The 144,179-nt window shown below is 43.6% G+C and overlaps 2 protein-coding genes across 2 annotated transcripts in view; both read right to left on the bottom strand.

Annotated features, from left to right (window-relative positions):
- Positions 1–7,646, bottom strand: part of KLF11 (Kruppel like factor 11) — a 13,120-nt gene extending 5,474 nt beyond the window's left edge. Inside the window, exons 1-3 of the mRNA XM_032213701.1 lie at positions 7,463–7,646; positions 2,011–2,271; positions 1–419 (exon numbers count right to left, since the gene is read on the bottom strand). The exon at positions 1–419 is cut by the window's left edge and continues 575 nt beyond it. Of these exons, the coding sequence (XP_032069592.1) occupies positions 1–419; positions 2,011–2,271; positions 7,463–7,507 (725 nt within the window). The 5' untranslated portion in view covers positions 7,508–7,646. The remainder of the gene's footprint in view (positions 420–2,010; positions 2,272–7,462) is intronic.
- Positions 7,647–35,829: 28,183 nt separating this feature from the next.
- Positions 35,830–106,398, bottom strand: GRHL1 (grainyhead like transcription factor 1; the record flags this gene model as incomplete). Its single annotated transcript, XM_032214265.1, has 15 exons — positions 35,830–35,967; positions 37,901–37,965; positions 41,623–41,708; positions 48,591–48,679; positions 50,218–50,255; positions 52,005–52,144; positions 54,871–54,958; positions 60,450–60,608; positions 92,803–92,897; positions 96,562–96,673; positions 98,920–99,076; positions 100,150–100,226; positions 101,681–102,071; positions 103,963–104,033; positions 106,198–106,398. Coding segments are annotated over 15 exons (1,884 nt in total), but the record flags the coding sequence as incomplete, so codon positions are not given.
- Between the last annotated feature and the right edge of the window lie 37,781 nt (positions 106,399–144,179).

Genomic DNA, 144,179 nt, shown 5'->3' with positions numbered 1-144,179 from the left:
GTGTCACAAGTCGGGTTCTCTGCCGTAACGCAGTCCCGGGAAGCTCTGGAATGTCGCTGGCCTTGGGCCTCCTGCCAGTCTGCGGGCCCACTGTAGCCCGGTAAAACTTCTGGTTTCACTTGCGCCCCAGGAATGCGGGAGTAACCAGAACTGTTGCCTGTGTGACGGATGACGCTAGTTGCCATGGCTCTGCAAAGAGGAGGAACAGGTTGCTCAGTCCTTGATGGCATCTGGCTGGATTGCTTCTCCATGTTCAAAACAGATGGCTGGGTGGCAGTATGAGGACAACCTGGGGGAGTCACTACGCCGCCAGGTACGTTTCCCTTGATTGCCCTAGGTTTTGAGTAAGTAGTTTGGGAGGAGGGCAGTGATGCTGTAGAAGCCTCAACAAAATCAGGACTGTACGGTGGGGTCATGCACTACATTAAAAAGGAAAAAGAAGGAAATCAGCACACACATAAGATCGGTTCCACCACAAAACCACGCTCGACTAAAGCACGCTCGACGAAACCGCGTACCTGACGTCATCACAGCGCGACGAAAAAAGCACGCTGTGAGCGCTAAAGCTAAAATTAACCCCTAAACCTAAACCTAACCCCTAAACCTAAACTCCCGAAACCTAACCCTAAACCTAACGCTAAACCTAACCCTAACCCTTAACCTAACGCTAAACCTAACGCTAACCCTTAACCTAACCCTAACCCTAACCCTTAACCTAACCCTAAACCTAACCCTTACCTTAACGTGAATCGGCTTGCTTTCAAAGCGCTTTTTAAAGCGCCCTTTTTTTCTCCGCGGTCGCTGTTGTCGCGCTGCTGATGACGTCAGCGACGCGCTTTAATCGGGCGCGCTTTAGTGGACCGCGGTTTTGTCGTGCCACGCATAAGATCAACATGACTAACCATAGTTACGGCCATAACTAGTTATGTTTATAATTCATATTCTCTCAGACCTCAAGATACTGGGCTTTTTTTTAAATTCAAGCTATAATGTGAAAGAATGTTTACTCCAATTTTGTATTTTCACTTCATTCTATACTGTCCTATCATTGCATGTTCCAACATTTGCCCTTCCAAAATCACAATCTTATGGTGCTTAGAAACCAATATTCTCAGATGACTCCTGTCTCTTGGTGGGGTTCAGTGGAACACGTAACCCGACAAAAGCGCGCTCGACTAAACCGCGTCTCCAAAACCGCGACGTCATCAACGCGCCCACAACAGCGTGCCGACAATGGCGCGCCGACAGAAGCACGATTTAAGTTAAGGTAAGAGTTAGATTTAGGGTTAGGTTTACAGCGCGCTTCTGTCGGTGCACTTCATCACTCATTCATCGGCGCGGTTTAGAACTTGTGGTTTTGTCACCGCGGTTTAGGTGGGCGCGCTTTTGTCAGTCGCCCTTTTGTCGGTGAACCGTGGGACAATCCCATCCATCTCCTTCAGAAAATCATGCAACAACTATTTAGCAATAGCAGTTAAGACTTAATATACCGCTTCATAGGGCTTTCAGCCCTCTCTAAGCGGTTTACAGAGTCAGCATATTGCCCCCAACAGCAATCTGGGTCCTCATTTCACCCACCTCGGAAGGATGGAAGGCTGAGTCAACCCTGAGCCGGTGAGATTTGAACAGCCGAACTGCAGAACTGCAGTCAGCTGAAGTAGCCTGCAGTGCTGCATTTAACCACTGCGCCACCTCGGCTCTATTTGATTCAGATTTCCCCATGTCATAGGTGTAAAACCTGTATGCTGGGCAATGGTTTGTCTTAAACTAAGTTAACAGGAAATCATTTAAAAAAAACATGGGATGTAATAAACCAAAACAATTAGCACCAGATTGTTTCAACTGCATTTGCAAAAAAGGTATGTACAATATGTAAAAAAAATCTGATACCCATTATCAAAAAAAAAAGTCATCATCCCTCAAGTTTAATAAAGAACTAAGGAGATTAATTGGGAAGAGCCAATTCATGCATATTCAATTTCTTTCACGCGTTTTCTTCTATTTCCTTACCAGTGTGGATAAAAAGTTATAATCCTTGGACATCTCAGACGTAGGTTCATTCTGCACTACAAAATCCCCGGAATCTGAGACAGGGGTTAAAGGTCTTATTTTTAATAGGTCGCCTTTCTGTGATCTTTGACCCCAGGAGCTCATACAAACAAGGGTCTCAACTGCTTCTATGTCATTCCGTTCCAAGGTGCTACAAGTCGATCTTTCACTGTCGTGACGCCTCCGTTCTCGGATGGATTCGTAGATGTCCACAATGTCAACCTTGAGATGAGATGAATCGCCACATTTTAATCATTCAGAAGAAAAGTGAATACATTTTCGCTGTTTGCTTAAACATTCATCCCATGAGTCAACATCCTGACGGACCTCTTTGGAACTCTGGGTGCCAATGCTGGTTCCACCACAAAACCGCGCTCGACTAAAGCGCGCTTGACGAAACCGCGTAGCTGACATCATCACAGGGCGACAACAGCACGGAGACAGAAGCACGCTGTAAATGCTAAACCTAAAATTAACCCCTAAACCTAAACCTAACCCCCCTAAACCTAATCCTAAACCTAACCCTAACCCTAAACCTAACCATTAACCTAACCCTAACCGTTAACCTAACCCTAAACCTAACCCTAAACCTAACCCTTACCTTAACTTGAATCGGCTTGCTTTCAAAGCGCTATTTAAAGCGCCCTTCTCTCTCCGCGCTCGCTGTTGTCGCCCTGTTGATGACGTCAGCGACGCGGTTTAATCGGGCGCGCTTTAGTCGAGCGCGGTTTTGTCGTGCCACGGCCAATGCTAGTTCTTAAAACCTCCTACCCATTGGGTTTGCAAGGGCTAATTAATTAACTCTGTACAATGCAACCATCTCTCACAAATAAAACAGTCTTGTGTCAACCCCTTAGCGGGTTTCCTGCATTTTGATTATTGCTATTTCTAAATACTCATTTCCTAGAGAACCTTTTGGTCTAGAAACCTGCACTGTAACTCTTTGTCATGGTTATCACAGGATCACAAAATACAGAATAAAGCCTCAGCCTTTTGAGCACTTGATTTTTATCTGTGCTAAAAAAATATCTAGAAACCTCTAGTCCCAGGGCCCCAGAGTCTTCAAAACATCCCTCAGAATCCACCAAAACCTGTAAGCCACACTGTGATGTTGAATGAAAAGAGAAAAATTGTATGATACCGAGGGAACAATAATATTAAATGCATTGAATTAAATCACTTTTTTGTCTGAATCCCTATCCTTTTTTTTTTAATGTAAGAATATAATACCTAGTCCTTGGTCCAAAGTGTATTTAGGCAACCTGGTTCTATAGAAACATTCCCCTTTTTATAGGCTATGATCAAATGTGATTAACTAAACGCTACCTTTGTAGCTAAAAAGATAATAGTTATTAACTGCACTGAAGATACCCCCTTGGCTGAATCTTAGTTTTTAAAAAATTAATCAGCCAGTTGGTAATGAGTCTCGTAAGAATACCCAGAACTGATAATCTTTTAATGCCCCATTAAACTATCTACAGATATCATACAGACACTTGAGTAAATACTGAAGTATACAGACTATCTCTTAATAGCTGTTGTATGCAAGTAAATCGAGGTGTAACCAAATAGCCTTCAATATATACACCAGGGGTGGGTTTCAACTGGTTCGCGGCGGTCCCTGCGAACCGGTTGGTCGGCGAACCCGGAAGTAAGTAACTTCCGGGAACGGTGAAGGGCCCACCCGCCCGCCCGCGCTCCTTACCCGGTTTTGACGAGTTCTGCACTTCCACGCATGCGCAGGATGCATACAGCACCTGCGCGATTCTCCGCGAGCAGCTGGATGGCACATACAGCGCCTGCACGAGTCTTCGCGAGCAGCTGGAGCATCACGCAGGCGCTAAGACGCATGAGTGAACTGCGCGCGTGCACGAGGACACCGCCGGCGCCATTCCAACCGAACCGGTTGGAACGGGATTAGCAACCCACCCCTGATATACACTGTAAAAAAGTTGCCAATCACAGTACTCAAATTCACACAAATAGATATATATAGGCACCAAATAGAGTAGATTCTTGATTCATAATGTGTGATGCCAAAAAATATCTTTCACTCAGTGAAATCTATATGGAATTTGCAGTAATTTACAATTACTTAAATTGTAATATCCATAAATGAACTTCATTCGGGAGTGAAAGAAAATTGGAAGTAAAACTTGATACTCAATTACAGTTTGATGCTATTATCCAATGTTAAATTCATGGTAATGATCCGAAACGAATTAATAAATCATCTTAACCAGTGTTTTTCAACCACTGTGCCGCGGCACACTAGTGTGCCGTGACATAGTGTAAGGTGTGCCGTGGGAAAATTACTTTATATATAGTCAATATAGGCACAGAGTTAAATTTTTTTAACATTTTCTAATGGTGGTGTGCCTCGTGATTTTTTTCATGAAAAAAGTGTGCCTTTGCACAAAAAAGGTTGAAAAACACTGATAACTATTCACAGATTTAACATGAAGTAGAAGTTACCGTAATACTAAGCAAGATAAATAATTAACATTAAGGGGAAACCTTCTTTTTAGTTATCAAAATATTTTCCAAGCTGATAAGGCTGGAGAAAAGAAACATTGAGAAGAAGGCTCTTTAGATTCTCTTGAACATTTTGAATTGTAATACAGATTCGTAGCTAGAGAGGAAGGAAGGAAGGAAGGAAGGAAGGAAGGAAGGAAGGAAGGAAGGAAAAAGGGAAAAGCAAGCTGTATTACATTTTGAATTGTAATACAGATTCGTAGCTAGAGAGGAAGGAAGGAAGGAAGGAAGGAAAAAGCAAGCTGGGGCCTCATTTCCATGCAGAAATGCAAGAGCGGAACTGCAACAACCTCCCAAGCGTGTCCTCAGATCACCTCCTTTCACCCAGACACCGCAGTGGCAAACTGTAGATGACACACAACGCAAGAAGCCGCTGCAAATTACAGCCGCACAAATATCGCAAATTCTGCTTCACTCTACTCAACAGCAAGCAAGCATTCTTACGCAACGGTTACGATGTTATTATTATTATATTTTTTGCATTTATTCCTTCCTTCCCGTGCTATTTATATGCCCACTTCTTTACTCTGCTTTTAAAGGGAAAGGAGGACGCAGAAGAAGGCGGGCGACGGACATGAAGATTAGTGGAAACTACAAGGCCCAGAAGGAGGTGAAGCACCTCCTCCTAATGGAGGTGGGAAGATTACTTCCCAGCTCCATGGGGTCCAGAGTAATCAAATATAGTTCAAGGTTTTGGGGGTGGGGGGAAGGAAGGAGTGGGGAGACGTCATGCTTCAAAATAGCCAAGGGAGAAGAAAGGGTGGAGGTCCCTGACTGAGCCAGTGCTGGAAAGCCCTCTTAAGGCGCAATAGCTCTGCCCTCAAATCAGACCTAGCAGGGAATCCTGACAAGAGAGCAATCTTGGGAGGCATTCACAACAAACCTCTGTGTGTGTGTGTGAGAGAGAGAGAGAGGAGGAGGAAAGAGGGAGGGAAACAGAGGGAGGAGAGGGAGTGAGAGAGAAAGGGGAGAGAAAGGGAAAGAGAGGGAAAGAGTGGGGGAAACAGTGGGAGAAGAGGGAGGGGGAGAGAGGGAGAGAGAGGAAGGGGGGCAGAAGGAAAGAAAGAAAGAGGGAGGAAGAGGGAGGGGAGAGCAGGGAAACAGTGAGATGAGAGAGAGGGAGTGGGAGAGATAAAGGGGAGAGAAAGAAAGAGAGAGGGAGGGAGGGGAGAGAAAGGGAAAGAGAAGAAGAGGGAGAGAGGGAGTGAGAGAGAGAGGAAGGGGGCAGAAGGAAAGAAAGAAAGAGGGAGGAAGAGGGAGGGGAGAGCAGGGAAACAGTGAGAGGAGAGAGAGAGAGTGGGAGAGATAAAGAGGAAGGGGGAGAGAAAGAAAGAGAGAGGGAGGGGAGAGAAAGGGAAAGAGAGGGGGAGAGAGGAAGGGGGAAAGGGAAAGAGAGGGGGAGAGAGGAAGGGGGAGAGAAAGGGAAAGAGAGGGGGAGAGAGGAAGGGGGAAAGGGAAAGAGAGGGGGAGAGAGGAAGGGGGAGAGAAAGGGAAAGAGAGGGGGAGAGAGGAAGGGGGAGAGAGGGAAAGAGAGAGGAAGGGGGCAGAGGGAAAGAAAGAAAGAGGGAGGAAGAGGAAGGGGAGAGCAGGGAAACAGTGAGGAGAGAGAGGGAGTGGGAGAGAGAAAGGGAAAGAGAGGGGGAGAGAGGAAGGGGGAGAGAGGGAAAGCGTGGGGAAAACGGTGGGAGAAGAGGGAAGGGAGAGAGGGAGTGGGAGAGAGAGGAAGGGGGGCAGAGGGAAAGAAAGAAAGAGGAAGGGAGGAAGAGGGAGAAAGAAGAAGGGGAGAGCAGGAAAAGAGTGAGAGCAGAGAGAGGGGGTGGGCGAGAGAAAGGAAGAGAGAGAGAGGGAGGGGAGAAAAAGGGGAAAAGACGGTGGGGGAGAGGGAGGGACAGAGGAAGGGGGGAGAGAGGGAGAGAAGAGGAAAGGAAGGAAGATAAGGATGCCCCTCCCAATTTACCAGCTGAAAGAAGAGCACTTACTGTAATCTCCAGGGCATGAAGTCATGCCATTAGCAAAGGAACTGTGCATCGCAGTCAGCTTAAATTACTCATGCTAAAGCACTTTATTCTGCCCACATCAGCCACCACCTAGCCAGGTCTATGCCCAAAGCAAACCCCCACCCACCACCCACCCACCACCACCCCCAGGGCCAATAAAAACTGCAGCCCTCGATCCACTCCCAGGCTCCCTTCCTTCTTAAGCCAGCGTGCCTAAGGAATTGGCCGGGGGGGGGGGGGGAGAAAGAGAAAGCATCCGCCGCATATGCCCCCCGCCCACCCACCCACCAACATTGCCTTACAACCTCTAGTCTTCCAAGCGGGGGTGGTGGTGGTGTTACTTGAAGGAATCTCGCCTCCCCCCACCCCCAGTTCACACGTGTCACTTGGTCCAGATGAGTTGAGGGAGCCCCCCCCCGAGTTCCTAGAGAGCGAGCGCCTTGCAAAGGGTGGCATCGGAAGGGTCGCCTCCCCCCCACCCACCCCCGGCCAGGTTTAGAAGGTCCCCCCCCCCACCACCCGCGGTTGGACCAAGAGCCCCCGGGGCTGAAGGAGAGCGCGCTCCGGTATCTCTCCAGCCCCGCACTTCGGGGTCTCGGATCGCCCCCGCCCCCCTCCCCAAAATATGCATGTTTGCAAAGAATAAGTGGGGGAGCCCCTCTGCCCCCCCGTTCCCACCCGGGGTTGCATCCTCCGCCCTTCCTCCTTGGAAAGCCCCGCCGATCAGATCAGGGTCCCAAGGGGTGGGTGGGTGGGTGGAGGGGGGGGCAGAGGGCACGTCACACGCCGAGCCTCTTCAGGCATATGGAGCGAGGGGGGGGGGGTGGAAGACCCTGCCGCGTCCCCCGTCCCGCCCCGCTGCAGCAACAAGTGGTACTCACGGTAGGGGCATCTCCCATCTCCTCGCTGCGAGGAGGCGCGTGCATGGCGAGGTCTCCCCGCAAGCAGCGGCCGCACGACAAAGCCAGCCGAAGCCACCGGCCAGAACCGCCTCCCCCTTCCTCCTCCTCCTCCTCCTCCTCCTTCCAGGGGAGGCGAGCAGCCAAAACAAGAGGGAAGCGCACCAAAACACTCCATGCAGCGCAGCAGCTGGGAAGGGGCGGGGGAGGAGGGAGGGAGGGAGGGAGGGAGGGGAAAAGAACGAAAGGGGACGGGGAAGAAGAAGGGCTCCGGCCAATCGCCGCCCGAGCTGCCTCTCGGCCAGCCAATCAAGTTCCTCGGGCGGCGTGATAGCCTCGTGCAGCTAGGCTGATAGCAGGAAAGGACCCTCGTGGGCACGTTTCGGCGGCCAAGGCGAGCCACTCTCTGGAAACTAGGGGAAAGGTCGGCGCGAGGAGAGAGGCGGGGCCGGCAGCGGCGGGGAAGGGCGGGGCGACCGTCTGTCAGTGAGCGGCGGCCAGCCAGGGAATGCCCGCGAGGGAGGGGAGGCGTGGGGGGGGGGAAGGGAGAGGGGAGCGCGAGGCGGGAGGCGTGGCCCGCACGGAGAGACGTTCCCGCCGCGCTCCAGCAACAATGCGGCCTCCCTTCAGAGGCCCCGCCCAGCGTGAGTCATGCCTGGAGCCTCGTGCGGCGCGCAAGGCGCTCCCCTCCCGGATGTCTGTGTGCGTGCGTGCGTGTGTGTATGTATGTATGTATGTATGTATGCGTGTATATGTATATATGTATATAGATATAGATATATAGGTATATATATATATGTATGTATATATGTATATGTGAATGTGTTTGTGTGCGTGTGTATGTATGTGTATATATATGTATGTGTATATGTATGTATGTATATATATGTGTGTGTGTATGTGTGTATGTATGTATATGTATATGTATATATGTGTTTGTGTGTATGTATGTAAGTATAGGTATATGTATGTAGGTATGTATATGTGTGTGTATGTGTGTGTGTATGTATGTATATATGTATGTATATATGTGTGTGTTTATGTTTGTGTATATATATATGTATATGTGTGTATGTATGTGTATATGTATGTATGTATATGTATATATGTGTTTGTGCATGTATGTATGTAAGTATAGGTATATGTATGTAGGTATGTATATATGTGTGTGTATATGTGTGTATGTATATGTATGTATGTATATGTATGTATATATGTATGTATATATGTGTGTGTTTGTGTGTATATATGTATATGTGTGTATGTATGTGTGTATGTATGTATATGTGTGTATATGTGTGTGTGTGTGTGTTTGTGTGTGTGTGTTTATTTGTGCTGATAAATAAATAAAGGGAGACTAGTATAGATCTCTTTCAAGCTATTTAGCTCTCATCAGCTAGCCATACCCTTACTGGGATTCGAACCTGGGTTCTATTACATATTAGGCAGATGTGTTAACCAACCAACCAACCAACATACATAGATACATACATACATACATGTGTATCCCTCTCTCCCCCTCCCCACCCCTCTCTCGCCCTGCCCCTCCCTGTCTCCCTTTTGCCCCAGCTGGGTCGCAGCCACAAGGGGCCGGGAGGAGCGCAGGAGCTTCTTGGAAGCCGTGGCAGCCGCCCCCCTCCTGGCCTCCAGTTGAAAACAAAAAGTTTACAGGCTGCCCTTTTCTTCGGAAAAATAGGAGGAGGCAGCATTTTATTTATAGGTGGTTGCTCCGTGAGCAGCAAACGGCTAACCCGTTTGCAAGAAGTTGCAAAGACTTGTGATATTTACATTCAGTAGGTTTCTCTCTTTAAGGAGCCGGCTTTTTTATGTTTAAAGACGTTTGCTCAGAAAGTTAAATTCTACTAACCTTAATCACAGATTGTTCCCAAAAGGGATTTTAGGAGAGTAGGAACTCTTAGGAGTAGGAATTCCATGGGATTCATGTATAATAGACACACAACCTGAGCCTGGATTAAATGCCATAGGATGCATAGGAACCCCAGAGCTGACATGGACCGTCTTTTTAATTTTAGAACTTTTTAAAAATTTTAGAATCTTTGCTGCTGCTAATCCTTACTACTGGACAAGGAGGCACTGGCACTTCTATTCAAATTGTAGGAAGTTATCATCCAGCCCTCTCCCAGAAAAATGAAATATCCTAGGAAATACTGAAAAGGCAGAATATTTCTCTGGATGTGAAAAGAAAGAAACATGTTTTAAAAGACAGAATAGCTGCCTGTAGCTTCCTGCCCATCCCCACTTTGTCAATGGGCCATTAAGAAGGCCACGCTATTCCCTTTACATAATAAAGACATCTCCCCTTCAGCTCCAGGGGGATGGGATTAAGGCATGATAATATTGGCCCCTTACCCAACTGATCACATGGCATCTGAGAACTCAACCAAACCTGGATTCAAAAAACAGCCTCATAATTTTAGAACTTTTTAGAATTTTTAGAATCTTTGCTGCTGCTAATCCTTACTACTGGACTAGGAAACACTGGCATTTCTATTCAAATGAAATGCTTACTGGTGCAAAATAATGGGAGAAAATAGAGTTTCTCACTCACTACTTTTCCCTAGATTCCACCTATTTCTATATAAAGTCCAGTATATTTTTCTAGGAGTTAAAACTAACTGCTTTGATTTAGGACGTGAAGGTTTTATGAATTCATTGCAGTTGAAGGTCTGTGAAGCAGTTTGTTTGAATATGTCTTCACTTTTAAAAGTTCATTGTCAGGCACTTGAGAAAGAACAAAACATGCAGATGGAGTCATTAAAAAAAATCTTACTCATTTTTCTTGCCCTATTCTATTTTGCAATTATTTTGCTCTGAAATATAGACCACTTCTCAATTCAGGTCTGCACTGTTTTTTTTATAAAAAAAAAAACCCAGTTGACTCACCTTCCATTTATGTTAAATTGTTTTCCTATAGTAGCACATTTGCAAGAATTTATGTTTTGAGCATAAGCAGCACAATGGGCAATTTGAGAAAATGGCGTTTAGGTTATGAACATTATTCTCCGATACAAATATTTTTTTTGCTTTCGAAATAGATGTGATTACAGCAGGAGTTTGTATTCAAATTGTGTAGCCACTGCATCAGTATTCCTTTTAAACACAATTCATGGAACAAATGTTGAATAGCTTATTATTTGTAAAAAATACCTCTTTCCATTCTATAATTTTGAAATTGATTATTTTTATTTATTAAATCGATATATTTTTGTACAAGAGCTCAAAGTGGTGTGCAAAGTATTCACTCCTATTTTTCACCCAACCACAATCCTGGGAGATAGGATTGGAATGAGAGATGGTGACTAGCCCAAAATTACCCTGGGAGTTTCTGTAGCTGAACAGGGACTTAAACCTGCATCTCCCCCAATCCAACTATTTAAGGCTCCACTGAGTATCTTAATGTACAAACAAATCTTGGAAAATTATAGACAAAATAGTGCTGCCAAGAAAATAAAGAAGACACAGTTTAGTCTAATAAGAAGCTGAAGTCCAGAATGTACTGCCATAATGGAGCCTGCGTATTACAATTGCAAGTTATTGCAATTATTAAGCTGTAGGAAGTTATCACCCAGCCCTCTCCCAGAAAAATGAAATATCCTAGGAAATATTGAAAAGGCAAGAATATTTCTCTGGATGTGAAAAGAAAGAAACGTGTTTTAAAAGACAGAATAGCTGCCTGCAATTTCCTGCCCATCCCCACTTTGTCAATGGGCCATTAAGAAGGCCAAGCTAGTCCACTTTACATAATGAAGACTTCTCCATTTCAGCTCCAGGGGTATGGGATTAAGGCATGATAATAACCATCATTCCAAGCAGCATCCATGTCTCCAGTGTCATTTCTCCCCCCCCCTTGGAGCCGAACCCAGGAGGACATTTCTTCCAACAAAGCTTGTTGTGAAGCTTGCTTAACTGCCTTAATCAACCCCCATTCCTTCTCTCGCAGTCCTTAAGTGGTGGCATGTGTCATTAAGCAGAGCGCAGGATGCCTCCGGTGGGGAAGGACCTGGGAGACCTCCTAACGCCTTGCCATGCCCTTGAGGGACGATGGGATCTGCTTCCTTCAGGGAGTTCACAGGCCTTGTGCTCGCTTTCACACCCCTACCGATCCCACTCCCTCTTCATACCCCATCACCAACCACTCCCGTCCCATAGAGCTCGGGTTGTGAAAGACGAGCAGGCTGTTCCACCCCTCGGTGTCCCGTAAGGCAGTGGGTCTCAACCATTCCTAATGCTGCTGTTGAAAGAAATGTCCTTCTGGGTTCAGCTCCAAGTGGGGGAAAAGACACTGGAGACGTGGAGGCTGCTTGGAAAGATGGTTTTAATGGTGGACAGGGCCACATGGCTTGAGCACTGAACAGAAAAGGGGATCACATGCTTCAATGTTGGTGGAGAAGAAGAGAAGGGCTGAGGGAGGGGCTTGCTAGGCTTTTTATAACCTGTTCAGTCCCACCTCTCTGTTTCCGGTTCCTGTGTAAGAAATGTATTCTGATTGGTTGTCAGAGTCCCATGGGGCCATGCAGGTGCAACTCTCTAGGCTGCGTTTTGAATCCAGGTTTGGTTGAGCTCTCAGATGCCATGTGGTCAGTTGGGGCCAATATTATCATGCCTTAATCCCATCTCCCTGCAGCTGAAGTGGAGAAGCCTTTATTATGTAAAGTGGACTAGCTCAGCCTTCTTAATGGCCCATTGGCAAAGTGGCAATGGGCAGGAAGCTGCAGGCAGCTATTCTGTCTCTTAAAACATGTTTCTTTCTTTTCACATCCAGAGAAATATTCTGCCTTTTCAATATTTCCTGGGATATTTCATTTTTTCTGGGAGAGGGCTGGGGGATAAACTTCCTACAGAACACATGTAAGAAAAGCCTGACTGAGATGCTCCTGGGCATGGGAAGAGGGCAATGGCCTGGTAAGGAGATAGCCATAGTTGAGAGCCCTTAAGAAGCAGAAGACTGATCTTTAGGGTTGTTTTTTCCTTCTGCCCTCTGGTTTTGGACTTTTTCTAAGCTAAGTGCCACACAGTATGCTGGGAACTACAGTTCCAAAAGGAGTAAACGAGCTTAAGGGAAAAATGAATTGAATGAAAATTAAACATCGTGAATACACACTTTCCAGCTATATGTTTCTGCGACGTTATTACAATTTGATGTCAGGGCAAACTCCTGACTTTTGGAGAGCATTCATTTTCCAACTCACCTCGTGGCGCTTGGGATGCATGCTTTCCTCTGTTCCAAATCTGACCCAGAGCTGTGGGTTTCAGCTGTCTGAGTTACCCAGACAAGGGTCAGGGAGCAAACACACATCATTCCTACCAGAGCTGGCTCTTGCAAATGCCAGCCGTGCCAGCTTGCAGTCAGGAATTGGGGGACAGGTCACAGCAAGAAGAGCAGCTCATCTCACCTCCTCTCTGCAGCGGATTTGAAATGGAAAGGAAGCTGGGAACAGCAATGGCTGCTCTTTCTTTCTTTCTTTCTTTCTTTCTTTCTTTCTTTCTTTCTTTCTTTCTTTTTTACAAATGTCAGGTATTTTTTGATAATAACTAGGAGTTGACTTGCAATGGAAGTTGCTTAAGAAATCCCACCGGACTTGGCATTTTGGACAGGGAGTTATTTGAGCCACGTTCCATACCACAGTGTACTGAAAGAAGGGTCAAATCCATGTCAGGTTGCCTTGTGCTGTATCTGAACGCTGGTTTTAAATACAACGTGAACGATTTGGCAGAGATGAGTGGGAGTTCTACTGAGGAAGTAATTTCTACGGAACAGTGGGGGACCCAAAAGTACTTTTTTTCAAGAGCCAACTGGACTTCCTGGTTTTTCTTTGAAGGCATTTCGCTTCTCATCCAAGAAGCTTCTTCAGCTCTGACGGGAAGGTGTGAAAAACAAAACGAAGGTTTTTTTTTTCCATTTCAGAGATTTCATCTCTCAAAAACAGGGGACCCGTGATAACCTGGTATCAGTTGGGAAGCCATGCAAACCAACAAACCTTCCCTAGGGTTGAGGCTTGGCTGAGCAGTAGTATCCTAGAACAGGGGTCTCCAACCTTGGCAACTTTAAGCCTAGAGGACTTCAACTCCCAGAAAAGCTGGCTGTGGAATTCTGGGAGTTGAAGTCCTCCAGCCTTAAAGTTGCCAAGGTTGGAGACCCCTGTCCTAGAGTGTGTTTGGGTTACTCTGCTTTTGGTAGTGTAGGAAAGCCCTCTCCCAGAAAAAAATGAAATATCCTAGGAAATATTGAAAAGGCAGAATATTTCTCTGGATGTGAAAAGAAAGAAATATGTTTTAAAAGACAGAATAGCTGCCTGTAGTGTCCTGCCCATCCCCATTTTCTTAATGGACCATTAAGAAGGCCAAGCGAGTCCACTTTACATAATAAAGACTTCTCCACTTCAGCTACAGGAAAGCATGATAATATTGGCCCCAACTGACCACATGGCATCTGAGAGCTCAACCAAACCTGGATTCAAAACGCAACCTAGAGAGTTGCCCCTGCATGGCCCCATGGGAGTCTGACAACCAATCAGAATACATTTCTTACACAGGAACCGGAAACAAAGAGGTGGGACTGAACAGGTTATAAAAAGCCTAGCAAGCCCCTCCCTCGGCCCTTCTCTTCTTCTCCACCAACATTGAAGCATGTGATCACCTTTTCTGTTCAGGGCTCAAGCCATGTGGCTCTGTCCAACAATAAACCATCTTTCCACGCAGCCTCCATGTCTCCAGTGTCTTTTTCCCCACTTGGAGCCGAACCCAGAAGGACATTTCTTTCAACAGTAGAAAGTGACTTCTCATAAGAGACTCTGGCAACTCATGTAGACGGGAAATAAGCTTTTTTATGGGCAGTGATAGTGTGGTTTAATTATGGCTTTTGCAGGGCAATGAAAGACGAAAATGGGTAAACACAAGTTAACTGCTTGCAGACAAATGATAGATAAATTGTCAGCAGCAGGTTTTAGGAGGCCATTGAGCAAACATAATTAGGCTAGTCTCATCCCCCAAGACCAGTCTGTATCACTGGCTCACGGAAACAGGAATGGGAATAGAGAAGGCTGTGAATTTTTCTTTGGCTTTGATTCCTCCCTCATTTGGAGAGAGCAGAACCCCAGAGGGCAAAATAGCAATAGCAGTTAGACTTATATACCGCTTCATAGGGCTTTCAGCCCTCTCTAAGTGGTTTACAGAGTCAGCATATCGCCCCCACAATCTGGGTCCTCGTTTTACCCACCTCGGAAGGATGGAAGGCTGAGTCAACCCTGAGCCGGTGAGATTTGAACCGCCGAACTGCTTAACTAGCAGTCAGCTGAAGTGGCCTGCAGTTCTGCACTCTACCCACTGCGCCACCTTGGCTCTGATGCCATGAAGGAATTAGTAGAGTAGCTGTCCAGAGACGGGCGGCTCAGTGGCTAAGACGCTGAGCTTGTCGATCAGAAAGGTTTGCAGTTCAAACCCCTAGCGTTGCATAAGGGAGTGAGCTCCCATGTTGTAATATAGTTCCTTGTGTAGGTGTGTGTCACCCATGGTCCAGTTTGTACCAGGGCATGCAGAGCCACGCTGAACCACACAGGAGAAAACAAACTCCTAAAACGCCATAACATCCTGATAGTGCATAACATAAAAGTCTGAGATGTGCCCTACCATTGACGTCCAGGATTTAACCATATATAGACTGAGCAGTAGATTAGAAATTGTACTTTTACAGGCTGTTTTTACTCACATCCTATTGCTCCTCCTGCCTTTGTCCTATCTCAATAAAAGGGGCTCTCAGACCCCCAATCTGGGTCGCTCCATCCCGAGAAAGTTCGTGTCCTGTCTTTTCTCCACATTGGCCTCATGGACGAACCACGGGAACGTTACACTCCCATTACTTGTCCAGGCTTCTGCCAGCCTAGCAGTTTGAAAGCAGGTAAAAAATGCAAGTAGACAAAATAGGAACCACTTTGATGGGAAGGTAACAGCGTTCCGTGCGCCTTCTGCGTTTAGTCATGCCGGCCGGTTCCACCACAAAACCGCGGTAGACAAAAGCGCGCTCGACGAAAGCGCGTACGTGACGTCATCACAGCGCGACGAAAACATCGCGCTGTGAGCGGTAAATTTAAAATTAAAGCGAAAACCTTACCCTAACCCCCCCAAACCTAACCCTAAACCTAACCCTAAACCTAACCCTTAACCTAACCCTAAACCTAACCCTAAACCTAACCCTTAACCTAACCCTAAACCTAACGCTAACCCTTAACCTAACGCTAAACCTAACCCTAACGCTTAACGTAACCCTAACCCTAACCCTAAACCTAACCCTTACCTTTATGTGAATCGGCTTGCTTTAATTTTATTTTAATTTCAATTTAATTTATTTTTAATTTTTTTCGTCGTGCTGATGATGACGTCAGGTACGCGCTTTCGTCGAGCGCGGTTTTGTCTACCACGGTTTTGACGGGTCACGATGCCGGCCACATGACCATGGAGACGTCTTCGGACAGCGCTGGCTCTTTGGCTTTGAAACGGAGATGAGCACCGCCCCCTACAGTCGGGAACGACTGTACACATATGTGTGAGAGAACTTTTACCTATGTAAGTGAACACATTTTCTAATTGTAGTGAGAACACTCTGACTATCCTGAAGGGGGACTTGTTCATTCCTAAAATGGTTGTTATGAAACATGGGCGAGAGATATGTGGCTACATTAACACCTATATTTACAGGTTGGGGCCCAAGGTGAATTGATTTTATTCTCTGCCTTGCCTAGGTTTAAGAGTCAGTGAACACAGAAGGATTACATATGTATAGGATGAAGTTTGTATAATTTTACGACATGTCTGTGGCTGTTAGATTATTTGAAGCTGTTTTCAAGGAAGTGCAAAGCTGTTTGTATCATATTACAAGCGAGAGAGTTTTCCAGGAATTTTTATGTTGCAAAACTACAGCTGAAGCAAGTTTCTTGCAATCCAAGAAAAGCATGTGCCTTGTTTTTTTTTATTCTTCTAGGAATTTTCCAGGGTGGCAGCAGTATGAAACCTTCCATCGCTTTTAGATAATTGATTTTCTTAGAAAAAATAACTACAATAGCTTTATTGCCTTCAGTAATCAATCATGTATGAAAAAAAGAAACATCATAAAATAATCTAAAAATGATATAGTAAAACCTTATAGTTAAGGCAGTACTTTCTTACCTAAAGGAATGATGGCTCTAAGAAATTTTGCAGCTTGTCTAGAGGGGTTTAAGTTCTGATCTGATAGCATGAAGCAAATCAAACAAAATAGGTGATATTTCTGTTAGCAAGCAGCATAGTGAATATTAGTTATTAGAACAGTGTTTCTCAACGTTAGCAACTTGAAGATGTCTGGACTTCAACTCCCAGAATTCCCCAGCCAGCATTCTGGGAGTTGAAATCCAGACATCTTCAAGTTGCCAACGTTGAGAAACACTGTATTAGAAGAAGTACTGCTGTTGCATTCTTAGTTTATTATCTTAAATATGAAAACTTTTTTACAAATTACATTTACAAAATATTGCTGTTCTGCAACTCTTGATAAAACAGCTATGATTAATTTTGTTATGACATTTGCTCCAACTATTTGGATGTCAGCAGAAACCAATATGGCATGAAATGTACCACATGGAATGCCCTATTCTGCCTCTTCCATTTCCATGTGCCAAAAAGTGCTGTTCTGATTATGCACCAGTAAAAGTATTAATTCCCTGGCCTTCTGTAGTTTTCTTTAGCAGGTCACCAATTAGCAGGAAGACTTCAACAAGGAAGATTTCAACAAGGCATTCAACAAAGTAGACCACAACCTACTTCTTGATAAACTAGGAAAAAGTGAGATAAATAGCTATTTATCCAAGATGGATTCGTAACTGGTTGACAAACCATACTCAACAAGTAGTCCTTAATGGTATTGCATCTACACCAGTGGTGGGTTTCAAAAATTGTTGGAACCTACTCTGTGGGTGTGGCCTCCTTTGTGGGAGTGGCTTACCACCCATGTGACCGGATGGGAGTGGCTTGCCACCCATGTGACCGGATATGAAATTATGAATTAGTACTTAGGTCGGTCCAAGTAGCTATTCAGAAGTTAGTGGTTAGAAGCAATCGTAAAGCAAGATATGGAATTAAAACCAGAAATATTTTGTTGGCTATTTGAAAGGGTATATAATATATATTGAATTTTACACACGTTAGCAGCTGCTGGAATTGTGTTTGCACAACAGTGGAAAAACAGAGATATGTAAATGAATAAATATTACAATGTGCAGGAATAAATAAATTGACAATTAAAATCAAGAAGGCTTTGAATACTTTTTCACGTGGGATTGGTTTTAGCAATCACCAACTAATGGAAACAGAAATTAGAAATCCAAAAGTATGAAAGAAAACACCAATTATGTAAGGAAAGGTCCCTAAAATGTATAAGGAAATATTACCAGATCATTATTAATGCGTAGATAACTGTGGGGACATTACAAACCCACCAATGGTGGGTTTCAAAGATTTTTGGAACCTCTTCTGTAGGTGTGGCCTGCTTTCCGGTTAGAACCTCTTCTAACCGGTTCGGTAGATTTCACGAACCGGTTCTACCGAATAGGTGCGAACTGGTAGGAACCCACCTCTGATCTACACGGAGGGAAGTAAGCAGTGGGGTACCACAAGGTTCTGTCTTAGGCCCAGTACTTTTCAATATCTTCATAAACGACTTAGATGAGGGAATAGAAGGGGAATTTACCAAATTTGAGGATGATACAAAGCTGGGAGGAATAGTCAGCACCCTAGATCAGGGGTGTCAAACTCAATTTCATTAAGGGTCGCATCAGGATTGGCATATGTTGAAAGAAATGTCCTTCTGGGTTCAGCTCCAAGTGGGGAAGAAGACACTGGAGACATGGAGGCTGCTTGGAAAGATGGTTTATTGGTAGACAGGACCTCGTGGCTTGAGCCCTGAACAGAAAAGGTGATCACATGCTTCAATGTTGGTGGAGAAGAAGAGAAGGGCTGAGAGAGGGGCTTGCTAGGCTTTTTATAACCTGTTCAGTCCCACCTCTCTGTTTCCTGTTCCTGTGTAAGAAATGTATTCTGATTGGTTGTCAGACTCCCATGGGGCCATGCAGGGGCAACTTCCTAGGCTGTGTTTTGAATCCAGGTTTAGTTGAGTTCTCAGATGCCATATTATCATGCCTTTACTCCCATCCCCCCAGGGGCTGCAGTGGAGAAGTCTTTATTATGTAAAGTGGGCTAGCCTGGCCTTCTCAATGGCCTATTGACAAAGTGTGGATGGGCAGGAAGCTACAGGCAGCTATTCTGTCTTTTAAAACATGTTTCTTTCTTTTCACATCCAGAGAAATATTCTGCCTTTTCAATATTTCCTAAGATATTTCATTTTTCTGGGAGTGGGCTGGATGATAACTTCCCACAGTTTCTAGCTAATCTTTGTTGCCCTGCTTACAGAAACTGCCTCTCTGGTTAACCCTTATGACATTGCAACAACTAAGGCGAAGCGCCCATCGTCGACCTGAGTGACGTTGAGTTGGCCACACCCACACAGTCACATGATCACCGAGCCACACCTACCCAGCTGGTCATTAAGGAAGAGAACCAGTCGTTCAATTATTTGAATCCCACCATTGCTGTACTTGGTAGTTGCAGTTTTGTGTAGCAGCATTTTTGTGGGTTTGTTTTATTGACTTTAACTCCTAGTGACAGCCTGGACAAGTTTGTGCTATTTTGTTGGTAATGTTTTCGGAAGTGGCTTGCTATGACCTCTCCGAGAGAGAGAATGACTGGCCCAAGTAGGAGCAGTTTGCTCACAAGGAAGCAAAACAAAAGTTTCTCTCTTTCACAAAAGTGACCTATAAACATATTTGGGGCAGTCAGATATAAGCCACAAAAGGAGCAAGCCGACCAAAAACGAAAGCATTGCGTCATGAGTAAATTCCTTTAGTAGAGAATAGAAAACGCCTGAAAGGATTAAGATGTTTGATTCTTCTTAAGCACTCAAGGCATTGCAGAAGGAAAATGTCAAGCCATGTTTGTGCAAGAGGAAAACAACAAGGCTTTTTAGGAAAAGATGGGGGGGGGGGGAGCATTCATTAAAAAAATTCCTACCCAGAGGCAAAAGTTCTCCTGGGAACGAACTAAAAACCCAGAGGCTTACTCAACGTAAGTGCACCTGCAAATACAAACCCTAGAAGTGAGTGTCTTTTCAAAAAGATATGCTGGTTTTATGCTAGCATTGTCCCAAAAATCCCAAGATTTTTGTCACTGCTCCAAAACATGTACAGTACTTGCAAATTCAACTGGAGTTTCTGTATAATATTCCCAAAGGAATAAATAACATTCCTCAATAAATAATATTCCTAAGGGAACCCTAACTATAACTATAAAGGAATTCATTCAAAATCTTTACCAAAATACTCCCAAACTCCAAGATTTTATCCCAGCAAGATGGAACCAACATATACAACATATACAAAACGGTGATGGCAAACTGATGGCACATGTGCCAGAGGTGGCACGCAGAGCCCTCTCTGTGGGCACAGATGCGTGGCCATCTGCTCTTCTAGTTTCCTGGTCTGTGCGCGCCTGTTTTTTGGCCGGTTTTCAGGCTGGTTTTGGTGCGGATGGGCAGGAAGCTACAGGCAACTATTCTGTCTTTTAAAGCATGTTTCTTTCTTTTCACATCCAGAGAAATATTCTGCCTTTTCAATATTTCCTAGGATATTTCTACTGTCGGAGTAGACCCCCCCCTCGTCCCACACCAACACACACTCCAAGCCAAAGATACTTTACGGAATTTATTCACAGACAGACAGGTCCTTGGCAGCAATCCAGCCTGCCAGGCTCACAATACTGTTCTCCAACATTAGTTCCTGCGTTGACTTCTGCAAAAGGGCCGTGTGCACAAGCAGTCCTTTTATAGCCTGGAGAGGAGCCTAATGACCACCAGCTGAGTGCAATTACCTCCTGTACTTGTGCAACTGTTCCTGACGCCTATTAGCTCTCTAGAGCCAAGGTGGCGCAGTGGTTAAATGCAGCACTGCAGGCTACTGCTAGATCAGCAGGTCAGCGGTTCAAATCTCACCGGCTCAGGGTTGACTCAGCCTTCCATCCTTCCGAGGTGGGTAAAATGAGGACCCAGATTGTTGGGGGCAATATGCTGACTCTCTGTAAACCGCTTAGAGAGGCCTGAAAGGCCTATGAAGCGGTATATAAGTCTACTGCTATTGCTATTGCTATTGGTGCCGGGCATCCAGGAACAACTCACTGCTGACGTCGGGATCACACTCCCTTGTCTCCTCCCCACTGGTCCAATACTCAGGTGTCTCCTGGTGGCCAACCCGCCTCTCTGTGCCCTGCTCGGAGTTGGAACCCTGTCCAGGGTCCTCCAGAGCCGACTCATAGGGCCCCTCGCTGTCGGAGTCTGGTGGCAGCTCCAACGGGACCTGCTGGGCCACAACATATTTATAATCTCAATTAATGACAAAGTGCATGCAAGAGTGAACAAAGCATGGTTACAACGGAAGGAGATCATTGGATAGCTGACCGATCAATGCATGCCCAAGCTAAGATATAGAAAACAATGGTACGTCCAGTAGCTTTATGTGGCACCAAGTGGTGGCCAACCATCAAATGCAGTGAGTGCTCTTTACATGCCATGGAGATGTTCATTTTCATTGGTCATTAGGTATTCTTCTTCTTGACCTTGTCAGCAATGATACAGTATGTAACAAATGGGTGTTGTGTCAATACTGAAAAAATGTGACACAAATGCCTACAGTGGTATGACCATGTCCTATGAGCAATATCCTAGAGCAGTGGTCTCCAACCTTGGCAACTTTAAGACCTGTGGACTTCAACTCCCAGAGTTCCGGGAACTCTGGGAGTTGAAGTCCACAAGTCTGAAAGTTGCCAAGATTGGAGACCACTGCCCTAGAGTGTTGCCCGCATCACCTTCCACTTTGATTGATTTTGATTTGATTTGTCTTGTATGCCGCCCACTCCCGGAGGACTCCGGGCGGCTCACAAAAGACAAGGGAAGGGGGAAAACAAGACAAAGACAACATATTAAAAACAAGCCAACATTCACAATTTCTGTGGAGGTAGATGTTTCTCGGACCCCCCGGCCTGCTGGAACAGCCAGGACTTGGTGGCTTTGCGGAAGGCCGGGAGGGTAGTAAGGGTCCGGATCTCGACAGGGAGCTCGTTCCAGAGGGCCGGAGCTGCAACAGAGAAGGCCCTCCCCCGGGGAGTCGCCAGCCGACATTGGCTGGCGGATGGAATCTGGAGGAGACCCAGCCTGTGTGATCTAATTGGTCTGAGAGAGGTAATCGGCAGGAGGCGGTCTTTCAGGTACCCAGGTCCGATGCCATGAAGGGCTTTAACACAGATGGCTAGCACCCACATGGAATGCCAAAGCAAAGATGGCAAGACATATAGCAGGCATGAAAGTTGCCCAGTTGGGCCCAGATGCTGGGTTTGATTGTGTAAAACGGTGTTTGTTGATCGAAAAAGTGACCCGTGGGAATAGCCCTAGGAAGATAATTCATGGTACCTCACTCCAAAATTCTTGAATGATCTCCCCAGAAGTTTCATGCAAATGTTGAATAATACGGAGCCAAGGTGGCGCAGTGGTTAAATGCAGCACTGCAGGCTACTGCTAGATCAGCAGGTCAGCGGTTCAAATCTCACCGGCTCAGGGTTGACTCAGCCTTCCATCCTTCCGAGGTGGGTAAAATGAGGACCCAGATTGTTGGGGGCAATATGCTGACTCTCTGTAAACCGCTTAGAGAGGCCTGAAAGGCCTATGAAGCGGTATATAAGTCTACTGCTATTGCTATTGCTACGGGGGGACAGAATGGAAACCTTTCGAAAACCAAACGTGTTTTATAAACAAATAACTAATAATCTAATAACTAATAATCAGTAGTTCCCCCTCCCCATACCATGTTCCATTCTTAACATGATCCAGAAAATTGCCCAAAGCTTAACCCTTCTTGATAATCCAAAAGGATACCATAGTTGATGATAGCCAGCTTGGTTGAGAGCCATCAAGAAGTCTTAAAGAATTTAAGAATTTTTTTCTTCTCTTATTTTTTCTTTAAAACTAAGATAAGTATATTGATATGGAAGCATAAATACCATCAACATACAATGGAGTTTGCTCAGAAGCTGAAATACACCAAGGAGGGGAAGAGTGGGAAGCAGGGGAGAGAAGAAAGATAGGAAGAGAGGGATAGGAGAGAGGGCAAGGGGGGAAGATGAGGAGGATAAGGAGGAGTGGAATGAAGAGAGAGGAGAAGGAGAAAGGAAGGGGAAGTAGAGTAGAAAAGGATGATGGAGGGAAAAAAGGAGGTAGGAGAGAGGTAGAAGAAAGAGGTGTATGGAGAGCAGAAGAGCCAATAATGGGTTTTTATCTTTCTGGGCGTTGATGACAAGAGGAACTGATGTAATTACTACTTAATACAATAGGATATTGGCTATGTAATAGTATACATGTGATTATATGTTATGAAAACGGAAAATAAAAAAGTATATTTAAAAAATAAAATAAAATAAAGAAGTCTTAAAGAATTCAAGTTGCATTCTCAGAGCAGGATTTCTGCAGGAAGCTACTAAAATGACTGGTGCGGCTTAACTATCATAATATGGCTAAACCCTGGTTGAAATGGGTCTAGATTACCAGTAGTATCTGGATTGCCATCTGTCAGAAATAGTCTAGGGTCTCCTGCTTGGGTGGGTGGGGGGTTGGACTAGATGACCTCCAAGGTCCCTTCCAACTCTGTTTGTTAATCTGTTAAATCTAAGCGGACCAGGGGAAATCTGCCTTTTGAAAGAGAGCTTTGGAAGCTTTCAATCTCGGAAAAGTGTGCATTTAGCATTTCTTTAAAAACAGACGTGTGCAAGAGTTACAGAAGTATGACGCAACTTTTTCAGAATGGCTTCCAGGTGAGCCTGCTGAACTGTATTGCCTAGACTTGCAGAGTTGAAGTTTCGAGAACCACACTCATTTCAGACAATCAGGCTCTTGTGAAACCTGACGCCTCTCCATCCATTTCCATGTGAAGGGTGAAAAGAAAGAAAGGGGAAAAAAAAAGAGAATGGAAGTGAGAAGAATAGGCTCATACCTACACATAGCCAGGAGATTCCGGGCTGATTCATCCACTCTAGGCTGCCAACAACATAGGCCCTTGAGTTGAATAGCATGTCGCGCCTTGAAATTCCACTCGATTGCTGTAGACTTAAGGTGAAAATGCCATTTTGGCACCAGTTCAACTAAAGATGGCTTGAAATTGTCATGTACATGAGCTGACGGTTCCACCACAAACGCGCGTACGACAAAAGCGCGTGTGACTAAAGTGCGGTGACAAAACCGCGCCGTCAAAACCGCGGAGACGAATGAGCGCTGAAGCACGCCGACAACAGCGCGTCGACAGAAGCGCGCTGTAACATAACCCTAAAAATAACCCTAAACCTAACCCTAAACCTAACCCTAAACCTAACCCTAAACCTAACCCTAAACCTAACCCTAAACCTAACCCTAAACCTAACCCTAACCCTAACCCTAAACCTAACCCTAAACCTAACCCTAAACCTAACCCTAAACCTAAACCTAACCCTAAACCTAACCCTAACCCTAAACCTAACCCTAACCCTTAACCTAACCCTAAACCTAACCCTAACCCTAAACCTAACCCTAAACCTAACCCTAAACCTAACCCTAAACCTAACCCTAAACCTAACCCTAACCCTAAACCTAAACCTAAACCTAACCGTAAACCTAACCCTAAACCTAACCCTAAACCTAACCCTAACCCTAACCCTAAACCTAATCCTAAACCTAACCCTAAACCTAACCCTAACCCTAACCCTAAACCTAACCCTAAACCTAACCCTAACCCTAAACCTAACCCTAAACCTAACCCTAACCCTAAACCTAAACCTAACTGTAAACCTAACCCTAAACCTAACCCTAAACCTAACCCTAACCCTAACCCTAACCCTAAACCTAAACCTAAACCTAACCCTAACCCTAAACCTAACCCTAAACCTAACCCTAAACCTAAACCTAACCCTAACCCTAAACCTAACCCTAAACCTAACCCTAAACCTAACCCTAAACCTAACCCTATACCTAACCCTAAACCTAACCCTAAACCTAACCCTAAACCTAACCCTAAACCTTACCTTAACTTAAATTGCGCTTCTGTCGGCGCGCTGTTGTCTGTGCGCTGTTGTCGGCGCGCTTTTGACATCGCGGTTTTAGCGCCGCGGTTTTGTCGGTGCGCTTTTGATGTTCGCGGTTATGTCGTGCCACGGAGCTGACCGCATTGGGATGTTTGTCCCTTGGTTAGTAGCCTGAGAAGAACCGTACAGCCAATCAGGTTTTCAAAAGCAGAAGATCGACATTATGACAATTTGCTCTGCCATTGTCTCAATTAGCCCAGAGAGAGAACAACATGGTACTTGGTGCTTGGCCAAGCCTCCTGCCTCATTCTATTTTATTATAATTAAAAAGAACAAAGGAAGAGAAAGATGTGGCACACTGCAGTGCAAAGGATCTGCTTTTAGTACCATTTATGTATCAGAATACATTTTTAGCAGAATAACAGTTGGAAGGGACCTTGGAGGTCTTCTAGACCAACCCCTCTGCTCAGGCAGGAAACTGTATTCCATTACAGGTTATTGAGGGTTGTTAGAAGAGTGGTAAATTACTAGTAAAGGCAGGGCTGGTTTTTAAAACGTCTAAACTGCGAGAGGACAGCAAAGAGATTTATTTATTTATTTTATATCCCACCTTCATTTTTTTTTATAAACAAATCAGCAAACGTATCTAATACTCCTATTTTTCCTCACAACAACCCTGTGAAGTAAGTTCATCTGAGAGAGTGACTGGCTCAAATTCACCCAGCTACCTTTATGCCTAAAGCAGATGAAATTCTCCCGATTTCTAGCCTGGTGCCTTAATTACTGAACCAAACTGGCTCTTATACAGGTGTTCCTCAACTTGCGACTGCTAAGTCCTCGACTTAGGACCGGCCGCAAGTCCTCAACTTACGACTGACAGCTGGCAACAGCTCATCCGGGCCTGATTGGCTAAGGTGCGGCTGGCTGAGCATGAGCTATCAAAGCACTCCTATTGATCACCCTGTTTGACAGGTCTAGATAAATAGCTGTCAAACAGGGCAAGGTGCTGAATCTCTGTACATAGTTGTTGTCGCCTGTTCTATTGAATAAATAGCTGTTCTAATTACCTCAGCTGCCTCACGCCTCTTCAATTAACTACGAATCTAACACTGGCGACAAGGATGGGATGTTGAAGGTTCCAGCCTGAACAGCTACGAGAAAAGGAAACCTAATTAATTTCCTTTCTGTCTACGGTTTTATTTTTACCTCAACTTCGCTACAGTTATGGCTTCGCTGCCGCCTTTTGCACCCTTCAGGTCCGCGAGCGAATCCTTGGCTGGCTTCCTAGAGTGATTTGAGTGCTTTCTCATTGCAAATAATAATCACCAACTACCCTCGGACCGCAAATTCAGTTTTTTCCTAAGCTCGTGCGGTCCCAAGATATTTAACATGGCCAGGGCTCTTGCTTCGCCTTTGGCGGTGTACGAGCTCAACTGGGACACTCTAATCGGCAAGCTGAGGAACCACTACGCCCTGACTCCATCTAGAATAGTTTGCCGGTACGCTTTCAGGCAGTGCGTACAAAAAGACACTAAGACTGTAAGCCAATTCTTACACTCTCTCAGAACGGTGGCTATTCAATGCGAATTCGTCGACCTCGACGATTCCTTGGTTGAGCAGTTCATCCGTGGGGTTTGCGATCTCCGCCTGAAGCGGAGATTGCTCGCCTGGGCAGACATCACCCTACAGCAGGCGGTGGAAGAAGCTAGAGCTGCCGAGCTTTCTGAACAATCAACGACTGAGATGCACCGCTACCAACAACTGCTCGCTCCTCCACAGAGAACCTGCCTCATTGATGACGTGCCTCATCTAGTCTGACTTTAGGCGTTTTATGATCACTCGAGCAGAGTTAAGCAAGGGTTAAAAGCCTAAAAATTCCTGACGTAGATGAGGCACGTCGTTCTCCTGCCTCCTCCTGTAGAGGGCGCTTTTTAGAGGCTTTTTGAAACAGTTAAGCAGAGTCATCCACGGTGACTCTGGCAGCAACTAGCTCAGCCTGACCTCAGCTCTTGCCTTTTTCCTTTTACATGTTTTTTTCTTTTCATACAGGCAAGAGCAGAGTTGAAATCCTCTCTGAAACAGCTGGAAAAGGTAGGTGTGGGTCGGAGGGAGGGGGAGGAATTCAAACTTCATCCTCAAGTGCAGATCCCTCCCCAAGTGTAGTTTGATTGCAGGCAGAGCCACATTGCCTTTTCAAACACACACACACACACACACACACACACACACACACAGAGCTGGATAAAACTATATAAGCCCAGCTTCACTGATTACTTGAAAAGGCAACGTAGCTCTGCCTACAATCAAAGGCTTGGATCAGCTCCTCCGGCTTCTCTGCCTCTTCTCTCACCCAAGCCTGCAAGCAGAAGGTGAGTGGGTGGGTGGGCTTTATTGCGTTTCAGGCATTTCTCACCCAGACAGCAGGCTGCATTTGCAATGGTGGAGGTGTTTGGGGAAGGCAGCAGGGGAATTGGGGGGGGTATGGCAGAGGAGCTGCTTTCAAGCCATTGGAAAATATATCCAATCCAACTTCTGTGTTTATGTCTGTTTGAGAGAGGGGGAGGGAGGGAGGGAGGAAGGAGGGGGAGGGAGAAGAAAAAGAATGAAGGAAACTTTTTCTCAAAGGAGAAAAACAAATGCTGTCGCTTTAAATCGGAACTGAGCATGCCTGGCTGTGGAATTCTGGGAGTTGAAGTCCACAAGTCTAACAAAATTTGAAACCCACCACTGTGTCAGTGCCTCACCAGCCATAAACCTAACCGCACGTCACTGCTACTAGCGTATTATGAATGAACTGATTGTAAATAATAGTCTTTATTATCATGATCTTGATTAACGGGTTAAAATAAATTCATATTCTGCGTCCGTAAATGTTCAGCTATGCGAAGACATATACTATTTTTTTACAGATGACACTTCCCCCCCCCCCCATTTGCAAGACTTACAGAGTGTGCTTTGACTTGTGAGAAAAAAAGATGTACGCGTCGGTTTCCAAAGTCTGTTAAAATATTAATTACAATTCACGTGTGCCTGCCAAAGAGCAGCTGAACAAAGAGCTAAAACTTGGTCCCATGACTCAACCCGTGTTGAAGTACAAAGCTCAAACTCCTACCTTGGAAACCAATGCAAGACACTCAGCCAGATCGTACGACTCTCTTTCCAACAAACATCGAGTAGACACGATTAAGATAGCAGCCAGCAACAGATTTAAGAGTCAGAACTCCTTTTAAACTGCATGTTATGAACTGCAGTCATCCAAAACCTCAGTCTCGTTCCCTTCTTCCAGGGATTCCCTAGAAACAGATAATTACAATCTGTTTACCTGCACTCAGGCTGAAACTCAAGCACACTCTTTAGCCTGTCTAGACATGGTTCTCCCCCCCCCTCAAACTTTGGCCACTTTAAAGTGTGTGGACTTCAACTCCCAGATTCCTCAGCCAGCATGTCTCCTTAGAAACAAAGGTTTCTGCGCCCAGGAATAATTGTTAGTGGTGTCAATCTCTGAAGGAGAATAGCTATATTTCTATGAGAATTTTCGGGAAGCAACTGGGAAACTCGGCAGTGCTTGCTTCTGACAATGTGTGTTTTATTTGTGAAAGACATTGAGCTTAAACAGTAACAGAGTTAGCAATAGCAATAGCAGTTAGACTTATATACCGCTTCATAAGGCTTTCATCCCTCTCTAAGCGGTTTACAGAGTCAGCATATCGCCCCCCACAGTCTGGGTCCTCATTTCACCCACCTCGGAAGGATGGAAGGCCGAGTCAACCTTGAGCCGGTGAGATTAGAACCGCTGAACTGCAGATAACAGTCAGCTGAAGTGGCCTGCAGTACTGCACCCTAACCACTGCGCCACCTCGGCTCTGGAAGGGACCTTGGAGGCCATCTAGACCAACCCCCTGCTCACGCACGAGACTATACTAGAGATTTGAACCGCCGAACTGCCAACCTTTCTGATCGACAAGCTCAGTGTCTTAGCCACTGAGCCACTTAGTCAGGCTAAAGAAAACACACTGACCGTTCAAATTTAACCATTAGCTTTTTAAGTCCACTGTAACATGTTCTTGCAAGGAGGTGCAGTGGTTTGTATTGTTAGCAATGATGTCAAAGCTGAAGATTGATAAGACAAATTGCAGTAAAACTTGAATTCCTTAGTCAGAGGCAGGAAGAGCCATCTGTTATCCTGTGTAGCAGATGATGCCAAAGTGTTGGAGATATCACTTCTTTTTCTCAGTTCAGAAACAATTGCTAGAATGGCTTAGAGCAGAACAATGTTCTTCCATCTCGGCAACTTCGTGATTTGTGAATTTCAGCTCCCACAATTCTCCGCCAGATACCCAGACTGTTCTGACCCCCTCCTCCGTCCAGTAATGAAAGCCGAGACAAGCTTAACTAGAATGTGCTTTAATAGCAAGATCTAATAGCAAAATCTCAGTGGCTGAAAGCCAAGCAAACAAACAAATAAAGACCTTGGCAGCAACTCAGACAAACCTTGGCAGCAATCCAGCCTGCCAAGTTAGTTCTCTTTAGTCAATGCGTTGACTTCTGCAAGAGGGCTGTGTGCACAAGCAGTCTTTTTTATAGTCTGGAGAGGAGCCTAATGACCACCAGCTGAGCGCAATTATCTCCTGTAATTGCGTAATTGTTCCTGAGGCCTAGTAGCTCTTCAATGGCGTGCATCCAGGAACAACTCACTGCTGGCTTCTGGATCACTCTCCCTTGTCTCCTCCCCACTGGTCCAAGGCTCAGGCACCACCTGGTGGCCAACCAGCCTCTCTGCACCCTGCTCGGAGTCGGAACCCTGTCCAGGGTCCTCCAGGTCCTCCAGAGCCGACTCATAGGGCCCCTCGCTGTCAGAGTCTGGTGGCAGCTCCAACGGCTCCTGCTGGGCCACAACACCAGACTATCCAAGTCTGGGAGTTGAAATCCACATATCTCAAAGATGCTAAGGTTGAAAAACACTGGAGTGGGGAATATGGAGATAGATTTGAAGAAGCAAGGCAAAAGCAGTAATGGACTAAGCTCAAGTTTAGCCCCCCCAAAAAACAGAAACAAAAAACAAACTCTTGGGATTGCCATGCCTTGATTCTCTTGTCTATTGGCTGTGGGCCAAGGGCAAAGATTTAGAGAAAATCTCTCTGAAATCCAAGATTCTGTTATATACTATGGAACAATAAAGTGGAGTCTCAGTAGTCTTTGTTAAATGTTTCCTGGCTGGCCTACCTCAAATCTTCATTCTTTTTTTAAAAAAGCATTTACTGTATTATGCCATATTTTCTGTATCCCCTTGTGGTTTGGTTTGATTTGGTTTATTAGATTTATATGCCGCCCTTCTCCCAAGGACTCAGGGCAGCGTACAACATTAAAAAAAAAACACACATTACAAAAGTTAAAAAAAATTAAATAGAATATCCCAAATAAACCCAATTAGGATGAACAATAACATTTTTAAAAAAAAATCAATTAAAATTAACAATAATCAATAATTTATTTTGTTTTGTTCAGGCCAGGCTGGCTTGCTGGAAAAGCCAACTTTTTCGGGCGCGTTGGAAGGACCGGAGGGCGGGGATTATACGAAGCTCCGGGGGCAGCTCATTCCAGAGGGAAGGGGCTCCCACAGAGAAGGCTCCCCCACTGGGGGCCGCTAGCCGACACTGTCTGGCCGACGGCACCCTGAGGAGGCCAACTCTGTGGGATCGCACTGGACGGTGGGAGGCTACCGGTGGCAGTAGGTGGTCTCGCAGGTACCCTGGGCCTAAGCCATGGAGCGCTTTAAAGGTCATAATTAGTACCTTGAATTGCACCCGGAAGACAACCGGCAACCAGTGCAGGCCGCCTAAAAGGGGTGTAACATGGGACTACCTGGGTGCCCCCATGATAACCCGCGCAGCCGCATTCTGGACCAGTTGAAGCCTCCGGGTGCTCTTCAAGGGCAGCCCCATGTAGAGAGCCTTGCAGTAGTCCAGGCGAGAAAGGACGAGGGCATGAGTGACTGTGCACAGAGCATCCCCATCCAGGAAGGGGCGCAACTGACGTACCAGGCGAACCTGGTGAAAGCCCCACCCCCTGGTCACGGCCGTCAGGTGTTCTTCTAAACTAAGCCGCGTATCCAAGAGGACCCCCAGATTGTGCCTTCTTAGACATCATAACCACCCATTTTTACCAACTCTTAATTTAAAGATTTGTCTAGATTGTTCACTGACCCAAATCAGTCATAAAATAAATCTGGGTCCTCATTTTACCGACCTTGGAAGGATGGAAGAAGAGGGGAGGGGAGGAGCGAGAAGAGAAAAAAACAAGAGTTGGAAGGGACTTTGGAGGTCTTCTAGTCCAACCCCCTGCTCAGGCAGGAAACCCTATACCACTTCAGACAAATGGTTGTCCAATGTTTTCTTAAAAACTTCCAATGTTGGAGCGTTCTTGACTTCTGGAGGCAAGTTGTCCCACTGATTAATTGTGCTGTCAGGAATTTTTTTTTCTTAGTTCTAAGTTGCTTCCCTCTTTGATTGGTTTCCATCCATTGCTTCTTGTCCTGCCTTCATGTGCTTTGGAGAATAGCTCAACTCCCTCCTCTCTGTGGCAACCTCCCCAAGATCCAAGATATTGGAACATTGCTATCATGTTATAGAGCCGAGGTGGCGCAGTGGTTAAATGCAGCACTGCAGGCTACTGCTAGATCAGCAGTTCAGCGGTTCAAATCTCACCGGCTCAGGGTTGACTCAGCCTTCCATCCTTCCGAGGTGGGTAAAATGAGGACCCGGATTGTTGGGGGCAATATGCTGACTCTCTGTAAACCGCTTAGAGAGGGCTGAAAGCCCTATGAAGCGGTATATAAGTCTACTGCTATTGCTATTGCTATGTTACCCCTAGTCCTTTTCTTCATTAAACTAGACATACCCAATTCCAGCTACTGTTCTTTATATGATTTAGCCTCCAGTCTCCTAATCATCTTTGTTGCTCTTCTCTGCAATCTTTCCAGAGTCTCAACATCTTTTTTACATCATGGCAATAAAACTGGATGCAGTATTCCAAGTGTGGCGTTACCAAGACATTATACTGTAAAGTGATATTAACACTTCACGAGACCTTGATTCTATCCCTCTGTTGATGCAGCCTAGAACTGTATTGGCTTTTTGACAGCTGCAGCGCACTGCTGGCTCATATTTAAGTGATTGTCTACTAGGACACCAAGATCCTTCTCACAGTTATAGCAATAGCAGTTAGACTTATCTACCGCTTCATAGGGCTTTCAGCCCTCTCTAAGCGGTTTACAGAGTCAGCATATTGCCCCCAACAACAATCCGGGTCCTCATTTCACCCACCTCAGAAGAATGGAAGGCTGAGTCAACCTTGAGCCGGTGAGATTTGAACCGCTGAACTGCAGATAACAAGTCAGCTGAAGTGGCCTGCAGTACTGCACCCTAACCACTGCGACACCTCGGCTCGAGTTATACTGTTGAGTGAGGTAACGTTTATACTGTACCTGTGCATTTGATTTTTCTTACCTAAATGTAGAACTTTACTTTTTTTCACCATTGAATTTCATTTTGTAAGATAGCGCTCAGTGCTCGATTCTTGTCAATATCGTTGTATGTAGTGTATTCTCATGTTATAGTTATATAAGGAGCCGAGGTGGCGCAGTGGTTAGGGTGCAGTAGCGCAGGCCACTTCAGCTGACTGTTATCTGCAGTTCGGCGGTTCAAATCTCACCGGCTCAAGGTTGACTCAGCCTTCCATCCTTCCGAGATGGGTGAAATGAGGACCCGGATTGTTGTTGGTGGCGATATGCTGACTCTGTAAACCGCTTAGAGAGGGCTGAAAGCCCTATGAGGCGGTATATAAGTCTAACTGCTATTGCTATATAGCATAGTTATATCGTGAAAAGTGAAATTAAATGAAATAGCCCTTAGCAATAGCACTTAGACTTATATACCACTTCACAGTGCTTTACAGCCCTCTACAAGCAGCTTATAGAGTCAGCATGTTGCCCCCATCAATTTGGGTCCTCATTTTACCTACCTCAGAAGGACGGAAGGCTGAGTCAACCTTGACCCTGGTGAGATTTGAACTGCCAAATTGCAGGTAGCCAGCAACCAGCAGAGGTAGCTTGCACTACTGTACTCTAACCAATGTGCCATTGTGGCTCAATGGTACGTTAGCTGTACTCTAGTACATACTAAGAAAAAGAAATGTAAATCTTACTTTAGCAAATGGTGGGAAACAGGATATAAATAGGGAAATCCAGAGGAGGTTTAATTTACAAATATTATATGCTGTGTAGTGAGGATCAGTTCTGTTTCACAAGAGGAAAACATTACAAAAATGCTTTACTTGGGCAGGATACCAACATAAAGTTTTTCCTTCATTTGACAATCACCCACACCCCATCTTGTTCTAATCAAAAGAATAATAATTTGTCCTATATTATAAAGAGGTCTCTTTGTAAATGGAATAGAAAGAATTACACTAAACATATTTAATATCTGTTCCCATTATCTATTTTTTGGCTTTTTAATAATTTTATCATTACTCAGAATACCTTCTTATTTTTTAAAAAATTGTGAAGTAGAAGTGAAGGAAAACAAGACTTCAATATTAGATATCTGCGGGCATTGTTGCCTTTCCTTTCTTTGAGCAAACACCCACCTCCCCTTATAACAAATACCAATCAAAGTTAACTGAATGGTTACAAATGGACATATAAAATTTAATCGCTCTTGCCTTACAGCAAATGTTCAATTACACAGACACATAAAAGCAAACATGGGCAGAATCACTTCCATCGAACTCTACAAACATGGCTATGGTTAAAAGCCCCATGTCCCACAACATAAATCAACAGTTTAATTCATACATTACATATAAATATCACCATGAGTGCATTCATTCTTAATAGAGAAAAATCTTATATTTACTCAATTTTATCTGCAGCAAAACCTCAATTTTTTTTTTTACAAAAGACAGAAATTGTCACGCACGTTTACAGATACAAAAATTATCTTGATATAACATCTTCCTTCCAACTCTGAATTATTAACGACAGCCGTTTTCCTAAACCGTTTCTAGTTTTCATCAACAAGATCTGTTTAATCTTTACTCTGTAAATACACGACTATTTACAGTTATTAAGAGTTTATTAAAGTTACTATATTTTTTCTTCTAGGAAGGATTCTCTTTGGGTTTGCTTCAGCATATACAATCTGTTCAACATTTCTCAGGATTCTATTGCTATGCAATATACATAATACTAATAATAATTATAATAATTATAGTGGTAATAAGAACCACACACAATAGATAAAGAAATCAAATAACGAAGACCCTAAGCGTTCAAAATTCCAGGTAAAACTTTGTGTTTAGCCTATTGCAGAATTAACCTTCACAGCTTCATGCTGTTTAGTGGTGGTATTGGACTGTAATTTAGCTAATATGTCAGGATTTAGGAGGCTGGGGAAGGCTGCGATAGGTTTATCGAATGCCATTTTGAAATGGGCATCATGTGGATGTTTTTTTTTTCCCCCTCTGCTACTATTAATGTTTATATTTGCTCAAAATATTTTTGGGGCCCATAAAAGACATTCCAAGTGATTAATAAAAATAATATACAAACCTAACCATATTAAATAAAGTAGAAATCTGACCAAAAGGAATCTGGAGTAGGGTCGTGTGTATTACAGAGAGTGCAGGCGGGTTGTATGGAGAAAGCGTATTTCAAAATAAACATGTAGCTCAAATAAAATTTTGGCAACCCAAAGAAATAGCAAGTAGTTTTATTGGCTTGTTGTAGGAGGTAATGCGTGTCCCCTGACTGGCTACATCACTTTCTCCTCAAAACATATACTGAATTCACATCTGTGCAACTAGCACTGGTATTATAGCGTGGGTGGGCTCTATTAGGAATCCCATTATGCTGTCTGGCTCACATATTATTTTAAGTTATGTTTTTTTAATGGCCTTTTGTTGATTAGATCACAATCTTCTTAAAACTGCCATTTTGGGGGTTTGCACAGCTTGGAAATCCCTGCACAAAATAAGCTACATAATGATTTAGCATATCGAATGGAACCAGGATTATTGCTTGCTACAGTAGAAGCTTGCAGAGCTTAAATTTTCGAAGCATCTGTTCTATCCCATAAACCTTGCAAATGTACTCTGGTTTATAATGGGAAAATGTTGAGAAAACAATCTCTGTTTCATGTATTAAAATGGTAGACGCCTACATTATGGAGCAAAGAAAAATAATGTTTGAAATTGCACTGAGAACCGAAGCCCAAAAGTCACTAATACCAGTTCTGATGCTTAATGCTTCTTCAGTTATAATCACAGAGTACAAGTCTCACCTCAGACTCTAATAATAAAAAGAAATTAAATAAAGTATGCAAAATGTCCTTTTACCTATTTTCCCTTACAGGAGATTGAATACGTGCAACAAAAATTTAATTTAGCACCAAGATTGCTTTTCTTAGTGATACATCTATATACATATAGCCTTTTCAGGTTGGCTTCACCATATGCTTGATGTTATGCGTGCAGATAGATATCTAATCCACTGTATATCCTGAATATTATATATAATATAATCTATGTAGATATCTAATCCACTGTATATCCTGAATATTATATATAATATAATCTATGTACACATTTACAACCCTTCAAAATACACCACCCTTATATACAAATATAGTTCATCAGTGGGATACACACAATTAAAAGTTCTTCATAAAGCAAGAAACAAGAAATTTGTCGCAGAAATTTATACTTATGCCCTGTAAACGTCATGATAATCCAGTTCTACACTTTTCTGAAACTCCTATAAGCACCAAAGGAGTTTGGAAGTTCTGAGCTGATAAATTTACACACATATTTTAATGGATAAGGGAATGTGTTGATAATATAACAAGTTCATTTTAATTGTGCTTTGGTTATGTATGCAAATTTCATTTTTTTAAAAAAATAAAATCGACGTCTGTTCTTCTGTTTCAAGTGCAATGTTGCAGCCAAAGGGCCTGATTTATCAATTGACCATTCTTATTTTTTTAAAAACAAAACGAGGTTCTTTGGAAGAATAAAATGACTTCTTCCTTAAAAACACAGTTGGATCCTGAGGACAAAAACAGGCGAGGTTTTGTATTTAGAGCCTTCACTGAAAGATCCCACAAGGATCCCAACAAATTAGGTTTCAGATTTCAGTAAGGGTGAGTTTATAAGATCCGGCGGCTTCTTCTATCTGTAACTGGAAGGTGTCTTCATTGGAATAATGCTTCACAATATTATCATCCATATTCACTAAAATACTAAGAAAAAAATGGGGTATTAAGAACAGGACATATCATAGTGGAACCAAAAACTGTCAGGAACAAAGTAACGAACAAGTTAGGATCTTTGGATATTCTGGTTAGCCTAGCAAAATGGCACACTCTTCTCAATGAGGAAATTATATTAATCATAGAGACTGCACTTCATGCTTTCCACTTAATAAAAAAACAACAACCTGACACTATGGACTAGTTTCTAAGCAAGCAACGGAGGAAATTTAATCAGTCCAAGGCAGTACAAGTGTTCAGGCCTGCAATTATATTCCTTTCAGAATTTTGGCCTGCCACACTTTCTCTGATTTCATTATGCTGTTTCATTAGTATAGTTGATGGGAGGGGGGAATAGACAGGAGTAGGATGGTGGAATGTATTGTTATCATTCTTCTCCAGAAGACCAAAGTCATCTTTTGTCTCCGCACTTTTACACCTGACCGGAAGCAGCTGGGTGTGGATGCCAGCGTGGAAGAAGAAGATTGGACCATGTGATGGACTATGGGTGTGGGGACAAGATCATGAACTTTTAACTGGGTGGAATTCTGGTGTAATTTCCAGAATTGGGACTAATATGCTAAGATGTCTGCTTTATTAAATTGGAACTTTAAGGATCGTTTTGCCTTGGACTCTGATTTAATTCTACATGATACTTGGAACGCTGACAACAAGCCTATTAGCAAGAAACATTGAAAACACTAAGACATTAAGGAAAATGTCATAACTTCTATAGGTATCAACCTTTTTTTCTTTTGCAGCCTATCCTGCTTTAATTCACTGTAAATAAAAAGGTTATTTACATAGTATAAACAAACCTAACTTTTATTAAAGGTTTAATAAATGTCCACACGGCATCCATTTCCCATGAATTCCAGGGCATTTGCAAACATAATGCAGATTTTGAAACTGAAAAGAGTTGCCAGTTTCTCTGCAGTTGAGAATAAATATGGCATTGGCAGCCGATACAGAAGCCAAGTATAGGTAGCTTTCTATGAAACTTCATGGCAATTGTTAGAAAAAAAAATACTAAAAGATTATTAGATCTTATTAGATTATTAGTGCAGCATCCCCGTGGTCATGTGATCAATATTCAGATGCTTGGCAACTGGCTCATATTGTGACAGTTGCAGTGTCCTGGGGGGTCATGTGATTATCTTTTGCAACTTTCTGATAAGCAAAGTCAATTCACAGCAGAGGTGGGTTCCTACCAGTTTGCACCTATTCGGTAGAACCGGTTCGTCAAATCTACCGAGCCGGTTAGAAGAGGTTCCACCAGTGGACCCGGAAAGCAGGCCACACCTACAGAAGAGGTTCCAACATTTTTTGAAACCCACCACTGGTCCTTGGATATGATTATTCTACACTATCATGCTCCTATTTATAAAACTCAGTGCCTCTGTGAAAAGTAAGGATGACTACTGCGTTTGTGGTGCAATCAGAACATTGCGTGCGTTGAAGTTGTTTTAACGCAAACCAAAGATGCCTTTTAAAAAACAAGTTTACATCCTATTCTTATGCAGGCCAGTGCTGTGTGGGAGGTAATTTAAGGTGGTTCTGACAAGTGTCGCCGGCATCTTCATATCCGGTCACATGGGCGGCAAGCCATTCCCATCCGGTCACATGGGCGGCAAGACACTCCCACAAAGGAGGCCACACCCACAGAGTAGGCGCGAACAATTTTTGAAACCCACCATTGATTCACAGTATGTACAATCTGCATTTAAAGACAAAACTCCAAGTTTGCTGAACAAATAATTATGGTCTGGATAATATGACAGAAGATGTCAGCTGCCACCCCCCTTCTGGTTCAAAGGAAATGGAGAAGACACAGATTGAGTGAAGGGAGAAGTTGGCTGTATGCAAGATGAAAAGGATAAAAAACTGCACACCAATTAAGAAATGTTAATTTAGGTATACTCACCCCTTTTTACATTTCTTGAAGACTTTTCCTATTTTGTCCAAGGGGACATCATATTTGTCAGATATCTAAATATAAAAAAATCAAATAAATAAAATTAAAACTTTGAACCCCAGAAGGGAAAATACTTTTATACAATACACAACATCAGAATTACTTGCTAATACCTATAACAAAAGATATATTAGAACTGAAATCATGATTTAAATTTCCATCACATACAGCAAAAAAAGAGCATGATATAAATATACTTATATGATTTCATTTTCTGTTTTTATTTATTTCTATTTGTATCTCACCTTTATTATTTTTACAAATAACGCAAGGCAGCGAACATATCCAACACACCTCTTTCCTATTTTCCCCACAACAACAACCCTCTGAGATATATTTTCCAATGGCTTGAAAGCAGCTCCTCTGCCATATCAGCCCCTTCCCCTGCTGCCTTCCGATCCGAGCCTTTGATTGCAGGTGGAGCCACATTGCCTTTTCAAACTTGTAATCAGTGAAGCTGGGCTTATATACTTTTATCCAGGTGTGTGTGTGTGTGTTTGTGTGTGTGTTTGTGTGTGAGAAAAGGCAACGTAGCTCTGCATGCAATCACATACCCTTTCCAGCTGTTTCAGAGAGGATTTCAACTCTGCTCTTGCCTGCCATCATGAAAAGAAAAAAAAATGTAAAAGGAAAAAGGGAAGAGCTGAGGTCAGGCTGAACTAGTTGCTGACAGAGTCACCGTGTGGATGACTCTGCTTAACTGTTTAAAAAAGCCTCTAAAATAACGCCCTCTACAGGAGGAGGCAGGAGAACGACGTGCCTCATTACGTCAGGAATTTTTCAGCTTTTAATCCTTGCTTAGCTCTGCTCGAGTGATGATAAAGTCAGACTAGATGAGGCACCTCGTTCTTCTGCCTCCTCCTGTAGTTTTTTAGAGGCTTTTTTAAACAGTTAAGCACTAAGCAGAGTCATCCACTGTGACTCTGGCAGCAACTACCTCAGCCTTTTTCCTTTTACATTTTTTTTTCTTTTCATGATGACAGTGGTGAGGCTCTGCCTCCCCTGACTGCACGTCCCTGTCTGAGATAGGTTGGGCTGAGAGAGAATGATTAGCCCAGCCAACATCACACCACAGACTGTCATGCGATCATTTTGGCTTTGTGAATTCATTCTTATTAGAACAGAAATCTCCGGAGGAATGGTTGTACCTATGCAGAGGTGGGTTCCTACCAGTTCGCACCTATTCGGTAGAACCGGTTCGTCAAATCTACCGAACCGGTTAGAAGAGGTTCCACCAGTGGACCCGGAAAGCAGGCCACACCTACAGAAGAGCTTCCAAAAATTTTTGAAACCCACCACTGGTCCTTGGATATGATTGTTCTACACTATCATGCTCCTATTTATAAAACTCAGTGCCTCTGTGGAAGGTAAGGATGACTACTGCGTTTGTGGTGCAATCAGAACATTGCGTGTGTTGAAGTTGTTTGAACGCAAACCAAAGATGCCTTTTAAGAAACAAGTTTACATCATATTCTTATGCATGCCAGTGCTGTGTGGGAGGTAATTTAAGGTGGTTCTGACAAGTGTCGTCGGCATCTTCATATCCGGTCACATGGGCAGCAAGCCACTCCCATCTGGTCACATAGGTGGCAAGCCACTCCCACAAAGGAGGCCACACCCACAGAGTAGGTTCGAACAATTTTTGAAACCCACCACTGTACCTATGCCTTATCAGGTCGCGCATCAAATCAGCCTACGTTTAACAATGTCTAGTTTATAATTATAGTTCCAGATTCTGGTTTCCTCACTGATCGCTTAATCATGGCTCCCCAAGTCAAAGAACAGCTTGAATTGAGCACTTTTATTTAGCCACAATTTAGTGTGATATCTGAACTGAGTCAATCTCTGATGTATATCGTTGCATTTCTCAGTAATCGTGCACAATTCCCATAACTTGTGGGTTGGTTTCCAAACATTTTGTTACCCAGGGTAGGTAACGTATTTAGCAGGATTTAGAGGATGTCAATGTCAACGTTCTTCTGCTTATAAGGGTTGTGATCAGTAGATCTTGTGATAATGAGGACACATCAGGTGAGGGTCATATCAGGGGAGGGTGTGGATTGGGTCAAATGAGGGCCTTGTGACGGGGAGGTCAGGTCAGGTGAGGGTCATTGGAAGGTGAAGTGCTGGTTGGGTTGGTGCTTGCGCGGGTTGGTTGAGGGCCAGCGCTATCTCTGGTTGGCTGTGCGGTTGATTTGAATTCTGAGGGATTCGTAGGCTGGTTTTAGGTTGATGTGTCTGTTGATGGAACAGTGAAAGTAGCCCAATTAAAGCTTTTCTTATATATATATTTCTTATATATATTTCAGGGTTAGGGTTAGGGTTAGGGTTAAGGTTAGCCATTAATTTTCTTTCTTTAATTTTCAGTTTTTCGTGATTCTTTTTTTTAATAGTAGAATTTACATAATACCTATGCAAAAAATGTCTTCATCCAGTTTAGCAGCATGGGATAGAGATAAAAGAGAGAGAAATACAATTTATACTTTTTAAAAAAATGTGTTATTATGAACAAATTTACAATGCATTTTTCTTGATAACGAATGCTAAATTTGGTGTGGAGAGAGCTACATCTCTAAAACTTGCTGTTGAAGAAGTTGCTTCCCAAATAGAATTCATTTTGTAAGGAAAGCGGAAATTCAGACAACTAAATTTTCTCCAAACAAAAAAGACGTCTTGGATGATCGATATAACAGACATCTGTAAGTTTTCTGAAAATTACACTAGTGCTCTGCCCTCCTCTCAGAGGGATGTGCAGGCAGTGGCGTATTAACCATTCAGAAGACTAAGCATGTGCTTAGGGCACCAGGCCCAGGGGGGCACCACAAAGCTGACAAAGAAAGAAAAAATAATAATGAAGATTTGTACAGTATGCACAAAGGAGGGGGCACCAAGATTTGTCTGCGCTTAAGGCACCAGTGAGCCTTAATCCACCACAGTGTGCAGGTTAAAAGTACTAAGAGTTCTTTGCTTGTTCCTTCTAATCCCTGCATATGCGTCCTCTTCACAAACTATGTTACCACAGGAGCCGAGGTGGCGCAGTGGTTAGAGTGTAGTACTGCAGGCCACTCAGCTATCTGCAGCTCAGCGGTTCAAATCTCACCGGCTCAAGGTTGACTCAGCCTTCCATCCTTCCGAGGTGGGTGAAAAGATAAAGTTGGTGTAAACCACTGTACATTACCATTTGTAATCACATCCATGCAGAGGTGGGTTCCTACCAGTTCGCACCGGTTCAGTAGAACCGGTTCGTCAAATCTACCAAACCGGTTAGAAGAGGTTCCACCAGTGGACCCGGAAAGCAGGCCACACCTACAGAAGAGGTTCCAACCTTTTTTGAAACCCACCACTGCATTCATGTCACATACAGCATTCCTGGCCATCCATGAAGATACTAGTGGTCAGGTTCCAGTTTATCCCAAGCATGCTATTATATGTTTCCATGCAAGATAGGATGTCTCAGAAATAATACTGTTGCTTGAATTCCAGCAACTAGAAGGTACAGAATAGTTCAGAATAAGGATGTAAGTCCATTTTTTTCGTAATAATTCAAGCACTTGGAATCCTACACTTAGACAGCGCACAGTAGCTATTTAGATTAAGTACAAAGAAGAAGATATGTAGGTTTCTCCATTTTTTTTTCTTACAGTATGATAAATAAAGATCCTTAAACTTACAGCTTCCATAAGACCTTTCAGAGATGGAACTTTAAGCATAAGTGCATCAAATACTTCTTCTGATTCTTTCCGGACATACAACAACACTAAAAGAAAGGTGATAAAAGAAAATATATATATATATATATATAAACAGTGTTTTCTCTCTTTGCCAAAAGCAAGTGACAAAACGTGAAGCAAGTAATTTAGCTTGGGGTGACTTAGAAATAGAAACTTAAACTTAAAACTTAAAACTTAATAGCACTTTTAATATTTCACTGGCCTTATTTTGCTTCGACAAAGCAAGGCAGAATATATGCACACCTTTTCCCAATGTTTAGTTAACACCAGGGGTGGGTTTCTCGCCCCGTTCCAACCAGTTCGGTTGGAACGGGGCCGGCGGCGTCCTCGTGCACGGCGCACACGTGCACGCGTGCGGTGCACGCATGCATACTAGTGTCTGTGCGATGCTCCAGCTGCTCCTGGAGGATCGCGCAGGCGCTGTATGCATCCTGTACATGCGTGGAAGCGCAGAACTCGTCAAAACCGGGTAAGGAGCGCGGGCGGGGGGCTGGGCCCTTTGCCGTTCCCGGAAGTTACTTACTTCCGGGTTCGCCGACCAACCGGTTCGCAGGGACCGCCGCGAACCGGTTGAAATCCACCCCTGGTTAACACACTCCAGATTATGTCACCAACGGTATAGGACAGTATAGCATAGTTTGGCCTCTAGTTCCCTATAAATTAACCTTCTCTGCTGCTGGCATCAGGCAGAACTTTTGGAAAGCTACCCTGGCCAGGTTTCCAAATTTGTTCTGAACAATGAGCCAATTAACACCCTGGTACTTGATTTTGTTTATTTTCCTTCAGTTTGTTCAATGGATCCTCAAATATATCGGACGGAATTGATTGTGCAAAGGAAGATGGGATTTAGAAGTCAAGCCACTGCTATATTTCTTTAAAAAAACAAATAAACTAAAAATACATAGAGGATCGTGAAGGAAAGTTCAATGCTTCCGACTTATTGCTATGCATCTCCCCATTATTAATATATTACATGCCTTTTAAAATTATCTAGACCAATTAAGGAGTTTTTGTTATCACGGAATAAACTGTAGAGATTAAAATACATTACTGATCTTAAACTAATAATGTAGATGTAAATATTTTTTAAGTTTTTTTTTGGGGGGGGAAACCTAACCTACTTATTTTCAAAATAAAATATTATGTGTAAAAAAACAGTAATGCCTATATAGTAATCTAGGATGGAGTTGAATCTTCTATCAGAATCAGAAGTTCCACTAAATTAAGCCAGTTAGGCACAATAATCCTGTATCTACATTTTTTCCCTTTCTGTCAGATAAGGCTTGCAATTCAGCAACAGAGGGGGAAGAGTCCCTGCAGAATATTATCAAGTTTTTTTGAGGGAGAGTCAGGATTTGTACTCTTGCTCCATTAGCACACAAATCATGTGCTAGCTAAGAGCCGAAGTGGCGCAGTGGTTAGGGTGCAGTACTGCAGGCCACTTCAGCTGACTGCTATCTGCGGTTCGGCGGTTCAAATCTCACCGGCTCAAGGTTGACTCAGCCTTCCATCCTTCCGATGTGGGTGAAATGAGGACCCAGACTGTTGGGGGCGATATGCTGACTCTGTAAACCGCTTAGAGAGGGCTGAAAGCCCTATGAAGCGGTATATAAGTCTAACTGCTAGTACAGGAGTCTCCAACCATGGCAACTTTAAGCCTGGCGGACTTCAATTCTGGGAGTTGACATCCGCCAGGCTTAAAGTTGCCAAGGTTGGGGACCCCTGTGCTAGAAGACTGCCTAAAGAGGTTTAACATAGAAGGGACTCTACAATTCTGCTTCTGTAGTTCAGGTTGTATTCTGAAGAAATACAACCGTTAATTAGCACACGTGACTAAGAATATAATCTGCTTTACGATGAATTAAACCATTGGCCATCTAGTCCAGTGTTTTTTCAACCTTGGCAACTTCCAGATGCGTGGACTTCAACTCCACAGAATTTCCCAGGTGGCATGCTAGCTAGGGAATTCTGGGAATTGAAGTCCATACATCTTAAAGTCAACAAGGTTGAAAAAATACTGCTAGAGCCGAATTAGAGCCAGATTATTGCCTAATCTGACAGGCATTGTTTGCCAAGTATTTTTTAAAAAAAGCTTTTCCAGCCTTACCAGGAAATACTGTGGAGTTTTCTCCTTTTGTAAACACCAGTTCCTAGATACTCAGTAAACTAGAATGCTATCAGAGTTTTGTTTCCTAACAGTTCTTGTATCTGATGAGACTAAGCTCACTTAAAGCCAGGAAGTCCAACATAATATATTGGTTGTCCCCGGTTTACTTCTCCTGAACAACTGATATCAAAGTCCTCTTAGATTATGTGCTACTGTTAAATTAACAGCATGTCAATTGAGGGTGAGTTCAAAACTCCAAAGTGAGTCAGAAAAAAAAATCCTTGAAGTCAAGGAGCTTAAAAATGAACTCCCAAGGAGAAACGAAGTCTGAAAGAACACAGATAAGATTCTTGAATTCTCAACAGAAACCACTGACTCATTTTGTCACTTACACCAAAGTAGAAAAACAAGCCAACTGACTGACTGTATTTGCCCTGTTGAAAAGTCACATGGAAAAAAATGTGACATATTTCTTGACTTAGTTGCTTTTCGACTTTGGACTTGACTCCCAAGTAGACACTATTCAGACCAGATCTGATTTCTCACGAGTGCCGAGGTCGATGAGCTCTTCTGTAAAATATTACAGGAACTCCAGCTCCATTCTTTCTCATCTTCCTTCCTAGTTAGTTAATCAAATGATCCCTTTCATAAGAGGATAATTTTAATTAAGGCCACTCCACATGTATCTTGTGTCTACATATTCATTTCTTATAGCAATAGCAGTTAGACTTATATACCGCTTCATAGGGCTTTCAGCCCTCTCTAAGCGGTTTACAGAGTCAGCATATCGCCCCCACAGTCTGGGTCCTCATTTCACCCACCTCGTAAGAATGGACAGCTGAGTCAACCTTGAGCCGGTGAGATTAGAACCCCGAACTGCAGATAACAGTCAGCTGAAGTGGCCTGCAGTACTGCACCCTAACCACTGCGCCACCTTGGCTCTTATCAGGAAAGGAGTAGAAAAAAATAACAGCTTTGGGACCAGTGGTGGGTTTCTCATCCCATTCCAACCAGTACGGTTGGAACGGGGCCGGCGGTGTCCTCGTGCACGAGTGCAGTTCACGCATGCGTCTTAGCGCCTGCGCGATGCTCCAGCTGCTTGCAGAGAATTGCGCAGGCGCTGTATATGCCATGCTCCTGCGTGGAAGCGCAGAAGCCTTCAAAGACCAGTAAAGAGCGGGGGGGCGAGCGGTTGGGCCCTTCGCCGTTCCCGGAAGTTACTTACTTCCGGGTTCACCAACCAACCGGTCCGCGCGGACCGCCGCAGACCGGTTGAAACCCACCCCTGTTTGGGACGCTTCTAGGCAATCTGAATATATTTATTTATTAGCTGTATCTTCTACAACAGTGTTTCCCAAACTTGGCAACTTTAAGACTTGTGGGCTTCAACTCCCAGAATTCTCCAGCTAGCTCTTCTGGCTGGAGAACTCTGGGAGTTGAAGTCCACAAGTCTTAAAGTTGCCAAGTTTGGGAAACACTGTTCTACAACTATTTGGGAATTCCAGGTTGAGTATATATTCCTCCTCTCCTATTTTTTTTCCTACATTAAACTTATGAGGTAGAATAGGACTAAAAGAGATTCAGACAAAACAACTCAGTGAGCTTCTGTAATTGAAGTGGACTTGACCTAGTTCTCTCGACCCTTAATCTAATGTATTAACTACAACAGCATAATAGCTGTATGCAGTGACGAGGGTTTTCCCATAAAATAAGGCAAAATACCTCTTGTAGCACCAATGTAGCCCTTCATGGTATTGGACCTGGGTACTTGAGAGACCGCCTGCTGCCAATTACCTCCAATAGACCGATCAGATCCCACAGATTAGGCCTCCTCCGAATTCCATCCGCCGGCCAATGCCGACTGGCGACTACCCGGAGGAGAGCCTTCTCTGTGGCTGCTCCGACCCTCTGGAACGAGCTCCCCATGGAGATTCGAACCCTCACCACCCTCCAGGCCTTCCGCAAAGCCCTTAAAACCTGGCTGTTCCGACAGGCCTGGGGCTAAAGAGCTTTTGCCCCCCCCCCCTCGAATGGTATGGTTGTTGTGTGCTTTTAAATTGTGTATTGTTCTGTTCATCTTTTTTATCCCTTATCTGTACCCCCTTCCCTGACTTAGATTGTGAGCCGCCCTGAGTCCCCTCCGGGGAAAAGGGCGGCATATAAATGCAATAAATTCAATTCAATTCAATTCAATTTCCCAGCGATACTGCTTTTTTTAAATATCATGAAATCCTTGTTTAAAACTTGCAGGCTGGAGGCCCTCTGAAGAAGACTTGATTCATTGCACCATACTTAGCACATCGCAGAGACAGGATTTGGCTCCAATGGCTATAATTAGCTTGCCCCTTGCCTCTTGTAGAAGCTGTGTAAGTCCAGCTGGACCAATCAGTTCAATGTCACGCAAAGCAAAGTTCTAACAAGAGAGAGGTTGGTCCATCTTGATGATTTTTTTAAAATTGATGATTTAGTCATCAACTGGCTTGGTGTTGGGAGATGTGTCAAGAAGATGGGGGGGAAATGAGGAATGGAACATGAGGAGGGAGGAAATATTTTTTGTAAATAACTGGCAGTGGGCAAAATGGTGGGAAGCTGCTACTTGGCCATTGCAATGGAAAGATGCCTTTCTTTCAGGTTGCAGTCTAACCATGACAATCAAGAAAGCAATGAAGGTAGTTCATTGTTCGCTCATGAAGCCAATGTTGAGAAAAGACACGGACACGATCTTTCTCGGGATGAAGCGACCAAGATTGGGGGCCTGGGAGCCCCTTTTATTGAGATAGGACAAAGGCAGGAGGAGCAATCAGCGTGTGATTTAAGACAGCCTGTCAAACTACAATTGCTAATCTACTGCTCAGGGAGGTTCTGTCTATATATGGTCAAATCCTGGGCGTCATTGGTAAGGCACATCTAGAGTGAACTATCAGGATGTTATGTTATGAACTATCAGGATGTTATGGAGTACTATCAGGATGTTATGTTCTTTAGGAGTTTGTTCTTTCCTGTGTGGTTCAGCGTGGCTGCGCATGCCCTGTTATGCACTAGGCCATGGGTGACCCACACCTACACAAAGAGTTATATTACAACATCCTCTGACCTGTTTTTTTTTTACTGGCAGATGAGTTGCTCCCCTGTTTCCCTGAAAACAAGACCTCCCCAGATAATAAGCCCAACAAGGCTTTTGCACGCATGCGCTAAAATAAGCCCTCCCTCCCCAAAAATATTGCAACATGGCAGCAGCCATGAGGTGACCATGCTAGCAGCCTCCTGTACCTCAAAAATAATAAGACCTCCCCGAAAATAAGGCCAAGCGCTTATTTCAGGGGTCAAAAGATGGAAACACAGTATTATCACATCTATTAGCTTATCTTGAATTAAAACATGGAGCTGGCAAGTGGCAGAGGCCTGGCTAACAGCTCTCCAAGCTATTGCCTGAGTTAAATTATGATGCAGCAGGCTGTAGGTGGCAAGCATAAGTCTACAGGACTTATCTCTTATTGATCCAAAGCTTTATCCAACACTCTACCAATTCTGGGTGCTTATTTCTCTGTTTGAATGACTCAGGCAGTGTAGAGACAATAATAGTCACAAAAGCTTCTCCTTCTGAACAATTTGTGGTGATCTTTGGCTTAGCAGTGGGCAGTCCCAGATGTCTTTTTTTGTGGGGTGGGGGGGACTTCCATTCCAGGCTGAGATTGCACAGACATTACATAGACATTACAAAAGATTTGTACCAAATGATCCTCGCTGATATTGGCTGCTAATTGCCAATGAGGCACTACATTTAAGATTTTGGTATTGTCCATTGTAATACAGTCCTGAATATCTTTGGGCCTGTCTTATCCCACCAGGAACCTGCTTAATTATTTAGTAGATTATGAAGATTTATTTATTAAACAAATTTATATAGCTGCTCACAAGCGGTTGACTCAAGGTGGCTTACAGTATTAAAAAAAGACCACTCTGCCAGAAGCTCAGCTATCTAATACATGAGAGAAGGACTCCTCTGATCCCCCGTGACCCGACAAAAGGGCGAACGTCAAAACCGCGCCCGACTAAACCGCATCGCTAAAACCGCGACGTCATCAACGCGGCAACAACAGCACGGAGACCGAAGGGCACTTTACAATAGCGCGGAGACAGAAAGCCGATTTAACTTAAGGTAAGGGTTAGGTTTAGGTTTAGGGTTAGGTTCAGGGTTAGGTTTAGGGTTAGGTTTAGGGTTAGGTTTAGGGTTAGGTTTAGGGTTAGGTTTAGCGTTACGTTTAGGGTAAGGGATTAGGTTTAGGTTTAGGGTTAGGTTTAGGGTTAGGTTTAGCGTTACGTTTAGGGTAAGGGATTAGGTTTAAGTTTAGGGTTAGGTTTAGCGTTAGGTTTAGCGTTACGTTTAGGGTAAGGGATTAGGTTTAGGGTTAGGTTTAGTTTTACAGCATGCTTCTGTCTCTGCGCTGTTGTCGGCGCGATTCAGTGCTCATTAGTCAGAGCGCTTTAGAACACGCGGTTTTATCACCGCGGTTTAGTCAGGCACGGTTTTGTCGTTCGCCCTTTTGTCGGTGAACCCTGATCCCCAATTACGGGTAGGAGATGCCTTTAGTCCCCACTCTCCCAGTAATTAAAAAAAAAATGCCCAAAATACAATTATCTTGACAAACTGAATGATTGCACTGATTTTGCCTCAATTTTATGATTCTGTTTTGTATTTCGTATTTGTTTCCCTATGGTAAGCTGACTTGAATGCTTACTAAAAGCATAAAGACGAAATATAAATTCAACAATAACTAAAATTCCTTGAGGGATGGATTACCTCTTTTTGGTTCTTCTATCCGGGACATCTTAATTGGACTAGCAGCAAATTCATCTTCATTTATATAAGCCCCTCTCTTCATGGTAGACCTAAAAGGAAAATCAGCTAATCAATCCATTTTGGCATTACTTGCAATCACCAGGCAGAGGATTGTCCCTAAATATTTCAAAGCATTGCAGAGAAATGAACTGAGACTATACAATTGCAAGATCTACTAGTTAAGCCCCTAGTTAAGATGTTAATAGTCAATATAATCAAGAAACAATACGTTTAACACACTTCTGTAATCATTAGAAGGGCCTTCATTCCAATTACCTTCCATAGACCTGTTAGATCTCACAGGGTCGGCCTCCTCCGGGTTCCGTCCACCAGCCAATGCCATGTGGCTACTACCCGGGGGAGGGCCTTCTCTGTAGCAGCTCCGGCCCTTTGCAATGAACTCCCCGCGGAGATCCGGACCCTCACCTCTCTCCAGGCCTTCCGGAAAGCCGTCAAAACCTGGCTGTGCCGGGAGGCCTGGGGTCGATGAGTTCCCCTCCCCTCTCGACTGGTATGGCTGTGTGATTTTCATGTATTTTAATTATGTGTACTGTTGTTTATGTTCCCTTTCCCCTTTGAGTTGTTCGCTGCCCTGAGTTCCTCCTGGAGAAGGGCGGCATACAAATAAACCAAAACTAAACTAAACTATTGTAAGGGTCCTGAAATTAGACAATCACATTATGTCAGTATGATTTCATAATTAACTAGAAAGTGGAGAACCAGGTTACAGTGCAGCATCAGCCATGCAAACTCACTGGATGACTTTAAGCCATTCACTATCTCTTAGCTCATCCTTGGGCATGTAAAGGAAAGGCATGATATAACTGCAATAAATAAAAACAGGCTCATAATGTTGGCATTGCAGAAAAGGAAAATATATTTTTTCATCTGCCTACTTTCCTTATATGGAGTTCAGATTTGTGGTCAATTTACCCAATTAGAGAAACATTGTCCAGAACAGCCTGTCCCTCAACAACTATTAACTGAAAATCCATTAACTAGACATGTTGGCAAATTAACCTGAGATGACATCATGCAAAACAAGTTCTCTTCCGCTGAGCCACTGACTTCCTCCCAATGCTGCACCACAGATATCAGTCCAAGCATTAAACTGTTCATAAGGTTGCACTGAACAGAAAATTGGTATACACTCTTCTGCATGGGCATAATTCCATGTCAATACAGATATGAAGGCATCATTGCTTAGTGCTTTAGAATAAACTAACAGGTGCAGGGCGCATCTCAAGGTGATTCATCCATATTTGAAAACTATCTTCTGACTGAATCCTTCTGCATTGCAGATGAGCTGGTAATAAATTGGCTGAACTACCCATTGGTAACAAGGAGGCAAGATCACAGAAGTACAGTGTCAATCTGAGAATGGTATGACACATTTATTTATTTATTTGTTTTATTTAATTAGTTTGCATGCCGCCCACTCTCGGAAGACTCAGGGCGGCTTACAAATAAAAAAGGGAAAGGGGAATATAAAAATAAAAAACAACAATTAAAAATTCAACAACATTTAACTAGAGCAGTCTGAAAATATGATTGGAACTTGAATGAGAAAAATAATTACAAAACTCACCCTTCTCCTTCCATTTCATCAGATGCAACTGGAAAACTCTACAAGGAAAGGAGGGACACAAGTTATTTTAAACATTCTAGAACCATATTAACAAGTGATCAATACCATGTTTTCCCAAAAACAAGACAGGGTCTTATTTTTGTTTGAACCCCAAAATAAGTGCTTGGCCTTATTTTCGGGGAGGTCTTATTATTTTTGAGGTGCAGGAGACGGCAAGTGTGGTCACCTCATGGCTGCTGCTGTGTTGCAATATTTGGGGGGGGGAGGTCTTATATTCGGGAGGAAAGGGTAGTATAAGTATCATCATAAAGCATCCTTCAAATGTTTCATTCTCTAGACCTATTAAATTGTATCCCACTACATTTAAATAAATGCAACAGTCCACTTTTTTCTTCTTCTTACCTCTCATATGGTACTCTTACTATTTTTCCACTTGGACCTCATTTTTTACGTGATGACAATCAAGATTAATTCCCCATACCGTACAACATATTCTTTCATTTCCAGCTCACTCATGACAAATAGAAACTATTTAATTTCAAACTGAGTTTCTTTTGTATCTTCTGCACAGCAACTTTAAGAGTTCTGTGAGAACTCTTTTTAAATGTGGTTTATTGCTGTTTATAAATCCATTTGTTTTAGTATCAAGTTTGCTCTAATTTAATATCTTAAAGTTAAAGTCTCATTGAGATGCTCCAGCAGGAGAGAGTGCATTATTTTTTAGCTGCTGTAAATAAAATGATTTAACTAATTAAATTAGTGCATCTGTACAATATTTGACACTGCGATATAAATAAGGATAGTATAGACAGAATACTATGTTCTATGAAGTTAGAATGCATCGAAATGGAATTAGCCTTATTAAAGCTGCCTTCAGGATCTATCTTTGGTTTCCACAAAAGAAAAACGCACATATATTTTAAGTGAGTGGTTTGCAAGCCACCTGCATGTCCAACCTGAAGATTTCTAGATTATGTGGTCAGCGCTATCTTTTAAAATATGGCTTTTGCTTAATTCTCCAAAGATCCTCTCCGCAAAGACAATGCTAAGCTGTCTCCAAGGATACCGTATCGCCATCCAATGTTTAAAAAGGCCAAGGAATTATTGCCTGTCCCTCAAATTGCCAAAAGACAACAAATTAACTGCAGGCAATTAGTTAACAAAGATCAGCTCTTTCACACGGCCACTCTTTTTTGGTTCCACCACAATACCGTGAAGCCCTTATCCACGGAGACATAAGCGCGAGTGCTAATCCGCGCCGTCCGAATCGCTAGAGCAAATGCGACCTTACCGCGCTGACATAAGGGTGGAGGGCAAATCCGCGCCTTCCGAAGCACTCAGCCTAACCTAACCCTAAACCTAACCCTAACCCTAACCCTAAACCTAACCCTAAAGCTAACCCTAAAGCTAACCCTAAAGCTAACCCTAAACCTAACCCTAAAGCTAACCCGAAACCTAACCCTAACCCTAACCCTAAACCTAACCCTAAACCTAACCCTAACCCTAAACCTAAACCTAACCCTAAACCTAACCCTAAACCTAACCCTAAACCTAACCCTAACCCTAACCCTTACCTTAATTTAAATCGGCTTTCTGCCGCCGCACTGTTTTAAAACGCTCTTTTGTCGCCACGCTGTTGTCGCGGCGGTGATGACGCGCGGTGATGACGTCGCGGCTTTAGCGATGCGGTTTTATCACCGCTATTTTGACGAGCGCGGAATTGTCGTGCCACGCTCTTTTTTAACTGCTATCATACTTTGACAAAATTAGCAAGAGAGAAAACTTACGTGAGTTCCACGCTGAATATTTGAATAATGAACATCAGGTATGAAGAGAACTGGCTGAGTATCAAGATCCATGAATGGCTTGAAGATGGTGATGTCTGTCCGCTTATGGGAGGGAAGCATGGGTACCTTGACATCAGAAACTGGTAGGGAGGAGGAGAAGAAATAAGGGACTCTTAACATTAAGCATGTCTCAGAAGAGTTCTTTTTTAAACACTGAATTGTGAAGGGGGGCTCCTCTTTAAACTAAATACAAAGCTGTAATTAGCAATATAGATTGCGGTTGGAGCTAAGATGTTCTCTACCACTGATGCAGAATGCTCTTCCAGATACCACTTTTTGTATTTATCAATCCTTTGAAAGCTGTACTGCTATCATCTTTCTTTCTCCTCACCATAAACTCTGAAAGCAAATAGGGAACACTCTTGGCCATTAAAGTATTCACCTCCAGCTGACCAAGAGGCAAATGCGCACACACACACACACACACACACACACACACACACACACACACACACAGAGCATTGCCCAATCAGTGTCCAACCCCAAAGTTGCCCCAGATTCCTGAGCATCAAAATTCCCTTCCCAACTACTCCAGGCAACTGGGGAATGAAAGAAATAATTATTGCCTTTCTTCCTACCCATATGTTTGGTACATGTTGTGTGCATCTGTCAGTTTGCAAAAATAATTCTGAGTGGTTGCTGTGAGAAGAAGCTTTCAGATAAAATACAGTTTATCAGCTCAGTGGCAGAAATTAATTTATTTTATCGCATATTACTCTTGGCTCTGAATCCTTTTAGCTATGCAAAAGTTTAAATGTTATGCTTATATAAAGCGAGGGTGATATTTATTTTTTCGTTTGTTTATATCCCACCCTTATTATTTTTATAAATAATTTAATACGATCACACACTAATATGACAAAAATATGTTTCTTTCAATGGCCAAAAGCTTTACAAGTTAAATCTCATAAAATGCCTGTATTTTACAATAAGGTGTTACGTATTTTCAATTGAAATCTCATCTGATTTTGATATCCCCCCCCCCTGAATTTTCATGCAAGAATATTGGAATCTTGCAAGATTTGGCGGTCTAATAAATTTTCAGCCAGATGCGAATAAAGGTATAGTTATAAAGGTGTTGTGGCCCAGCAGGAGCCGTTGGAGCTGCCACCAGACTCCGACAGCGAGGGGCCCTATGAGTCGGCTTTGGAGGATGTGGAGGACCCTGGACAGGGTTCCGACTCTGAGCAGGACGCAGAGAGGCTGGTTGGCCACCAGGAGGCACCTGAGCCTTGGACCAGTGGGGAGGAGACAAGGGAGTGTGATCCTGACGTCAGCAGTGAGTTGTTCCTGGATGCCCAGCACCGGAGAGCTAATAGGCATAAGGAACAGTTGCGCAGTTACAGGAGATAACTGCACTCAGCTGGTGGTAATTAGGCTCCTCTCCAGACTATAAAAGGACTGCTTGTGCACACGCCCCTTTTGCAGAAGTCAACGCAGGAACTAATGTTGGAGAACAGTACTATGAGCCTGGCAGGCTGGATTGCTGCTAAGGCTTATCTGTGTTGGATTGCTGCCAAGAACCTGTCTGTCTGTTAATAAATTCCGTAAAGTATCTTTGGCTTGGAGTGTGTTGGTGTGGGACGAGGGGGGTCAGAACATAAAGGTAACAGTTTCTTCTGTCCAGTCATGTCTGACTCCAGAGTGCAGTGCTGATCTCCATTTCTTAACCAAGGGAGCCAGCGTTGTCCAAAGACATTTCCCATAGTCATGTGGCCAGCATGGCTCTATACCCAATGTGCATGGAATGCTGATATCTTCACATCATATTTATCTACTTGATTTTGAACTGCTAGGTGGGCAGAAGCTGGGGCAAATAATGGGAGCTCATTTCATCGTGTGGGCTCGAGTCTTGAACCCAGGCTGACAAGTTCAGTGTCTTTAGCCACTGAGCCATTGCGTCCCCTTGTTATAGGTATAGACATAAATATATAGCAGTGGTGGTATTCAGCCAGTTCGCACCTATCCGGGAGAACCGGTTCTTAACTTTCTAAGAGGTTCAGAGAACCGGTTGTTGGAAGAAATCTTCTTTTGGTTTTTCCCCGCTTTACAGGGCTAATAGCAATAGCAGTTAGACTTATATACCGCTTCATAGGGCTTTCAGCCCTCTCTAAGCGGTTTACAGAGTCAGCATATTGCCCCCAACAATCTGGGTCCTCATTTCACCCACCTCGGAAGGATGGAAGGCTGAGTCAACCTTGAGCCGGTGAGATTAGAACCGCTGAACTGTAGATAACAGTCAGCTGAAGTGGCCTGCAGTACTGCACCCTAACCACTGCGCCACCTCGGCTCTTTTTTAATCCTGTAAGGAAGGCAGGAAGGAAACATTCTGGTGTTGTTTCTAGCCGAATCTTTATTGCTTACAGAAACTGCCTCTCCGGTTAACCCTTATTACCATTGTAACAACTAAGGCGAAGTGCCCATCGACCTGAGTGACATTGACTTGGCCACGCCCCCATGATCACATGACCACTAAGCCCCGCCCACCCACCTGGTCATTAGGACAGAGAACCGGTTGGTAAATTATTTGAATCCCACCACTGATATATAGAGATATCGGTATGGATCTGTATTATTTGCCTGTCTTACTCCAACCATATTAAAACTGTTTACATTATTCCTTTTCACCTCTTAGCTCAAAGTTCAGTTGTAGAACCAGTAACTTAATTATCCCTAGGAAAATTATCCTTTTCCTAAAAAACAAAATAAAATAAAAAGGTTTGTTCATTTCTGGTTTACACAGTGAATGAGGTTTATTTGACTATTTCCACTCGGTTAGAGGGCACCCTATATATTTTCTACTTACAGGCATTCAGCTGAGAACTGGGGTCGCTGCATTTGCCTTTTCTTTTGCTCTGTTTCCGTTCTTCATCCCGGATCTTCCTTTCTGCTCCCTGTAGGTAGGTAGGTAGGTAGGTAGGTAGGCAGGCAGGCAGGCAGGCAGGGTGGGAGGCAGGCAGGCAGGCAGGCAGGGAGGGAGGGAGGCAGGCAGGCAGGCAGGCAGGGAGGGAGGGAGGCAGGGAGGGAGGGAGGCAGGCAGGCAGGCAGGGAGGGAGGGAGGCAGGCAGGCAGGGAGGGAGGGAGGGAGGGAGGGAGGGAGGCAGGCAGGCAGGGAGGGAGGGAGGCAGGCAGGCAGGCAGGCAGGCAGGGAGGGAGGGAGGCAGGCAGGCAGGCAGGCAGGGAGGGAGGGAGGCAGGGAGGGAGGGAGGCAGGCAGGCAGGCAGGGAGGGAGGGAGGCAGGCAGGCAGGGAGGGAGGGAGGGAGGGAGGGAGGCAGGCAGGGAGGGAGGCAGGGAGGCAGGCAGGCAGGCAGGCAGGGAGGGAGGGAGGGAGGCAGGCAGGCAGGGAGGCAGGCAGGGAGGCAGGCAGGCAGGCAGGCAGGCAGGGAGGGAGGCAGGGAGGGAGGCAGGGAGGCAGGCAGGGAGGCAGGCAGGCAGGCAGGGAGGGAGGCAGGCAGGCAGGCAGGCAGGGAGGCAGGCAGGCAGGGAGGGAGGCAGGCAGGCAGGCAGGCAGGCAGGGAGGGAGGGAGGGAGGGAGGGAGGCAGGCAGGCAGGCAGGGAGGGAGGCAGGGAGGGAGGCCGGCAGGCAGGCAGGGAGGGAGGGAGGCAGGGAGGCAGGGAGGCAGGCAGGGAGGCAGGCAGGGAGGGAGGGAGGGAGGGAGGCAGGCAGGCAGGCAGGGAGGCAGGCAGGGAGGCAGGCAGGCAGGCAGGGAGGGAGGGAGGCAGGGAGGTAGGCAGGCAGGCAGGCAGGCAGGGAGGGAGGGAGGGAGGGAGGCAGGGAGGGAGGGAGGCAGGGAGGGAGGGAGGCAGGCAGGCAGGGAGGCAGGCAGGGAGGCAGGCAGGCAGGCAGGGAGGGAGGCAGGGAGGGAGGCAGGGAGGTAGGCAGGCAGGCAGGAAGGCAGGGAGGGAGGGAGGGAGGCAGGCAGGAAGGCAGGCAGGCAGGGAGGGAGGGAGGGAGGGAGGGAGGCAGGCAGGCAGGCAGGCAGGCAGGCAGGCAGGGAGGCAGGCAGGCAGGCAGGCAGGCAGGCAGGCAGGGAGGCAGGGAGGGAGGCAGGCAGGCAGGCAGGCAGGGAGGCAGGCAGGCAGGCAGGCAGGGAGGGAGGCAGGCAGGCAGGCAGGGAGGGAGGGAGGGAGGGAGGGAGGGAGGCAGGCAGGCAGGGAGGCAGGCAGGGAGGGAGGGAGGGAGGCAGGCAGGGAGGGAGGCAGGGAGGCAGGCAGGCAGGGAGGCAGGCAGGGAGGGAGGGAGGGAGGCAGGCAGGGAGGGAGGCAGGGAGGCAGGCAGGCAGGGAGGGAGGGAGGGAGGGAGGCAGGCAGGGAGGTAGGCAGGCAGGCAGGCAGGAAGGCAGGAAGGCAGGCAGGCAGGGAGGGAGGGAGGGAGAGAGGCAGGCAGGCAGGGAGGGAGGGAGGGAGGGAGGCAGGGAGGGAGGGAGGCAGGCAGGCAGGGAGGCAGGCAGGGAGGCAGGCAGGCAGGCAGGGAGGGAGGCAGGGAGGGAGGCAGGGAGGTAGGCAGGCAGGCAGGAAGGCAGGGAGGGAGGGAGGGAGGCAGGCAGGAAGGCAGGCAGGCAGGCAGGGAGGGAGGGAGGGAGGCAGGCAGGCAGGCAGGCAGGGAGGCAGGCAGGCAGGCAGGCAGGGAGGCAGGCAGGCAGGGAGGGAGGCAGGGAGGGAGGCAGGCAGGCAGGCAGGCAGGGAGGCAGGCAGGCAGGCAGGCAGGCAGGGAGGGAGGCAGGCAGGCAGGCAGGGAGGGAGGGAGGCAGGCAGGGAGGCAGGGAGGGAGGCCGGCAGGCAGGCAGGGAGGGAGGGAGGCAGGGAGGGAGGGAGGGAGGGAGGCAGGCAGGCAGGGAGGCAGGCAGGGAGGGAGGGAGGGAGGCAGGCAGGGAGGGAGGCAGGGAGGCAGGCAGGCAGGGAGGGAGGGAGGGAGGCAGGCAGGGAGGTAGGCAGGCAGGCAGGCAGGCAGGAAGGCAGGAAGGCAGGCAGGCAGGGAGGGAGGGAGGGAGGCAGGCAGGCAGGGAGGGAGGGAGGCAGGGAGGGAGGGAGGCAGGGAGGCAGGGAGGCAGGCAGGCAGGGAGGCAGGCAGGGAGGGAGGCAGGCAGGCAGGCAGGGAGGGAGGGAGGCAGGGAGGGAGGCAGGCAGGCAGGCAGGGAGGCAGGCAGGCAGGGAGGGAGGCAGGCAGGGAGGGAGGCAGGGAGGGAGGCAGGCAGGGAGGCAGGCAGGCAGGCAGGCAGGCAGGGAGGCAGGCAGGCAGGGAGGGAGGCAGGCAGGCAGCAGGCAGGGAGGCAGGCAGGCAGGCAGGAAGGCAGGCAGGCAGGCAGGGAGGGAGGGAGGGAGGGAGGCAGGGAGGGAGGGAGGGAGGCAGGCAGGGAGGGAGGGAGGGAGGGAGGGAGGCAGGCAGGCAGGCAGGCAGGCAGGAAGGAAGGAAGGAAGGAAGGAAGGAAAATGTTTAGTTCTTAAGTTGTTGTTTTTTTAAATCTACCTTTGGAGTTCAACTTCCCTACACGCTTTGAAGCTTCAGGCACTACTACACAAGCTAGTTAAGCTGCAGTAACTGTAAGGCAAACTTGTATAATCATGGATGAAGCTTAATTACCACGCATACCATTTCGGCATGACGGCCAAGAAAAACCAAGGCCTACTCTGTAAGCCCATCAACATACCATTAAGATATTTTATAAGGTCACGGATCACATACACCGTCCTAACAAATATATTTTTCGAAGTAGTAGTGAACACCATCCTTTACTTGTAAACTTCATTTGACTCTGAAGTGGAAGATAATTCACATGTACTATTACACTGCGAGCTACACAGAGCTTGTAGGTCTGCACATATTCTCCCCTTATTAGAGAGATTGCCAGGGAGGGCAGACCATTTTTATCTAGGCTTTCTCCTCCAGGACACTAACCCAGTTACCACGTATGCAGTGGCAAAGTTCTGTGCTGCTGCAATGTCCATAAGAAAAAAAAATTGGCTACAGAAGTATAGTACCATCTTGTACCAATTATCTGGACATACCTTTAACAATCTTTGGACCATAATGTTATTATCCACTTTTAATGTCAATACTTTTAATTATATTTTAATGTTAGTATTAGTAATGTTAGTTAGGCCATAGAAGCATTTCATATTCAGATTTGATTGTAAACAAGTTTTCAGTGCTTAAGTCAGCTAAATTAAAAATATAACGTGTACAGGAATATTAAATGCCATAATAAAACGTTACAACATCGAAATTAAAAAAAAAATAAAGATTGAGATTTATTATTGACTACAGCATGGGAAAAAAAATGCAGACATATTGCTGGAAACCCCTGAGGAAATTGCAGGTTGTGTCACGCCAGCTGATCAAAAGAAGTTGTAATCTGAACTGAACTTTACAAATTCCTTTTATCCCGCGCTTGTCTCTTTCAAAGCAATCTTGATTAAAGCAGTCTCAAACAGAGATTAAGCAGATAAGCTTTATTCCCCAATGTCTCACTTAAATTTGGCGTTAGTTTTTTTGTTGTTGATGGAGACAGAATTTATAGGACAGAGTGACCACTTGATATCGAATGTTGTGGAAATGCCAAAAGCCGTTGGGAAAAAAACCAACTAGGCCAAAGTTGGCAGACTAACGAAGTATGTTCTCAAAAGCTGAAAATAACCAGGGTTTAGAATTTCCCTGGATCAAGAATTGTGTCATGTAATCAGTTTATTTAATAAAGTTCAGCTGGACTAAAATTGCCACCGTTTTAAAGGCACAAATCTTCTCGGCAAGATCTGTGAAGTAAATAAAAAATATAATCCAAATGCTATCAATTGTAAGATAAAATTTAACAGGTGGCATCTAAGAGGGAGTTGCAAAATCCACTTGTTGGTTGTTACTCAGATTTATTAACTATCCCGTGTGTGCAAAGAACTCGGTTTATCTATTTTTCTACTGGAAATAGAATTCAAGGTCATAAAATAGTGTGCGATGTTTTGAGCGTTTCGGGATTCTTCATTGTGCGAAGTAATAAAGCAAAAGAGAGGGGGGGAAAGAGAGGGGGAGAACTGATGGAATCTGCCTTTGGCTATCAACTATATGAAAGGTAGAATGCAGTTAATCATATCAGGCACTGTCAAATGCTGACAAAAATTCTGATTGCATTTCAACTCACTCAAGGGCTGCACAAACATAGACAATACATCATACCTACCTACTTACCTACCCTCCTACATATTTACAGATTGTCCTCTACTTATGAGTCCAAAATTTATGCTGCTAAGTGAGACGTTTGTTAAGTGAATTTTGCCCCATTCTACGACCTTGTTAAGTTAGTAACATAGTTGTTAAGTGAATCTGGCTTCCCCACTCCCTTTGCTTGTCGGAAGCTGATCATATGATCCCAGGACACTGCAACTGTCATAAATATGGGTCAGTTGCCAAGTGTTGAGTGTTGAACACATGACCACGGGGATGCCTCAGTGATCATCAGTGTGAAAAATGTTCACATGTCACTTTTTTTCAATGTCGCCGTAACTTCAAATGGTCACTAAGTCAATGGTTATAAGTTGAGGATCATCTGTACATAATAGCAATAGCAGTTAGACTTATATACCACTTCATAGGGCTTTCTGCCCTCTCTAAGCGGTTTACAGAGTCAGCATATTGCCCCCAACAATCAGGGTCCTCATTTTACCCACCTTGGAAGGATGGAAGGCTGAGTCAACCTTGAGCTGGTGAGATTTGAACAGCCGAACTGCAGAACTAGCAGTCAGCTGAAGTAGCCTGCAGGGCTGCATTTAACCCAGTGTTTCTCAACCTTGGCTACTTGAAGATGTCTGGACTTCAACTCCCCAGAATTCCCCAGCCAGCAAATGCTGGCTGGGGAATTCTGGGAGTTGAAGTCCAGACATCTTCAAGTGGCCAAGGTTGAGAAACACTGACACTGCGCCACCTCGGCTCTAATACATGGCACCCCTGTGTTATTTTGATGCTCATCCCTTGGCATCTTTTCACTGGCCATCTCCCCACCATCAGAGAATAACTGTCTCTTTCACCAGCTCCAAAGGATAGCCCATCCACCTTCCTATCCATAATTTCTGGTGTTCTTTTTCTTTGCATGTCTTGGTACCCTTGAGCGGCTATATTAAATGTTTGGCCGAAACCAAAGATTCAAGAAGATTAAGATTAAGATTTAGTTTATTTGTATGCCGCCCTTCTCCGGGAGGGACTCAGGGCGGCGAACAACTCAAAAGGGGAAAAGGGGATACAAACACAATACACGTAATTAAAATACACAAGAGTCATACAGCCATACAAGTCGAGAGGGGAGGGGAACTCATCAACCCCAGGCCTGCCAGCACAGCCAGGTTTTGACGGCTTTCCGGAAGGCCTGGAGAGAGGTGAGAAGGACTTGGGTCAGCTTTACCTTGTCGCAGAAGACTTTAATCTGGCAGTAAGCTCTGTGGATGGGCTTGTTGCTTCGGTTGTTGTAGCTGTAGGTGTCGATCTGAAGATTGAGAGGGAGGCCTTTGACGCCTTTCTGCGAGGAGAAATCCGTACTAAGGCAGTTCACAGCAATGAAGACCTACAGGGCAAATCAAGCATAAACTAAATCTAAAGTTGCTCCGAAAAACAATTCAATGTTTTCCATCGTGCTACATCACTTCCCTCCAATATATACTGTACGTAATCGTACATAAATCAGGACAAAGCTTCATCTATCACTAACCAGAATCCAAGACCTCGGCGCATCTGTAACTATACAGTAGGAACATCCCTATAAGTCAGGGGATGGCAACTTTTAAGACTTGTGGACTTCAACTCCCAGAATTCTCCAGCCAGCTCTGCAGCTCTTTCCTTCCTTCTTCCCTTCCTTTCTTTTTCTATTGTTACAGTTGTCTCTTTCAAATCCAGTCTATGTTTTCTTGAGGATGTTATTTCCACGAGTCCATTTTTCCCCCCATATCATTTCCTTTTTTCCTCTATCATTCTACAGTCTATATGCCAGCTATCATCCTGATTTGATTTCACCAATCATGACCCCCTTGTTTTACTCATAATAATTATTATTTTTGAGAGTTGTTCTATTCTTTCATTGCTTTTTAATTTCTTTGCTCTATCCATCTATACCCATTAACCCATATCTACTTTCAATTTCTTAAGAATATTAAACATCTGGGCTCGCTCTCTCTTTTTTTTTTGGTGCGTTCAGTCCATTCAAGTTTATCGACATAATTGTTATTTCTTGATCCATCTTTAGCTGAGATTGTTTCTTTTACTCCTAGTTTCAGCTCTGCTAGCTAGAGAATTCTGGGAGTTGAAGTCCACAAGTCTTAAAGTTGCCAAGTTTGGGAACCACTGGCTTATGGGGTTCTTAGCCTAGAATTGGGTCTTCTGTAGAAATGAAGCCGAGGTGGCGCAGTGGTTAAATGCAGCACTGCAGGCTACTTCAGCTGACTGCAGTTCTGCAGTTCGGCTGTTCAAATCTCACCGGCTCAAGGTTGACTCAGCCTTCCATCCTTCCGAGGTGGGTAAAATGAGGACCCGGATTGCTGACTGGAGAATTCTGGGAGTTGAAGTCCACAAGTCTTAAAGTTGCCAAGTTTGGGAATCACTGACCTACTGTGTAGGATGTGTGCATAGGATTATCTGTGTATATACGCAATCTTAACTGATCGATTTACCGAATAAAGCTGGCAACCTTTACGTGAGAAGAGTGAGAAACAGCCAGGCCCAAGGGTTGGATTCTGGCCCAGACCCTCTCCCATGGGCTGAACTCCATTTAAATTGAGCTCTGCTGGCTGGAGAATTCTGGGAGTTGAAGTCCACAAGTCTTAAAGTTGCCAAGTTTGGGAACCACTGCTGTAAGTGATGCGTCCTTTCTTGACATTTTGGTTCAGTCCACGGTTCTACTGTCCAAAACAGGTTTTTTTATTTGACAATGATTTACTGTGACAAAAAAAAAAAGCCAAGTATAGTTTATGATGTTGTAACTTGAGTTGTAGACTGGACCCAAGTTCAGCCCCTTGACAGACTCCCTCGTGGGAGGATGCCTAGAGAATTATTTTAGCCATCGTCAACAATCTAGACTTGCTAGCCCAATGCCTGTCAATCCATATCAAGAACTGCCTACATTTTAATGCAAATGCCCCCCCTTATAAAGCATTACATGCCAAAACAACTAGGCACAAAGATAGCTTTTTACCCCCGGTGCCATCACTCTGCTGAACACTTAATTCCACAGCAATGTCTCGTTTCTCATTTTTTCTCATCTTCCCTACTATCCTCTTCTATTGGTTTCTTATGATTTATCAATTGTAACTTATGATTAATGATTGTAACTATGATTGATGATCTATGACCTATTACTTGTTGTTTATAGATACATTGTGAGCTTATGTACCAGAAAAACATTTCTTGTGTGTCCAGTCAACCTTGGCCAATAAAGAATACTCTATTCTATTCTATTCTACTCTACTCTACTCTATTTCAATCCAGTTCTGTTCTGTTCTGTTTTACTCTACTTTACTCTACTCTACTCTATTCTATTTCTATCCTGTTCTGTTCTGTTTTACTCTACTCTACTCTACTCTATTCTATTTCTATCCAGTTCTGTTCTGTTCTGTTCTGTTTTACTCTACTCTACTCTACTCTACTCTACCCTACCCTACCCTATTCCTATTCCTATTCCTATTCCTATTCCTATTATTCCTATTCCCTGAACTGCACACAAAAAGCAGGTGATCCTCAGAGAAAGGTTTTGGAAGGTGACTTGGGTCTGACAAACCTGCAGCAAAGGTTATTGATTACTGTTGCTCTATTTTCACTCCCGGGAAAAGGTTTTTGTGAAATTTGGTACCTTCAGAGGCCAAAATAACTCAGCCAGGCCTGAACACTATGCATTTCGACATCAGGAATTCCCCCTCCCAGTCTGCGGCTCTGCTTCGGATAAATTGCCCAATTTGTTAAAAACAGCACTAAATGAATATATTCAGGTCTAGTTATACGTACATTGCAGGCCAAGGGCCTATTCATATGACTAAGGATTTTTTAGGATTTTATCCCAAAGGAGCAGTTGGACCTATTAACCTCACAGAAGGTGCACTTACAGGTTTTGCAAACATAGTTAATTCTCAGTTACTGAACAAATGCTCATCTTGGCGTTCAGAAAAATCGTGACCCGTCAAAACCGCGCTCGACTAAGCCGCGCCCAATTAAACCGCGTCGCTGACGTCATCAACAGGGCAACAACAGCCAGCGCGGAGAAAGAAGGGCGCTTTAAATAGCGCTTTGAAAGCAAGCCGATTCAACTTAAGGTAAGGGTTAGGTTTAGAGTTAGCTTTAGGGTTAGGTTTAGGGTTAGGTTAAGGGTTAGGTTTAGGGTTAGGTTAAGGGTTAGGGTTAGGTTTAGGGTTAGGTTAGGGTTAGGTTTAGGGTTAGGTTTAGGGTTAGGTTTAGGGTTAGGTTTAGGTTTAGGGTTAGGGTTAGGATTAGGGTTAGGTGAAGGGTTAGGGTTAGGGTTAGGTTTAGGTTTAGGGTTAGGGTTAGGGTTAGGTTTAGGGTTAGGTTTAGGGTTAGGTTTAGGATTAGGTTTAGGGTTAGGTGAAGGGTTAGGGTTAGGGTTAGGTTTAGGGTTAGGTTTAGGGTTAGGTTTAGGATTAGGTTTAGGGGGGTTAGGTTTAGGTTTAGGGGTTAATTTTAGGTTTAGGGTTTACAGCGTGCTTCTGTCTCCGCACTGTTGTCGCCCTGTTGATGACGTCAGCTACGCGGTTTAGTCGGACGTGGTTTAGTCGAGCGCGGTTTTGTGGTGGAACCCAGAAAAATAACTGAAGTTAGTGTCTTGATGAACCTAACCAGCTTAGTTTTTTTTTTTTTTTTGTCTTGTGCTCTCACCCCATATATTTATATATTAGACATTTTAGGAAAAAAAATATATAAAAATAGGAAAAGGAAAGGAAACAAATAAAAGGGATACAAATAATTAAACATGGGAACCCGCTTAGATTTCTGTTTATTACTGCATGGGTGACTGTGGTTTATGCAAATAAGGAATAGTAAACCTTGCACAACTCTACATGTTCAATGGTTTTTCTCCTCACGCTTATTTTTAGCCCAAGTGTGACGTCTAGAAAAGCAGAGAATTAGCAGTGCGACATACTTTCATGGACTCCCACTGCTTTTTAACTCTTCAGGGTACATTTTAAAAACTCATTCTGCCTCAGCACATTTTTAGGACAATAGTTTTTGTACACTTTATATGAACATCATTGTCAATCAACAGCAAATATTAGGCAATATCATCCCGATAATAGTAAAGTATAGTGTAATTTAATTCACTACTGCTTTTCTTCAGAAGAAAAAAACTAAATTTAGAACTGATCTATGGGGAATGTGAGCCTCCTAGTGGAACAAATCAGGCATTGCAATACAAAACAGATTTCCTAATTCATTTTTTGTCTACAGTATGTGACACTGTAAAAGTGTTTTAACTGTAAGAAGAGGGGGGGGAAATGGAATTTAGCAATAGCAATAGCAGTTAGACTTATATACCGCTTCATAGGGCTTTCTATGCCCTCTCTAAGCTGTTTACAGAGTCAGCATATTTCCCCCCACAGTCTGGGTCCTCATTTCACCCACCTCGGAAGGATGGAAGGCTGAGTCAACCTTGAGCCGGTGAGATTTGAACCGCTGAACTGCAGATAGCAGTCAGCTGAAGTGGCCTGCAGTACTGCACTCTAACCACTGCGCCACCACTGCGTAAAACTTATCCAAGGTTTTTTTTTTTTTAAATAATCCCTGCTCTAAAAAAGTCTGCATTGCAAATGAAAAAAAAAATTGTAAAAAATACATGTGGTATAGAAAAGTTAAATGTTTTCCCTGTCCAGTTCGTGTCAGACTCTAGAGGGCAGTGTTTGCCTTCATTTCTTAGCCACGGGAGCCAGCATTGCCCAAAGACGCTTCTATAGTCTTGTGGCCAGCCTGACTATCAGCTAAGGCACAGATAACATTGTTACTATCCCACCAATGTGGTACCTCTTAATCTACTTGCATTTGCATGATTTTGAACTGCTAGGTGGGCAGGAGCTGGGGCAAGAACAGGAGCTCACCCTGTTGCGATCTCAACAGATCTCAAACCCAGGCTGTCAGCTTTCCAGCTGACAAGCTCAGTGTCTTTAACTGCGAAGCCACCACACCCCTATAGGTGGTTTAGTTCCATGTTGTTATTACCCTGATTAACTGTGCTATCAAGTCAATATCAACTCTGTCAGCCTCTGTTTTGCTGCTTGCTTTCGGCTGCCCTTGAAACTGGGAGGGGGGGGCATTGTATGTCCGTGGGGAAGTGTCAGCACAGGAGTGACTGTATAAAGGGAGGTGTTCTCACCATCTAGCAATAGCAGTTAGACTTATATACCACTTCATAGGGCTTTCAGCCCTCTCTAAGCGGTTTACAGAGTCAGCATATCGCCCCCACAGTCTGGGTCCTCATTTCATCCACCTCGGAAGGATGGAAGGCTGAGTCAACCTTGAGCCAGTGAGATTTGAACTATAGCAATAGCAATAGCAGTTAGACTTATATACTGCTTCATAGGGCTTTCAGCCCTCTCTAAGCGGTTTACAGAGTCAGCATATCGCCCCCAACAATCCGGGTCCTCATTTCACCCACCTCGGAAGGATGGAAGGCTGAGTCAACCTTGAGCCAGTGAGATTTGAACTATAGCAATAGCAATAGCAATAGCAGTTAGACTTATATACCGCTTCATAGGGCTTTCAGCCCTCTCTAAGCGGTTTACAGAGTCAGCATATCGCCCCCACAGTCTGGGTCTTCATTTCACCCACCTCGGAAGGATGGAAGGCTGAGTCAACCCTGAGCCGGTGAGATTTGAACTATAGCAATAGCAATAGCAGTTAGACTTATATACCGCTTCATAGGGCTTTCAGCCCTCTCTAAGCGGTTTACAGAGTCAGCATATCGCCCCCAACAATCCGGGTCCTCATTTCACCCACCTCGGAAGGATGGAAGGCTGAGTCAACCTTGAGCCAGTGAGATTTGAACTATAGCAATAGCAATAGCAGTTAGACTTATATACTGCTTCATAGGGCTTTCAGCCCTCTCTAAGCGGTTTACAGAGTCAGCATATCGCCCCCAACAATCCGGGTCCTCATTTCACCCACCTCGGAAGGATGGAAGGCTGAGTCAACCTTGAGCCAGTGAGATTTGAACTATAGCAATAGCAATAGCAGTTAGACTTATATACCGCTTCATAGGGCTTTCAGCCCTCTCTAAGCGGTTTACAGAGTCAGCATATCGCCCCCACAGTCTGGGTCCTCATTTCACCCACCTCGGAAGGATGGAAGGCTGAGTCAACCTTGAGCCGGTGAGATTAGAACCGCTGAACTGCAGATAACAGTCAGCTGAAGTGGTCTGCAGTACTGCACTCTAACCACTGCGCCACCTTGGTTATGCGGATGTTGCAGATAAAGGTTTTGCCGCCAAGGCCAACTGTCCAGCATACCAGCGTGATGATGCTTTTTGAAGATGTCTCCCACATGACACCTGTGGGGTGTGCTGATTGGACTATGGGCTGAGGTTAACCGGGGGAGGGGGTTGAGTCACATATTGATATCTATGCTTGTGCGCGCTTTTGCCTCTGATCTTGCTTTGCCTAGCTGCTATCTACTCATAGCCCGTAAAAGTACTCTTAATTCTGCAAAATGGAGTTGAGTAGTTTCTTTCTTGGTTACTAAGCGAAGCAGCCTTGGCAAACTCTTGACTACACCACCCTTCTGCAGAATAAATAATATCTTACAACTCTGCACATGTATTTTTCCTCTGAAGTCGCATCTTCTTGAGAACTTATATCCCATAGTCATTCACATGAGCATGAGTTAAAAAAACAAAACAGACCTAATATCTGGATTATCACATATTAAAATCAATATCAGGTTCTCTGAGCTTAAATAAACTGGGCTGGGAGACAAGGTTTTGAATCACTCAAGGCATAAAAGGCATTGTAAAGAAAATAAATTACGGTTCCACCACAAAACCGCGGTAGACTAAAGCGCGCTCGACGAAAGCGCGTACGTGACGTCATCACAGTGCGACAAAAACAGCACACTGTGAGCGGTAAACTTAAAATTAACGTGTAAATCTAAACCTAACCCCCCCAAACCTAACCCTAACCCTAACCCTAAACCTAACCCTAAACCTAACCCTTAACCTAATGCTAAACCTAACGCTAACCCTTAACCTAACCCTAAACCTAACCCTAACACTTAACATAACCCTAACCCTAACCCTAAACCTAACCCTAACTCTAAACCTAACCCTTACCTTTATGTGAATCGGCTTGCTTTAAAAGCGCTTTTTAAAGCGCCCTTTTTTCTCCGCGGTCGTATTTGTCGCGCTGCTGCTGATGTCACGTACGCGCTTTAATCGTGCGCGCTTTAGTGGACCGCGGTTTTGACGTGCCACATAAATTACTAGTGTGAATGCAATGACAGCCATGTGGCGAATAGAATGCTCTATATTCTATCATCTGTTTGTCAAAGCAACCTTTCCTCCCTCTGAAAGGCAGCCTTGCTGCAAACTTCGAAACAGCCAAATATGTGTCAGTCTCCTCGCTTACTCCTTCTGGGAAAAGGGTGGCATAGAAATATAATAAATTCAATTCAATTCAATTACTAAGGGGTTTCCTCCAGTCCCTTTGGGAATAGGGGGGCATACGAGTCGAATAAATCCAAATCCAATCCAAAATAAGACTCAACCAGAAAAATAAGCCTTAGTATGATTTTTCAGGATTCTCATAAGCCCCACTCCAAAAATATTCCCCCGTTAAGATCATCAGTCAGATGCATTTAGTGCCCTATTTTCCCAAAAAAATAAGATCTAACCAGATAATAAGTCCTAATGTGTCTTTTGGAGCAAAGATTAATATAAGATCTGGTCTTACTTTCAGGGAAACAGAGTTCCTGAAAGCAAACCCACCTGTCTTGTTAACATCAGAGTGACAAATCATTTTAGTTTAGTTTATTTGTCTTGTATGCCGCCCACTCCCGGAGGACTCCGGGCGGCTCACAATAGACAAGGGAAGGGGGATAAATAGACAAAGACAACACTTTAAAAAAGGCAACATTCACAGTTTCCATGGGGCTGGATGTTTCACAAGCCCCCCAGCCTGCTGGAGCAGCCAGGACTTGGTGGCTTTGCGGAAGGCCGGGAGAGTAGTAAGGGTCCGGATCTCCACCGGGAGGTCATTCCAGAGGGCTGGAGCTGCAACAGAGAAGGCTCTCCCCCGGGGAGTCGCCAGCCGACATTGGCTGGCGGATGGAATCCAGAGGAGACCCAACCTGTGAGATCTAATCGATCTATGGGAGGTAATCGGCAGGAGGCGGTCTCTCAGGTACCCAGGTCCGATGCCATGTAGGGCTTTATAGGTAACGACCAGCACCTTGAAGCGGATTCGGAAACTAATAGGTAGCCAGTGCAGCTCGCGGAGGATAGGTGTGACATGGGTGTACCTGGGTGCACCCACAATCGCTCGCGCGGTTGCGTTCTGGACTAACTGAAGTCTTCGAACACTCTTCAAGGGCAGCCCCATGTAGAGCGTGTTACAGTAATCCAGTCTTGAGCCCCCCCCCCCTTGTCTGTAAACAGAAGTCAACAATAGATGCTACATTTTGTAGTGATAGTTCTCTAAGGTCTTTTCATTTTTGTGGCTTACAAAAAGTGAGGATCACAGAGGGATGTTTCAGCAACTTTTGAGATAGCTATCTAAAATAACTTTCTACTTTTGAAATTGGATTAACAAAACATGCAACGATAGGAGTATTTTGAGTCATGCGAATAGCCTCATAGCTTCTTCTTTTTTTTTAAAGTGAATTGAAGAAAATTGGTGGTTTTCGGTGGGGAGAGAATCTTTGAATCTGTGCTTTGAAGGAAAAAAAAGAAAGCTAGGTGACTATGCTAGGTATTTACCACCCAAAAATTTCTGAAGGATCAGGCAGTGGTGAAGTTGCTCAACCCCTTCAGCCTGTACAGCAAGATTCCTCTTATGATCGTCTTTCTGGTTTTAGAAGACTATTCCGCATTCTTAGATATATGAAAAGTGGCTTGTGGGTTTTGATAAAACATTTTTTTATAATCTGGTCCTTAAATGCAGATCATAAGACAAAGGGGGGAGACCAGTGGTGGGTTTCCATTTTTTTTTTACTACCGGTTCGCTCGTGCGTGAAACGCGTGCATGCGTAATGCAACATCCATGCGCAGAAACGTCCGGGTGAGTGGGCGGAGCCTCCCATCGCCGCCACTACTGGTTCGCCCGATCTGGGCCGAACTGGCAGAAACCCACCTGTGGGGGAGATTAGGTACAAAGTATACATGCATTGATGCATTTTGAGGTCCTTCTTGTGTGGGCTAATCTGACAATTCTTGGGAAAGTCAGCTATCCCCAGGGCATCTATTATTGGGAAATTGCTCAGTGCATGCACATAAGACCTGCTACATGTGGGCATCATTATTCTTCACCGAATAAGAAAAGAGAAGACACACTCTATCGGACTGTGAGATATTATATTTCAAAACCAAAATAAAGAGATCAAAGTATCTCATAGTCAAGATGCCTGCAAGTATTTTCTGGAGAGATGAGTACACATTTCTTATCTCATTACACACTCACAAAAATAGAAGAATTCTTATTTTTCTCTTGGGACATGGGGGTGGGGGGGAGTTCAAGCAGGATATTTAAAAAGAAGCAAAAAAAGATGGTAAAACTCTCAGTATGTTGTTCTACTGTCATTTTTGGATTAAGAACAGCCAATAAACATTGAACAAAGCTTGCTGCTCTCACTGTTCTTGGTAAATCCTCCCATTAAAAAAATATTTGTATTTGTATTTGTATTTTATTATTTGTATGTTGCCCTTCTCCGGGAGGACTCAGGGCGGTGAACAATTCAGGGGGGGAAAAAAAGGGGAACATAAAAGACAAAATACAAATAATAAAAGTAGACAACAGTCGCACAACCATACATGTCGAGAGGGGAGGGAACTCATCACCCCCCAGGCCTGCCGGCAAAGCCAGGTTTTGACGGCTTTTCGGAAGGCCTGGAGAGAGGTGAGGGTCCGAATCCCTGCAGGGAGTTCATTCCAGAGGGCCGGAGCTGCCACAGAGAAGGCCCTCCCCCGGGTAGTAGCCAGGTGGCATTGGCTGGTAGATGGCACCCGGAGGAGGCCGACCCTGTGAGATCTAATGGGTCTGTGGGAGGTAATTGGCAGCAGGCGGTCTCTCAAGTACCCAGATCCAATACCATGAAGGGCTTTATAAGTTACGACTAGCACCTTGAAGCGTATCCGGAGACTGATCGGTAACCAGTGCAGCTCGCGGAGGATAGGTGTAACGTGGGTGTACCGAGGTGCACCCACAATCGCTCACGCGGCTGCGTTCTGGACGAGTTGAAGTCTCCGAATGCTCTTCAAGGGCTTGAATATATTGAATAATTCCTATTCCTCTTCAAGAAGGGGGAAAAAATCAACATTGACCAAGTTAAGCATCACCACCACTTCACTCCTTAGTAATGTATGGTGAAGTTTGAGAATGCATAATCTTGATGTAAACTTTATAAATGCTTTCCCTAAACATGAGCCCTTCTGCTGTATATTACTGAGTTTTCAATTTATGTCTTGATTTATGACTATGATTTCAATTTACAGTCTATGACTGTAATTACACATTTGATTGATTAATCGATTTCTGGAGCTCCCTTCCCTGTCAATATAGCTCACCAAAAGTTGCTGTAGCAATTTTGAGAAAGTAGCTGAACTAAAAACAAAAAAACTAGATCTGCAAAATTTAAAAGCATCTCTCACAAGATAGTAATATATAAAACAGAGACAGTGGTTTACAAGGAAAAAAAATAGTCATAGATACATAGCAAACCTAATGGAAGAACAGCACCTGTAACACAGAAAAATATCAAGAGCATTATTCAGGAATTCACAGAGGTAAATTAATATGCCATAAGTCTGCCTAGGTAAGTGGGTGTGTACGCTTGGTAATATTTTTCCCACACTTAAGAATGCTGAGAATTATTCATTCAATGAGTTTTAATAAATGGGAATTATACTCCTGTACCTCAATTGCCTGGAAATACCATGTCAGCAGATCTAACATGGATAATCTCATGGGAGAGATTTTGTACAATTTAGCAGTCCTAGGAGCAGTTGATACAATCTAGGCTACCAAAAAAAATTTTTTTAGCAGTAACCAAAGGGAAACTTGAAAGAATATATTCATTAGCAATCACTGTATTCCACAAGTAACCTTTGAGAGGAAATTTAATGTGGATGGAAAACTAGAAATCTATTTTTCTTAGTGCATTAGACAGGTGGCAATATGGTTGCTTAATTAGGATTGTTAGGGGAAGAAGATCCAAGCTGGGACTTTAGAAACGGTTGATATATTGTAAAAGTCGATTTGGATGGGTCAGAGGCTCTATTAGCAATTAGAAAGCTCATGAGTAATATAATTAGTGAGATTTTTTAAACTATGAAAAGATCTGTCAGACAATTGGAAAAATTATTTGACTTGGTTGTTCTTGAAGGGATCCCTGGAAACTTCGTGGGAAATTTGATGGGAAAAGTGAAGGCTGGAAAAAAGCTCACGAGAGATTTAACAATAGTTAGCAATAGTTAGGCTTATATACCGCTTCATAGGGCTTTCAGCCCTCTCTAAGCGGTTTACAGAGTCAGCATATTGCCCCCAACAACAATCTGGGTCCTCATTTTACCCACCTCGGAAGGATGGAAGGCTGAGTCAACCTTGAGCCTGGTGGGATTTGAACAGCCAAACTGCTGAACTGCAGTCAGCTGAAGTAGCCTGCAGTGCTGCATTTAACCACTGCGCCACCTCGGCTTAACAGAGGTGAAGTATCTGAAGAACAAGTCAACGAACTGGGGACACTTCTGTTAAGTTACAGGAAAAGTAATCAAGCATATTCCAGTAAAGATTAGCTGCCTTAACTTTGAGGAACGTGCTTTAACCCCGTTGTAAACAACATATAGCTGAACAGAGGAATGGATGTATAGACAGGATGATACATGACAGATAGATAAATAAATATATAGACAGACAGTCAACCAACCAGATTCTCTTGCCAATGTAATCAAATCTGTGTAAGGAGTTCTTTTTTGTGGCAGCAGCTGAAAGAGTTATAAAAGTTTAGAAATACGATTAAAAGAAAAGTATTCAGCAAGTCCCACTGAACTATGTCTCAAAGTTTGCTGTTCACAGTGAGGAAACCCATCTGGGCTCTTCCAGATACAGGCAAGCAGTTTCCTAGTAAGAAGGATGGACAGCCTATTGGAAAAAAAATGGTATTTGACAATCCAGTGCCATGACTTGTTGAGATAAACCTTAATTATGAAGATTCTTTTCGTATAACCCACACTCGGAGTAGGGTTGTCATCTACGAAAGGAGAGTGAGTGAATAAACACAGTTTATGGAGAACCTCTGGGTGAAGTATGGCCCATCCCTTGTCTTCCTTACAATCTGGGCCAAGCCTGAGGGCCTGGGGTGGGGTGGGGGAGCCCAGCCACAGACACCTGTCTTTTGTCCCTGGAGGAAGATGCAGACAGCTGATCTTGCACTTGGTCGAGCAGGGACTCTGGCAGTAGAAGCCAACTGCTTTGGGCCCCGGTCTTTAAAGGTGCTCCTCCACCCCGAAGGGCAAGGAAGAACTACAAGGCCTGTTTCAAGGAACGAAGAAAGTTGCTTCAAAGCCCTGATGCCTCATTCCTGAGAGGCAGAGGCTTGGTTCCTGCTGCCTCAATTTAAATGGAGTTCAGCCCATGGGAGAGAGTCTGGGCCAGAATCCAACCCTTGGGCCTGGCTGTTGACGTAAAGGTTGCCAGCTTTATTCAGTAAATCGATCAGTTAAGATTGCGTATATACACAGATAATCCTATGCACACATCCTACACAGTAGGCCATGCCGAACTCCCTAAGATTGATTTCTGAGTAAACACTTTTTGATGTCTTACGATTAAAACGGTGCCATATATTTTCCAGAGATTAAACCTCGCCGAATTTCACACAAGCTTTCTCTCTGGTGTAAACCTGAACAGAATTCGGTTGCCCGAACTTTGGTGGCGGAAGTTATAAATTATATAAATCTCGTTTCATTTTTGGGATTATATTGGCTGGAGCATGTTGAAATTAGAGCAGCATTAAAGCACGCACAGGTGCCTTATAAGGGGGAGAAAAAACTGCTAGCTAGTTAAACCGCAGCTTCTCCTACATCTTCATTATCTTTCGACGGCAAAATTATGAAGGCTAAATGTTAACTAGCTTTAGCTAATTAAACATATTGTGGTTAGCAATCAGTTTCCTATTGCTTGTCATCCAAAATAATTAGAACTGCATCGTATAAGGCACTTTTTTTTTAATTAAGGCATGATAGAAATTCAGAATAGCAGGAAAAAATTCAGCACAGAGAGATCAATGATAGTAACAGCAATAGCAGTTAGACTTATATACCACTTCATAGGGCTTTCAGCCCTGTCTAAGCGGTTTACAGAGTCAGCATATTGTCCCCAACAACAATCCGGGTCCTCATTTTACCCACCTCGGAAGGATGGAAGGCTGAGTCAACCCTGAGCCGGTGAGATTTGAACAGCCGAACTGCAGTCAGCTGAAGTAGCCTGCAGTGCTGCATTTAACCACTGCGCCACCTCGGCTCTAGGGTTTTTAGTGGTTCGGTTTGAAGAAAAGCAGCTTTTTCATAAGATTGTAGTACTTTAGAGAGGAAGCTGGGGAGATAACACGTCATTTCATTGAATGCTAAGACGTCAACGCATATGGCTCTTCAACTATATTTATTCCAGATGGATGATGATTGCTGTATTATAACTATGGCGGGATTTGGGTTTTTTTTTTCCTCTTCTCTTCCTTCATCATCCCATTTCTCTTTTGTGTTAGGCCTTCTGCTTGTCAGCTTAGGCAAGAAAGAAGCGACTGCTTTGCATATGGAAATATTTTTACTTGCTCTTTAGCTGGAAAATGCCGTAACAAGATTACCCATAAAACATATTAAGATATTGCAATGAAGTAAAGCCTGTGCCTAACACCTAGCAGACCCCGCAAGCATGCAAATGTGGATAGATTAATGGGAACCTCTTTCAGTGAGAAGATATCAGTGTTCAGTGAGCCTCTGGCATATAGCAATGCTGGCCGCATGACCAAGCAAATTTATTTATTTATTTATTTATTAATAAAATTTATAGGCCGCCCAATCCCGAAGGACTCCGGGCGGCTTACAAAGCAAAAGAAAAAAAGAATTAATAAAAAGAATAAAGGATAGACAATTTAAAAAACATCACACACACGGACTCAATCTGATCGGGGCCGGACCTCAACAGTGAGGTCAACAGCCCCAGGCCTGCCGGAACAGCCAGGTTTTAACAGCTTTTTGGAAGGCCATGAGAATGGGTAGGGTCCGGATCTCTGGGGGTAGCTCGTTCCAAAGGGTCGGAGCAGCCACAGAGAAGGCTCTCCTCCGGGGAGCCGCCAGCCGATATTGCCTGGTTGACGGCATCTGAAGGAGGCCCACGCTGTGGGATCTCACCGGCCGCTGGGAGGAATGTGGCAGTAGGCGGTCTCGCAAATGACTTTGGATAACCCTGGTTCCCTCCAGCCAAGGAATCGAGATGACCACTGCGCCATAAGAGTCAGACACGACTGGACAGGGAAACCTTTCCTTTCCTTTTTAAAAAACTACATACCAGAATGGAAATGGAAAAGGAGGGAACGATGCCCCCCAAATCACCTACTCAAAGCAATGATCAGAAGGCTGTGAACTGCAAACACAAGGAAGGAGGAACAAGAAGTTGCAATCCTCTGCACTGTCACTCTCAGCACATTCCCCTGAACACACTGAATGTATTTTCAAGGAAACGTGCGGGAGACTGCTAACGCCTGCGCTACAGTCTGAATGATCACAAACGCCAAGTGTGGCTGACTCATCCATAATATGTCTCTCATTTAATTTCATCCTAACCTAACTGGTTATACAGGCAAAACAGGGGAAACACCTTATTTTGGAGAACCAGGTGACTGAGTATGTCACGAGGGGGGGGGGGAAACTTCCTTGCAGCTGTGAGTGACCTCATAATCTAAAGGAGCACATTAATATAATCAATACGTTAATTGTAATAATTGACCTGCTTTCCTCCATTTTTACTTTTAAGAGAATCCTACGTGATTCTAAATGATTCTGTAACACGGAGGGGAAGCCTGAACTGCTCCCAGCATCCTATCTCTTTCCCTGGAGACTGCGCCGCTGAAACCTATCCTCAAAAGGGCCATATTTCGACAGCACATTTTTCTCTCTCTCTTTGGTGCCAAGGCCAGGCCTGGAATGAAAGAAAAAGAAAAATCTGGGAAGTTACATTGCTTCAAACCAGAGGTGGGTTCCTACCAGTTCACACCTATTCGGTAGAACCGGTTCGTCAAATCTACCGAACTGGTTAGAAGAGGTTCCACCAGTGGACCCAAAAAGCAGGGCACACCCACAGAAGAGGCTCCAAATATTTTTGAAACCCACCACTGACACACACACACACAGACTCAAACAGAGAGAGAAAGAGAAAGAAAGGAAGAAAGAAAGAAAGAAAGAAAGAAAGAAAAAGTGAGAGAGAGATGAAAGAAAAAAAGGAAAAAGGGACAGAGAGACAAAAGGAAAGAAAGAAAGAGAGAGAGGGAGAAAGAAAGAAAGAAAGAAAGAAAGAAAGAAAGAAAGAAAACACATGGCCAGCAAGCCACTCCCACCAGGTCACATGGCCGGCAAGCCACTCCCACAAAGGAGGCCACACCCACAGAGTAGGTTCGAAAAAATTTTGAAACCCACCACTGACACACACACACAGACTCAAACAGAGAGAGAAAGAGAAAGAAAGGAAGAAATAAATAAATAAAGAAAAAAAGAAAAAGTGAGAGAGATGAAAGAAAAAAAGGAAAAAGGGACAGAGAGACAAAAGGAAAGAAAGAGAGAGAGAGAGAGAGAGAGAAAGAAAGAAAGAAAGAAAGAAAGAAAGAAAGAAAGAAAGAAAGAAAGAAAGAAAGACAAAACACATGGCCAGCAAGGCACTCCCACCAGGTCACATGGCCGGCAAGCCACTCCCACAAAGGAGGCCACACCCACAGAGTAGGTTCGAAAAATTTTTTGGAAACCCACCACTGCTTCAAACCCTCCGTTTAATAAAAACTCCCAAACTGTGTCACGTTGATCAACAATACGGCTAAATTTTATCAGTGCAATTTTTTTGAGTTAGTCGAATAAAAAATGAAAATTAGAGCAGAGGTCCTCGGCGAGATGAATTGGTCCAATTTCTACCTTTCAGTGGTTGCAACGATGAAAAAGAAAATGTTAAGGCCCGCTTCATTTGGTGATGTCACCCCATGACTAGAGATCTCACCCAGCCTGCCAACAAGTCAGAACTTGCAGCTTTTGACACAGAGGGAGTTAGCCATTCTGTGCCACAGGCTAGTTGGAGCTTTCCCACGAGTACAGGTAATGCTCGACTTACAAACAGTTTGCTTAATGACAGTTTGAAATCGCAATGGCACTGAAAAAGTGACTGGCGCGTGACCATTGCAGCATCCCCATGGTCACATGACCAGATTCTGACACCTTGGCAATTAACTCTTGTTAATGATGGTTAAAGTGTTTTGAGGGTCCTGTGATCACCTTTAGAACTTTCTGATAAGCAAACCCAGCGGGGCGGGGGGGGGGAAGGAGCCAGATTCACTTAATAACTTAACAGCTGCAGTGATTCACTTAACAACTGGGGCAAGAAAGGTTGTAAAATGAGGAAAAACTCACTTAACAAATTTCTCACTTAGCAACATCAATTTTGGGCTCGATTGTGGTTATAGGTCGACGACTTACCTATATAATAGGTGGCTGTGAATGACCATTGTACCACAGGATAGCAATAGCTATAGCAATGACTTATATACCGCTTCACGGGGCTTTTACAGCCCTCTCTAAGCGGTTTACAGAGTCGGCTTATTGCCCCCAACAATCTGAGTCCTCATTTTATCAACCTCGGAAGGATGGAAGGCTGAGTCAAACTTGAGCCTGGTGAGATTTGAACTGCCAAATTATAGGCAGCCGGCAGGCAGCAGAAGTAGCCTGCAGTACTGCACTCTAACCCCTGCGCCACCGTGGATGGAACTTGAACTCTTCTAATCGGGACCAGGAGCAGTACTTGGGAGCCCTGGACAGTTGCTAAAATCTTATACTCAACAACAAATATGTCATCTGGCTAATCCATGACATGCCTTTTGGTTCCTCTGAATGTACCTCTAGGGATTCAACTGTCAGGCCTGCAATTATATTCCTTTTAGAATTTTGGCCTGCCGCACTTTCTCTTATTTCATTATGCTGTTTCATTAGTATAGTTGATGGGAGGGGGGAATAGACAGGAGTAGGATTGTGGAATGTATTGTTTTTCATTCTTTTCTAGAAGCCAAGGTCATCTTTTGTCTCCGCACTTTTACACCTGACTGGAAGCAGCTGGGTGTGGATGCCAGCGTGGAAGAAGAAGATTGGCCCTTGTGATGGATGGTGGGTGTGGGGACAAGATCATGAACTTTTAACTGGGTGGGATTCTGATGTCATCTCCAGAATTGGGATTAACACAGATGTGCTAAGATGTCCGCTTTATTAAATTGGAAGTTTAAGGATCGTTTTGCCTTGGACTCTGATTTAATTCTACATGATCCTTGGAACGCTGACATCAACATTAAATTGATAAGAAAAATTGTAGGAAATTATAAAACTGCTACCTGTTACCAGATGTAACAGATAAACCTGGGGCTGGGACGACAAGCAAAGTAAGATCTGTGGTTGCAGGATTTTCCAACCATTTTTTAGGTGAGTCCTCAATCAGCTTTATAGAGAATGCAAATAATCCATGATTTGCCTGGATGATACATTTGTCCCCTAAGACAGCAAATCATCTGTATAAGCTCAGTGATAGTGGACATAAAGATATGGACGTCTGAGCTACTTCTAGCATCTTAGCAGCTCACACATGCTTTCCGGATTTCCATGTGATTCTGAAAGCCTTTCCACGCAGGCATGTCCCTGCAAGGACACTTCAGCCCCATTGGTAATTGGTAGTACAAGCCAGATCTGTTTTATTTCATTTTTAAGCTTACAGTGATAGATCAACTACTGGAAAGGAGGGATGAAAAATAAGAGGTTGTTCCATATCAGGCTACAATGCCTCTTAAACAGGAGTTCCTCCCCTTTCTTCCTTACTCTCTCCCACACAGTCAAGAGTGTTGAGTCTCTGTGCCAACTCAAGATAAGCTTCTTCTGGGCTAAAAGGAATAAATTGTGTTGCACTGACTCAGAATCCTTAGGTTGCCGATGTAAGAAATGTGAACATTCTTTTAACGCGCATGATTTGGTCTTGTTCTATTACAGCTTTGTTTTGGTTTCAAATTAACACATATATTAATATAACTTTGGAAAGAAATATTATATTTAAGAATTTCAATATGATACTGAACTACATTCCTAAATCGTGCATTTTGTCATCCCATGCAGAATTTGACTCTTTTAGGTCTGGGGTACAACAAAGAGGATAATATTAGCTAGCTAGAAAAGGAACTCACCTTTCTTACTTTAAGAAATGGGTCCAAAATATGAACGTTATCTATTTTTGAAAAGGATTTGGATTCTAAAAATAAGATAATATGGTATCCTGTTATAGGATAAATTTAATGACATATAGGTGTAGGAATTCCATATAGGCATTTAAATTTATCATAATGATCATTCTTTCTATTAACTAGGGGATTGGGTTTTGTTATGTGTAATTCATTTTAATTACTATTCAGAGTTCTTTCTCCTTTTTCTTTTTCTTTTTTCTTTCCTTTCTTTCTTTTTCTCTTTCTTTCTTTCTCCTCCATCTTCCTCTTCTTCCTTTCTTCCTTTCTTCCTTCCTTTCTTCCTTTTTCTTTTTCTCTTTCTTTCTTTCTCCTCCAACTTCCTCTTCTTCCTTTTCTTTTTCCTTTCCTTTTCTTTTTCCTTTCCTTTTCTTCTTTCTTTCTTTCTTTCTTTCTTTCTTTCTTTCTTTCTTTCTTTCTTTCTTTCTTTCTTTCTTTCTTTCCTATTTTCTTCTCCTTTGCACAGGGATTGCCTTTGAGTCAATGTTGTCTCTGGCAGCTGCCTAGACTAGTCCCTGTAGTTCTCTTGGCAAGATTTTCACAAGGGATTTACCATGACCTTATTCTGCCTAGGAGTGAAGGAGATTATCTGACCCAAGGTCACCCAGCTGGATTTGTGACTAAGGCAGGAGTAGAACTCCAAATCTCTAGCCTGATGCCTTTACCACTATTCTCGATTGGTCTCTCTGCCTGATATAATCATTGTGGGTGTGGGTGTGTTTCCCCTTACAAACTTTGCACTAAGGAATGGGATTTGTCTTACATAAATAGTTCTCAACTTGCAGCCATTCAAAGTTACAATGGACTCTGAAAAAGCTACTTATAACCCAAATTCATGTCTCAGTCGCCGCCACCACCACCCCCAATCATGTGACTACATTTTGAGCATTCTGCAACTACCTGCATTTATGGCCATTTAAAGCGTGGCACGACAAAACCGCGCTCGACTAAAGCACGCCCGATTAAACCGCGTCACTGACGTCATCAACAGGGCGACAACAGCGAGCGCGGAGAAAGAAGGGCGCTTTAAATAGCGCTTTGAAAGCAAGCCGATTCAACTTAAGGTAAGGGTTAGGTTTAGGGTTAGGTTTAGGGTTAGGTTAAGGGTTAGGGTTAGGTTTAGGGTTAGGTTAAGGGTTAGGATTAGGTTAAGGGTTAGGTTAAGGGTTAGGTTTAGGGTTAGGTTAAGGGTTAGGTTTAGGGTTAGGTTAAGGGTTAGGATTAGGTTAAGGGTTAGGTTAAGGGTTAGGTTTAGGGTTAGGTTTAGGGTTAGGTTTAGGATTAGGTTTAGGGGGGTTAGGTTTAGGTTTAGGGGTTAATTTTAGGTTTAGCGTTTACAGCGTTTCTGTCTCCGCGCTGTTGTCGCCCTGTGATGACGTCAGCTACGCGGTTTTGTCGAGCGCGCTTTAGTCGAACGCGGTTTTGTGGTGGAACCCATTTGAAGAACCCCATGATATAGATTTTTCCCAGTCTGTGTTTTCAGCAGGTGTGATGGTCTTTTCCAGGAAGGGTCTTTTGATGTGCACACACACACACTCTGCTGGGCAAGAGAACCCACAACAACACCTACAATATAGACAGTGGTAAACTGATGATAATAATCATCTAGAGCAGTGGTGGGTTCCTATCGGTTCGGACTGGTTTGGCCAAACCTGTAGTGGTTTGGTGATCTGGGTCGCTGGAACCGGAGCCTGGAGCCTGCCACGCCCCCGAACTGGTTCTTGCCGTAGGCGCCACCATCTTGTTTTTTGCTGATGTGCATGCGCAGAGCAATTTTTATTGCACTGTACATGTGCACAAAGTGCGCATCAAGTGCGTGCGCAAAGCACCCACGAGTGCAGTACTGACTGCTAGAACCCATCCCTGATCTGGATTAATAGCTTCATTTCTCTTATGAGATAGATATAAGATTAAGATTAAGATTTAGTTTATTTGTATGCCGCCCTTCTCCGGGAGGGACTCAGGGCGGCGAACAACTCAAAAGGATAAACAGATGCGATGGCATATACCAATGCCTTGGTAAGGCCACACTTGGAATACTGCATTCAGTTTTGGTCACCACAATGTAGAAAAGATATGGAGACTCTAGAAAGAGCACAGAGAAGAGCAACAAAGATGATTAGGGGACTGGAGACTAAAACATACGAAGAACGTTTGCAGGAACTGGGTGTGTCTAGTTTAATAGAAAGAAGGACGAGGGGAGACATGATAGCAGCCTTCCAATATCTCAGGGGCTGCCCCAAAGAAGAGGGAGTCAAACTATTCTCCAAGGCACCTGAGGGTAGATCAAGAAGCAATGGGTGGAAACTAATCGAGGAGAGAAGCAACTTAAAACTAAGGAGAAATTTCCTGACAGTTAGAACAATTAATCAGTGGAACAGAAGTTGCCTCCAGAAGTTGTGAATGCCCCAACACTGGAAGTCTTTAAGAAGATGTTGGATAGACATTTGTCTGAAATAGTATAGGGTTTCCTGCCTAGGTTGGACTAGAAGACCTTCAAGGTCCCTTCCAACTCTGCTATTGTACTGTATTGTATTGAATTGTATTGTATATTCCAACACTTTTCTCTCTCTAACCCTAACCCTAACTCATAACTTTGCAAATAAGCTAACAAAGCTAAGGAGCCCACCATTCAAGAATTCACCAATAGAAGACATTTCAAGGAGAAAGACAACCTAGCTTTTGCTCAGTACATTTTTAGAGGCTTCTTGTCACAAGATACCCCTATGGCTAATTATTTGGAAACCTGCAACAATGTCTAGACAAACGATTGTACAGTACTGTGTGCTCTTTTTCAAACCCACTGCAAAACGATAAAGCAATAATCAGCTGTAAGATAGCAATACCAATAGCAGTTAGACTTATATACCGCTTCATAGGGCTTTCAGCCCTCTCTAAGCGGTTTACAGAGTCAGCATATCGCCCCCAACAACAATCCGGGTCCTCATTTCACCCACCTCGGAAGGATGGAAGGCTGAGTCAACCTTGAGCCGGTGAGATTTGAACTGCCGAACTGCAGATAACAGTCAGCTGAAGTGGCCTGCAGTACTGCACCCTAACCACTGCGCCACCTCGGCTCCAAAGTGCCATTAAATACAAACCTTGCAATGAGAAAAGGGGGGCCAGTTGAAGGAGGAAAAGGAAAGTGGAAACTATCAATACTGTATCCTACTTTAAGAACCAGGCTATAGATATGTTCGTATTTATTTTTACATAATTGCATTTCCTAACTTGATGCTGGCTATCTCATGGGGGGATATTGCCTTGAAGTAAGTTACCCTATGGAGTGTCATGTATCTTTCCTGATTTCTTTTTATTCTCAGTAAGTCCTTCAATCTTCCTTTCTAACTAATTGATATTATACTGTATTTTTCGGACTATAAGGCACACCGGAGTATAAGACGCACATTTTTTTTTAAAAAAAAGTTTTTGCACTCTGCAAGCTTCCCAAACCCTCTGCACACCTCACTTTTTGCAAAAAAAAAAAGGGGGGGGCATGAAGAGCTTTGAGAGGCTTATAGAGTGCTTCTGGAGGCTGGGGGGGGTCAAAAAGGAACAAAAAATGGCCCATTTTTTGCAAAAACGGCTATTTTTTTTTTGAAAAAAACAGGGGGACATGCAGAGGCTTTGAGAGGCTTGTAGAGCGCTCTTGGGGGGCTGGGGCAGAAGTGGGTTCCTACCAGTTCGCACCTATTCGGTAGAACCGGTTCTTCAAATCTACCGAACCGGTTAGAAGAGGCTCCACCAGTGGACCCGGAAAGCAGGCCACACCTACAGAAGAGGTTCCAAAGTTTTTTGAAACCCACCACTGGTCCTTGGATATGATTATTCTACACTACCATGCTCATATTTATAAAACTCGGTGCCTCTGTGAAAGGTAAGGATGACTACTGCGTTTGTGGTGCAATCAGAACATTGCGTGTGTTGAAGTTGTTTTAACGCAAACCAAAGATGCCTTTTGAAAAACAAGTTTACATCCTATTCTTATGCATGCCAGTGCTGTGTGTGAGGTAATTTAAGGTGGTTCTGACAAGTGTCGTCGGCATCTTCATATCCGGTCACATGGGCGGCAAGCCACTCCCACAAAGGAAGCCACACCCACAGAGTAGGTTCGAACAATTTTTGAAACTCACCACTGAGCTTGGGGGGAGTAAAAACACCCTGTCTTTTGCTCATTTTTGCCCTCCCCAGCTCCCAGGAGCACTTTGCAAGCCTCCCAAACCCTCTGCACGTCCATTTTTGCAAAGGGGTCAGGGCTTCAATAGACCAAAAATGCTGTATTCCAACCCAGATTTTCACTCTCTTTTGGGGGAGGAAAAGGTGCGTCTTATACTCCGAAAAATACAGTATGTTTCCCTCCTGTTCTCCATCGTTTATCACATGTTAACTGGTTGACTTTGACTAATCTTGAAAAGGCAAAGTGAGATATAACTTACTTAGTAGTTGGGTAGGAGATTATTAGGGTTAACCTGAGATAAACATCTCAGAAGGAGGCAAAGAGAAACCATTTCCAGATGGTTGCGTGGAGTCTGTATGGAGGTCAAGCTCATCTCAAAGGACTGCTTATCTTTTTATTTCCTAGCCGGTTCTTCCACTCGTCTCCAAAACACCGTTGAACTCATGCCTGCCACACATTTGCGCCAATTCAAGTTAGGAGTGTTAAATGAAGTTTCTCTGAATCAAATGATGGTTCTGCAGCCAATTCGTAATATCCTTTGATGCAAAACCTGTTATCAGGATTTACCACCCAAGAAATGTAGTAAGAACCTCACTTTTAAGTCCGCTTTTGTCCCTGCGGTCCCTGTGCACAGCACCACATAAAAGTCTTTGTCATTAAAAATAAATAAACGGAGCAGTCAAATGAACCACGTAATGAAAATAGTGGAAATTGGCTCGATCTCTTCCTGATAAGATCAGAGTGCTAAGAAAGAATTGCTGCTCTGTCTGCCCAAGTAATCTGATCAAGAATCACTGTCAAATCCGTTCTCTCTGAAGGAGGAGGAAAAGATTAAATAAGAAATACAGCAATCCAAAATAGCTATGGGAAATCTGTTTTTGCTTCCTGCTATTTGATAATGTTATAAGATCAAACTCAATTAGAATCCTTTAAAAAAACACTTGGCCCTCTTGACATGGAAAACACCCCAATTCTTCCTGGCCAGAAAATACAGCCAAGGATAAGCGATAGTTTCTGCAAAATCTGGGAACAGAAAGTGGGGGGAAATATTCAATAACATCATACTTTTCTGAAGTAAAGGCAGGGGTGGGTTTCAACCGGTTCGCGGCGGTCCCTGCGAACCGGTTGGTCGGCGAACCCGGAAGTAAGTAACTTCCGGGAACGGCGACTGGCACACCCGCCCGCCCGCGGTCCTTACCCGGTTTTGACGAGTTCTGCGCTTCCACGCATGCACAGGACGCATACAGCGTCTGCGCGATCCTCCAGGAGCAGCTGGAGCATCGCACAGATGCTAGTACGCATGCGTGCGCCGCGCGCGTGCACGAGGACGCCGCCGCCCCCGTTCCAACCGAACCGGTTGGAACGGGGCGAGAAACCCACCCCTGAGTAAAGGCCATACTTCTCTAAGAAGGGAGCAATAGACTGGTTTCCTACGAGTCTTCACAATTAGGCCAAGCTGTGTGTATCAAACTCCAATATACACATTTCACTATAACAAACAGCTATTTTAATTCCTTGAACTAAAGACATTAGGATGGTATAATGATGTCCCTCAACTTTATCAATCTGTCTACAGAATGCTGGAGGAAAGAGGATTGCTACCAATATGTTCATTGGTAGTGTAGAAAAAGCAAAGGCAGAGCCTGAGGTCAGAGCCAAGAGAGGAATCAGCCTGGAATCATTACGTTAACATAAATGTTCTAAGCCCAACCCCACTTGAATTCCATTGACTCTTGCTAGCGCCAATTTAGTGCTGAACGTTAGTTGACTAGTTTCTTGTGTATAGGTATAAGCATTAAATCAGCTTAACTAGAAGTTAATGTGTAGTCCTGACTCTTCACACCTGACAGGTAGTAAGCAATGAGCCGAGATGGCGCAGTGGTTAGGGTGCAGTACTGCAGGCCACTTCAGCTGACCATTATCTGCAGTTCAGCGGTTCTAATCTCACCGGCTCAAGGTTGTCTCAGCCTTCCATCCTTCCGAGGTGGGTGAAATGAGGACCCAGACTGTGGGGGGCGATATGCTGACTCTGTAAACCGCTTAGAGAGGGCTGAAAGCCCTATGAAGCGGTATATAAATCTAACCGCTATTGCTATTGCTATAACTGACATTAATGACGTGGAGTCCAAACCCCTTCATTTCTCCCAAAGGCTCTAGATCAACATCTCATCCTTATCCACCAACTTGTTAGCTCTCACTTTAGCTGATATGAATACGGGAATGATGTTGGCCATGTTACCGATCGTTCTCTTTCATATGCACACAGTTTAGGATTAGACTGTCCACTCCACCTGCGAATCTGTACCACCACCCCCAATTTGGTAATAAGCCCCATATAATATGTACAATGGCGTTTAACTAAATAGATATGTATAGAGTTGCAGTACAACTTGTACATTTTTGGTCATCAATGCCCATGCTCCCTCCACTATCAACTTACAGTGTAGCACTCACATATTCTGCCAGCCTTTGGAAGTTTTCAAACATCCTGCACCTACCGATCAAGATGAATTATTTCTTTGCCAGCCTTTGGGCTCATTCTACCTGTTCTCACAGATTATTTAAGAGACACACCAGGTAAATTTGCATGATGCAGAAATGAACTAATAGATGGCTCTTTCAACTTGAGCTCCAATGACTACCGGATTTCAATTAACCCTAAAAAAAATTAGTTCAGTTTTAAAAAAAATAGTGCAATGAAGATTAATATCCTGTTTGTTGTTTTTGCCTTGTCTGTATTACCCCCCTCCCCTGGGTTTGTTAGCCGCCCTGAGTCCCTCCGGGAATAGGGCGGCATATAAATGAAATAAACCTATAAACCTATAATACCCTGTTTTAGAGATTGCCATGCAGGAAAACTTGGCGTTTGAGATCCGCTTCTTAGTTACGCCATTTTAAGCATCAGCATACGCTGACGTGCTGGATGGATAAACACATCAGGCTTTACCTGATGAGGAGGGAATATTTATTTAGCAATAAAGATTTGGAATGGCTTCATGCCCATCCCCTAATCACCTCCTCCTCTGCCCACAAATCCTTCCTTGAAGAGTCCCCTGCCAAATTCAACTGTGAAAGCCTTCCATTTCCTCTCCTCTGAACATTTGCCCAGATCATCTGTCAGGTGCAGCTAAGAAAAGGGCAACAACCTTATGATTCTCACGTTTTTTTTGAAGCATTCAAAGTACGAGTGGGGATTGGGGGGTGGGTGGGGTGGGGCAGGAAACATACTCAACAGACGCTTCCCTTATGTCCTCGCTTGACTGTTTAAGGAGTATTTTGCTCAGTCTTCTGCCTCACCCAACTTTTCTTTTTTTTTTTTGCATGTAAGTGATTTTAATTCATTTTTTTTATTAATTTGTATCTTGCCTTTTATTATTTTTCACTAACCACACAAGGTGGCAAGCATATACAACACACCTTCCTCCTGGGTTGGGCTGAGAGAGGGTGACTTGCCCAAAGTCACCCAGCTGGCTTTCATGGCTAAGGTGTTTGAGTTTGAGTTTTATTTCATTTGTATGCCGCCCTTTTCCCCCGAAGGGGACTCAGGGCGGCTCATAACTCAGAGAAGGGAAGGGGGATACAGACAGTTAACAACCACACAGAACAATACATAATTAAAAACGCAACAATCATACCATTCGAGATAGGGGCAACGATTCTTTAGCCCCAGGCCTGTCGGAACAGCCAGGTTTTAAGGGCTATGCGGAAGGCCTGGAGGGTGGTGAGGGTTCGAATCTCCACGGGGAGCTCGTTCCAGAGGGTCGGAGCAGCCACAGAGAAGGCCCTCCTCCGGGTAGTCGCCAGTCGACACTGGCCGGCGGATGGGATTCGGAGGAGGCCTGCTCTGTGCGATCTAATCGGTCTGGTGGAGGTAATTGGTGGAGGTGGGACTTGAACTCATGGTCTCTCATTTTTCTAGCCTGATACTTTGGACATTATGTTTATTTATATAAACGCCTAGGAAACCCCTAGATTTGGCAAAAAAAAATATAGTACGTGGCAAGAGCCTACTGCTCTGTTTGGAAGTATACCCAATTATTCAAAGGCACTTAAAAATAGCAATAGCAATAGCAGTTAGACTTATATACCGCTTCATAGGGCTTTCAGCCCTCTCTAAGCGGTTTTACAGAGTCAGCATATTGCCCCCAACAACAATCCGGGTCCTCGTTTTACCCACCTCGGAAGGATGGAAGGCTGAGTCAACCTTGAGCCGGTGAGATTTGAACAGCCGAACTGCCGAACTGCAGTCAGCTGAAGTAGCCTGCAGTGCTGCATTTAACCACTGCGCCACCTCGGCTCTATAGGCAGAAGTCAAGTGGTACGTGCAGAGATGAAAGGAACAGACTGAGAGAATGCGGTTCAACACATCAATAAGGTGAATTATTCAAAGCTAAACAGAGATTTTAATCCAGGTTTCAGATTATGGTTAACACATTATGGTAACTCTCTAGAACAAGGGTCTCAAGCTCAAGGCCCACGGGCCAGATCCAAGCCTGCGGGGTGCCTGTGGGGCCAGCCTGGAAATAGCAAAGGACCAGCCCCACGGTGCCTCTGCCTCCCATGCACCCCATTTTCGGCTTGGAGAGCCTCCTGCAGCACCCTGCTGCCTAAAACAGGGCACGGGAGGCCTGCAGAAGATAATGCTGATCTTGCCCTCAAATCCAGTTTGACACCCCTGCTGTAGAAAGAGTGACATTGCATCCTATTCGTAGAGAATAGATCCTACTCAGTGGTGGGATTCAAATAAATCACCAACCAGTCCTCTGTCCTAATGTACAGCTGGGTAGGCGGGGCTCGGTGGTCATGTGATCATGTGGGCATGGCCAAGTCAATGTCACTCAGGTCGATGGGCGCTTCGCCTTAGTTGTTACAATGGTAATAAGGGTTAACCGGAGAGGCAGTTTCTGTAAGCACGTCAATAAAGATTAGGCTAGAAACAACACCAGAATGTTTCCTTCCTGCCTTCCTTACAGGATTAGCCCCGTAAAGCGGAAAAAAACAAAAGGAGATTTCTTCCAACAACCGGTTCTCCGAACTGCTTAGAAAGTTGCCAACCGGTTCTCCCGAATAGGTCCGAACTGGCTGAATCCCACCACTGATCCTACTGAAAACAGGACTTCCTTCTGACTAACTATGAAAAATATTACTCTCTGAGTTATATATATACAATACTGCCGTCAATGCTAAGGTTTGTGTATATGGAGTTCCGGTGATGTTCAATTCTTCAACAAGTAACTCTTGATCTGAATGCCGTTTAAAACCGCTCTGGAAACCCTACTCTGAGTTCAGAATCTAGACTAGAGTGACATGGGGGGGAAAGCTCCGTATCCAGAAAAGGAGCCTGATTTACGAGGTGGTCCAACTCCCAATCTCTCCTGGTGATACTTGACAATTAGCTGCTCCTTCTCACTTACAGATTTTGTCAATGTTTCTTTATTCTAAACCAGCCAGGAGGAGATGCAGAAATGGCTTCTGGAATTCTTTCTTGTTTGAGAGAAAACGAGGAATAGCATTTGAAAGAGCAGCAGTCTTTCCCCCCACCCCGTCCAAACACACATACGCAGACAGAAATGCATCTTGAAATGTTGCAGTCCTTTTTGTACACCTGTTACAGGTGCTGCAGCTGAGGAAACAGGAAATGCAAGGTATTCTAGGACTCTATTTAGGATATAAGAGCGAGAGAATCTTAAAAACCCGTCACAGTTTCTCTCTGATACTAAACAGAATCAACTCAGGATTATCCTGTGTTTCTTTATCACACCAAGGTTAAACTGATGTTTACTTAACACTTCCTTTCTCAAGGCCATCTCCATATTCCCCTTTATGTCCACCAGAGGTGGGTTCCTATCAGTTCGCACCTATTCGGTAGAACCGGTTCGTCAAATCTACCGAACTGGTTAGAAGAAGTTCCACCAGTGGACCCGGAAAGCAGGCCACACCTACAGAAGAGGTTCCAAAATTTTTTTGAAACCCACCACTGGTGTGTGTGTAATGTCCCACAGTTATCTACGCATTAATAATCATCTAGTAATATTTCCTTATACATTTTAGGGACCTTTCCTTACATAATTGGTGTTTTCTTTCATACTTTTGGATTTCTAATTTCTGTTTCCATTAGTTAGCAATTGCTAAAACAAATCCCACGTGAAAAAGTATTCAAAGCCTTCTTGATTTTAATTGTCAATGTATTTATTCCTGCACATTGTAATTTTTTATTCATTTACATATCTCTGTGTTTTCCACTGTTGTGCAAACACAATTCCAGCAGCTGCTAACATGTGTAAAATTAAATATATATTATACTCCCTTTCAAATAGCCAAGAAAATATTTCTGGTTTTAATTCCATATCTTGCTTTACGATTGCTTCTAACCGCTAACTTCTGAATAGCTACTTGGACCGACCTAAGTACTAATTCATAATTTCATATCCGGTCACATGGGCGGCAAGCCACTCCCATCCGGTCACATGGGTGGCAAGCCACTCCCACAAAGGAGGCCACACCCACAGAGTAAGTTCCAACAATTTTTGAAACCCACCACTGATGTCCACACAAGGAGGCTAGATTACTAGCCCGAAAGTCTTGGCATACTGTTCATATTCAGGATGCTATTTTTTGTACTTATTTCTCCTAAATAGACGGGTGCTTCTTTTTGATCTCGAGCAAGAGGCAGACTTTGAAAATACTCCAGCCCTAAATTCTCCAGGAAGGAAAGCCGTGCTCTTGAAATCCAGTGGCAAATCCAGAGGTTTATTCATGTAGATATTTCAGGGGCTGCCCCAAAGAAGAGGGAGTCAAGCTATTCTCCAAAGCACCTGAAGACAAGAAGCAGTGGGTGGAAACTAATCAAGGAGAGAAGCAACTTAGAACTAAAGAGACATTTCCTGACAGTTAAAACAATTGACCAGTGGAACGACTTGCCTCCAGAAGTTGTGAATGCCCCAACACTGGATGTTTTTAAGAAGATGCTGGATAGCCATTGGTCTGAAGCGGTGTAGGGTTTCCTGCCTAAGCAGGGGGTTGGACTAGAAGACCTCCAAGGTCCCTTCCAACTCAGTGATTCTAAATTCTAGAGAGTATTTTTTTAAAAAATTAAATAGATCACACAGTGACACACCTTTAGTTCCCCATCGCAATTAAGTCCTCTATCAGATCAGGATTCTATAATAGATCACACAGTGACACACCTTTAGTTCCCCATCGCAATTAAGTCCTCTATCAGATCAGGATTCTATTCGTTCCAAGAGGATTCCTGGTGAAAAGATCCTTTCCACTGCTGTCCTTTCCATGGTCTATACTTGCTCTTTATATGGCTCATAGCAGATTAGCCATTGGACCTGCCTTTTCTACCCAAATTCGTTCCACATACATTGGTCTTCAACTCACCTAATTCAGCCAAGATCTTTGGCTATGTTGACTAATGTTTATGGGAATTTGAGACTAATGCACCAGTTCAGAACATTGCTAGAAGAGACCCGGATCACTGCTGAAGCATGTTAAGACTTGGTAGAATTCCCCTAAGACATTGGTAAATTTAGAAACATCACGAGCATCGATGGGCTTCCAGTGTGAAAGGCACCACCAAATCCTAAGAAATTATTTCACAATCATTTGAGAATTCCTTTAATATCTCAAATAATTCTGAGTGTCAGAACCTCTCCATTAGATAATTAGGAAAGAAGACCACGAGACTCCGTGGGTAGAAATCAAGTGTACTTTTACCAATTATAAATGATTAAAGGCATAGCGAAGCGAAGACTGATTATTTAGGTGCGAAAGCGATTGATATATAGAATAACCCATTCCCCACCCCTTGGCATCACAGTTACAGTCCAATCTTAATTCTGCCAAGTGTCAGGTGTGAGATAACTTCAAAAGGCATCACGAAGATGGAATGTCGGTGCCGTAAGTCCTGGCGGGAACCTCTTACGCATGCGTAGTCCGACCAGCAGCTGAACTCCAGAAACTTCCTCCAGCACAATTAGTAACCCCTCCCAAATACCATGCCCTCCCTCCCCGTTTCATGGCAGCCGAAGCAACAGCAAAGCAAAGGCTGACACTGAGTATCTTTTTTTTTCTGGCAAAGTTGAGAATATTTTGAACGAAAGAAGAACCAATCAAGAACCAAACCAGGTGGCCTGGAAAAACCTTCAATAAAAAACAATTTTGGCTATTGTTCATTGATGAAATTTTGCTTCTCTTTTGAATTTCTATTAAAAATGAGAATTATTTATGTATGTATTTATTTATATTTATTAAAGGTATATGCCGCCTGTTCAAGGAGACTCTGAGTGTGCAAAATATGGTTACCCATCATTCTCTGAAAGCTCCATACCGAAACACAAGGAAATTTCCATAGGTGACATCATCATGAGTCTATCTAGCGATATCCAGGGAGCAAATGGAAAATGGAAAATGACTCCACTCGATCGACATGCAAGGACACTTGGTGGAGGAGATGGACTATTTGCAGAGGACTACAAGTTCCAGCCTGCAAACACACCTCTGTTTAAACGGAGAGGAGTGAAAGCTATGTGTTTGAATAGGAGAAGCAGCAGCCTCAGATGCTGCTGAACCAACCACCTCTCTTGCTGGAAGAATAGCGAAAAGGCCTAGTGCACTTTCTGACTCCTGTTCATTCACGCCTTTTTTGATCAGACTAAACCCAGAGGCAAGGGGGAAAAAATTAGTCAGAAAAAGGTCACCTTTTGGGGGGGCTTCGTGCCATTTCATAATCCAAGCTGTGATGCTTTCATCGGCTTCAACATTTATTTACCCAGAAAGCTTTTGACAACCTTTTAGCAGCAATTTAATCATAGTTTGTTTTTAAGAGAGCTACGAGCTTAATCTTAAATTTTCTTCCTAGTGTTTTCCCACAAGATAGCAATAGCAGTTAGACTTATATACCGCTTCATAGGGCTTTCAGCCCTCTCTAAGCGATTTACAGAGTCAGCATATCTCCCCCACAAACTGGGTCCTCATTTTACCCACCTGGGAAGGCTGGAAGGCTGAGTCAACCTTGACTCAGATTTGAACAGCCGAACTGCAGAACTGCAGTCAGCTGAAGTAGCCTGCAGTGCTGCATTTAACCACTGCGCCACCTCGGCTTCATTTCTACAGAAGACCCAATTCTAGGCTAAGAACCCCATAAGCCAGTGGTTCCCAAACTTGGCAACTTTAAGACTTGTGGACTTCAACTCCCAGAATTCTCCAGCCAGCAGAACTCTAACCACTGCGCCACCTCGGCTCTTACCTATGTCAGGGCTGGTTTTTTTTGGGACCACCCAACAATTGATTCATTGGTTGTGACCGGAATTGTCCAACCAGCTTGTAACCCAAGCCTGATGTCATAGGCTGAGAGAGAGAGAGAGACTGGTCCAAAGTTACCAGCGGCTTTCATGCCTAAGGCGAGACTAGAATTCACAGTTCTCCTTGTTTCTAGCCTGTGCCCCGCCCACTTGTGCATGCACGTGCCACCGCCCCACGCCCCGTTTTGGTCCTAGCAAGCCTCCCTGAAGCCTTCTGGGACCAAAAATTGAGCACGGGGGGAACACCACACACCCCCATGCTCCCCCTGCCCCCCACGCATGCACGCACGCCCCCCCCTGCCCCTGTGCATGGATGTATGTCTCCCACATGCTTCCTCCGCATGCATAGCAGAGACTCAAAAATCGGCTTGCGCGCATGGGCGGTGGAGCTGTGCTGGGGCAACAGCTCGCATGCCCGCAGAGGGCTGCACGTGCCACTTGTGGCCGGCGTGCCATAGGTTCTCCATCAGGGAACTAGAGACAACTGGCTCTCCACTTAAGCTTTCCCTCTCTTTCATTAATACTCAGAAGGGTCATGAAGGAAGAGGCCTGGTGCTTACCTTTGCTTCATCATTAATGTCCCAAGTGAAGGAGATGGCATTATAGGCTATCTCTTCGATATTGTTTATGGTGTTGAAGCTCTCCTTATAATCAGCTGTTGACAACATAAAGGAGGGAAAATATATTAAAATATTTATTTATTTATTTATTTAATTGGTTTGTATGCCGCCCACTCTCAAGAGACTCAGGGCGGCTTACAGGTAAAAAAGGAAGGGGGGGACATACAAAAAATAAAAAACAACAATTAAAAATTCCACAACATTCATAACTTAGGATGGGGGCTGGATAAATCAACAGCCCCAGGCCTGCCGGAACAGCCAGGTCTTAGTCATTTTGCAGAAGGCCGGAAGGGTAGTAAGGGTCCGGATCTCAACGGGGAGATCGTTCCAGAGGGCCGGAGCAGCTACAGAGAAGGCCCTCCCCCGGGGAGTCGCCAGCCAACATTGACCAGCAGATGGAATCCGGAGGAGGCCTAGTCTGTGGGATCTAATAGGTCTCTGGGAGGTAATTGGCAGGAGGCGGTCTCTCAGGTAGCCAGGTCCAATACCATGTAGGGCTTTAAAAGTAACGACTAGCACCTTGAAGCGAGTCCGGAGACCAATGGGAAGCCAGTGCAGCTCGCGGAGGATAGGTGTAATGTGGGTGTACCTAGGTGCACCCACAATCGCTCGCGCGGCTGCATTCTGGACTAACTGAAGTCTTCGAACACTCTTCAGGGGCAGCCCCATGTAGATAGCAATAACAATAGCAATAGCAGTTAGACTTATATACCGCTTCATAGGGCTTTCAGCCCTCTCTAAGCGGTTTACAGAGTCAGCATATCGTCCCCAACAACAATCTGGGTCCTCATTTTACCCACCTCGGAAGGATGGAAGGCTGAGTCAACCCTGAGCCGGTGAGATTTGAACAGCCGAACTGCAGAACTGCAGTCAGCTGAAGTAGCCTGCAGTGCTGCATTTAACCACTGTGCCACCTCGGCTCTCTAATAGCTTAGTTGACTGACAAACCAGACCCAAATTAAGCGAACGGTCATTTTTCTTCTGAAGAGAAGACGAAAGAAATCTAAATGTTTCTCTGGGCACCCCTTTAAGTTTTTTTTTAATTTAAGTGCAATGCAGGAAATGAAATTAAGAAATAGCAAAGGAGGCAGCCAATACCTGCTGCCTTTGTTATGCCTTCAATTCTCCTCTAAAAAAATGTTAAGACAGCACAACCAGGATATGCTGCTCTTCAAAAAAATCTCATAATAAAGGAAAATTTGCATGTGCGTCTCCCTTTAAGGGCTAAGCTTTAATCCCCACTTTTATTTACAAGAGGGGGGAAAAAAAAGATTGACTTCAAACCAAAGGAGCTGGAAATGGGCCAATCACAGCTCGGCCGAAGGCAAATGGGTATCTGTAATGTCAACTTTCATCTCTTTGCCCAAACTCTGCCAGCGACTCAATCTTGGAACCTGTTTTGCAACCTCAAAGCGTCCTTTGAGACATCTGACTAAGAAGCAACAGCAACTTTGCTCATGTGAAGAGTGTCATTCCCCTCTGCACTGAGTCACCCGGTTACCTGAGAGACCGCCTCCTGCCATTTACCTCCCAGAGACCTATTAGATCGCACAGACTAGGCCTCCTCCGGATTCCATCTGCCGGCCAATGTCGGCTGGCGACCCCCCGGGGGAGGGCCTTCTCTGTAGCTGCTCCGGCCCTATGGAACGATCTCCCCATTGAGATCCGGACCCTTACTACCCTTCCAGCCTTCCGCAAAGCAACTAAGACCTGGCTGTTCCGGCAGGCCTGGGGCTGTTGAATTATCCAGCCCCATCCTATGTTGCTGAATTTTTAATTGTTGTTTTTATTTTTGTACCCCCCCCTTCCCTTCTTATTGTTAGCCGCCCTGAGTCTTCCGGGAATAGGGCGGCATACAAGCTAAATAAAACTCTAAACTCACCACTTCTAATCCATACATTTATAGCAGAGGTGGGTTCCTACCGGTTCGGCCTGGTTCGGCCGAACCGGTACTGGTATGGCAGCCTAGGTCGCTGGAACCAGCAGCGGCCCAGGATTGCCACGCCCCCAGACCGGTTCCCCGGTGGCTGCCGCCATCTTGTTTTTAGTTCATTACTTGCGCAGAACAATTTTAACTGAACTGTGCATGCGCGCGCAAAGCACACGAACCAGTGAACCGGCAGTAAAGCCGGCCAGAACCCACTCCTGATTTATAAAGCCCCGAGTTTCCAGGATTGATGGCATGAAATACAGGCAACATTGAGGCCAGAAGGGTTTTGGGATTAAGCATGAAAAAAATATATGCTGTTTTGGGGAAGAGGGATAGAAGAAAGAGAGGATTCTAAGAGGGGATGACTGAAAATTTAATGAAGTTCAGAAAAGAGGATTATTCAAACTTCTGCGATGTCCAGATAGGATAAACTTTATATAGGCAGATGTGGCACAAGAATGTAACAGCTGCATCCCGTTCTGTTTCAGCAACCTTGCAACCAGAAGCTTACAACACAACGAACCATTCTCCAGCTTTCAGCGTCAGAGATTCCTTTTGAAACCCATTCCAAATTCAAACTTCTTTTTTTTTTAAATTAAGGTTTTTATTTTTATTGCAAATTTTTACGTATTTTATGAACCAAGTGTTTGTCCGGATCTTTTCTTTCACATCCCCCCATATACATAATCCCTTTTACATCATATCTCGTTTCCAATTTCAGCCATGTTATTTCTCTTTCTGTATTTTTTATCTTAAACTTATTTTCTTCTTAGTACATTAAACACCCTTAATCGCCCTTAATTTCTAATCTCTTACAATAACAACAACTCCATCGCTAAATATGTTTCTCGAATTCCCACTCTTAAAACATTTCATCTTCGTCCCTTTATCTAAATTAATTTCAAAGCTAAACCAAATTGCCATTTTCACATTTCATCTGTTGGTCTGTTTTGCTGTAAGCAACATACATATATTTCCCCTCCCTTGAGTTGTGAGCCGCCCCGAGTCCCCTCAGGGAAAAGGGCGGCATATAAATAAATTAAAATTAAACTAAACTAAACATCATCAAAATCATTTTTTTTTTACATAAAGAACAACTTCAAACATCTGTTCCTCAACTATGGACCCACATTTGATCGATCGGTCGGCTGGTCAATTGACCAAGTGACAAGAGATTGGTCTATTTCAGTGTTTCTCAACCTTGGCCCCTTGAAGATGTCCGGACTCCAACTCCCAGAATTCCCCAGCCAGCATTCGCTGGCTGGGGAATTCTGGGAGTTGAAGTCCGGACATCTTCAAGGGGCCAAGGTTGAGAAACACTGGTCTATTTGTTTAAATCTGTAATTCTCTCCCAACTAAAAATATATCGATGGGGCTGTTGGATTTCCATCTAACCCCAAAAGAGGGCCAGGAAAGATTGGGAACCGTTGGCTGAAGATGGTGCTGAGCTCACAAGCAAACACAATAGCAATAGCAGTTAGACTTATATACCGCTTCATAGGGCTTTCAGCCCTCTCTAAGCGGTTTACAGAGTCAGCATATTGCCCCCAACAACAATCCGGGTCCTCATTTCACCCACCCCGGAAGGATGGAAGGCTGAGTCAACCTTGAGCCGGTGAGATTTGAACCGCCGAATTGCAGATCACAGTCAGCTGAAGTGGCCTGCAGTACTGCACCCTAACCACTGCGCCACCTCGGCTCTTGCAGACAAGACAAGACCTGAAACCTGCTACGTTGCGTTTGGCACCTGCTGCTCGAGAGCTTCTTACCTATGTCAATGCACCTTTGTTTAGCTGTGTGTTGCCTGGAGTGCCAGTACTTCCAATGCCTGAGCTGATCCTCACGGCTTTTGTCCTCAGCAAATACGACCATGATGACACTCTGCAAAGAGGAGGAAAGAGAAAGGCGGCCCGGGGGGGGAGGGAGGAGGGGAGGAGGAGAAAAGCTTCATTAACAGAAAAGCCATATGGTTGAGGTTGAGGTTTATTCGATTTATATGCCGCCCTTCTCCCAAGGACTCAGGGCGGCGTACAACATTAAAAGAAACACATACTACAAAAGTTAAAAAAGAAATTAAATAGGATATCCCCGAACCCAATTAAAATTAACAACGACACATTTTTTTTAAAAAAAAGAATTCAAATTAAAATTAACAATAATCAATACTTTGATTTGTTTGGTTCAGGCCAGGCTGGCTTGCTGGAAAAGCCAACTTTTTAGGGCGCGTCGGAAGGACCGGAGGTCGGGGATTATACGAAGCTCTGGGGGCAGCTCATTCCAGAGGGAAGGCGCTCCCACAGAGAAGTCTGGTGAGGGGGGGGGGGAGATTTTTACTGAAGGGTGGATAGCTACTACCCAGGACTGTGATGGCGAATCTATGGCACGCATTCCACAGGTGGCAGGTGGAGACATTTGTTAGGCTCCAGCGCGCACCTTAATTTTCAGCTGTTTCTCGCGAAAAACAACCCAACGGACAAATCAGAAGTTCGGGAACAGACTTCCGCTTTGTACATTGGGCCATTTTTCTCCCTATGGAGGCTTCAGGGAAGCTTCCTGAAACCTCTGGAGGGCCTCCAGGGTGGGGGGAGGGGCAGGGGAGGCCGTTTTCGCCCTCCCCAGACTCCTAGAAAGCCTCTGGAGCCTGGAGAGGGCGGAAAACGGGTCCATCGTGAACCAAAAGTGGGGGGAGGGTGGGAGTCGCACACGCACGTGTAGGATGTGTGTGTGTCGCATGTGCATGTGCAGGGGGGATTACACACATAGAATTATGGGTGTGGGCACACACGTACGCAACCCCCTTCCCTCCCCCCCCCCTTTTGGCAAGCGATGGCAAAAAGGTTAGCCATATTGACCTAGGATTAGCAACTCTGGAAATTTATCTCCTCCTTCTGTATCTGTGGGCTCTGAGGGGCAAGTGAAGTGAACTTTCCAGATTTAGAAGAACAAGCTTCCCAGATTTGAGAACGACAATGGCAGCCACAAGGAATTAACCATGAAGGGTGCCTGAAAACCAGAGAAAAGGCTGAAGCACTTCCTCCATCTATAATCCAAAAACCTTTCTTTCAAAAATATCACAGGCTGAAAAATAAAATTCTGGAAATAGACCTACAACAGCAGCAAAAGTAAAAGTCCTCAGACAATAACGCCATAACATTTCAAAAAAATCATAACTTGGAATAGTTTAGGAAGCAGCATAATAATAAAATAATAATGGAATATTCTTGTTAAGTAGGCTGATGGCATTCTGCCTTTCAATGGTACTTGAAGATGTCCCGTACATTATAGCAATAGCAGTTAGACTTATATACCGCTTCATAGGGCTTTCAGCCCTCTCTAAGCGGTTTACAGAGTCAGCATATCGCCCCCACAGTCTGGGTCCTCATTTCACCCACCTCGGAAGGATGGAAGGCTGAGTCAACCTTGAGCCGGTGAGATTAGAACAGCCGAACTGCAGATAACAGTCAGCTGAAGTGGCCTGCAGTACTGCACCCTAACCACTGCGCCACCTCGGCTCTTCCAAAAGAAAGGAAGAACCTCCATTTATTTGGGAAAGTTAGAAATAAACGCCCGCTCTTTGCAATGAGGATTACTAAGTATCACTGAGGAAGTCTGGTTCATTATAGGTTCATAATAATCGGTTGCGTGTTTTTGCAAAAATCAAACCAGCCCAGCCACAAAACTTTGTCATTGTTCATGATTTTATACTTTTTCATAGATAGGTGTTTTGATGTATGTGAATATTATGAATGAAGAAGGTAGTAATTATTTGTCAGCCTGATTTAATTAACAACCACTGTCAACACCTAAAGAAAGAATTGTACACACCTGGTTCAAAAAATACTGGGTTAATTTAGATTAACACTACAATACTCCTTGCTAGACGGCAAGCAAAAAAGAAAAGTCTATATATTCTAAGGAAAAACTTGCTAAAAAGAAGAGAAATAAGTTGATGGATCGATCAGATCAAAGTATAATTGAGAATAGTTATGGACTATTTGTAGCTCTCAAATTATGGGTAGTCCATAAGAAATTTGGATCATCCACAAACAAAATATTTTCCCCTTTTGCACACCAGAAATGCTATTACAAGCCTTCTCTCCTTCACACTTTCCTCAGTTGTAACTCACTCTAACTTTACTGATAGGTTGATGGATTCCTTCACCGCCACTAATTTCCTTCAGGGTAATGGGATAAAACTGCCCCTTGTTTAGATAAGTCATCGTATTATCTCCTGGCTTCTGCCGAAGTGATTTTGAAGCTTCCAACGTATATTCAAAGTTGTTCCTGGAAAAAATTCAGAACAGGAAGTTTTATAAACAACGTATTGCATGAAATCCATCCAAGCATAACAATCCCAATGTGCTAGATATTAAAACTGAAGACTCAATACTGGGACCAGTGGCGGATTACGGCTCACTGGTGTCCTAAGCACTGACAAATCTTGGTGCTCCCCCTGTTTTGTACATAAGTGTACAAATCTTCATTGATTTTTTTTCTTTCTCAACTTTGTGGTTCCCCCTTTGGGCTTAGTATCCTAAGCACATTCTGCTGAATGGTTAATACACCACTGAGTGGGACTAACCATAAACGGCAGATATGTGAGAAATACAGGATTGGAAATTTAAGATGACATCATCTGGATCCTCTCTTATAATTTTAGGAACAAGGCAGAGGATTTGCAGATTTGCACTTGGGTTGACAGTAGTTTATATTTGTGTAGAGAATGAGAAAAAAACGCTGCCTAGAAAGTAATTAGTAAAATAATAACTTTTATATAATGCTTTTGAAGCACCTCATTTTCACTGTCTGATTAAATGAAACTCTCAACTCTCCTCCAATCAGAGACGCTGTGACTAAAGTGATGAGAAGAGCTCTTGAGAGCCACTAATGAAGTGTTTCTCAACCTTGGCAACTTGAAGTCCGGACATCTTCAAGTTGCTAAGTTTGAGAAACACTGCACTAATGTGTTTGTGGTAGGAGCATTTTCTGATTCACAGCTCACTTTCTGTGGTACACCAAAAGAGCAATGAAACACACTTCCACAGACTCAATATTAATCCACCTGCTTTCCTTTGCGAGGCCACAGTGCTTTACAATCCGCAGCGCCATACTTTTAAGTATCAATCCAGGGGTGGAAAAGTACCTCAGTTTACCTAGGCACATTCTTGCGTATGTGTTCTGATTCACGTGATATTTCCAAAGGGATTAGGGGTGGAATGGCCAAATCTCACCACTCGGGGATCCAGTCTTTCATTTCACAAAGCAGAGGACGCAGCAAATGTGAGGTGTGTCAAGACAATCTTGCAAGAGCATCCAGTTGTTGTGCAAGAGCTAAATTTGCAGGGAAATACACTCACCCAGTAATGCTTTCAAACACATAGTCTTCAGAATTGACATTGGCCATCCGAAGATTCAGTTCAGAAGGGAAAAAAACCTGTAGGTATTCATAAGGATTTCAGACAAACAGTCATTTTTAAATAGCACTAAATCTATCATCAATAGACTATTTGCTGACACCTATAATTCAGATACAAAACAAGCTTAGTCTAAAACCAAGGTAACCCATGTATGACACAAATATAATTTGTTCACATTCAAGGTGAGTGACCCATATTTTCCTGTAAGGTGAGCCATGTCCTCTTGCGAGCAATCTCATCCTCTACAGAAGTTGCTTTTGTTTTAAATTTAGAATTATATACCCATATCCAGCCTGGAAGAAAATCTTCTATTTCTAATCCACTGGACTGAAATTTCAGGTTTACATAAGAATTAAATAGGAACTTGATATCCATGTACAGATTAGTGAGTACACTCAAAATCATAGGGGGAAAGAGAAGGAATGCCATTGTTATTTATTCTCAGAGCTGGGGTAAGACTCTGCTTTTAAAGATGGTCAACATTCAAGTAGCCAAGTTCTAAGAGCCAAGGTGGCGCAGTGGTTAAATGCAGCACTGCAGGCTACTGCTAGATCAGCAGGTCAGCGGTTCAAATCTCACCGGCTCAGGGTTGACTCAGCCTTCCATCCTTCCGAGGTGGGTAAAATGAGGACCCAGATTGTTGGGGGCAATATGCTGACTCTATGTAAACCGCTTAGAGAGGCCTGAAAGGCCTATGAAGCGGTATATAAGTCTACTGCTATTGCTATTGCTAAGATCTGCATTTTTAATCGTTTTCCAACCTAATCTCATTGTGTTTACTCAGAATCTAAAGTGATTATTACATGAATATCTATAGCAGAGTCTGGACAATGAGCAGGAACAAAAGGGTGACATCAAACTTCTTATAATTATTCCCATCTATTATTTTGTTAAGAAAAAAATCTGTTTTACTGTTTTCATTATTTGTATAGTCATAATTTGCAACTGTAAGAACTCGTTTTCATAATTCTCTGGAAGGCCAATTGTCTACCCAAGATCACGTTCCAACGTTACGTTATACAGCTTTTCTTATAGCAATAGCAGTTAGGCTTATATACCGCTTCATAGGGCTTTCAGCCCTCTCTAAGCGGTTTACAGAGTCAGCATATCGCCCCCAACAACAATCCGGGTCCTCATTTTACCCACCTCGGAAGGATGGAAGGCTGAGTCAACCTTGAGCCGGTGAGATTTGAACAGCCGAACTGCAGAACTGCAGTCAGCTGAAGTAGCCTGCAGTGCTGCATTTAACCACTGCGCCACCTCGGCTTCATTTCTACAGAAGTCCCAATTCTAGGCTAAGAACCCCATAAGCCAGTGGTTCCCAAACTTGGCAACTTTAAGACTTGTGGACTTCAACTCCCAGAATTCTCCAGCCAGGCTGGAGAATTCTGGGAGTTGAAGTCCACAAGTCTTAAAGTTGCCAAGTTTGGGAACCACTGCCATAAGCAAAAGACGCAGGTTACTTCTGTACCTCTGGCACATCTTCTTTGAAAGACTCGGAGAAGGTGGAATCAGGAGTACGTCGCTGGGAATTTTGAGGCTGGCTGTTGGTGCTAAACTGGTCAGTGTTGAGGCTCCGATCTAAAGCCACCACCCTCTCCGGGGCTTCCGGGTGGTAGACGTTTGGAGGCATGCCCACGGTAAAATTGTGCGGCTGAGTTTCTGTCTTGATTGAATGGGTGGGCATGGATGCAATGGAGACGGTGACTGTAGTATCTGGGGTTGTCAGGTGGCCCCTCTTGTCCATGCCCATTTGGGAACTGTGCGGAAGGACAATATTCAAAGGCATGTTCTTCAAGACCTGCACTCTGTTCTCCCCAGCAGAAATAAGTGACTGTTCCATCAGGTTGGGCATACTGTTCCTAAACAAACAGGAGAACTGATTGAGTGGTAGATTAAGCATAGGGCAGAAAGAATCAATTTCAAGAGGAGAAATGCTAATGCGGAAGCCTGTTTGATGTCACTTTCCCTCCGTGAATTATTCTCCTATTGCTACCCGTGAGCAAAAAACTAATCCAGACAACACATTGTTGGAAGAAAGACGGTTGAGGTTGAGGCTTATTCGATTTATATGCCGCCCTTCTCCCAAGGACTCAGGGCGGCGTACAACATTAAAAGAAACACATACTACAAAAGCTAAAAAGAAATTAGCAATAGCAATAGCAGTTAGACTTATATACCGCTTCATAGGGCTTTCAGCCCTCTCTAAGCGGTTTACAGAGTCAGCATATCGCCCCCACAGTCTGGGTCCTCATTTCACCCACTTCGGAAGGATGGAAGGCTGAGTCAACCTTGAGCCGGTGAGATTAGAACCGCCGAACTGCAGATAACAGTCAGCTGAAGTGGCCTGCAGTACTGCACCCTAACCACTGCGCCATCTCGGCTCAGGATATCCCCAAACCCAATTAAAATGAACAATGACACATTTTTTAAAAAAGAATTCAAATTAAAATTAACAATAATCAATACTTTGATTTGTTTTTGTTCAGGCCAGGCTGGCTTGCTGGAAAAGCCAACTTTTTAGGGCGCGTCGGAAGGACCGGAGGTCGGGGATTATACGAAGCTCCGGGGGCAGCTCATTCAACCTCCCAAGACAATAGAAATACTAAAAACTGAGGGAATATTTCTAACCCTTCCACTATTTGTTCCTCTTTTTTTTATTTTCTTCAGACTAGAGATAAGGGGCCAAAACAGATGCATATAATCTTTCTTTCAAACTGAGCATTTTTGAATATTGGGACAAGTCCTTTGCCCTCCCTTAAGCGGTGACTATCTTTCAGTTCCTGGAATCTCTCAGAAATTCCTTAGCACCATCCTACAGTTGGTATGCCTAGCTTGAGGCTTTACACTAGCAGTTGCATTCACAAAACACACATTTTCATCAGAGACCAAGTATCTCAAGTAAAGACAGTGCAACTATAAATTAAAATCCAAACAGGCAAATCTTCTAATGCTTGTATAGTCAAAGGTAGCAGGATCACATTGCATAATTAGTTATAAAAGCACCAGCAGGAACTCCTCACAATTGAAAGATTCAGGTTATAATAAAAAAAAAAGGTATCTAGCTATAAGAAATGGGAAACTTTTCCTCCATAATATTTGAGTCCCCTCAAATCTGAAGCTGAGAGAGAAGTCAGCAGCAGTGGCAGATTCTTCATTTCGGCTACTTTTGATGAAATCACAAAATTTTGAGTTTGTAAAGAAGAAACAATAATCATATCCCCGCCATTTTTCAAAATTAAGCTGCAGAATTTTCTATAACTCTGCAGTGATAATCTGGACAAAAATATAATGACTTTTGGGATGTGCCTAAAATGAGTTTGAATTTTCCAAGAATTTATTCTTTTTGAAATACCCAAGTTGAGTCATATGAGCCAAGCACTTCTTTATTTATGTTAATCTACCTATATTAAGCTGAGAACAAGACCAGAGTTACATTTGTATTATATCTGGGTATACTCAAGCTTTAAACAACTTGATAGTTTCCCTGGGTTCATATCTTGCACTAATGAAACCATAACTTGGTTAATTGGATTTGCCATACAAGAGTGCGATTTGCTAACACAATTATTGCAGCTAACCAATTTGTATAAGCTAAGATACTTTGATTTAATCAACAGCCGAGGTAAAAAAATTCTGGTGTCAACTCACTATAAAGAAACCAAATCTCAGTGTAGTTAAAAATTATTCCTTTCTTTAAAAAGGATCCTGGCTTAAAACATACATATACACATTCAAAACTGAATACTGAACCTTTTCCCATGATCTTGATCAGAATGGTCTACATCTGGTTTCACCGTAGAAGCTTTCCTTTCCCGGGGAACCTTGAAATATAAAATGTATCAATTAATTTATTAAAAGGACATTAACTAAGCCTGGTTTTTTTTAGGATATTAACAATGACCGGAATACAGTGTTATCACAACTACTTTTTAAAAGCATAAGTATTTGGCTCGGAGACATCAGCTGAAAACCATCAGTCTTGTTTCAAAAGCTAACAACTTCAGAATTGCTTTATCAATCAAATAGGAGATTATGGCCACGGCGTTCTATTTTAAGTTTAACCTTTGCTTTTTAAGACATGATACAAATATTGTAGAAATTCTACAGTCTAAAAAAAAAAAGATTGCAGCTTTCGTAAGCGTGAAGTAGATCATTCGTACTTTAACAACTTTTTTTTTTTTTTAAACAAAGCAATTTGCTTGCTTTGTATCCTCCAGCATGGAAATCTGCTGTATCAGCAACACTTTTGCATCCAAACATTTTTGTTTGCTAAACACAAACCATATAAAACGACCGTGGGAACGCCCTCTTTAAGCAGCTGACTACTTGTCAAAAAGGCAAGAATGTTGTACAAAATGGCTTTAAGCGCAACTTAGCAAATCAGAAGGGTGTGTGTATGTGTGCAGTCCTGCGTGAGTCAAGAAGCCCTGGAAAAATACAGATTCGACTGTCGGCAGTGTTTGTTCGCTTGTAAGTCAACCATAAGCCCACCTTCGGGAGTCCTTCGGGATTGGGCGGCCTATAAATTTATTAAATACTAATACTAATACCTTGGAAGGCTATCATAGTCAGGACATAGAATTTTCAGGTTAGTCTATGTATTTCAGGAATTCTGTGTTGAAACTCCAGGTCCAATAGAGCAGGGGTCTCCAACCTGGTTCCACCACAAAACCGCGGTAGACTAAAGCGCGCTCGACGAAAGCGCGTACGTGACGTCATCACAGCGCGACGAAAACACCACGCTGTGAGCGGTAAACTTAAAATTAACGCGTAAATCTAAACCTAACCCCCCCAAACCTAACCCTAAACCTAACCCTAAGCCTAACCCTTAACCTAACCCTAAACCTAACCCTATACCTAACCCTTAACCTAACGCTAAACCTAACGCTAACCCTTAACTTAACCCTAAACCTAACCCTAACGCTTAACGTAACCCTAAACCTAACCCTAACCCTTAACCTAACCCTAACCCTTAACGTAACCCTAAACCTAACCCTAACGCTTAACGTAACCCTAAACCTAACCCTAACCCTTAACCTAACCCTAACCCTTAACGTAACCCTAAACCTAACCCTAACGCTTAACGTAACCCTAAACCTAACCCTAACCCTTAACCTAACCCTTACCTTTACGTGAATCGGCTTGCTTTAAAAGCGCTTTTTAAAGCGCCCTTTTTTCTCCGCGGTCGTATTTGTCGCGCTGCTGATGACGTCAGGTACGCGCTTTAATCGGGCGCGCTTTAGTGGACTGCGGTTTTGACGGGTCACGCTCCAACCTTGGCAACTTTAAGACTTGTGGACTTCAACACCCAGAGTTCCTCAGCCAGCAAAGCTGGCTGAGGAACTCTGGGAGTTGTAGTCCACAAGTCTTAAAGTTGCCAAGGTTGGAGACCCCTGCAATAGACTCTTAAAAGATGGTGATGGTGAGATGGTGATGATAGTGGCGGTGGTAGTGATGATGAGAGGATGATGACAATGACGGCTACATCACTGAATCCCTAAGAATTCTTGGCAGTTTACAGAGAAGACACATCAGAAACAATATGCGCAATCATCACACATACGCATAATAGCCACGCATATACACTGCTTTGATTTAATAGACAAAACACTGTAAAATAAAATTAACCAAACCAAACCCAAATGAAATAAAAGCCACAAACGCCTTCACAACAGCTCTCTTCAGTCTGGCAATTAGTTCTGAAGAGAGATCACTACTCGGCTTATAACCCTAGGGAGGAGAGGAAAGGAGGTAATAGTTAAGGTTCCCCTGTCCAGTTGCGTCCCACTCTAGGGTGAGGTGTTCCCCTATTTATATGCCGCCCGGAATCCTTCGGGATTGGGCGGCATATAAATTTTGATAATAAATAATATTTAGGTCTTAATAGTAACACGAGGCTGAGAGAAACCCATACGGTTTACTGTTGCTAACCCCTGCGTGAAGAAAGCGAAATAAATTCAAGCCGTCCGAGCTCCCATGAGCTACCTTGTAGTAGTCGTACAAGAGGCCCAATGCAGCTGCGCTGTCCTCGTCCCCGTTGATGCTCATCATAGCTTTGGTAGCTGCTGTAAGGGGGTTTTCAAGAAAGGACTTCCAGGCTTCATCCTCACTAGTGTATGGTCGCCTTTGGGAATAGAGGGTTTCATTCTGAAGAACCAAGACAGGCCTTTTGCTTGAGAAAGAAAGAGAGAGAGAGAGAGAAGAGAGAGAAGAGAGAGAGATTGAACAAAGTACAATTACAAAGAAGTTGAACACAAACTTTGATTGGCATCCAGAAGGTAAAGCACTTCCACCACCCATTAAAGTTGTGTGTGTCAGACAACAGTGCTCTTGTTGCCGGTTCCACCACAAATGCGCGAACAACAAAAGCGCGCCTGACTAAACCACGGTGACAAAACCGCGCCGACAAAACCACGCGACGAATGAGCCCTGAAGCGCGCTGACAAAACCGCGCCGACAGAAGCGCGCTGTAACGTAACCCTAAACCTAGCCCTAACCCTAACCCTAACCCTAACCCTAACCCTAAACCTAACCCTAAACCTTACCTTAAGTTAAATCGCGCTTCTGTCGGCGTGCTGTTGTCGGCGTGCTTTTGACGTCGCAGTTTTAGTGCCGCGCTTTTGTCGGCGCGCTTATGACGTTAGCGCTTTTGTCGGGTCACGCTTGTTGCCAATGACCACGCTTAACATGAATCTAGAAGAAGCAGGTTGTCCTACCTGCTAAGCCATAATGGTCAGATTCAAACTTACTCAGAACAAACCACATTATGACTTAGGATGAAATGTTGGATGACAATCTGAAGGGTACCCATTATCTGACCCATTATCGTCAACTGACGTAGGCTGGTTTGATTCACCGCTCAAAATACACAAACAACCACAACTTTCTGTAAGCTGTGCACATCTATTAAATTAATAGCTCACATCTTCTTGGCCTGGATCAATTTATTCTGTAGCAAAAGGCCCCAGCACACAAACTAAGACACTCACAGACTGTTTCTCAGCTATGCAATTTGACGTTCAACTTTATTATTACACAACATACAGTGTTACTAGCCCAATTCTAGGGCCGTGAAACTGTAACTTTCACATGCGCTGGAATTTCAGGATTCCCCATCAGCCTTGGTCAGCCAAAATTTGGAGAAAGTTTAGAATATTGAAGGGCTTTACAACCTGTTGTAAGCTCAAAAATTGATTTGGTCTTGGAATGAGCCACTGATGAATATCAGATTGGGCCATGACAGAAAGAGAAATGTAATGTCATTATTTAGGTGTGATGCAGTTATATGATTATCCCCATTATAATTGAGCATTTTCCACTTTGGCTTATTAAAATTTCAAGTTTGGTGACATTTTCTGAAGGAGTTCTGCTTACTGTACCCAAATGAGAAGGACAGATAGCGCTAGGACCTTGCTTGCACACCTCTGACTTAGAGATTTCTTATGTGCTTTAAGGATGTAAGGACCTGCTGGTATCTGCCTGACATCAAATCAGATAATTAGCCAAGGCCTCCCAGTCATCCCTGGGGATTTGAGCTACAGGTAGATAACAGGTATAAAACCTAGCTGGAATTTAATATGTAAGAGACATTTGTTTTTACAATAAATTATTATCTCCCATTAAGCTTAAAACTTAAAGTCAACACATTTATAGAAACAAGTCCAGAGGAGTTAATTGTTGTAGAACAAGTAATGCCAACTTGAAAAGCAAAAGGCAAACAGACAAACACCTCTATTTTAAAAATATCAACTTGATTTCTATGTTTTGGAGAGATTCTCAAAGCTTTCTCTCATCTATTGAGAAGAGGCCCCCAACCTTTGGGGCACCAAGAACCGGTTGAATGGAGAAAGTTTTTTCTGTGGACTGGAGGGGGATGTAGTTTTTCTTGGTGCCTGCATCCCAGCGATGGGCTTTGCTTGTTTTCGTGAACCAGTGCCAGTCCACAGACGGGGGGTTGGGGATCCCTGAGCTAGAACACAGCAATTCAGAGCTACCTATAGTCTCACCTGTGCTGGATACATTCGGAAATCTCCTCTAGCCAACAATCTTCCCCCTATCAATTCAACTTGTGTCTAAAACAGTGTGAAAGGCAACACCAATATGATATGATCATTTTTGCCCTCGAAATCCACATTTCGGTTCCAATTCAACTGAGATTTTCCATTTTTGGCGTCTCGGTTGGATTAAACTCTCTTTATTTCTTATTTCAGCATGCACACTTATTTATCTATTTATTTGATTTCTATAGCTATCCAGAATCAAGATGATTATGATGGGCAGCTATAGAAATCGAAGGAATGAACGAATAAACAAACATACAAATTAGGTGCGTAGAAGGAAACTTGCACAGAGCAATACTGACTATCTACAAGGCTTTCTTTGGCTTAGTAAATGTGTTAAATATTCAACATATTTTTAAAGGTAATTTCTAAAATGCTGTTTATCCAATATCTGCTTTGTCCCTAACAGATGAGATAATGCTGCTTGAGCTGGCTTTAAACCAGTTAAAACACAGTTTGTCCTTGAGCATGCACAAGATTTAGTTAACATTTAAGACAGAATCAAGAGTTTCGCTTCATACCGTATATTTCTGGAAGGGCTGGAACCACATGTAAACATAAGATACTATCAGTCCTTGAAGCCCAAGTAGCAGAAACCTACAAAGGACACTCTTTTGTCAATCACTGATGTTGGGAGGGACCTATAATTTCCACAATACCAAACCAATAGTTCCCAAACATCTAAATGCCATCTGGCTGGAGAAAATGGATATCAAATAAGGTTCTACATTTAGGCAAGAAAAACGAAATGCACAGGTACAGTATATGTGATACCTTGCTCAATAGTAGTAACTGTGAGAGGGATCTTGGAATCCTAGTGGACAGCCATTGAAATATGAGCCAGCCGTGTGCAGCAGCTGCCAAAAAAGCCAACACAGTTCTAGGCTGCATAAACAGAGGGATAGACTCAAGATCCCATGAAGTGTTAATACCACTTTATAATGCCTTGATAAGGCCACACTTGGACTATGGCATTCAGTTTGGTCACCACAATCTAAAAAAGATGTGGAGACTCTAGAAAGAGTGCAGAGAAGAGCAACAAAGATGATTAGGGGACTGGAGGCTAAAATGTATGAAGAACGGTTGCAGGAACTGGGTATGTCTAGTTTAATGAAAAGAAGGACTAGGGGAGACATGATAGCAGTGTTCCAATATCTCAGGGGTTGCCACAGAGAAGAGGGAGTCTATTCTCCAAAGCACCTGAGGGTAGATCAAGAAGCAATGGGTGGAAACTAATCAAAGAGAGAAGGAACTTAGAACTGGGGAGAAATTTCCTGACAGTTAGAACAATTAATCAGTGGAACAACTTGCCTCCAGAAGTCATGAATGCTCCAACACTGGAAGTTTTGAAGAAGAGATGTTGGATAACCATTTGTCTGAAGTCGTGTAGGGTTTCCTGCCTAGGCAGGGGGTTGGACTAGAAGACCTCCAAGGTCCCGTCCAACTCTGTTATTCTATTCTATTCTCACTCTTCATCACATATGTCCCTTTTTTTAGAAAGGATAAAATGTGGCCCAGATGATATAATTGTTGGTTTTATAATTCACTGAATAGCCATTTCCACAAAGTACTCACACTAGATTCTACATCAACTTGCAGAGTAATAATATCAAGAGGAATACCACGAGGCTCCAGCTGTCCAAACTTTATATTAACGACCTGTACCCAGATGATTAGCGAATTTTCAGATGGCCCAACCTAGAAGGGGTTAACAATTTAGAAGAGGAAGAAGAAAGACTTAGTCAGACTTGGACAATGGGCCAAAACAAACAAGACTGAACTTAATTGGGAGATTTGCGAAATCCTAAAGCTAGGGAGTGAAAAGAAAGGGTATAAGTATAGGATGGGGAGTACCTGGCTTGGTATAGTAGCATATTTGAAAAATAACTGGGTGTTCTGTAGAAGATTGTAAGTTGAACATGAGCCAATAGTTGTGATGAGGTTGCAAAGAGAGCAAATGCTATTTTGGATTATATTAACACAGAGTCCAGAAACAGAGCATAGAGCACAGGAAGAAATTGTCCCAAACTGCTCTGCTTTGCTTAGATAACATTGGAATAGCACGTTGTTCTTGGCACTGCAGTCTAAAAGGGACATAAATACATGAGGGAATTCAGAAAAGGGCAACCAAATTGATGTGAGGATGGGAAATCAAGTTCCGCAAGGAACATGTTTGCCTGCAGGAGAGAAGACGGAGGGGAGGTATGACTGTAGACTTCAGGTTGTCATATTGAGGAAGAAGTAAAATTGTTGCAATTAACCTGTGGTGGCAATCAGGGGTGGGTTTCAGGCGGTTCGCGGCGGTCCCCGCGAACCGGTTGGTCGGCGAACCCGGAAGTAAGTAACTTCCGGGAACGCCGAAGGATCCACCCGCCCGCCCGCGTTTCTTACCCGGTTTTGACGAGTTCTGCGCTTCCACGCATGTGCAGAACGCATACAGTGCCTGCGCGATTCTCCAGGAGCAGCTGGAGCATCGCACAGGCGCTAGTACGCATGCGTGCACTGCGCGCGTGCACGAGGACGCCGCCGGCCCCGTTCCAACCGAACCGGTTGGAACGGGGCGAGAAACCCACCCCTGGTGGCAATGATCAGAACCAATGGCTCGAACCACACAGATTTAAGCTCTATATTAGGAGGAGTTTCCAGCCAATCAAAGCGAACAGCCAGCACAACAGCCCATTTCATGGACCGGTCTATTCTCCTTCACGGAAGCAGTTGAGAGACTCTTTGTGCAAAGTCCTTCAACAGTGAGGCAGAATAAAATAACCTCTGAAGTCCTTTCCAATTCTACCGTTCAAACTTTCAGATTATAGAACAGAGAAAGCTTTATTTACTCTGGGCTACAATTTATGTTCGAGAAGGCCAGAAAATCGCCTAGGTTTCTCTGAAGTTTTCAATCTGGATAGAATTTATTTCTAGGGGTGGAAGCCAGTCAGAGGTGGGTTCCTACCGGTTCGCACGAGTTCGGTAGAACCGGTTCGTCAAATCTACCAAACCGGTTAGAAGAGGTTCCACCAATGGACCCAGAAAGCAGGCCACACCTACAGAAGAGGTTCCGAAAATTTTTGAAACCCACCACTGAAGCCAGTAGTAGTCTCCACTGCTCCATGGGGCAATCGTGGGGGATTTCACACAGGATATATTTTTCTCCCACGTTACTTACATAGTATTTTCATGAAAATTCTCAGCAGAGCTATCTAAAAAACTGAGGCATGGTGTAATATTCACTATTCTATTTCAGCAAATCCCAAATGAAACAATGGATTAAATAGTATCTTAAATCACTGGCCAGATGGATTAAGCCAAATTATATAACCTGGTGAAAGGTATATAGCCTAAATCACTTTGGGATTTATCACCATTCCTGAAAATCCAAATAATGCCTTTCAAGCAATATATTTTTCCCACCTTCATCTGATTTACCATCTGTGCCATTGGTGGGATTCAAATATTTTTACTACTGGTTCTCTGGGTGTGGCTTGATGGACGTGGCAGGGGAAGGATACTGTAAAATCTCCATTCCCACCTCACTGTAGCAATAGCAATAGCAGTTAGACTTATATACCGCTTCATAGGGTTTTTAGCCCTCTCTAAGCGGTTTACAGAGTCAGCATATCACCCCCAACAATCCAGGTCCTCATTTTACCCACCTCAGAAGGATGGAAGGCTGAGTCAACCCTGAGCCGGTGAGATTTGAACAGCCAAACTGCTGAACTGCAGTCAGCTGAAGAAGCCTGCAGTGCTGCATTTAACCACTGCGCCACCTCGGCTCTTATAGGGGAAGGATACTGCAAAATCCCCATTTCCTCCTGATCACCTGGGACTCGGGAGGCAAGGAATAGATGGGAGTGGGGCCAATCAGAGGTGGCATTTACCGGTTCTCCGAACTACTCAAAATTTCTGCTACTGGTTCTCCAGAACTGGTCAGAACCTGCTGAATGCCACCTCTGATCTGTATACTCTTCTGAAAAAGGTTTTGTCCTATTAAAAATCCACAGGTAACATCTAGAACAGGCTACTTTAGTGTTTCTCAACCTTGGCAACTTGAAGATGTCCGGACTTCAACTCCCAGAATTCCCTAGCCAGCATTCACTGGCTGGGGAATTCTGGGAGTTGAAGTCTAGACATCTTCAAGTTGCCAAGGTTGAGAAACACTGGGTGACTGCTCTTAAAAAGAGCAGAGATATTTTATTTAGTCCATTTAGTTGCGCCCTGAGTCTCTCAGGAATAGGGCGGCATACAAATTGAATAAACTCAACTCAACAAGTACTGTCTTCAAAATCCATATTTTACAAGTCCTAAAGTAGCTAAAAATTTAATTCCATGATGAAAGTCTTAAGTTCTAGTGGTTACTTTTTAAAATACTATGCAGAGATCTGGCTTTGAAGGGTGACTTGGAATGCGTGTGGGTGTTTCACATCAAGCAAGTCAGCATTTCCTTAAATCAAAAGCATATTTTCCTGGGATTGTATGCAGTGGTGGCTTGCAAATATTTTCACTACCGGTTTGGGGGCGCTCCTGTCTGCGCTTGCGCACCCAAACTTCTGCACATGCGCAGAAGCATCCGGGCGGGTGGGCAGGGCCTCCTGCCGCCACTACTACCGGTTCAGCCAAAACCAGGCCGAACCCGGAGCAACCCACCACTGATTGTACGTCTGCCACCGTCTGTGCCCCGTGGGAAGAGTCAGTTTCTTTAAGTAGCTGCTGACAGGTGCAAGGTGTATTCCAAATCACCTTTTCTCCTTTAAATAAGCACAGCTCTAAAATCTTTATTATGTGGGACCATGACATTATCCAGTCTCCTTTCTGCTACATTATCCTGTCTGGACATCTATTTGTTTTATGAGTCACATCAAATATATTGAAATGGTGTCTTCGTTGGCTGAAATTAGACCGGCATCACCAAGACAGGGTTTTTTTCTAACAGCAGAAAGGGTAGGCTAGAAATGGGGTGTACTTTAAGCAGACTCACTGACCAGTTGTTAGCAACTGACAACATCAGACAAGACCTTGATTCCGCCAGGTAAATGCAGTTTCGTTTCGTTTATTGCTTTTGTATGCCGCCCACTCCCGAAGGATTCCGGGCGGCTCACAATGAAACGGGGGAGGGGATAAATAAGACAATACAAACAATATTAAAATACTCAACAGTCACAATTGAAGCGGGGCTGGATGCTTCAACAGCCCCCAACCTGCCGGAACAGCCAGGACTTGGTAGCTTTACGGAAGGCCGGGAGGGTGGTAAGGGTCCGGATCTCCATGGGGAGCTCGTTCCAGAGGTCCAGAGCAGCAACAGAGAAGGCTCTCCCCCGGGGGGTCATCAGCCAACATTGGCTGGCAGATGGAACCGAGCCTGTGTGATCGAATCGGTCTTTGGGAGGTAATTGGCAGGAGGCGGTCTCTCAGGTACCCAGGTCCAATGCCATGCAGGGCTTTATAAGTAATGACTAGCACCTTGAAGCGAGTCCGGAGACCAATGGGCAGCCAGTGCAGCTCGCGGAGGATAGGTGTAACGTGGGTGTACCTGGGTGCACCCACAATCGCTTGCGCGGCTGCATTCTGGACTAGCTGAAGTCTTCGAACACTTTTCAAGGGCAGCCCCAGGTAGAGCGCATTACAGTAATAAAGTTGTTGCTTTCTGTCAGTCCTCTTTCTCTACTAATTCCTTTGCCTGCCTAATTTCCACCTTGATCTATTATATGATCAAACTAAAATTCTACTTGCTTCTGAAGCCAAGGCAAGTGCATCATTTACAGGTTGTTCTGCTATATTTAATGGGACAGTTAAGATTACCCAGTTGCTCTTTGATGTCCTTCATCTGGAAGCTCGGCCCATACAGTCACCAAGGATTCCCAAAATGTGTGAGTCGTTCTCTGCAACACTTTCTACTTAATTCCCTTCCTTATCCTCTAACAAAGAGTCATGAATAATATGCATGATTTATCCAGCAGATTAAAGTTGCCCTCATCTACATAACAACCACCCAGTGATTAGTAGATGTTGCATCAAGATTATGCTCCTGCTCAGAGTCTCCTATCTTCCTATGCGAGCTGCTGCAGTTCAATAACAAATTTAGGATTAATTCGGTCCAAACAGTACAGGACAGTTTGATTATTCCTACTACTTCAACAAGAAAGCCATCCATTCCCCAAAAGACGCCTGCATTATAAAATATTTTGATGGACGCTTGTCCTCCAAATAGGTATAGTCGAAAATGCATTTTAACCAGAAAGTCTTGGATTTAAGAACTCTCCGACACCAAGAGCTGTGGTGGCTCAGTGGTTAGAATGCAGTACTGCAGGCTACTTTTGTTGACTGCCGGCTGCCAGTAGTTTGGCAGTTCGAATCTCACCAGACCCGGCTCAAGGTTGACTCAGCCTTCCATCCTTCCAAGGTCAGTAAAATGAGGGACCCAGATTGTTGAGGGACAATAGGCTGACTTTGTAAACTGCTTAGAGAGGGCTGTAAAAGCACTGTGAAGCGGTATATACCGTATATACTCGAGTATAGGCCGACCCGAATATAAGCCGAGGCACCTAATTTTACCACAAAAAACTGGAAAAGTTATTGACTCGAGTATAAGCCTAGGGTGGGAAATGCAGCAGCTACCGGTAAATTTCAAAAATAAAAATAGACACCAATAATGTTTTTGAATATTTATTTCAAAGAAAAACAGTAAACTAGCGGTGTATTCAATGAAATACTTCACTCACCTCATGATGCTAATGTCCCGCTGTGATGATGATGTCCCGTGCAGCCGCGGGAGCGATGTCCCGCCTCCTATGACACACGGCACAGTGATTCCTATCATTGGATCACTGTACCAGAGGAGGTGGGACATCGCTATGTGGCTGCTTGCCATAACAAGGAGGAGGTGGGACATCGTTGCAGAGCGGCAGGAGGGGGAGGAAGGGGAATCGTAAGACAGCCCTGCATTACATTAGAACGTGAGGAGGGGGGATGGTGCGGTGCGCGCTGCGTGGCAAACTGAGACAGAGGGAGGGGAAACTCACAGGGGCACTGGGCCATTCACGAGTGTCACCCAGCGGCATGGCCCCGCCCCTTTTTCTCCTCCATTTCGGGCAAATTTTTCACTGACTCGAGTATAAGCCGAGGCGGCTTTTTTCAGCCCAAAAAGTGGGCTGAAAAACTAGGCTTATACTCGAGTATATACAGTAAGTCTAAATGCTATTGCTATCTGTAAAGTTACTATTGGCTGACACTACAGATATTCACTTATATGGTTTAATAGTTTAAATTAAACAAAACACGTCGGTGAAAACGGTGAAAAAGGACCTTTGAGAAAACCGTGACTTGGATGACTGAGAATCTCCATAGTCATTTAAACAAAATATGGTTTCTTTAATGAACCAGAGCTGAAAGGGTGGGGAGAATATACACTGTACTAAAACAGCTCTTATTGTGGTTTAGTGAAATAGGTGAAGCACAATCTCTGTAGCATATGGAAGAGCACGCCAAGATATCTAAGAAGCCAATGAAGTGTCTTCCTGTTGTTGGAAGGCTAGGAAGAGCTGTAAAAGGTTCTATTAGGGGAGATTCTACCCAAAGCCACCTTAGTTTTCTCGTAGTGTTTCGGTTTTTTAGTCCTTCACCTCTTTTCCAACTACTTCTGCTTAAGGTAGAACAAATTTCATCCAACACCTCAGTCAGAATCAGGCTTTGGATGTGAGTTTCTTACAGTAGTGATTTAAAAATGTGCGAAATTTCGCAAGTTCAATATTTCTGCATAATACGACCTAAAGCAGTGGCTTCTGAACCTTTTCTTCACCACGGGCCTCCTTTAAATATCTTTTGTGGCCACGAACCATGGCCACAGACCCCCAAGACTTAACTCAAGTTTTAAATCATAACATTTCTTCAAGCTTTCACAGACCCCCGTCACGACATCATGCCCCCCCTCCCAAGGGGTCCGAGGATCACAGGTTGAGAACTGGTGACCTTAAAGGATAATCTGTTCTCCACACAATTCTCAACATTAGATAAAGTCAACCCAATTAAACAAACGAGTCAAAAGGATCGTACTTATTCATTTCTGGGTAAATTATTATGAGATTTGACATAGATATTTGTAAGATGGCCTAGTTAGTAGCAGGGGAAATTATGATCAGATGGTGTTTTTCCCTAAAAAAATAATGGCCCTGTAATTTGGTCTCAACTGGCAGAGCCCCCCCAAATTATACCATTGCTAATATATATAAAAAAAGGCAAAACTCTAACTACATGTTTTCTGTATCATTCTCATTGCATCACCCCCAAATAAAATCCTCAAAATGCCTTAAAGCTAACCTAGCTCTGTTTAAAAGGAGTGTAGAAAGAATTATCTCTAGAGCTATCAACAAATCCCAGGGTTTGGCTGTAACTCAATCTCTGAATAAAACGGCAGGTTCTTTTAGGAAAATGAGACCATGTTTTCTTTTTCTTTTTTAAAAAAAAAGCCCTCAAAAATGTGTATATTTTTGACAGCTGTCCTGTGTCAAGTTTTAAGTTCTGACTGGCAGAGTGAACTAGCCATACAATGCTAAAAAGCATTTGGCAAGAACTGCAAATAAATCCTCTATTGTGCTTGTAATTACTTCATAAAGTACCCGTTTGTTTTCTGCTTGAATAATTTGCAAAAAAAAAAAGATAGCAAAACATTACAGCAGCAATGCATTACAGGGATGAAGTAGTTATAATACAAAGGTTCTTCAGATGATAAAAGTGTTAGGACCTTTTTTTTTTTTTTTTTTTGGAGTCATGCTTGCATAGAATATAGAATATGGAATTATGTCTTTCCCCAGACATAGTGAAATACAGTTCGCTATGTTCTGGGAAGGACATAATGAACTGAGGACAGTTCTAGTCAAAGCAGAGCCAGTAACCACGGTGGAAGGAAGAGCCATCAAAAGATTGGATTGGATTGGATTTATTACATTTATATGCCGCCCTTTTCCCCGAAGGGGATTCAGGGCGGCTCACAATTCAAGTCGGGAGGGGGGGTACAGACAGGGGATAAAAAAGACGAACATAACAATACACAATTTAAAAAACACACACAAGAACCATACCATACCATTCGAGGAGGGGGGCAAAAAGCTCTTTAGCCCCAGGCCTGTCGGAACAGCCAGGTTTTAAGGGCTTTGCGGAAGGCCTGGAGGGTGGTGAGGGTTCGAATCTCCACGGGGAGTTCGTTCCAGAGGGCCGGAGCAGCCACAGAGAAGGCTCTCCTCTGGGTAGTCACCAGTCGGCATTGGCCGGCGGATGGAATTCGGAGGAGGCCTAATCTGTGGGATCTAATGGGTCTTTGGGAGGTAATTGGCAACAGGCGGTCTCTCAAGTACACAGGTCCAATACCATGAAGGGCTTTATAAGTTACGACTAGCACTTTGAAGCGTATCCGGAGACTGATCGGTAGCCAGTGCAGCTCGCGGAGGATAGGTGTAACGTGGGTGTACCGAGGTGCGCCCACAATCGCTCGCGCGGCTGCATTCTGGACGAGTTGAAGTCTCCGAATACTCTTCAAGGGCTGCCCCATGTAGAGCGCATTGTAGTAGTCCAGTCCTGAGCTTTTGTCATTCCCCTCTGAACAAGAGGAGGATTTGAGATTGCCCACAAGTGCTCCCTTCAATTCCTCCTCATAAAGAGACTGCGTAAAGACAGAGGTCTCTGGTGGAGCTAGAGCCCTGGGGAAGGAGGAAATCACCATCTCGTTCAAACTGCAGTTGGTATCCTTGAAAGGATACTAAATCCACAAGTTTCCTTTTCTAATCATTTATGGACAATGTTAACTCCTTTGCAGCTGTTAGGAACCTTTGGTTTTCGACAAGTTTTACCGCATCAAATGAATTTCCTTCAAATCTTATGAAAGACATTTTAAATACATGTTTAAAGACTTGTATGGCTGTTTAGGGCAGTGTTTCTCAACCTTGGCAACTTGAAGATGTCCGGACTTCAACTCCCGGAATTCTGGGAATTGAAGTCCAGACATCTTCAAGTTGCCAAGGTTGAGAAACACTGGTTTAGGGAACAATTTTTAAAGAATCGATGGTCACACCTCCTTGATCAGAACTCTGTGAAGCTAAAACAGCCAAAGAAGAAAGATATTTATGGGTTTTGTTTTCCTTTTAAAACTTTTTAAAGCTCAGAACATTCTTGTTCATTTTTTTTTTGCCTACCAAAAAGTTTTAGCCCACCAGAGAGTTGCGTACACCAATCTATGACGTCCATTTAATTTTAGCTGTCTAGTATTTTTCCTTCCACCTAATGAGTATGGGTTAGGATTATTGATTGATGATTGACAGTTCCTCTGTGAATTTATGAACCCACATAATCACAACAAGGGATACCTCACCAATCAATTATCTCTGTGGTGGGCAAATACTTTTTAGACATATTTTAACACTAGTGGTTGGAGGGAGGGGAAGGAACAGGTGCCACTCCGAATATAAATAATGGCAGATAGCCATTTGAAATGTCAATCTCCCCCAGCAAACACTGGGAAACAAGAACACTTTAAAAGGTTGAGAGAACAAAGAGCCAAAATACAGAGAAGTTTGCCAAACAAAGACTGTTTAATTTGATGGTTCGATAAAGCAATCTCTGAGAATTTTAGAGATAATGAACTAAACAGAAGATTGTCACATTTGCAAAACCCTGAAAAAAGCAAATCGCTTTGATTGTCTGGTCTACTGAAAAATAACCACGCACCCAGTTCCCAAATTCTGCTTTGGAAAAAGACTACACAGAGAAGTGGTATTTCAGTAATAATAAATCTAAATGTATTGGCTTCACTTATGTGAATATGAGAAGAGGCATTTACAAATCGTGCACACATTAAATCTTGACAAACAGCACAGTTGGATTCGATCTTTAAAAACAACTTGGCCAATCTACATGAATTCTGTCAAGTCTTCCCTGCAATGTCTTTCGGTAAGGAAAACAAACAGAGCACCCTTAAAGCCAACAATTAAAAAGTATGATTAATAGAAGTTATTCTCCTTCTCTTATGCTGAAATGTCATTCTAATGCCTTACAATTTTAGAGCAGTTTTCCCAGTGATTTAATTACTGTCACTGGAAAATGTAGTCATTGCAAGATGAATTCCAGGATTCAGCATAACTACTCTAGTCTTAGACAGAAATCATTGGAGGTGACTTCAACAATACCTACAAACTACAGAGTAAGCCATATGTAGCCTGGTAGAGAGATTGATTGTTTTCTCACAGATGTTTCATTACACAAACTAGCACTGATGATGTTACCTAGTTTGGGTAATGAAACATCTGCAAAAAAAACCCAACCAAACTCATCTCAGAGAGCACCCAGGAGCCCTAATTTCAACCCCCAGTTACAAATATTCTCCTTTATTAATAAACCATATACAGTCACAATGGGATCCACTTTAGGTATGGATGAGTAAAACTACTGTGTAGCACCAAAAGGGAAAGAGGTACCTTGTCTTAGCTAAATCTGCAGGAAACTCTCCTCCAATTCTAGAAATCAAATATGCTCTTGTCATGAGATGTGTTATCCATACTACCACGCAACATTGCACTAGATAGAACAAGAAGCTTTTGCAGTGGCTGACCTCCAATTCTCAACAACCCTGCATGGTAACATATGGACGCGTGCAACTGAATGCAACTAAAGTTGCAAAGAGAAAGACATCCACGTTGCATTGACAGCTCGATGAAATCCATGTTGCAAAGTAGGAAGGAGGAGAGGATGCCAGCATCCATACAGATTCAGTTTTGGAGCAGCAATACACTCTCAAAATCCTTGCATGGCCAGATGGCTATTGAAACATCAAATTAGATATAGAACTTGGGAGCCCAAAGAATGACAGCTTTCTATCTGCAGTAGTGTTCTGTCCCCAGAGCCAGAACAAGCAGTGATGCATTCTCAAAAGGTCTCTCTATAAATATTGTATGTATGTGTATGTATGTGTATGTGTGTACACAGACACACACACACATGTGTGTGTACATACATACACTTTATTTATTTATCAGCACATATACAACATATATATATATATGTTTATTTATCAGCACAATAAAAACATATATATATATATATATATATATATATATATATATATATATATATATATATATATATATATATATATAAAAAAAATCAATCAATATCATAATGGCTAAGACGTCTGCCTAAGATGCAATACACCACAGGTTCGAATCCCAGTAAGGCTATGGCTAGCTGATGAGAGCTAAATAGCTTGAAATAGATCTATACTAGTCTCCCTTTATTTATTTATCAGCACAAATATAACACAAATATAACAAAGGCAACAGTAAAAATATTGGGTTTCTGTTGTGATGGACTCTTGTGACGAGCCGATTGACAGATAATGGAAGCAGTTAGCTTCCTCCCTTAATTGGGGCATACCAGGGGTTGTGACACTATATATATATATATATATATTTGTTATATTTGTGCTGATAAATAAATAAAGGGAGACTAGTATAGATCTATTTCAAGTATTTAGCTCTCATCAGCTAGCCATACCCTTGCTGGGAATCGAACTAGACAGCTATACATACATACATACATACATACATACATACATACATACACACACATATACATACATATACATACATACACATACATACATACATACATACATACAATCCTAGCCAAAGATCTAAGAAGCATCTCTATGAACCTGCCTTCCATAAATTTCCCTTTCCCAAAAGATGCAGCCTTCTATCTTTATCATGGAACACATAATTTTTTAAAAAAAATTAAAAGAGTTATTTCACCATATGCTGCCAGAAATGAAGCAAAAGTATTATTAAAGCGGTTCTTAAATCCACCTTGCATGCAATCAGTCCAAAAAGCTAATCCCCGAACTTACATAGCCATTCTTTTATCACAGGTAATAAAGGGCACAAATGCTTGAAAACAGACATACTAGAGTCACCGCACACAAAAATAAAATCCTGGCTAGATGAGATTACTTATCACTTTATATGTTTTTACCCATGCACATATAAGGTCATTTTAAAAACAAGAAGAGCAAATTACCTGGACAAATCCACCTTCCCTAGAGAGTGACTTTCATAAAAATCCATTAGTGTTTTGTTTTTTCCTCCCCCCCTTCAGCAAGGCATTAAGAGGCGTCTCTTTGATATCCACGGAATAAGCCTGCACATCAGGGCCTACTGGAACCTCAAGTCTCAAGGCTCAGCAAAATCTTAAATCAACAGCATTCAAAGCAATTAACACCAAAGTAACGATGCCCCAGTTAAGGCGGCTCTCCCATTGCCCAGCCCTTGTCCTCATCTTCAAAGGAGGAGGAGGAGGAGGAGGAAAAAAAATATGCACAGCCCTTCATTAAGTTTCTGCACTAGATAAATCGGTCAAAGGGACAGCCCTGGGCAAGGCGAAGGCTCATGGTTAGAGCCAACCTCCAAGTGGACATTATTTTTCTTCTAGTCCTTTTTGGAAAGTGGGGATCTTAAGCTCCTCCTGAGCGACAAGGGATTATTCATCACACTCAACATTTAAAGAGGCAGTGGTGGAGAAGATGGGGTGGGGTGGGGTGGGGAGATGACAAACCCCTGGGCATGGGTGTCAGGTTTCAAAGGCAAGCTCTTCTCAGCCATGGCTCCCAGTGGAAAGAGCCCACAATCCACAATCCCAAAAAAAAGCCACTTTGGCAAAAGTCAACCCAGAACATTAGAAGGCAGAGAGAATCCAAAAGCCATTCCACTCCTCCACTCCAAGCCTCCCTTGCTGTTGTGGCTTCTGCCTTGGGGGCAACTGTCCCAGGCAGCGCTTTCAAATTTCAGAGCGGGATTCGTTTTGCAAACTCAATCCGGATCTAGGCGAAGTTGACCACCTGTCCAAACCCACGTCGGATTCCCTTAGAGAGAAGACGGCGGCTCCCCTTAACGCGCTCTCTTCCTTGTTGAATCTCAAGAAGGGCTGGGGTGTTTATCCTTAGCTCGATTTCTTAGCAGTGATCAGGTCAACATACACAAATACACACACAAACACACACACACACAAACACACACACAAACACACACAAAGACACACACACAAACACACACACAAACACACACACAAACACACACAAAGACACACACACAAACACACAAACAAAGACACACACAAACACACACAAACACACACACACAAACACACACACAAAGACACACAAAGACACACACACAAAGACACACACACACAAACACACACACACACACAAACACACACACAAACAGACACACCACACACAAACACACACACACAAACAGACACACACAAACACACACACAGAGACCCCCCCAGCACCGGCGCGGATTCTCGGCTTCAAATCTCGACGTCTCCGATCGCCACCGCCGGACCTCCAGGAGGATCTCTCAATTCTGTTCCAGTGACCCCGGCGGCTGTGTACGATGGGACTTGTAGTCCGACGCTGAAGGAAGACACCCCCCCTCCACCAGTTAAGGGACGCCCCACGTTTCAGAAACCAACCCGCAACAACCCCGATTTCTGGGGAGACTCGACGCCCCACCACTACCCGCCGCTGGAAGCGATTTGGGAGAGAGGGACGCGCGGGGCTGTCGGTTGTGTTAAAAACGGGAGCCGGGGCGCGGATTCCTGCGCAGGTGTTCGCGAGGAAAGGGAGCCCCACGCGGGGCTCGGCTTCCCCTCCACGTCGACGGGACGATTTTGAGGGGATCCGATCTGTTCGCCTGCCTATATTGCACCCCTCTTGAATCCGGGTCGACGGCCTCTTGGCTAATCGCTCGGCTAGGCTCGGTCTTTAACTAGGGAAGCCTAGTAGATCTTACGACGGGGCGGCGGCTGCTCGACCCCCTTGAAGCGGCTCGGATCGCTTGCGCCCCCCCAACCTGCGCCGTTAGTAGCCGCAATCCTAACCTGGGAGGAAAAAACCCAGGGGAGGAGGGGGGGGCGGAGTGTGGCCGAGGGGTAGTCGCACCGGTCGAACCTGCCCAGGCTCACCCCCTTTTTTCCTCCCCTTCCAGTCTGCCCAGCTCGATCACTTACTTGTCGTATTCTTGTGTCATGTCTGGCAGGCGGTGGGGGTGGCAGAACTGGCCCGGCTGGTTGGGACGGGGAAACTTGCCGCGGCCCAGGCGGAGTTGAAGGGAGGGGACGGGAGGAAGAGCCCAAGAAGAAGAGCAGCAGCCGCCGAGGGAAAAGATCGCCACGCAGATCGCCGCACAAACGGGTTTTGTCGGCTTTTCTCGCTCGCTCAGGTGGCTCCCGGGAGTCGCAGGTGGATTCGGAGCTCAGCCCCGGGCTCCCCATTGGCTGGAGACGAGAGGCAGGTGCCGGGTGGGTGGGAACGGCCGGACGAGCGACGCCCCGATTGGAGGAGGGAGGCGGAGGGGGGGCGTGGCCGAGCGGCGTGGCCGCGTTCTAAATTGGAACGTTGGGGAGAGCTTGTTACTTTCCCCACCGTTGCGCCGCGTTCTAAATTGGAACGTTGGGGAGAACTTGTTACTTTCCCCCCCACCGTTGCGCCGCGCTGGGCCGGAGGATCGCGGCGGATCCTCCACGGAGGTTCTCTGTCCACGTAGCGTGGTTGTGACGCAGCTTTCCCCGGCGGGGTTCGGGCTCCCCCTCGTTAACCTCCTTCGGTGCGGCCAAGGAGAAGAAAGGGCCAAATTGTGTAAACGCTCCTTAAGAAAGAGAGAAAAGAGACGCCCGTGATTGAAATCCTGGCTGCGGTTAAGAGACGCAAGATCGGAATGAGGATTTCAAGCAGTGTTTCTCAACCTTGGCCACTTGAAGATGTCTGGACTTCAACTCCCAGAATTCCCCAGCCAGCGAATGCTGGTCTTGGTGTCCTAAGCACTTGCTTAGTCTGCTGAATGGTTAATAGAACCACTGAGTGGAACTGACCAAAAACGGCAGATATGTGAGAAATACAGGATTGGAAATTTAAGATGACATCATCTGGATCCTCTCTTATAATTTTAGGAACAAGGCAGAGGATTTGCAGATTTGCACTTGGGTTGACAGTAGTTTATATTTGTGTAGAGAATGAGGAAAAAAAATGCTGCCTAGAAAGTAAGGAGTAAAATAATAACTTTTATAGAATGCTTTTGAGGCACCTCGTTTTCACTGTCTGATTAAATGAAACTCTCAACTCTCCTCCAATCAGAGACGCTGTGACTAAAGTGATGAGAAGAGCTCTTGAGACCCACTAATGAAGTGTTTCTCAACCTTGGCAACTTGAAGATGTCTGGACTTCAACTCCCAGAATTCCCCAGCCAGCGAATGCTGGTCTTGGTGTCCTAAGCACTTGCTTAGTCTGCTGAATGGTTAATATACCACTGAGTGGAACTGACCAAAAACGGCAAATATGTGAGAAATACAGGATTGGAAATTTAAGATGACATCATCTGGATCCTCTCTTATAATTTTAGGAACAAGGCAGAGGATTTGCAGATTTGCACTTGGGTTGACAGTAGTTTATATTTGTGTAGAGAATGAGGAAAAAAAAACGCTGCCTAGAAAGTAAGGAGTAAAATAATAACTTTTATAGAATGCTTTTGAGGCACCTCGTTTTCACTGTCTGATTAAATGAAACTCTCAACTCTCCTCCAATCAGAGACGCTGTGACTAAAGTGATGAGAAGAGCTCTTGAGACCCACTAATGAAGTGTTTCTCAACCTTGGCCACTTGAAGATGTCTGGACTTCAACTCCCAGAATTCCCCAGCCAGCATTCGCTGGCTGGGGAATTCTGGGAGTTGAAGTCCGGACATCTTCAAGTGGCCAAGGTTGAGAAACACTGATTTAAAGCGTATCCTAAGTGTGTCACTGGCAGGGATTTCGACGGGTGGGGATTTCTTTTGAGTCCGCGTGTTTGTTTCACTTGCCGGAACTAAATCGAAAACCTGTTCCCCGATTTCACTTTTATGGAGAATGCGGACACATTCTCTAGAATTATATTTAAACGTCCACTTTGCTGCCTTTACTGATGGAGGCATCTTGGAAACGCGTCTCCAATATCTCTATATCTATCTCTAAATCTATATTCTGGGTAATATTTTTTATTCGGGTAAAAACAGCCATGTTTTTGTGTGTGTGTGTGTGTGTGTGATTTTATAAATGTATGTATACACATATATACACATATATACACATGTGTTGTATTTGTGCTGATAAATAAATAAAGGGAGACTAGTATAGATCTATTTCAAGCTATTTAGCTCTCATCAGCTAACCATACCCTTACTGGGATTTGAACCTGTGCTGTATTACATATTAGGCAGTTGTGTTAACCACTAAGCCACAAGGTTCTCCTCCTTTATCAGCCGAGCCAGGGAAATAGGTATGTACTTAGCATCACAACCCCTGGTATGCCCAAATATGGGAGGAGGCATACTGCTTCCTTTCTCTGTCTATCGGCTCATCACAAGAGACCATCCAGACAGAAAGCCAATATTTTTACTGTTGCCTTTGTTACATTTGTGTTGTATTTGTGCTGATAAATAAATAAAGGGAGACTAGTATAGATCTATTTCAAGCTATTTAGCTCTCATCAACTAGCCATACCCTTACTGGGATTCGAACCTGGGCTGTATTACATATTAGGCAGATGTGTTAACCATGAAGCCACAAGGTTCTCCTCCTTTATCAGATGAGCCAGGGAAATAGGTAAATACATACCTATTTAGCTTAGTGGTTAACACATCTGCCTAATATGTAATACAGCCCAGGTTCGAATCCCAGTAAGGGTATGGCTAGCTGATGAGAGCTAAATAGCTTGAAATAGATCTATACTAGTCTCCCTTTATTTATTTATCAGCACAAATACAACACAAATGTAACAAAGGCAACATTAAAAATATTGGCTTTCTGTCTGGATGGTCTCTTGTGACGAGCCGATAGACAGAGATAGGAAGCAGTGGACTTCCTCCCATATTTGGGCATACCAGAGGTTGTGACACTAAGTACATATATACATATATATATATATACACATGTATGTTATATGTGTGTGTGGCATTTTATATATGTAGACACTCTGTAAACAAAACGCTTCCTCATATTGATTTCTATCTTAACCTCCCAATAAAATGGATTGGATAAGGTGATTTGCCCAAGGCAAATATCTTGATGATGGGTGGTTTTTTGAATGCAGATATTTCTTTTATCTCTACATTTCCTAGTACTGTAATAGGGCATTGAAATATGGGCAAGATCAATCACTAACGAAGGATTAAAATTATCAACAAAACATCAATAGGCACCAGCCTTTGAAAAGATAATGGGACATTTTTTTCCAGTGTTGCTGCTTGTATATTGACATACTAAAGTCTTGTTTACCAACTCCACTTCCCCACAATTTAGAGTTATCATTATGCATAACTACATATTTAAAATTTGAAACATTTACATTGACAGAGGAAACGTTTAATATTCAAATCACATATAAAACACACTTCAAATATTTAATAATAAAATCAGCAAACGTTACACTCCAATAGTAGAATAGTAATAATGAAGGAATCAAATAGGAGTAATTGTGCAACACTGTGTAACATTGCAAAAATGGCTTGGGGGGTGGGATTTTGTTGTGTAACATAAATTGATAGTGAAAATAAGACAAGATATTAAAAAAAAAGTGAACTGGTCATTGGAGATCCCAGTACGAAATAAAATCTTTGGAGAAAAAGATATACTTGTTTTGATTATATGATTTAAAATATAAGTCCAATGACGTATAGACATGGCAAAGGAATGCCTAGAATTCCAAGAACATGATTTATTCATTTGTTTACAATGAAAGATTGAATTAGTGAAGGGTACAGAGATGGTGAGAGATTCTAAATGTGGCCAAGATAATTTCTTGCGAATGTCAAGAGCGGATTTCAGGAAAGAAAAATGTACATGGAAGAAAAGTGAGAGAAATTAGCATACAAAGAGAGTTGAGGGAAGAGAACATTTGAATCCTTTATGAATCCTGTATGAAAAAGAGAAGTGACTCTCTCCACAGAATGAATGGAAGGGGATGTAAGGAAAGAGAATTTGGAGAGGTATATGAGTCAGAAGAAAAAGTATTGTACATCACAGACTGCATAGAAGTGTGAAGAGCTACAGGTAAGTTATGACACAATTAGGACCAGAATTTCTGTTATAAATCAGTGCAATTGTAAAGGGAATCATCATGTAACCAGACCTGGTTTTATATCTAATTTTACTGCGGTGGTTAAGCAAATCTAATTTCCCCAATTGGCTTGTTTGTCAGAAACCGGCAGAGAATATCACAGATCACAATCAAGTAACCCTGGGATGCCTCAACCGTCATACATGTGACCTGATTGCCAAGTGCCTAAATTGTGAACACATGACTGCAGGAGAGATGCGTCTGTCTTAACTTCAAGGATAGCGCATCACTTTTTCCAAGCCTGTCATAACTTCAAGCTGTCATTAAGCGAATGGTCCTAAGTCCAGGACTACCGGCACATTAATAGGAAGTATGGGGAAACAATTGCTTAAAGGAATGATGAAGTGAAAGTAGCTGTGGAGGAGAAAACATGCACAGAAATGAAGCCAAATGCCTGATGACGAGAAAGAGAAAAAGATGGTTGAAAAGAATGCAGTAAAACAAAGAAATTCTGGAAGTCCAGAGAAGCAAAACAAAACTGAATGATTTTGACTGCTTATCTTAATAAAATGTTTATTAAATACATGAATGTTGAAACAGCCAAATGCTAGTCAAAAGCTAATGGACAGCAACTAAAATGGCTGTGCAGAGGAGTCTGTTGTCTATCCCCTGTATTATATAGAAGTGAGGATCAGGTGTGTCAAGAGAAACACAAAAATAAGTGGAATGAAGTGGGATTGTTAAGGAGTGGGTGTTAAGGAGTGGGTGTGGTGAAACGAGGAGAGACCGGGGAAAAATGAGGGAGATGAATTAATGTGGATTGAATTCACAGTGGCCAAGTTGGGGTGGTGAAACCACTGGCATGATTTTAGTTAGATTGAGAAAAGGAGCATCGGATTTCCAATCTTTCAACTGAAAGAAGAAGGAATGGGGGAGGAGGAGGAAGGAAGAAAAATCGGGGTTGATGGAGTTTGTGAGTTGGTTGAGAGGATAGAAGTCTAAAGCACAAAAATCAATGTATAAAGAACTGTACAAACATAGATCTAGTGGATTGGGAAAGAATTTGGAACACAAATTATAAACTAACACGATCAGCAGCACTTAAAAGAAAATATATACAAAATGTTTTATCGTTGGCATTTATCACCAACAAGATTGGCTAAAATGTACCCAAACATGAAGCTGACCTGCTGGAAGTGTAAAAAAGTACAAGGGACTTATTATCACATATGGTGGACCTGCCCGGAAACACAAAAATATTGGACAAAAATTTGGAAATGGGTGCAAGAAATTACAGGAGAACAGATAAAATCCGAAATCTTTCTACTGGGAATAATCAAAGGGAAATATACAAAGAAGATTACGTACACATTCACACATCTGCTAACTACAGCTAGAATAGCATTTGCCCAATGCTGGAAACAAAATAATACCCCCTCGGATGAATTAGTGATTAAAAAAAAACTTTGGATTGTGCAGAGATGGACAAATTAACACTGAAATTAAAAGATAAAGAAGAGTCGGAATATTATGAAATTTGGAACAATTTTGGTACAAATGGCTGCAAAACAAGAATAAAATTAATTAAGCCAAAAAACAATATATATAAATATATATAGAACTGTGTATAAAGGTGTGTAAATATAGAAGCGAAATATTATATATATATATATATATATATATATATATATATATATATATATATATATATATATATGTACAGGTATGATTACATAACAATGTTGATGTGATGACTGTAAGGTGTTGTAGAAGGGAAAAAATAATTTTAAAAATCTGCTAAAATAAAAAACTCTACAAGGGATGTCTGGAAAAAAGAGAGATATGGATACAGTGTATGGTGTTGGGTTGATGAACTAGTAATAATGCTAATTATATTTCCTTTTCTTGTTCTTATCTTGAGCCTTTAATTTTTTTGAGGAGAGCTTGCATTTCTTGCTTCTCCCTGCACTCGCCCTCCTGTTGCTTGGCTGGATGGGTGCAAATTGAAGGTGTGGATGGTGTGGGTGAAGAATTGAAAAACCCACAAGGTAGTCACGGCTGTTTAATCGAAGCCTTAGCCTTTGATCATAAGCATCATCCTGACTTTTTTGACTTCCTGTGAAGACATTGAGAGAAAAAGAGAGAGAGAGAGATTGGGGGGGAGGGATTGCTTAAATCAACATTTTGGTTCATTTGATTCACACATGTATGCATATCAGTGGTGGGTTTCAAAAAAATTTGGAACCTACTCTGTGGGTGTGGCCTCCTTTGTGGGAGTGGCTTGTTGGCCATATGACCTGGTGGGAGTGGCTTGCCGGCCATGTGTTCTCTCTCTCTCTCTCTCTCTCTCTCTCTCTCTCTCTCTCTCTCTTTCCTTCCTTTTGTCTCTCTGTCCCTTTTTTCTTTTTTTCTTTCATCTCTCTCTCACTCTTTTTCTTTTCTTTCTTTCATTCTTTCTTTCTTCCTTCCTTTCTCTCTCTCTCTCTGTGAGTCTGTCTGTCTGTCTGTCTCTCTCTGTGTGTGTTTGTTTGTGTGTGTCAGTGGTGGGTTTCAAAAATTTTTGGAACCTCTTCTGTAGGTGTGGCCTGCTTTCTGGTGGAACCTTTTCTAACCGGTTCGGTAGATTTGACGAACCGGTTCTACCGAATAGGTGCGAACTGGTAGGAACCCACCTCTGATGCATATGCATTGTATATAGGGTATGTATATGTATGTCAGTTCTGAGTCTCGGACAAACTTTTTGTAATCAAACTTAACTCTCTGTAATTTTTCCAGAATTTCCATAAAATCATCATTTCATTGGTTAAAATAAAATGCTTTGTTCTTAAAGAGCTCAGAGTGATCCATTAGTTGATCCTCTCAACAACTACGAGAAGTAAGATGGGGCTGCAAGCGAGGGAATTAAGCCAAGTCATCCAGTGAGACTCGTGATGATGGGAGGACTTGAACCTGATTCTCCCAGTCCAACTCTTTAGCAGCCCCAGTAGCTCTTTGTGGCCTTTATCAATGCTGTCTCTTATAGTAGTAGGTGGCCATCCAATTAAAAGTTTGAAACAGCACCCTAGAAAAATCCAATGGCAAACCACTCCTATATTATTATCTAACAAAATGATTTTTAAATGCTACATTAATTTTAGACTTCTCATACCATAACCGTGACACCCAAATCTCAATTCATGATATTCTAATTCCAATTGCCTTTTATTATTTTTAAAGTAACCCCCTTTTTCATCAAGGAAATATGGACAAAGTCACCCCAGGTGCAGAGAGGAGGAGGAGGAGGAGGAGAAAAATACTATAAAGAAGAGGGAAGAGAGACAAAGTGAGTTAAACCAGGGATGAAATCCAGCAGGTTCTGACAGGTTCTGGAGAACCGGTAGTGGAAATTTTAAGTAGTTTGGAGAACCAGCAAATGCCACCTCTGGCTGGCCCCAGAGTGGGTGGGAATGGAAATTTTGCAGTATCCCCCCCCCGCCACACCCACCAAGCCCCGCCCACAGAACTGGTAGTAAAATATTTTGAATTTCACCACTGGGTTAAACTATCTTCTCACGAAGAAGTGCAAATCTGGGCAAGTACCTAGGCGGTTGTTTTTACACTTCCTTTTCATATCTCCCTCTATTCCCAAACTGCCAAACATGTGCCTCTAAATTTGTTTGAATTAAACGAAGAAATCTGCAGCTCCCACGTCAACCAGGCTGATTCATCAGTGACTCCATTCATATGCTTTCAGTGGAGTAAGACTCTTTTGTTACCCAGACTGGGTGGCTGCAAGACATTTGACTAATGGGCCAAGCAGAAGTAAACGGCTTGTAAACATTGTTGTATTTGCCCTGCTGTTGAGAAAAGTTGTTGAGAGCTCTGGTTTCCAATCTTTCTTTCCATTCCTATTGATCATTTTCTGTGAAAGGATGTTAGGTCCCACAGTGAGGGAAACCAAAAGTCCTCCCTCCCCCAGGACATTTGTCTGGTATTATAATTATTTGTGGCTTAAAGATTTCATTGAATTCTACATGACTTCTTTAACAGATTAAGGGAGTTGGAAGGGACCTTGGAGGTCTTCTAGTCCAGTGGTCTCCAACCTTGGCAACTTTAAGACCTGTGGACTTCAAAGCAAAGCTGGCTGAGGAACTCTGGGAGTTGAAGTCCACAGGTCTTAAAGTTGCCAAGGTTGGAGACCCCTGGTCTATTAGACCTGGAGTTTCAACACAGAATTCCTGAAATATATAGACTAACCTGAAAATTCTACGTCTTGATTATGATAGCCTTCCAAGTTGGCTTATGGTTGACTTACAAGCAAACAAACACTGCCTACAGTTGAATCTGTATTTTTCCAGGGCTTCTTGACTCCGCACACATATACACCCCTCTGATTTGCTAAGTTATTATTTCAGGAATTCTGTGTTGAAACTCCAGGTCCAATAGACCAGGGGTCTCCAACCTTGGCAACTTTAAGACTTGTGGACTACAACTCCCAGAGTTCCTCAGCCAGCTTTGCTGGCTGAGGAACTCTGGGAGTTGAAGTCCACAGGTCTTAAAGTTGCCAAGGTTGGAGACCACTGATCTAGTCCACCACCACCCCTGTCCAAGCAGGAGACCATACACCATTTCTGACAGATGGAAGTCCAGTCCCTTCTTGAAAGCTTCCACTGGTGAAGCTCCCACAACTTCTGAAGGCAACTTCTGTTCCATTGGTTGATTGATCTCGCTGTCGGGAAATTTCTCCTTATTTTCAGGTTGAAATCTCTCCTTTTCCAGTTTCCATCTTGTGTCCCGCATAGATTACTTCTGAGATTCACTGATAAAAAAAACATGTTACCAATTGAGAACCATTGTTTCATGGCACAAGATTCAGATTCAGATTTAGTTTATTTGTATGCCGCCCTTCTCCGGGAGGGGCTCAGGGCGGCGAACAACTCCGAAGGGGAAAAGGGGATACAAACACAATACACGTAATTAAAATACACAAGAGTCATACAGCCATACAAGTCAAGAGGGGAGGGGAACTCATCAACCCCAGGCCTGCCGGCACAGCCAGCTTTTGACGGCTTTCCGGAAGGCCTGGAGAGAGGTGAGGGTCCGAATCTCCGTGGGGAGTTCATTCCAAAGGGCCGGAGCTGCTACAGAGAAGGCCCTCCCCCGGGTGGTAGCCAGATAGCATTGGCTGGTGGACGGAACCCAGAGGAGGCCGACCCTGTGCGATCTAACGGGTCTATGGGAGGTAATTGGCAGCAGGCGGTCTTTCAAGTACTCAGGTCCAAGGCCACCCTAAAGACATACTGTAATTACGATTGCATGTAGAAACCTCCAGCATTCACAGGTTAGGCTGGTCCTTTCTAACTCATCAACAGAGGAAGAACATTACAAAGGAAAGTGAAGCAGTCATGAGAGCAGCCAACTTTTATTTCATTATTGTAATAGATTGGGCAATGAGCCATCATATGTCTTTATATCAGTAAATCAAATAGTTTAACCATTTCAAAACATTGGAGCATACATTTTTCAAAGCACTGTGAGGGCTTGGTGCCCTTTGAGCTGAGTTGTTTTCTCGCAGGCATTTCATTACCCAATGGTAACATCATCAGAGCACTGATGATGTTAGCTAGTTGGATAATGAAATGTGTTCTGACCCGCTCCTCCGTCCAGTAACGAATGCCGAGACAAGCTTAAACGGAATGTCCTTTAATAACAAGACAGCAAAACCTCGGTGGCTGAAAGCCAAGCAAAACAAACAGATAAGGACCTTGGCAGCAACTCAAGACAAACTCAGGCAGCAATAAACACAGATAAGGCTTGGCAGCAATCCAGCCTGCCAAGCTCACAGTACTGTCCTCCGACATTCAATCCTGCGTTGACTTCTGCAAGAGGGGCGTGTCACAAGCAGTCTTTTTTATACTCTGGAGAGGAGCCTAATGACCACCAACTGAGCGCAATTACCTCCTGTAATTGCGTAATTGCTCCTGACACCTATTAGCTCTTCGATGGAGTGCATCCAGGAACAACTCACTGCTGGCTTCTGGATCACTCTCCCTTGTCTCCTCCCCACTGGTCCAAGGCTCAGGCGCCCCCTGGTGGCCAACCAGTCTCTCTGTGCCCTGCTCGGAGTCGGAACCCTGTCCAGGGTCCTCCACATCCTCCAGGGCCAACTCATAGGGCCCCTCACTGTCGGAGTCTGGTGGCAGCTCCAACGGCGCCTGCTGGGCCACAACAGAAATGTCTGCAAGAAGACAAGCAAGCTCAGAGACCACCAAGGAGTCCATAAAAGCTTCCATGAAGCTCCATGAAGAAGCTTCTTGGTTGAGAAGCGAAACATCTTTAAAGAAAAACCAGGAAGTCCAGTTGCCTCTTGAAAAAGCATCCACGATCTGGATGACTGAGAACCTCCATAGACAAGGACTCCATAGTTCAGCTACGGAGCTACAAATATTCTCTTCTTTTGCTATTTGTTTTCTCTTACTTCTTCCAATCTCTACTGATTTTTCTCAATTCTGACTTGTTTGCAATGGGAAAAACAAGCTGTCATGGAACAATGTTCACAATTTGATTTATGGTAAATCAGAAAGGTCGGCAATTTGGCGGTTCAAATCCCTGGCACCGCGTTAACGGAGTGAGCTCCTGTTACTTGTCCCAGCTTCTACCAACCTAGCAGTTTGAAAGCATGTAAAAATGCAAATAGAAAAATAGGAACCACTTTTGGTGGGAAGGTAACAGCTTCCATGCGCCTTCAGCATTTAGTCTTGCCATCCACATGACCATGGAGAGGTCTTCGGACAGCGCTGGCTCTTCAGCTTTGAAAAGGCAATGACCACTGCCTCCTAGAGTCGGGAACGACTAGCACGCGTGTGCGAGGAGAACCTTGACCTTAAATTTATTTAATAGTTATTTGAATGCACCCATGATATGCTCTGAGAATTTCCAATGTGCTCAGAGATTATCTCCTTTTCTAAAACAAAAATTTCAGCCTGCAGTGCACCTAAAACCTTTTTCATTCTGATCAGCTCTAGAAACACAGGCATAGATACCATAATATTTTTCTTACAGCCAGCATAGTTACCTTGTTTTTTTGTTACTGAAAATAAAATCACCTCCGCTAGACCGATTAGATCCCACAGATTAGGCCTCCTCCGAATTCCATCCGCCGGCCAGTGTCGACTGGCGACTACCCGGAGGAGAGCCTTCTCTGTGGCTGCTCCGACCCTCTGGAACGAACTCCCCGTGGAGATTCGAACCCTCACCACTCTCCAGGCCTTCTGCAAAGCCGTTAAAACCTGGCTGTTCCGACAGGCCTGGGGCTAAAGAGCTGTTGCCCCCATCTTGAATGGTATGACTGTTGTGTGTTTTTAAATTATGTATTGTTATGTATCGTTTATTTTTTATTTTTTGTCTGTACCCCCTCCCCTTCCCTGATTTGATTTGTTAGCCGCCCTGAGTCCCCTTCAGGGGAAAAGGGTGGCATATAAATATAATAAATGAATGAAATGAAATGAAAATTGGCAGCAGTAGTGCGGCGTGCTCTCTTATTATTTTTGTTAATGATTTAAGCCAGTCGGTTTGTTTGACTCATATTGTCCGTATTGCTATTAGAATATCTTCCATTCATCACTCATCATTTGATGCTCAAAGCAATCACGTTACTATTGGAAGTGGAATCCCCAAGGAATAAGTGTTTGAAAAATGTGTTGCTGTTGGATATTTTTAATCGGTGGCCTTAGTAATCTCCTTCTCTCCCTTTTAATGTGTCCTTTGTTTTGCCATTAGAAATGGCAATCTAGTTTTCTGCTTATAGTAGAGGGTATTCTGCTAACTCTATTTAGAAGAATTTGGAAGAACGTCTGCTCTATATTCCTTCCTTGATGGTAACCTCAGCAGAGATAGATGCCAACAGTTGCTGATTCTTCAGAGGAATCCATGTGACTGCAGCGGCACTGTTTCAAGTCGTAATCACACAATTTTTAGTTCTGCATAATCAGTTCCCAAATGGAGCCAACCCAACAGATTCTCCACTTGATTACAGTTTGATTTCAAGCCAAAACAACATCCAGGTTCGTTCCTGCGTAATTTATGTGGGACTCGCTGTGAAATTCTCAAGAGAAACTGCAATCTCAAATGTGCTTTTTAAATATAGCATTTTCCACCTGCTACATACTGTTACTACATGGTATTTTCTGCTGCACATTGTTCTCGCAACTTATTTACTGTGTAAAAGGAAAATGTGGATTTAAAATTAAAATTGCTCGTTTGCAGCTGTTGTTATGGGGTCTTCTTCCACCAGGTGAATTATACAGTGTATTTTTTTTTTTTTTGGTTCAAAAGTTTTATTTCTTTTAAAACAAACATTTCATCATTCTTCAATCAGTAAGACATCGAAGTACAATTTTTTGTGTGTCAAAATAGTTCTAGTTTACCACCAAATTCTTGTCTAGCCTAATGTATACCCCTCCCTCCCTCCACCCTCCCCCCAACCCCCCTCCTCCTTCCCCCCCGACTTCCCAGAACCCGTATACAGTATGAATTTTTAACAAACACAGTCTAAAATCTATTGAGAAAAAAGAAATTAAGAAATTAATGACATTCTACATTGACCTTAGCTTCTTCTTGCTGAACTATTTTTAAAGAATTTAAATCATTTCTGATCTTAAGCATAGGCTAACTGGAATTTCTTGGTCCCGTATTTATTTTATATATAGTCAATCCATTTTTTCCAGTCTCGTTTATATCTCTCATTTGAGTGATCTTTAAGATATGCCGATATTTTAGCCATCTCGGCTAGGTTTGTAACTTTCAATGTCCATTCTTGAGTTGTAGGCAAGTCTTCCTTCTTCCAGTATTGCACCACCAACAGTCTTGCTGCCGTTATTAGGTGCAGAATCAAGTTAGTCTCTACCACTGTAAAGTCAGTACATATACCTAGTAAGAATAACTGAGGAGTAAACTTTATCCTTCTTTTAAAGATATTTTGCATAATCCACCATATTTTTATCCAGAATGCCTTAACCTTTTGGCAGGTCCACCATATATGATAATATGTAGCATCGGTATCTTATTGATCTTTAGATCCTTTTTGGGACTCACAAAATGTAGACAGCCAAGTAACGGGGGCATATTTAATAAGGGTATCCATACTTCAAAAAGGTTTTGGAAGAAGATCTTCATATCTCACACAGACACTTTTTTCTAGGGTTCCTGCACCTAGATTGATTTAATCGAAGGTAGAGATGCACTGGGCTTGTGCCTGGTCCAAAATATTGATTCCATATAATTTTCAAAGTGTGTATAGTCCTAACATTTAACACATTACTCAAAGCTGCCCCATATATTACAAAGGAAATCAACATTAATGTTTTTATTGATAATCTATAATGTCTGGAGGATTTTCCTTCCTAGAGGCAGGGGCACTGCATACTGTCCAATGTCAAATATTGTAAGAAAAACATACATCGATCTACAGAGAAATGGATATTTAGTCTTTGCTTTAAAGTGTGAGAAATGAGAAGTATCTTAAAGTTAGCAATAGAATTTGCCAAAGTGTAAAATATTTGTTAGTACTCCGTTCAATCATTCTTCAAACTTTATCAGAGCCCTTAGGATGGATGGATGTTGGACATATTTATGTATTCTTCTATTTATACTTAGAGGAATTAAACACTGGTTTATTTTATTTTTTCATTATAAATGCAGACACACAATGAGATCAAACCACTAATGTCTCTTTCATAAGTTTACAGGGGGTAACTGCAATTTTATGGTAAGCTGAGCCAAGAGTAAAGGTATCTAAATTCACTAAGGCTTTATTTATTCTTACTTCATAAATTCACTTTTCAGAACCCACAGAAGAACTTCAGCCACTTTTAACATTGAATGGTTTATATCAAAATTTGTGAAATAGTACTATTTACGTAATTTTTCGAACCTACTCTGTGGGTGTGGCCTCCTTTGTGGGAGTGGCTTGCCAGCCATGTGACCTGGTGGGAGTGGCTTACCAGCCATGTGTTTTCTTTCTTTCTTTCTTTCTTTCTTTTCTTTCTTTCTTTCTTTTTCTTTCTCTCTCTCTCTCTCCTTCCTTTTGTCTCTCTGTCCCTTTTTCCTTTTTTTCTTTCATCTCTCTCTCACTTTTTCTTTCTTTTTTCTTTCTTTCTTCCTTTTTTTCTCTTTCTCTCTTTGTGTGAGTCTGTGTGAGTCTGTGAGTGTGTGTGTGTGTGTGTGTCAGTGGTGGGTTTCAAAAAATTTTGGAACCTCTTCTGTAGGTGTGACCTGCTTTCTGGGTCCACTGGTGGAACCTCTTCTAACCGGTTCGGTAGATTTGACGAACCGGTTCTACCGAACTGGTGCAAACTGGTAGGAACCCACCTCTGCTTTTCCTCCTCTTGGGACAAATACAATTGGAAGTTTTTTCTACTAGTTTATTCACTTGCTAGCACAAAGAGAGACTATTACCCTACTGATTTGGGAGATAAAACCATCCTGCTTTGAAAAACATCCTAAAGCTTTGCTGTCCTCCCACTTTACTCTATTTTAAGAATCTGAAGATGGATCTTGTTCATGGCATCCCATACTGCACCGCTTTACACAAGTATGAAAGAGCTGCCTACATCCACAGGGTGAGAATTATCTGAACCTCGTTTTGCTTCTGAATGCTTGGATGTCATCTGCTAGCTTTAGGAACTGTTGTCAAGCTTAAGCTAGATAGCAATAGCAGTAGACTTATATACCGCTTCATAGGCCTTTCAGGCCTCTCTAAGCGGTTTACAGAGAGTCAGCATATTGCCCCCAACAATCTGGGTCCTCATTTTACCCACCTCGGAAGGATGGAAGGCTGAGTCAACCCTGAGCCGGTGAGATTTGAACCGCTGACCTGCTGATCTAGCAGTAGCCTGCAGTGCTGCATTTAACCACTGCGCCACCTTGGCTCTTAGATCAGACCGGGTGATGGTAATTTAAGCCTAACAATATAATCCTATGTATATCTAATCCAGGGGTGGGTTTCTTGCCCCGTTCCAACCGGTTCGGTTGGAATGGGGCCGGCGGCGTCCTCATGCATGCGTGCAGCGCGCGCATGCGTACTAGCGTCTGTGCGATGCTCCAGCTGCTCCTGGAGGATCGCGCAGGTGCTGTATGTGTCCTGCGCATGCGTGGAAGCGCAGAACTCGTCAAAACTGGGTAATGAGCGCGGGCGGGCGGGTGGGCCAGTCGCCGTTCCCAGAAGTTACTTACTTCCGGGCTCGCCGACCAACCGGTTCGCAGGGACCGCCACGAGCCGGTTGAAATCCACCCCTGATCTAATCAGAAGTAACTTCTATTTTGTTTCCTGGCTTATTTCTAAATAAGCATAGGACTTCAACCTCACTTAAACATCATTGGACTGTTGCAACACTCAGAGCTGGGTTGCTACCAGTACGCACCGGTTTGGGTGAACCAGTAGTGGAAAGTGCGACTGGGTCACTGAAGTGGTAAGGACGGCAGACTCTCCATTCCCCCGAACCGGTTCCCCGGTCGCCGCGGCATGGTGTTCTTTTTTTTGACATTTTTAATGTTCTGCACATGCACAAATCTATTTACAGACAACTGCGCCCGCACATGGAGCAAATCGTGTGCGCAACGAACAGGCAGTAATGCTGGCAGATACTCACCCCTGGCAACATCCTCTTCATAGGACTGTCATTCAGAGATTTCAGCTGCAGAAATTGTAGCCAGCAAGAATATGGCAGCAAAAAAAATCAGAACTGTAGATCTGTACCTGTAATCTGTATTACAATGAATTTCTCCCAATGTACTTTAGCTATAAGTGCAATTTGTAGTATTTATTACTGCAGTTAGTACAGATCTAGGATACCTAACAGGTTATCTGAGCCGTGGTGGCCCAAAGATTAGAATGCAGTATTGCAGGCTAATGGACTGCTCACTGCCAGGAGTTCAATCCTGACTGGTTCAAGGTTGACTCAGCCTTCCATCCTTCCGAGGTTCGTAAAATGAGGACCCAGATTGTTGGGGGCAATAGGCTGATTTTTTAAAACTGCTTTGAGAGTGCTGTAAAGCACTGCGAAGCAGCGTATAAGTCTAAATGCTTTTGCTACTGGGTCCTATTATTCCTTTAAATCTATGTTTTTCCTTGTAAATGTGTTTTTATTTTCCATTTTCATTTTCGTACAGTCACATATATACTGTGCACAACCGGGGCCATATAACATTAAACAATAAACACAGCCATTCCTCTTGTCAATAATACCCCGCAAAATAGAAACCCAATGTACCTCTTCGACCCTCCATACACCCTTTCTTTCGCCCCCCTCCAACTTTCCATCTTCCCTCCATCATTCCCCTCTACCCTACTTCCCCTCCCCCTCTACCACTCCTCTCTCCCAGTCCACTCCCTCCCTTCCTTCTCACCCTCCCTCCAATCCTCTCTCCCACCCTCTCTACCCCTCTTTCTAAATCTATGTTTTTCAAAGTTGGCAACTTGAAGACATTCTGGGAGTTGAAGTTGGCACTTCAAGTTGCCGACTTTGAAAAACACTGCATTAAATTCAGTACGGGAAATTATTTTATACATTCTGCTGATTATCACCACGTAGTGGTTTGTTGCCCAAATCTGGACAAATTATTCTCTCCAGATGCACCTGATTACAGAATGGAATTTGCTTCCTGGGAAACTCAACACAGACACGCCCGGCTCCTGTTCAAGATACAGTTGTTCTAGCAGGCATTTTCCTTGATGGGCTGAATAGTTTCAATATGCAAATGTCATTTCTTAAAACCCGAGTTTCCTTTTCCAGGATGATACATAGTATTATTTGTCTGTTGTGATAGTTTATTAATTTGGCATGTGTGCACGTTTTTAAACTGTTCAAGGCCACCTGGACTTTTTTCTGACAGGTAGATTGATTTTTTGGTTCCACCACAAATCCGCGAAGCCCTTATCCGCGGAGACATAAGGGCGAAGACTAATTCGTGCCGTTCAAAGCGCTAAGGAAAAACGCGACCCTACCGCGATGACATAATCGCGGAGGGCAAATCCGCGCATTCCCAAGCACTCAGTACCCTAAACCTAACCCTAAACCTAAAACAAACCCCTAAACCTAATCCTAACCCTTACCTTAATGGAAATCGGCTTTCTGCCGCGGCGCCGTTTTAAAGCGCCCTTCTGTTGCCGCGCTGTTGTCGCGGCGGTGATGACGTGCGATGATGACGTCGCGGCTTTAGCGACGCGCTTATGTCTCTGCGGATAAGGGCTTCGCGGTTTTGTCGTGCCACGGATTATTTTTATACAATAAAGAGTGTATTTGAGCCTAATTAGCAAAGGATGCTAAAGTGCTGCTTACAGTATCAGTGTTCTGTATCTGAAGCAAGGAGGACTGCTATTAAATCAAAAGTAGAACTGGAGACACACAGTTAAAAAAAAATTACCATCAATCATTATTAATGATTTAAATTAATTATAGCTGCCCGTACCCATAGACTCTGGGTGGCTTACAAATACAAGACAATAAAAACAGTTAAAAGCATACAATCCTACAGGCAGCCCAGGCTAAAGCAATCAAACAATAACAAATCAAACCGTGACCTGTCAAAACCGCGCTCGACTAAGCCGCGCCCGATTAAACTGCGTCGCTGACGTCATCAACAGGGCGACAACAGCCAGCGCGGAGAAAGAAGGGCGCTTTAAATAGCGCTTTGAAAGCAAGCCGATTCAACTTAAGGTAAGGGGTAGGTTTAGGGTTAGGTTAAGGGTTAGGTTTAGGGTTAGGTTAAAGGTTAGGTTTAGGATTAGGTTTAGGGGGGTTAGGTTTAGGTTTAGGGGTTAATTTTAGGTTTAGGGTTTACAGCGTGCTTCTGTCTCCGCGCTGTTGTCGCCCTGTTGATAACATCAGCTACGCGGTTTAGTCAGACACGGTTTAGTCGAGCGCGGTTTTATGGTGGAACCAATCAAACTAAACCAGCCCCCCCCCCCCAAATCCTCATGAAGTCCAAGCCTGGGACCAAGGCCAGATTTTAAGAGCTTTCCAGAACTCTAGGAGAGAGGAGGTGTCTGAATCTTGGGGGTGGGTGGGTGGGTGGGGGAAAATGATGTTCCAGAGAGCACAGATGGTGACAGACAAGGCACACTTCCTTGGTACCACAAGATAACTGCACTTAATAGAAAGGCCCTGCGCATACTCCCTCTGCCAGAACGTACTGGGCAGGCAGAAACAATTGGAGATCAGTGGCCCCTCAGGTATCCAGGATTCAGAATGCAGTCCAGGTAGTCCTCGACATAGCAATAGCAATAGCAGTTAGACTTATATACCGCTTCATAGGGCTTTCAGCCCTCTCTAAGCAGTTTACAGAGTCAGCATATTGCCCCCAACAACAATCCGGCTCCTCATTTTACCCACCTCGGAAGGATGGAGGGCTGAGTCAACCCTGAGCCAGTGAGATTTGAACAGCCGAACTGCAGAACTGCAGTCAGCTGAAGTAGCCTGCAGTGCTGCATTTAACCACTGCGCCACCTCGGCTCTACTTAGTGAACTGTTGTATGTCCAAATCCTCTTCTTTCTCTACTGTCCTGTAACAATTTTAATTTAATTCGTGGGTTTTTTTTCCCTGACCAAATAAAATGTGCAAATAATTTGTTTAATTTCCCTAATTGCTAATTGGTACCACTTGAAATAAAAATAATTTTTTGGGTAGTATTCATTTTAACGATGGCAATTCTTCCCATTAATGATTATTTGTAGTTTTCTCCAATTTTCCAGATCTTTCTTAATTTCCTGAATCATTTAAACGTAATTATCTTCCTTAATTGTTGAGCATTTCCCTGTCAGCCAAATTCCTAAATATTTTACGTTTTTTACTATTTGCATTACCATGTTTTCCTCTAATTCTTGCTCGTTTTTTTGGTAAAATTCTTCGTGCTGATCTTTGTTTGGTTCTTATTAATTTTAAGTCCTGCTATCTTACCAAATTCCTCTATTTTTTTAATTAATTTAATTCCTGATTTTAATGGATCCTCTAATATGGGTACCATATCGTCTGCAAATGCCTGTTTTTTATATTCCTCTTTTTTAATTTTTAATCCCTTTATTTCTTGATTGTTTCTAATTTCTGTTAATAGAACTTCCAGTGAGTATAAATAATAAAGGTGATAATGGACAACACTGTCTCACTCCTTTCCATATTTTAAATTCTTCTGTAGTGTCACTATTATTTTTGCTGTATGAGCCAAATAAATTGATTCTATCGTTTTTATAATTTTTTCTCCAAATCTCATCATTTTTAACTGTGTGATAATGAAATGCCAATTCAAGTTATCAAAGGCCTTTTGGGTGTCTAAAAAGACCAGTGCAACTTGTTTTCCTGGATTCTCTTCATAATATTCTAGTGTGTTTGTAATTATCCTCATATTATTTTTTAATTGGCATTTTGGTAAGAAGCTTTTTTGATCTGTGTGAATGATTTCATTTAATTTTTTTTTAAATTCATTCTGCCATTATTGATGTAAAGATTTTATAATCTGCATTTAGTAAAGAGATTGGTCTGTAATTTTCTATTTGTTGATGGTCCGAATCCTTTTTGGGTATCAATGTTATATATGCTTCCCTCCATGATTTTGGTAGCTTTGCTTCTTTAAGTGCTTCATTAAATAGATCTAAAATCACTGTTTCTGTCTGCCCTTGCGTGGCTTTATAAAATTATACAGGTATACCATCTGGGCCCGGTGTTTTATTATTATTTTGTCTCTTCGATGCTTCCTTTAATTCTATCACTGTGATTTTTTTTTTAATTTAGCACTTCTCTTTTCTCTTCCTCAATTTCATGTAGATTCTTTTTATTTAAGTATTGTTCGATATTGTCTTGTAATATATTTTCTTTGCTGTATAATTTCTCACAAAACCTCTGTACTATATATATTTTTCCCTCTTTCCAGTATTGAATGTTTCCCCTTTCATCTTGTAGCTGATGTATTATTCTTTTTTCTTTTTCTTTTTTCAATTTGTATGCTAACCATCTTCCCGGTTTATTCACATTTTCAAAATAGTTTTGTTTTGCAAATTTGATTTTTTGGGCCGTCTCTTCTTGTGTCATCAAATTTAATTTGAGTTCTATTAATTCTTTTTTCTCCTTTATTTTTGCTTCTTGTAAATTTTTTTGCAGGTCCATTTCCAATTTTTTAAGTTCTTTCTCTAATTTCTTGTTTTTGTTTCTTTTCCTTGTTTTTCCTTGCCAAAAATGCTATTGTCAACCCTCTTGTAAAAGCTTTTGTAGTGTCCAATAGGTTTTGTAACGATGTTTCTTTTTTATTTACTTTATAGAAAAGTTTCAATTCCCTTTCTATCATTTTTATATATTCTTTATCTTTCAATATTCTTTGATTCATTGTCCATCTCTTTTGCTTTTTTACTCCTTTTCATGTTATTTTTATTGGATTGTGATCTGCCCAAGTGTTTATCATTATTTCAATCTCTTCTGTATCTCTTCTCAATTCTTGGGTTGACCAAATCATATCGATCCTGGACCATGATTTGTGGGGATTTGAATAATATGTAAATTGTTTGTTTCCTATGCTCCCTTCCATCCATCCATCTTTCAGGTTCAGTTCCTGCACCATTTCAAAAAAGGTAAATGCTAGCATTCTTTCTTATTTCTTTTGTTACTCTTGTAGTCATCGTTGATATCTGTTATAGCATTGAAGTCGCCAATTAGACATATATCCTCATACTCTATTTCTATTATTTTTTTGGTGTATCTTCTTGTAAAATTCTTTTTGATTTTTATTTGGGGCGTATATTGCTGTGAGGAGAATTTTCCTTTG

The sequence above is a fragment of the Thamnophis elegans genome, chromosome 3, assembly GCF_009769535.1.
Source record: "Thamnophis elegans isolate rThaEle1 chromosome 3, rThaEle1.pri, whole genome shotgun sequence".
NCBI classification, from domain to species: domain Eukaryota; kingdom Metazoa; phylum Chordata; class Lepidosauria; order Squamata; family Colubridae; genus Thamnophis; species Thamnophis elegans.
Note: the sequence above shows the minus strand (reverse complement) of the source record. Positions and strands in the feature narration are given on the sequence as shown.